The sequence below is a fragment of the Pseudophryne corroboree genome, unplaced genomic scaffold (assembly GCF_028390025.1).
Source record: "Pseudophryne corroboree isolate aPseCor3 unplaced genomic scaffold, aPseCor3.hap2 scaffold_754, whole genome shotgun sequence".
In the NCBI taxonomy this organism is placed as follows: Eukaryota; Metazoa; Chordata; class Amphibia; order Anura; family Myobatrachidae; genus Pseudophryne; species Pseudophryne corroboree.
The window spans coordinates 8,297-131,065 of record NW_026970334.1 but is presented as its reverse complement, the minus strand read 5'-3'; the positions used below and the strand labels follow the sequence as shown (position 1 = coordinate 131,065).

The 122,769-nt window shown below is 49.7% G+C and overlaps 1 long non-coding RNA gene across 1 annotated transcript; it reads right to left on the bottom strand.

The window, feature by feature from the left end:
• Positions 1–1,285: 1,285 nt before the first annotated feature.
• LOC135040604 (uncharacterized) lies at positions 1,286–113,691 on the bottom strand. The gene is made up of 3 exons (XR_010234463.1): positions 113,467–113,691; positions 55,500–55,631; positions 1,286–1,520 (listed from the first exon to the last, which is right to left on the bottom strand). It is a non-coding gene; the product is annotated as an uncharacterized LOC135040604 (long non-coding RNA).
• Positions 113,692–122,769: the final 9,078 nt, after the last annotated feature.

Below are 122,769 nucleotides of genomic sequence, written 5' to 3'. Positions count from 1 at the left end.
AGGCCACGCCCCATTTCCTGCCCGGGGCGCAGAGCGCCCTTGAACCGGCCGTGTGTAATGTATATAGAGTAGAAATGACATGCCAGATCCAGAATCTGTGCAAGTGACATACCATGGGAGCAGTGTCTCACAACAGGTCAAATAAATGTTTTAAACAGTTCTGTGCAGTCCTGCCTGGCTTCTGCAGGAAGAAAACGGTTCCTCTGTGGCGATACATATGACCTGTGCGCTCTGCAACCAAACATTTTCCTACCTCTGCCTTAGACAGAAGTGGGTCACAATGAGGACCTCTGGGTGAGAAGTTGTTTCATTCTCTGGTCCCAGTGACGGAGCTGGGACAGTGGATTCCTACCATCAGGTTAGTCTGTGGATAGTGATGTCACACGCTTACATTGTCTCACCAGCTTGATCAGGAAAACATGATGGTTTGTTCATTGCACACAGCCCATTAGGGACATGTATTGCTTCTCCAGCAATATCCAACTGAACTACCTTTTCATGGCTTGCTGGGTAATATACTGGAGATTTTGAATACTCGTATACATATGTGTGGAAAACATGACCTGTTGGGGGTAGCTATGTATTGGAGCAGACACCCCCTGTACTAGGCATTGAGGGGCACGGGTAGATATATGCTACACACCCTAAATTGTAACACATATCATGAATAGAGAAACCCTTTATTGCTTCACATGTCTTCTGTTTATTATTATATCCGCTTTGTAATAAGAATAGCAAGCAACTGTAATTGGGCTGAACATAACATGATCCAAGTGGTGTAGTATGCTTCGCTGGTGCTTGGGATCCTGACGGCCAGCATACCGGCGCGGGATCCCGGAATGCTGGGAGCGGGGCGAGTGCAAAAGAGCCCCTTGCTGGCATAGTGGAGCGCTATGCACGCCACGCTATTTATTTTCCCTCCAGGGGGGTCGTGGACACCCCAAGAGGGAGAATAGTTGTCGGTATCCTGCTGGTCGGAATTCCGGCGCCAGTATGGTGCGCGCCGTGATCCCGACAGCCGGTATATCCAGTGCCACCCGAGCCGAGTGTACAGTGTTGTAATATAAGGAATTGCTGTATACCTTCGGAACCAGAAGGTGGCGCTACTACAACAGATTGTATAGATGCAGGATATTTGTGTCCGTTCTTTCTGTGCGGCACAATTTAAGTAATAGCTGTGTTTATTAATGCCAGCCCGTCTCACTAGGATAGTGTACCCATCTCTGCAGATAGGACAGAAAAGCTATTGTATATTTACATAAATTGGAAAAAAAAGTGTGAAGACTTTTTTATTTAAAGTATATTTTATTCAATGTATTCTGTACAACCACATGTGCCGATTGGTTTCTTCAGATGAGCACCTCCTCCATCATATGAGGAAGGTCACCCCCATGTCTATATATATATAAACTGGAAAAGGATAAGACTCCGATGACCAGACTAATGTGCACAAGGGAGCACGCTTTTCGGGAAAACTCCTGTGCCTGCAGCACGTCGCCCCTCCTCAGAGCGGTCCGGGTCTGTAGGAGACAGAGGTGCATTTGTGGTTACTCCTAGTGTTCTGCTATCACTGCTGGGGTTTCCGATAAAGCTCATGAATAAATGTAATCTCATCTATTTAATGCACAGTCTACTTCTAAAGACATGCTCATTTCCTTCTGTCTTGTGATCTCTATAAAATGTAATTGTGTAAATTCTCCAATAACCTGCAAATGTCACCTACCACTGATCTAAGTAAGTAGTTTACATTTTAAATGAAGGTAGTAAAGCCCAACGAGTGAGAATAAAAGGAAACCGGTGGAAGTGTTCACACTGGAGGTGAGCTGGGTGGCACCCGGGAAAACCACTGGTTGTGGACCTGGGACTTCGACGTGGGTCATTTCTGTTCACACGCAGCAAAAACACAGGTTTCTCTAACGTCCTAGAGGATGCTGGGACTCCGTAAGGACCATGGGGAATAGACGGGCTCCGCAGGAGACATGGGCACCCCAAGAAAGAACTGAACTCTGGGTGTGCAGTGGCTCCTCCCTCTATGCCCCTCCCCCAGACCTCAGTTTTAGACTGTGCCCAGAGGAAGATGGGTGCACTGCAGGGAGCTCTCCTGAGTTTCCTGCTAAGAAAGCATTTTGTTAGGTTTTTTTCTTATTTTCAGGGAGCTCTGCTGGCAACAGACTCCCTGCATCAAGGGACTGAGGAGAGAGGAGCAGACCTACTTAAATGATAGGCTCTGCTTCTCGGCTACTGGACACCATTAGCTCCAGAGGGAGTGGAACACAGGTTCGTCCTGGGCGTTCATCCCAGAGCCGCGCCGCCGTTCTCCTCACAGAGCCGGAAGAAACGAAGAAAGAAGGCTACTGAGGCAGCAGAAGCCTTCGGGTGCTTCACTGAGGTAACGCACAGCACTGCAGCTGTGCGTCATTGCTCCCATACACCTCACACACTCCAGTCACTGTAAGGGTGCAGGGCGCAGGGGGGGGGGGGGGCGCCCTGGGCAGCAATAGAATCTCTCTCCTATGGCAAATAACTATATACATGTACAGGTGGGCACTGTACATGTATATAAAAGAGCCCCCACAATATTTTATTAAGTTTGAGCGGGACAGAAGCCTGCTGCCGAGGGGGCGGGGCTTCTCCCTCAGCACTCATCAGCGCCATTTTCTCTACACAGCACCGCTGAGAGGAAGCTCCCCGGACTCTCCCCTGCTTGACACACGGTGAAAGAGGGTTTTAAAGTAGAGGGAGGGCACATATTTGGCGATTATACATTACAGCAGCGCTACTGGGTAAACATACTGTGTTTTTTCCTGGGTCATATAGCGCTGGGGTGTGTGCTGGCATACTCTCTCTCTGTCTCTCCAAAGGGCCTAGGGGGGAACCTGTCTTCAGATAAGAGATTATGTGTGTGGAGTGTGTCAGTACGCGTGTGTCGACATGTTTGACGATGAAGGCTCACCTAAGGAGGAGGGGGAGTGCATGATTGTCAGGTCGCCGTCGGCAATGCCGACACCGGACTGGGTGGATATGTGGAATGTCTTGAATGCAAATGTAAATTTATTGCATAAGAGGTTGGACAAGGCTGAGGCTAGGGAGCAGTCAGGTAGTCAGACCATGCATGCCCCAGTGGCATCGGGACCTTCTGGGTCTCAAAAATCTCCCAGATTACTGACACAGATACCGACACGGATTCAGATTCTAGTGTCGACTATGAGGATGCAAAATTACAGACAAAGGTGGCAAAAGGTATTCGTTACATGATTATTGCCATTAAAGAGGTTTTGCATATCACTGAAGAACCCCCTGTCCCTGACACGAGGGTACACATGTATAAAGGGAAAAAGCCTGAGGTCGCTTTTCCGTCCTCATTTGAGCTAAGCGAATTATGCGAAAAGGCTTGGGAATCTCCAGATAGGAGACTACAAGTTCCCAAAAGGATTCTTATGGCGTATCCCTTTCCACAAAAGGACAGGATACGATGGGAATCTTCGCCTAAAGTAGACAAGGCGCTGACACGCTTATCCAAGAAGGTGGCACTGCCTTCCCAGGATACAGCTACCCTCAAGGATCCTGCTGATAGTAAGCAGGAGGTTACCATGAAGTGCATTTACACACATTCCGGTACTATTGTTAGACCGGCTATGGCATCGACCTGGGTGTGTAGTGCTGTCGCAGCATGGACAGATTCCTTATCTACGGAGATTGACACCCTAGATAAGGATACCATTCTAATGACCCTAGAGCATATCAAAGATGCTGCTTTATATATGCGGGATGCTCAAAGAGACATTTGTTTACTAAGCTCCAGAATAAATGCTATGTCTATTTCTGCTAGGCGACTCTTGTGGACCCGACAGTGGACGGGGGATGCCGACTCAAAGCGGCATATGGAGTCGTTGCCTTACAAGGAGGAGGAGTTGTTTGGAGTAGTCCTCTCGGAGGTCTCTACTGCTACGGCCGGTAAATCGAATTTCTTACCTTATGTTCCCCCGCAGCATACTAAGAAGGCACCTCATTATCAAATGCAGTCCTTTCGTTCAAATAAAAGCAAGAAGGTACGGGGATCGTCATTTCTTGCCAGAGGTAGAGGCAAGGGAAAAAAGCTGCACACAGCTAGTTCCCAGGAGCAGAAGTCCTCCCCTACGTCTGCGAAATCCACAGCATGACGCTGGGGCTTCCCTGGGGGAGTCAACTCAAGTGGGGGCACGTATTCGACTTTTCAGCCAAGTCTGGGTTCACTCACAAGTGGATCCCTGGGCAATAGAGATTGTTTCTCAGGGATACAGGGTGGAATTCGAAGAGGTGCCTCCTCGCCGGTTTTTCAAATCGGCTCTGCCAACTTCTCCGTCAGAGAGGGAGTTAATGTTGACTGCAGTTCAAAAATTGTATCTTCAACAGGTGACAGTCAAAGTTCCTCTTCTCCAGCAAGGGAAGGGGTATTACTCAACCCTGTTTGTGGTCCAGAAACCGGACGGTTCGGTCAGACCCATTTTGAATCTAAAATCCCTAAACCTGTACTTGAAGAAGTTCAAGTTCAAAATGGAATCGCTCAGAGCGGTCATCGCCAGCCTGGAGGGGGGGGGATTGGATGGTGTCCCTAGACATAAAGGATGCATACCTTCATGTTCCGATTTTCCCTCCTCACCAGGCGTTCCTGAGATTCAGTACAGAACTGTCATTACCAATTTCAGACGTTGCCGTTTGGGCTTTCCACGGCCCCGAGAATTTTTACCAAGGTAATTGCGGAAATGATGGTGCTCCTGCGCAAGCAGGGTGTCACAATTATCCCATACTTGGACGATCTCCTCATAAAGGCGAGATCTCGGGAGAAGTTACTGGACAGCATGTCACTGTCTGTGAAGGCGTTACAGCAGCACGGTTGGATTCTCAATCTTCCGAAATCCCAACTGGTTCCTACAACGCGTCTGACCTTTTTGGGCCTGATTCTGGAGACAGACCAGAAAAAGGGTTTTCTTCCGATGGAAAAGACTCAGGAGCTCATGGCTCTGGTCAGGAACCTATTAAAGCCAAAAAAGGTTTTGGTGCATCACTGCACACGTGTCCTGGGTGGTGGCGTCTTACGAGGCCATCCCCTTCGGCAGGTTCCATGCGAGGACTTTTCAATGGGACCTACTGGACAAATGGTCCGGGTCTCATCTACACATGCATCAAAGGATCACCCTGTCTCCCAGAGCCAGGGTATCTCTCCTGTGGTGGCTGCACAGTGCTCACCTCCTAGAGGGCCGCAGGTTCGGCATTCAGGACTGGATCCTGGTAACCACGGACGCAAGCCTCCGAGGTTGGGGAGCAGTCACACTGGGAAGAAGTTTCCAAGGTCTCTGGTCAAGTCTAGAGACTTGTCTCCACATCAGCGTCCTGGAGTTGAGGGCCATATACAACGCCCTGCGTCAAGCGGAAGAATTACTTCGCAACAAGACAGTTCTGATTCAGTCAGACAATGTCACAGCAGTGGCTCATGTAAACCGCCAAGGCGGCACAAGGAGCAGAGTGGCAATGGCAGAAGCCACCAGGATTCTTCGCTGGGCTGAAGGTCATGTAAGTGCACTGTCAGCAGTGTTCATTCCGGGAGTGGACAACTGGGAAGCGGACTTCCTAAGCAGACACAACCTGCATCCGGGAGAGTGGGGACTTCATCAGGAAGTCTTCGCACAGATCGTGGGTCAGTGGGGACTGCCCCAAATAGACATGATGGCGTCCCGTCTCAACAAAAAGTCAAAGCATTATTGCGCCAGATCAAGAGACCCTCAGGCGGTAGCAGTGGACACCCTGGTGACACCTTGGGTGTTCAGGTTGGTTTATGCGTTTCCTCCTCTTCCTCTCATACCCAAGGTGTTGAGAATAATAAGACAAAGAGGAGTGAAAGCAATCCTCGTGGCTCCGGATTGGCCACGAAGGACTTGGTATCCAGATCTGCAGGAGTTGCTCACAGAAGATCCGTGGCCTCTTCCTCTACGGCAGTACCTGCTGCAACAGGGGCTCTGTCTGTTCCAAGACTTACCGCGGCTGCATTTGACGGCATGGCGGTTGAACGCCGGATCCTAGCAGAAAAAGGTATTCCAGATGAGGTCATTCCTACCCTGATCAAAGGTAGGAAGGAAGTGACATCGAAGCATTATCACCGCATATGGAGAAAATGTTTCTTCGTGTCTACTTCACTTCCTTCAGACTGGAGTGAATTTGGGCCTAAAATTGGGGTCCATAATGGTTCAAATTTCGGCCTTATCCATTTTCTTTCAAAAAGAATTGGCTTCTCTTCCTGAAGTACAGACGTTTGTGAAGGGAGTACTGCATATTCAGCCTCCTTTTGTACCTCCGGTGCCACCTTGGGACCTTAACGTGGTGTTACGGTTCCTTAAGTCACCTTGGTTTGAACGACTCAAAACGGTGGAATTGAAGTACCTCACTTGGAAAGTGGTCATGTTGTTAGCCTTAGCTTCTGCTAGGCGAGTTTCGGAATTAGCAGCTTTGTCACATAAAAGCCCCTATCTGGTTTTTCATGTGGATAGGGCGGAGTTGAGAACTCGTCCTCAATTCCTTCCTAAGGTGGTTTCTTCTTTTCATATGAACCAACCTATTGTCGTGCCTGTGGCTACATGTGACTTGGAGGATTCTGAGTCCCTTGATGTGGTCAGGGCTTTGAAGATTTATGTGGCAAGAACAGAAAGGGTCAGGAAGACAGAAGCATTGTTTGTTCTATATGCTGCCAACAAGGTTGGCGCTCCTGCTTCAAAGCAGACTATTGCTCGCTAGATCTGTAATACAATTCAGCAGGCGCATTCTTCGGCAGGATTGCCATTGCCAAAATCGGTTAGGGCCCATTCCACTAGGAAAGTGGGCTCTCCTTGGGCGGCTGCCCGAGGGGTCTCTGCATTACAGTTGTGCCGAGCAGCTACTTGGTCGGGATCAAACACCTTTGCAAAGTTACCTTTGCAAAGTTCTATAAGTTTGATACTCTGGCTGAGGAGGACCTCCTCTTTGCTCAATCGGTGCTGCAGAGTCACCTGCACTCTCCCGCCCGTTTGGGAGCTTTGGTATAATCCCCATGGTCCTTACGGAGTCCCAGTATCCTCTAGGACGTTAGCAAAAATAAGATTTTACACCTACCGGTAAATCTATTTCTCGTAGTCCATAGAGGATGCTGGGCACCCGTCCCAAGTGCGGACTTCTTCTGCAAGACTTGTATATAGTTATTGCTTACATAAGGGTTATTTTGTAGTTTCATCGGTTTGGACCGAGACTATATTGTTTGTTCATACTGTTAACTGGGTAGTTTATCACAAGTTATATGGTGTGATTGGTGTGGCTGGTATGAATCTTGCCCTTGTATTATCAAAATCCTTTCCTTGTAGTGTCCATCTCCTCTGGCCACAGTTTCTCTGAGGTCTGGGGGAGGGGAATAGAGGGAGGAGCCAGTGCACAACCAGAGTTCAGTTCTTTCTTGGGGTGCCCATGTCTCCTGCGGAGCCCGTCTATTCCCCATGGTCCTTACGGAGTCCCAGCATCCTCTCCGGACTATGAGAAATAGATTTACCTGTAGGTGTAAATCTTATTTTTTACTGTATGCATAAATACAATATTCACATTTTATTTGTAGGTGTAAAAGTTTCCACACCATTTATTGGAATGAGTTATTTAAAAGTTCTATCAACTGTGGGTGTGGTATGCAAGGTTGACGGTAACTAGGTCGACATGAGTTTTTTTGGTGTCGTTTTTTCTGTACATTAACCAGGAACCCCAATTGGTGAACCATGTTCGCTTGCCATGCTCGACACAGGTTACTATTCCCAATCGTAGTCTGCGTGGTTCGTTAAGTATGAAAAAGGTCAAAAAAATTTTTTTTTAAAACTCATGTCAACCTAGAGACCGCATCCCATTAACTGTTAGTTGCCATTCTTATTGGGTAACTACAGGAGTGCCAACAGGCAGTCCACTGTGCTAGGAACAACTTATTAATGATCAGCCAGGACGTTCTATATTTATAGGCTGTATTATGGCTGTAACTGTTATTCTTGCTCCTCTTTTAAACAATCATTAAGGGACCATTAGATAAAATCATAATTAAGATATGAGCGCACAAGAAAGAAGTATAAAGGTTAATAGTACACCTTTCACACCGCACAAATAACCCGGTATTGACACGGGTCTGTGTGGCGTGAAAGCGTCAAGTCCGAATTCCCCGGTCGCCTGACCCAGTAATTCAACTCGGGTTGTAAGAAGTGTTATTCCCGGGTTGAATACCAGGTCAGTGGCTGCATAAACGGATTACTAGATAGGGAGAGGCAGCACGGAGATGAGCTCATCTCCCAGCACCGCCTCCACCTCCCCCGCTATGGCAACCGACCCGGCATATGGACAGGTCTGGAATCCAGTGAAAGGGGTAGGAGAGTCTCCAAGGCCGGATCCCACCCGGGAAGGACCCGTTTCCAATTCCCAAGTGGGATCCGGCATTGGAGATGTGAAAGGGGTGTGCCCTATCTTGATGATAACTTTACCTCTTGGCCCCTTAACCACTTAACTGACGATTTTCCCCCCCCAAAAACTGCTCCGAAATTGTCAGTTTTTTTTAAAGAGTGAATTCAGTTAAGAACATGAATTTAATCCTATTCAAAATGATTTGTTAAAATAAAAATATATATCGAACGGGACAGCCTCCAGGTACACAGGGGGTGGCTTGGGAGGGTTACATTTCACTCCCCAGCAGCTGCTGGAGGGGGTGGTCCTGCCATGTTGACCAATCAGCAGTGATCAGCAGCACAGCAATCAGGGGGTGAGAGTGCGGGGGAGGCAGAGTGACCTTCCGGTCCCTCTGACAGCAGCAGCGGAGGGAAGTCTCTCTTCCCTGTAGCTGCTAACACACTCTATCTGACTGGTCGCATCCTGTGCGACCAGGTCAGATAAAGCACTTGCTGGTGGGTTGCATCTGATGCGACCATGCCAGGCAATGGTTAAGATTTGTGTTACTATTGCAGAATATGAGTAGCACCCTCATTCAGAGCTTGCAAATACAATTTTATACTGTATTAAATCTTTATAGTACATTAGCCATGCCTGACTAAGGAGTTTATTTATGAAGCACTTCTGCTCATGTTCATGGCCAAAATGTAAAAAAGGCAATGATTTTACTAGCAAATCCCTACTACTAAAATGATTACCCTTTTAAATTTTGGCCATAAGCACTATCAGAAGTGCCGAGTTATACAACCGGACACTTTGCACCAGTCTAAGATGTAACTGTTTCTATTTACAGATAGTCTCAACCTTTGATTAAATAGCTCTCCTAAACAGGTAAACTTTTGTATTTTAGACAGAGTACTCTCTTTGGAATACATATGTTTGATCAGCGGATGGGGAGTTCGGTCACCGCAGGTTATATTCCCGCTCGGTTGGTGGCGTGGACCCACCAACCAAGTGAAAATAACTTGTGTTGGTCGATATTACATCCATTGGCATTTCACCGGCTGTCAGGATTCCTGCGTCAGTCTCCTGATCACCCAGATCCAGACAGCCAGTATATTAACTGAATCCTATCTATTTAAAAGTCTTCTAGCCTTATGGACGATAAACAATAAAGCAATTTAAAGCCTTAAGGCCCATACACACTGGGTGATTTTGAGCTGAAAGCAGGTCACTTTTGGTGTGTTGAGCTGATTTAGCTCAAATGCGGCCAGTGTGTATGGCCCAGCGATGAGTGCTGATGCGCGCTCTCGCTTCATCACCGGCGGCTGCCGTTCATCTTCTAGTATTACCAGTAGATGAACGGCGGGGTGAGCAGCTTTCCATAGCGTCTTGCTGTGGAAAGTCACTCACCCCTGCTGACATTGCTGGACAAGGGGGCACTAAGCGCTTTTCAGCCCAGCGATGTCAGCCATCGGCGCTATGCATACACGCTGGGCAAAAACCACCCAGTGTATATGCACCTTTAGGTAGCAACCAGCCAGTTATCGGCCTAGACTACTGTAGGGCTGTAATGGGCCACATAAGCTCATCTGGAGCCCCTGCTCATTCCTACTTTACAGCCAGAGTTCTCCTTTTGTGTAGAATGCCTGCTGCTGTTATTCCAGAAATGGTCTCTTCCTTTGATTAAATGTAAACTGCAGACTATGGGTAATGTGCGGCACGTTTGAAGGGTACAGGGCTAACACATGCGCCCCTGCAGGGCATCGCTGGTATAGGAGGAGTTAGGCTAAACCAGATACTGTAAAGCATTTGAATGCTTAAAATATTTCTCTGACGTCCTAAGTGGATGCTGGGACTCCGTAAGGACCATGGGGAATAGCGGCTCCGCAGGAGACTAAAGAAAGCTTTAGGACTACCTGGTGTGCACTGGCTCCTCCCACTATGACCCTCCTCCAGACCTCCGTTAGTTAGATTTTTGTGCCCGGCTGAGCTGGATGCACACTAGGGGCTCTCCTGAGCTCCTAGAAAAGAAAATAAGATTTTACTCACCGGTAAATCTATTTCTCGTAGTCCGTAAAGGATGCTGGGACTCCGTAAGGACCATGGAGAATAGCGGCTCCGCAGGAGACTGGGCACAACTAAAGAAAGCTTTAGGACTACCTGGTGTGCACTGGCTCCTCCCCCCATGACCCTCCTCCAGACTTCAGTTAGGATACTGTGCCCGGAAGAGCTAACACAATAAGGAAGGATTTTGAATCCCGGGTAAGACTCATACCAGCCACACCAATCACACTGTACAACTCGTGATATTATACCCAGTTAACAGTATGACAACAACGGAGCCTCTGCACAGATGGCTCTCAACAATAACCCTTTTGTTAACAATAACTATGTACAAGTATTGCAGACAATCTGCACTTGGGATGGGCGCCCAGCATCCACTACGGACTACGAGAAATAGATTTACCAGTGAGTAAAATCTTATTTTCTCTGACGTCCTAAGTGGACTGGGACTCCGTAAGGACCATGGGGATTATACCAAAGCTCCCAAACGGGCGGGAGAGTGCGGATGACTCTGCAGCACCGAATGAGCGAACTCCAGGTCCTCCTCAGCCAGGGTGTCAAACTTGTAAAATCTTGCAAATGTGTTTGACCCCGACCAAGTAGCAGCTCGGCAAAGTTGTAAAGCCGAGACCCCTCGGGCAGCCGCCCAAGAAGAGCCCACCTTCCTCGTGGAATGGGCTTTTACTGATCTAGGATGCGGCAGTCCCGCCGCAGAATGTGCAAGTTGAATTGTGCTACATATCCAGCGAGCAATAGTCTGCTTTGAAGCAGGAGCACCCATCTTGTTTGGTGCGTAGAGGATAAACAGCGAGTCAGTTTTCCTGACTCCAGCCGTTCTGGATACATAAATTTTCAGGGCCCTGACTACATCCAGCAACTTGGAATCCTCCAAGTCCCGAGTAGCCGCAGGCACCACAATAGGTTGGTTCAAATGAAACGCTGAAACCACCTTAGGCAGAAATTGGGGACGAGTCCTCAATTCCGCCCTATCCATATGGAAAATCAGATAAGGGCTTTTACATGACAAAGCCGCCAACTCTGACACACGCCTGGCCGAAGCCAGGGCCACTAGCATGACCACTTTCCACGTGAGATATTTTAACTCCACGGTTTTAAGTGGCTCAAACCAATGTGATTTAAGGAAATCCAACACCACATTGAGATCCCAAGGTGCCACTGGAGGCACAAAAGGAGGCTGAATATGCAGCACTCCTTTAACAAAAGCCTGAACTTCCGGCAGGGAAACCAGTTCTTTTTGGAAGAAAATCGACAGAGCCGAAATCTGGACCTTAATGGACCCCAATTTGAGGCCCATAGTCACCCCTGACTGTAGGACGTGCAGGAATCGACCCAGTTGAAATTCCTCCGTTGGGGCCTTCCTGGCCTCACACCAAGCAACATATTTTCACCATATGCGGTGATGTTTTGCGGTCACGTCCTTCCTGGCTTTGATCAGCGTAGGAATGACTTCCTCCGGAATGCCCTTTTCCTTCAGGATCCGGTTTTCAACCGCCATGCCATCAAACGCAGCCGCGGTAAGTCTTGGAACAGACAAGGCCCCTGCTGCAGCAGGTCTTGTCTGAGCGGTAGAGGCCATGGGTCCTCTGAGATCATTTCTTGAAGTTCTGGGTACCAAGCTCTTCTTGGCCAATCCGGAACAAAGCCCACGCTTCTTCACACACTTCATTTAATTCATCAGATGGGGAAAAAACCACTGGTAGTTTTTTCTCCCCAAACATTATACCCTTTTTGTGGTACCTGGGGTAACATCAGAAATGTGCAAGACATTTTTCATTGCCGCAATCATATAACGGGTGGCTCTATTGGAATGTACAGTAGTCTCCTCGTCGTCGACACTGGAGTCGGTATACGTGTCGACGTCTGTGTCTGCCATCTGAGGTAGCGGGCGATTTAGAGCCCCTGATGGCTTTTGAGACGCATGGGCAGGCACGTGCTGAGAAGCCGGCTGTCCCACATCTGTTATGACGCCTGTGGAGCCCCAGCGTCATGCGGTGGACTTAGCGGAAGCGGGGGAGGACTTCTGCTCCTGGGAACTGGCTGTATGCTGCAGCTTTTCCCCTCTACCTCTGCCTCTCGGCAGAAAGGATGCGCCTCTAGCCCTCTTGTTTTTATGGGGCCGAAAGGACTGTACTTGATAATACGGTGCTTTCTTTTGCTGTGGGGCAGCCTGTGGCAAAAATTTTGATTTCCCAGCCGTTGCCGTGGAAACAAGGTCAGAAAGACCATCCCCAAACAGCTCCACCCCTTTATAAGGCAAAACTTCCATGTGCCTTTTGAATCGGCATCGCCTGACCACTGCCGAGTCCATAACCCTCTCCTGGCGGCAATGGACATTGCGCTTATTTTTGATGCCAGCCGGCAAATATCCCTCTGTGCATCACGCATGTATAAGACAGCGTCTTTTATATGTTCTATTGTCAGCAAAATATTGTCCCTATCCAGGGTATCAATATTATCAGACAGGGAATCTGACCACGCAGCTGCAGCACTGCACATCCATGCTGATGCAATAGCTGGTCGCAGTATAATGCCCGTGTGTGTATATATAGCCTTCAGGGTAGCCTCCTGCTTTCTATCAGCAGGTTCCTTTAGGGCGGCCGTATCCGGAGACGGTAGTGCCACCTTCTTTGATAAACGTGTAAGCGCTTTATCTACCCTAGGGGGTGTTTCCCAACGTGACCTATCCTCTGGCGGGAAAGGGTACGTTGCTAATAATCGCTTAGAAATTACTAATTTCTTTTCTGGGGAAGCCCACGCTTCTTCACACACCTCATTTAATTCCTCAGATGCAGGAAAAACTACTGGTAGTTTTTTCTCACCAAACATAATACCCTTTTTTGTGGTACCTGGGGTAATATCAGAAATGTGTAATACATTTTTCATTGCCTCAATCATGTAACGTGTGGCCCTATTGGAAGTTACATTGGTCTCCTCGTCGTCGACACTGGAGTCGGTATCCGTGTCGACGTCTGTGTCTGCCATCTGAGGTAGCGGGCGTTTCAATGCCCCTGATGGCTTTTGAGACGCCTGGACAGGCACAAGCCGAGTAGCCGGCTGTCCCATGTCGTCAAACCTTTTATGTAAGGAGCTGACACTGTCACGTAATTCCTTCCATAAGTCCATCCACTCAGGTGTCGACCCCGCAGGGGGTGACATCACATTTACCGGCATTTGCTCCGCTTCCACATCATTTTCCTCATCATACATGTCGACACAGCAGTACCGACACACCGCACACACACACACAGGGAATGCTCTGATAGAGGACAGGACCCCACAAAGCCCTTTGGGGAGACAGAGGGAGAGTATGCCTGTACACACCAGAGCACTATATAACACTGGGATATCACTATACAGAGTGTTTTCCACTATAGCTGCTTGTATTACATATACTGCGCCTAAATTTAGTGCCCCCCCCTCTCTTTTTTACCCTTCTGTAGTGCAGGACTGCAGGCGAGAGCCAGGGAGCGATCCTTCCAGCGGAGCTGTGAGGGAAAATGGCGCCAGTGTGCTGAGGGAGATGGCTCCGCCCCTTTTTCGGCTGCCTTTCTCCCGCTTTTTCTGTAATTCTGACAGGGGTTAATTTACACCTATATAGCCTCTGGGACTATATATGGTGTATTTTTTGCCAGCCAAGGTGTTATTATTGCTGCTCAGGGCACCCCCCCCCCCAGCGTCCGGCACCTATCAGTGACCGGAGTGTGAGGTGTGCATGAGGAGCAATGGCGCACAGCTGCAGTGCTGTGCGCTACCTTGTTGAAGACCGAAGTCTTCTGCCACCGATTTCCTGGACCACCTTCTTGCTTCTGGCTCTGTAAGGGGGACGGCGGCGCGGCTCCGGGACCGGACGATCGAGGTCGGGCCCTGTGTTTGATCCCTCTGGCGCTAATGGTGTCCAGTAGCCTAAGAAGCCCAAGCTAGCTGCAAGCAGGTAGGTTCGCTTCTTCTCCCCTTAGTCCCATGTTGCAGTGAGTCTGTTGCCAGCAGATCTCACTGAAAATAAAAAACCTAAACTATACTTTCTTCTAGGAGCTCAGAAGAGCCCCTAGTGTGCATCCAGCTCAGCCGGGCACAAACATCTAACTGAGGTCTGGAGGAGGGTCATAGGGGGAGGAGCCAGTGCACACCAGATAGACCTAAAGATTTCTTTAGTTGTGCCCAGTCTTCTGCGAAGCCGTCTATTCCCCATGGTCCTTACGGAGTTCCCAGCATCCACTAGGACGTCAGAGAAAAGGGTATTCCGGAGGAAGTCATTCCTACACCGATTAAAGCTAGGAAGGATGTGACAGCAAAAAATAATAAGAATTTACTCACCGGTAATTCTATTTCTCGTAGTCCGTAGTGGATGCTGGGGACTCCGTAAGGACCATGGGGAATAGCGGCTCCGCAGGAGACTGGGCACAAATAGAAAGCTTTAGGACTACCTGGTGTGCACTGGCTCCTCCCCCTATGACCCTCCTCCAAGCCTCAGTTAGGATACTGTGCCCGGAAGAGCTGACACAATAAGGAAGGATTTTAAATTCCGGGTAAGACTCATACAGTATGATAACAAAAGGAGCCTCTGAACAGATGGCTCGCAATAACAACCCGATTTGTGTAACAATAACTATTTACAAGTATTGCAGACAATCCGCACTTGGGATGGGCGCCCAGCATCCACTACGGACTACGAGAAATAGAATTACCGGTGAGTAAATTCTTATTTTCTGTAACGCCCTAGTGGATGCTGGGGACCCCGTAAGGACCATGGGGATTATACCAAAGCTCCCAAACAGGCGGGAGAGTGCGGATGACTCTGCAGCACCGAATGAGAGAACTCCAGGTCCTCCTCAGCCAGGGTATCAAATTTATAGAATTTTGCAAACGTATTTGCCCCTGACCAAGTAGCAGCTCGGCAAAGTTGTAAAGCCGAGACCCCTCGGGCAGCCGCCCAAGATGAGCCCACCTTCCTCGTGGAATGGGCTTTGACTGATTTAGGCTGCGGTAATCCTACCGCAGAATGCGCCAGCTGAATAGTGCTACAAATCCAGCGCGCGATAGTCTGCTTAGAAGCAGGAGCACCCAGCTTGTTGGGTGCATAAAGGATAAACAGCGAGTCAGTCTTCCTGACTCCAGCCGTCCTGGAAACATATATTTTCAGGGCCCTGACTACGTCCAGAAACTTGGAATCCTCCAAGTCCCTAGTAGCCGCAGGCACCACAATAGGTTGGTTCAAGTGAAAAGCTGATACCACCTTCGGGAGAAACTGAGGACGAGTCCTCAATTCTGCCCTATCCATATGGAAAAACAGATAGGGGCTTTTACATGACAAAGCCGCCAATTCTGACACCCGTCTGGCCGAAGCCAGAGCCAACAACATCACCACTTTCCACGTGAGATATTTTAAATCCACAGTCTTAAGTGGCTCAAACCAATGTGATTTTAGAAACTCCAAGACCACATTGAGATCCCAAGGAGCCACTGGGGGCACAAAAGGAGGCTGAATATGCATAACTCCCTTGACAAAAGTCTGAACTTCAGGCAGTGAAGCCAGTTCTTTCTGGAAGAAAATCGACAGGGCCGAGATCTGAACTTTAATGGACCCCAATTTGAGGCCCAAAGTCACACCTGCTTGCAGGAAATGTAGGAATCGACCCAGTTGAAATTCCTCCGTTGGGGCCTTCTTGGTCTCACACCAAGCAACATACTTCCGCCAAATGCGGTGATAATGCTTTGCGGTGACATCCTTCCTGGCCTTGATCAGGGTAGGGATGACTTCCCTCCGGAATGCCTTTTTCCTTTAGGATCCGGCGTTCAACCGCCATGCCGTCAAACGCAGCCGCGGTATGTCTTGGAACAGACAGGGTCCCTGCTGCAGCAGGTCTTGTCTGAGCGGCAGAGGCCAAGGGTCCTCTGCAAGCATCTCTTGAAGTTCCGGGTACCAAGCTCTTCTTGGCCAATCCGGAGCCACGAGAATAGTTCTCACTCCTCGCCTTCTTATTATTCTCAGTACCTTGGGTATAAGAGGCAGAGGAGGAAAAACATAAACCGACTGGTACACCCACGGTGTCACTAGAGCGTCCACAGCGATCGCCTGAGGGTCCCTTGACCTGGCGCAATACCTTTTTAGCTTTTTGTTGAGGCGGGACGCCATCATGTCCACCTGTGGTCTTTCCCAACGGTTTACCAGCATCTGGAAGACTTCTGGATGAAGTCCCCATTCTCCCGGGTGGAGGTCGTGCCTGCTGAGGAAGTCTGCTTCCCAGTTGTCCACTCCCGGAATGAATACTGCTGTCAGTGCTAGCACATGATTCTCTGCCCATCGGAGAATTCTTGTGGCTTCTGCCATTGCCCTCCTGCTTCTTGTGCCGCCCTGTCTGTTTACATGGGCGACCGCCGTGATGTTGTCTGACTGGATCAGCACCGGCCGGTTCTGAAGCAGGGGTCTTGCTTGACTTAGGGTATTGTAAATGGCCCTTAGCTCCAGAATATTTATGTGCAGCGAAATCTCCTGAGCTGACCACAGTCCTTGAAAATTTCTTCCCTGTGTGACTGCCCCCCAGCCCCGAAGGCTGGCATCCGTGGTCACCAGGACCCAGTCCTGTATTCCGAATCTGCGGCCCTCTAGTAGATGAGCCCTCTGCAGCCACCATAGCAGTGACACCCTGGTCCTTGCCGACAGGGTTATCCGCTGTTGCATCTGGAGATGGGACCCGGACCATTTGTCCAACAGGTCCCACTGGAAAGTCCTTGCGTGGAACCTTCCGAATGGAATTGCCTCGTACGAGGCTACCATTTTTCCTAGGACTCGTGTGCATTGATGTACTGACATCTGTCCCGGTTTTAGGATGTCTCTGACTAGAGTTGACAACTCCTCTGCTTTTTCCACTGGAAGAAACACTCTTTTCTGGTTTGTGTCCAGAATCATTCCCAGGAACAGAAGACGTGTCGTCGGGACCAGCTGTGACTTTGGAATATTGAGAATCCAGCCGTGCTGTTGTAGCACTTCCTAAGAAAGTGCTACCCCCACTACCAACTGTTCCTTGGACCTCGCCTTTATCAGGAGATCGTCCAAGTACGGGATAATTGAAACACCTTTCTTGCGAAGGAGTATCATCATTTCGGCCATTAACTTGGTAAAGACCCTCGGCGCCGTGGATAACCCAAACGGCAGCGTCTGGAACTGATAGTGACAGTCCTGTACCACAAATCTGAGGTACTCCTGGTGAGGAGGATAAATGGGGACATGAAGATACGCATCCTTGATGTCCAGGGAGACCATGTAGTCCCCCTCCTCCAGGCTCGCAATAACCGCCCTGAGCGATTCCATCTTGAACTTGAACCTTTTGATATAAGTGTTCAAGGATTTTAAATTTAAGATGGGTCTCACCGAACCGTCCGGTTTCGGTACCACAAACAGTGTGGAATAGTAACCCTTTCCTTGCTGAAGGAGGGGTACCGTGACAATCACTTGCTGTGAATACAGTTTTTGAATAGCCACCAACACTGCCTCCCTGGCAGAGGGAGTTGCCGGTAAGGCAGATTTTAGGAAACGGCGGGGGGAAGGGGGACGTCTCGAATTCCAGCCTGTACCCCTGAAGTACTACTTGAAGGACCCAGGGATCCACCTGTGAGAGAGCCCACTGTGCGCTGAAATTTTTGAGACGGGCCCCCACCGTACCCGGGTCCGCCTGAGCATCCCCAGCGTCATGCTGTGGACTTACCGGACGCAGGGGAGGACTTCTGCTCCTGGGAACTAGCTGTGTGTTGCAGCTTTTTTCCTCTACCTCTGCCACTCGGCAGAAAGGAGGAGCCTCTAGCCCTCTTGCTTTTCTGGGGCTGAAAGGACTGTACCTGATAATACGGTGCTTTCTTTTGCTGTGGGGCAGCCTGTGGCAAAAAGGTCGATTTCCCAGCAGTAGCTGTGGACACGAGGTCCGAAAGACCATCCCCAAACAGTTCCACCCCCTTATAGGGCAAAACCTCCATGTGCCGCATTGAGTCGGCATCACCTGACCATTGCCTAGTCCATAACCCCCGTCTGGCGGCAATGGACATAGCGCTTACTCTTGATGCCAGCCGGCAAATATCCCTCTGTGCATCACGCATGTATAAGACTTTTATATGCTCAAGCGTCAGCAAAATATTGTCCCTATCCATGGTATCAATATTATCCAAAAGGGAATCTGACCACGCAGCAGCAGCACTGCACATCCAAGCAGATGCAATCGCTGGTCGCAATATAATGCCTGAGTGTGTGTAAATAGCTTTTAGGGTATTTTCCTGCTTCCTATCAGCAGGTTCCTTCAGGGTGGCCGTATCCGGAGACGGTAGTGCCACCTTCTTTGACAAGCGTGTCAGCGCCTTGTCTACCCTAGGGGGTGTTTCCCAACGTGCCCTATCCTCTAGCGGGAAAGGGTACGCTGCCAATAATCGTTTTGAAATAATACATTTCTTATCGGGGGAAGTCCACGCTTCCTCACACACCTCATTTAATTCTTCAGATGCAGGAAAAACTACAGGTAGTTTTTTCTCACCAAACATAATACCCTTTTTTGTGGTACGTGGGGTATTATCAGAAATGTGTAAAACATTTTTCATTGCCTCAATCATGTAACGGGTGGACCTATTGGAGGGTACACTAGTCTCATCCCCGTCGACACTGGAGTCGGTATCCGTGTCGACGTCTGTATCTGTCACCTGAGGTAGCGGGCGTTTTAAAGCCCCTGATGACATTTGAGACGCTGGAACAGGCACAAGCTGTGTAGCCGGCTGTCCTATGTCGTCAAACCTTTTGTGTAAGGAGTTGACACTTTCACGCAATTCCTTCCATAAGTCCAGCCACACCGGTGTCGACCCCTCAGGGGGTGACATCACATTCACAGGCATTTGCTCCGCCTCCACATCATTTTCCTCCTCATACATGTCGACACAGCAGTACCGACACACAGCAGACACACAGGGAATGCTCTCACAGAGGACAGGACCCCACAAAGCCCTTTGGGGAGACAGAGGGAGAGTATGCCAGCACACACCAGAGCGCTATATATCACAGGGATATCACCTATAAAATAAGAATTTACTCACCGGTAATTCTATTTCTCGTAGTCCGTAGTGGATGCTGGGAACTCCGTAAGGACCATGGGGAATAGCGGGCTCCGAAGGAGGCTGGGCACTCTAGAAAGATTTATGACTACCTGGTGTGCACTGGCTCCTCCCACTATGACCCTCCTCCAAGCCTCAGTTAGGACACTGTGCCCGGACGAGCTGACATAATAAGGAAGGATTTAGAATCCCGGGTAAGACTCTTACCAGCCACACCAATCACACCGTACAACTCGTGATACTATATCCAGTTTGACAGTATGAAAACAACTGAGCCTCTCAACAGATGGCTCAACAATAACCCTTTAGTTAACAATAACTATTTACAAGTATTGCAGACAATCCGCACTTGGGATGGGCGCCCAGCATCCACTACGGACTACGAGAAATAGAATTACCGGTGAGTAAATTCTTATTTTCTCTGACGTCCTAGTGGATGCTGGGAACTCCGTAAGGACCATGGGGATTATACCAAAGCTCCCAAACGGGCGGGAGAGTGCGGATGACTCTGCAGCACTGAATGAGAGAACTCCAGGTCCTCCTCAGCCAGGGTATCAAATTTGTAGAATTTTGCAAACGTGTTTGCCCCTGACCAAGTAGCTGCTCGGCAAAGTTGTAAAGCCGAGACCCCTCGGGCAGCCGCCCAAGATGAGCCCCCTTCCTTGTGGAATGGGCATTTACAGATTTTGGCTGTGGCAGGCCTGCCACAGAATGTGCAAGCTGAATTGTACTACAAATCCAGCGAGCAATGGTCTGCTTAGAAGCAGGAGCACCCAGCTTGTTGGGTGCATACAGGATAAACAGCGAGTCAGATTTTCTGACTCCAGCCGTCCTGGAAACATATTTTCAGGGCCCTGACAACGTCTAGCAACTTGGAGTCCTCCAAATCCCTAGTAGCCGCAGGCACCACAATAGGCTGGTTCAGGTGAAACGCTGACACCACCTTAGGGAGAAATTGGGGACGAGTCCTCAATTCTGCCCTATCCATATGGAAAATCAGATAAGGGCTTTTACATGATAAAGCCGCCAATTCTGACACTCGCCTGGCTGAAGCCAAGGCCAATAACATGACCACTTTCCACGTGAGATATTTCAGATCCACGGTTTTTAGTGGCTCAAACCAATGTGATTTTAAGAAACTCAACACCACGTTGAGATCCCAAGGTGCCACAGGAGGCACAAACGGGGGCTGAATATGCAGCACTCCTTTCACAAATGTCTGAACTTCAGGTACTGAAGCTAGTTCTTTTTGAAAGAAAATCGACAGAGCCGAGATCTGTACTTTAATGGAGCCTAGTTTTAGGCCCATATTCACTCCTGCTTGCAGGAAATGCAGAAATCGACCTAGTTGAAATTCCTCTGTTGGGGCCTTTTTGGCCTCGCACTATGCAACATATTTCCGCCATATGCGGTGATAATGCTTTGCCGTAACATCTTTCCTGGCCTTAATAAGCGTAGGAATGACTTCTTCCGGAATACCCTTTTCCTTTAGGATCCGGTGTTCAACCGCCATGCCGTCAAACGCAGCCGCGGTAAGTCTTGGAACAGACAGGGCCCCTGCTGTAGCAGGTCCTGTCTGAGCGGTAGAGGCCACGGGTCCTCTGAGAGCATCTCTTGAAGTTCCGGGTACCACGCTCGTCTTGGCCAATCCAGAACCACGAGAATTGTGTTTATTCCTCGCTTTCTTATTATTCTCAATACCTTTGGTATGAGAGGCAGAGGAGGGAACACATAAACCGACTGGTACACCCACGGTGTCACTAGAGCGTCCACAGCTATCGCCTGAGGGTCCCTTGACCTGGCGCAATATCTTTTTAACTTTTTGTTGAGGCGGGACGCCATCATGTCCACCTGTGGTTTTTCCCAACGGTTTACCAGCATCTGGAAGACTTCTGGATGAAGTCCCCACTCTCCCGGGTGGAGGTCGTGTCTGCTGAGGAAGTCTGCTTCCCAGTTGTCCACTCCCAGAATGAACACTGCTGACAGTGCTAGTACATGATTCTCCGCCCATCGGAGAATTCTTGTGGCTTCTGCCATCGCCATCCTGCTTCTTGTGCCGCCCTGTCGATTTACATGGGCGACTGCCGTGATGTTGTCTGACTGGATCAGCACCGGCTGGTGTAGGAGCAGGGATTTTGCTTGACTTAGGGCATTGTAGATGGCCCTTAGTTCCAGAATATTTATGTGAAGGGAAGTCTCCTGACTCGACCATAGTCCTTGGAAGTTTCTTCCCTGTGTGACTGCCCCCCAGCCTCGAAGGCTGGCATCCGTGGTCACCAGGACCCAGTCCTGTATGCCGAACCTGCGGCCCTCTAGAAGATGGGCACTCTGCAGCCACCACAGTAGAGACACCCTGGTTCTTGGAGACAGGGTTATTAAGCGATGCATCTGAAGATGCGATCCGGACCACTGGTCCAACAGGTCCCACTGAAAGATTCTGGCATGGAACCTGCCGAAGGGAATTGTTTCGTAAGAAGCCACCATCTTTCCCAGGACCCGCGTGCAGCGATGCACTGATACCTGTTTTGGTTTCAGGAGGTCTCTGACTAGAGATGACATCTCCCTGGCTTTCTCCTCCGGGAGAAACACTTTTTTCTGGAATGTATCCAGAATCATACCCAGGAACAGTAGCCGTGTCGTCGGAACCAGCTGTGACTTCGGGATATTCAGAATCCAGCCGTGCTGGTGCAGCACCTCCTGAGATAGTGCTACTCCCACTAACAACTGTTCCTTGGACCTCGCTTTTATTAGGAGATCGTCCAAGTACGGGATAATTAAAACTCCCTTTTTTCGAAGGAGTATCATCATTTCCGCCATAACCTTGGTAAATACCCTCGGTGCCGTGGACAGTCCAAACGGCAGCGTCTGGAATTGGTAATGGCAATCCTGTACCACAAATCTGAGGTACTCCTGGTGAGGATGGTAAATGGGGACATGCAAGTAAGCATCCTTGATGTCCAGGGATACCATGTAATCCCCCTCGTCCAGGCTCGCAATAACCGCCCTGAGCGATTCCATCTTGAACTTGAATTTTTTTATGTATGTGTTCAAGGATTTCAAATTTAAAATGGGTCTCACCGAACCGTCCGGTTTCGGTACCACAAATAGTGTGGAATAGTAACCCCGGCCTTGTTGAAGTAGGGGTACCTTGATTATCACCTGCTGGGAATACAGCTTGTGAATTGCCGCTAGCACCGCCTCCCTGTCTGAGGGAGCAATCGGCAAGGCAGATTTTAGGAACCGGTGGGGTGGAGACGCCTCGAATTCCAGTTTGTACCCCTGAGATACTATTTGAAGGATCCAGGGATCCACCTGTGAGCGAGCCCACTGATCGCTGAAATTCTTGAGGCGGCCCCCCACCGTACCTGGCTCCGCCTGTGGAGCCCCACCGTCATGCGGCGGACTTGGCAGAAGAAGCGGGGGAGGACTTTTGCTCCTGGGAACCTGCTGTTTGTTGCAGCCTTTTTCCCCTACCTCTGCCTCTGGATAGAAAAGACCCGCCTTTTCCACGCCTGTTTTTCTGGGTCCGAAAGGACTGAACCTGATAAAACGGCGCCTTCTTAGGCTGTGAGGGGACATGGGGTAAAAATGCTGACTTCCCAGACGTTGCTGTGGAAACTAGGTCCGAGAGACCATCCCCAAATAATTCCTCACCCTTATATGGCAACACTTCCATGTGCCTTTTAGAATCTGCATCTCCTGTCCACTGGCGAGTCCATAAGCCTCTCCTAGCAGAAAATAAGATTTTACTTACCGATAAATCTATTTCTCGGAGTCCGTAGTGGATGCTGGGGTTCCTGAAAGGACCATGGGGAATAGCGGCTCCGCAGGAGACAGGGCACAAAAAGTAAAGCTTTTTCCGATCAGGTGGTGTGCACTGGCTCCTCCCCCTATGACCCTCCTCCAGACTCCAGTTAGGTACTGTGCCCGGACGAGCGTACACAATAAGGGAGGATTTTGAATCCCGGGTAAGACTCATACCAGCCACACCAATCACACCGTACAACTTGTGATCTAAACCCAGTTAACAGTATGATAACAGCGGAGCCTCTGAAAGATGGCTTCCTTCAACAATAACCCGAATTAGTTAACAATAACTATGTACAATTTATGCAGATAATCCGCACTTGGGATGGGCGCCCAGCATCCACTACGGACTCCGAGAAATAGATTTATCGGTAAGTAAAATCTTATTTTCTCTATCGTCCTAGTGGATGCTGGGGTTCCTGAAAGGACCATGGGGATTATACCAAAGCTCCCAAACGGGCGGGAGAGTGCGGATGACTCTGCAGCACCGAATGAGAGAACTCCAGGTCCTCCTTAGCCAGAGTATCAAATTTGTAAAATTTTACAAACGTGTTCTCCCCTGACCACGTAGCTGCTCGGCAAAGTTGTAATGCCGAGACCCCTCGGGCAGCCGCCCAAGATGAGCCCACCTTCCTTGTGGAGTGGGCCTTTACAGATTTAGGCTGTGGCAGGCCTGCCACAGAATGTGCAAGTTGGATTGTGCTACAGATCCAACGAGCAATCGTCTGCTTAGACGCAGGAGCACCCATCTTGTTGGGTGCATACAATATAAACAACGAGTCAGATTTTCTGACTCCAGCTGTCCTTGCAATATATATTTTTAATGCTCTGACAACGTCCAGTAACTTGGAGTCCTCCAAGTCACTTGTAGCCGCAGGCACTACAATAGGCTGGTTCAGATGAAATGCTGACACCACCTTAGGGAGAAAATGCGGACGAGTCCGCAGTTCTGCCCTGTCCGAATGGAAAATCAGATATGGGCTTTTGTAAGATAAAGCTGCCAATTCTGACACTCTCCTGGCAGAAGCCAGGGCTAGAAGCATGGTCACTTTCCATGTGAGATATTTCAAATCCACCTTTTTTAGTGGTTCAAACCAATGAGATTTTAGGAAGTCCAAAACCACATTGAGATCCCACGGTGCCACTGGAGGCACCACAGGAGGCTGTATATGCAGCACTCCCTTAACAAAGGTCTGGACTTCAGGGACTGAAGCCAATTCTTTTTGAAAGAAAATCGACAGGGCCGAAATTTGAACCTTAATAGATCCCAATTTGAGACCCATTGACAATCCTGATTGCAGGAAATGTAGGAATCGACCCAGTTGAAATTCCTCCGTCGGAGCACTCCGATCTTCGCACCACGCAACATATTTTCACCAAATTCGGTGATAATGTTGCACGGTTACTTCCTTCCTTGCTTTAATCAAAGTAGGAATGACTTCTTCCGGCATGCCTTTTTCCTTTAGGATCCGGCGTTCAACCGCCATGCCGTCAAACGCAGCCGCGGTAAGTCTTGAAACAGACAGGGACCCTGCTGAAGCAAGTCCCTCCTTAGAGGTAGAGGCCACGGATCTTCCGTGATCATCTCTTGAAGTTCCGGGTACCAAGTCCTTCTTGGCCAATCCGGAACCACTAGTATCGTTCTTACGCCTCTTTGCCGTATAATTCTCAATACTTTTGGTATGAGAGGCAGAGGAGGAAACACATACACCGACTGGTACACCCAAGGCGTTACCAGCGCGTCCACAGCTATTGCCTGCGGATCTCTTGACCTGCCGCAATACCTGTCCAGTTTTTTGTTGAGGCGAGACGCCATCATGTCCACCATTGGTCTTTCCCAACGGGTTACCAGCATGTGGAAGACTTCTGGATGAAGTCCCCACTCTCCCGGGTGAAGATCGTGTCTGCTGAGGAAGTCTGCTTCCCAGTTGTCCACTCCCGGGATGAACACTGCTGACAGTGCTATCACATGATTCTCTGCCCAGCGAAGAATCCTTGCAGCTTCTGCCATTGCACTCCTGCTTCTTGTGCCGCCCTGTCTGTTCACATGGGCGACTGCCGTGATGTTGTCCGACTGGATCAACACCGGTTTTCCCTGAAGCAGAGGTTCTGCCTGGCTTAGAGCATTGTATATTGCTCTTAGTTCCAGAATGTTTATGTGAAGAGACGTTTCCAGGCTCGTCCATACTCCCTGGAAGTTTCTTCCTTGTGTGACTGCTCCCCAGCCTCTCAGGCTGGCGTCCGTGGTCACCAGGATCCAATCCTGTAAGCCGAATCTGCGGCCCTCCAATAGATGAGCACTCTGCAACCACCACAGAAGAGACACCCTTGTCCTTGGAGACAGGGTTATCCGCAGGTGCATCTGAAGATGCGACCCTGACCATTTGTTCAACAGATCCCTTTGGAAAATTCTTGCGTGGAATCTGCCGAATGGAATTGCTTCGTAAGAAGCCACCATTTTTCCCAGGACTCTTGTGCATTGATGTACAGACACCTTTCCTGGTTTTAGGAGGTTCCTGACAAGCTCGGATAACTCCTTGGCTTTTTCCTCCGGGAGAAAAACCTTTTTCTGAACCGTGTCCAGAATCATCCCTAGAAACAGCAGACGAGTTGTCGGCATTAACTGGGATTTTGGAATATTCAGAATCCACCCGTGCTGTTTTAGCACTTCTTGAGACAGTGCTAATCCCATCTCTAGCTGTTCTCTGGACCTCGCCCTTATTAGGAGATCGTCCAAGTATGGGATAATTAATACGCCTTTTCTTCGAAGAAGAATCATCATCTCGGCCATTACCTTTGTAAAGATCCGAGGTGCCGTGGACAATCCGAACGGCAGCGTCTGAAACTGATAGTGACAGTTTTGTACAACGAACCTGAGGTACCCCTGGTGTGAGGGGTAAATTGGAACGTGGAGATACGCATCCTTGATGTCCAAGGATACCATAAAGTCCCCCTCTTCCAGGTTCGCTATCACTGCTCTGAGTGACTCCATTTTGAACTTGAACTTCTTTATGTACAGGTTCAAGGACTTCAGATTTAGAATAGGCCTTACCGAGCCATCCGGCTTCGGTACCACAAAAAGAGTGGAATAATACCCCTTCCCTTGTTGCAGAAGAGGTACCTTGACTATCACCTGCTGAGAGTACAGCTTGTGAATGGCTTCCAAAACCGTCTCCCTTTCGGAGGGGGACGTTGGTAAAGCAGACTTCAGGAAACGGCGAGGTGGATCTGTCTCTAATTCCAACCTGTATCCCTGAGATATTATCTGCAGGATCCAGGGGTCTACTTGCGAGTGAGCCCACTGCGCGCTGTAATTTTTGAGACGACCCCCCACCGTCCCCGAGTCCGCTTGAGAAGCCCCAGCGTCATGCTGAGGCTTTTGTAGAAGCCGGGGAGGGCTTCTGATCCTGAGAAGGAGCTGCGTGTTGCTGTCTCTTCCCTCGACCTTTGCCTCGTGGCAGATATGAATAGCCCTTTGCTCTCTTATTTTTAAAGGAACGAAAGGGCTGCGGTTGAAAAGTCGGTGCCTTTTTCTGTTGGGGAGTGACTTGAGGTAGAAAGGTGGATTTCCCGGCTGTAGCCGTGGTCACCAAATCTGATAGACCGACTCCAAATAACTCCTCCCCTTTATACGGCAAAACTTCCATATGCCGTTTTGAATCCGCATCGCCTGTCCACTGTCGCGTCCATAAAGCTCTTCTGGCCGAAATGGACATAGCACTTACCCGTGATGCCAGTGTGCATATATCCCTCTGTGCATCACGCATATAAAGAAATGCATCCTTTATTTGTTCTAACGACAGTAAAATATTGTCCCTGTCCAGGGTATCAATATTTTCAATCAGGGATTCTGACCAAACTACCCCCGCACTGCCCATCCAGGCAGTCGCTACAGCTGGTCGTAGTATAACACCTGCATGTGTGTATATACTTTTTTGGATATTTTCCATCCTCCTATCTTATGGATCTTTAAGTGCGGCCGTCTCAGGAGAGGGTAACGCCACTTGTTTAGATAAGCGTGTTAGCGCCTTGTCCACCCTAGGAGGTGTTTCCCAGCGCTCCCTAACCTCTGGCGGGAAAGGGTATAATGCCAATAATTTCTTTGAAATTATCAGCTTTTTATCAGGGGCAACCCACGCTTCATTACACACGTCATTTAGTTCTTCTGATTCAGGAAAAACTATAGGTAGTTTTTTCATACCCCACATAATACCCTGTTTAGTGGTACCTGTAGTATCAGCTAAATGTAACGCCTCCTTCATTGCCAAAATCATATAACGTGTGGCCCTATTGGAAAATACGGTTGATTCGTCACCGTCACCACTGGAGTCATCGCCTGTGTCTGGGTCTGTGTCGACCGACTGAGGCAAAGGGCGTTTCACAGCCCCTGACGGTGTTTGAGTCGCCTGGACAGGCACTAATTGATTGTCCGGCCGTCTCATGTCGTCAAACGACTGCTTTAGCGTGTTGACACTATCCCGTAGTTCCATAAATAAAGGCATCCATTCTGGTGTCGACTCCCTAGGGGGTGACATCCTCATATTTGGCAATTGCTCCGCCTCCACACCAATATCGTCCTCATACATGTCGACACACACGTACCGACACACAGCAGACACACAGGGAATGCTCCTAACGAAGACAGGACCCACTAGCCCTTTGGGGAGACAGAGGGAGAGTTTGCCAGCACACACCAAAAGCGCTATATATATATCAGGGATAGCCTTATAATAAGTGCTCCCTTATAGCTGCTTTGTTATATCAAAATATCGCCATAAATGTGCCCCCCCCTCTCTGTTTTACCCTGTTTCTGTAGTGCAGTGCAGGGGAGAGACTTGGGAGCCGTCCTGACCAGCGGAGCTGTGAGAGGAAATGGCGCCGTGTGCTGAGGAGATAGGCCCCGCCCCTTTTCCGGCGGGCTCGTCTCCCGCTATTTAGAAAAATTAGGCAGGGGTTAAATATCTCCATATAGCCTCTAGGGCTATATGTGAGGTATTTTTAGCCTTTATAGGTACTCATTTGCCTCCCAGGGCGCCCCCCTCCCAGCGCCCTGCACCCTCAGTGACTGCCGTGTGAAGTGTGCTGAGAGGAAAATGGCGCACAGCTGCAGTGCTGTGCGCTACCTTTAGAAGACTGCAGGAGTCTTCAGCCGCCGATTCTGGACCTCTTCTGATTTCAGCATCTGCAAGGGGGCCGGCGGCGTGGCTCCGGTGACCATCCAGGCTGTACCTGTGATCGTCCCTCTGGAGCTTGATGTCCAGTAGCCAAGAAACCAATCCATCCTGCACGCAGGTGAGTTGACTCCTTCTCCCCTCAGTCCCTCGCTGCAGTGATCCTGTTGCCAGCAGGAATCACTGTAAAATAAAAAACCTAGCTAAACTTTCTCTAAGCAGCTCTTTAGGAGAGCCACCTAGATTGCACCCTTCTCGGCCGGGCACAAAAATCTAACTGGAGTCTGGAGGAGGGTCATAGGGGGAGGAGCCAGTGCACACCACCTGATCGGAAAAAGCTTTACTTTTTGTGCCCTGTCTCCTGCGGAGCCGCTATTCCCCATGGTCCTTTCAGGAACCCCAGCATCCACTAGGACGATAGAGAAATGGACAATGCACTTACTTTAGATGCCAGTCGGCAGATTTCCCTCTGTGCATCTCTCATATATAAGACTGAGTCTTTGATATGGTCTATGGTTAACAGGATCGTGTCTCTGTCTAATGTGTCAATATTTTCTGACAGTTTATCTGACCACGCAGCGGCAGCACTGCACATCCAAGCTGACGCAATAGCTGGCCTAAGTATAATGCCCGAGTGTGTATATACAGACTTCAGGATCGCCTCCTGCTTTCTATCAGCAGGTTCCTTGAGGGCGGCCGTATCCGGAGACGGTAGTGCCACCTTTTTAGACAAACGTGTGAGCGCTTTATCCACCCTAGGAGGTGTTTCCCAACGTGACCTATCCTCTGGCGGGAAAGGGAACGCCATTAGTACCTTTTTAGGAATTACCAATTTTTTATCAGGGAAAGCCCACGTTTCTTCACACACTTCATTTAATTCATCTGATGGGGGAAAAACTACGGGTAGTTTTTTCTCCCCAAACATAATACCCTTTTTTAGTGGTACCTGTATTTATATCAGAAATGTGTAACACCTCTTTCATTGCCTCAATCATGCAGTGAATGGCCTTAGTGGGCATCAGGTTAGACTCATCGTCGTCGACACTGGTGTCAGTATCAGTGTCGACATCTGGGTCTGCGGTCTGAGGTAGCGGGCGTTTTAGAGCCCCTGATGACCTGTGCGACGCCTGGACAGGCACGAGCTGAGAAGTCGGCTGTCCCACATTTGGCATGTCGTCAAATTTCTTATGTAAGGAGTCTATACGTGCACTCATTTCTTTCCATAAGCTCAACCACTCAGGTGTCTGCCCCGCAGGGGGTGACATCCCTTCTAAAGGCATCTGCTCCGTCTCCACATCATTATCCTCATCAAACATGTCGACACAGCCGTACCGACACACCGCACACACACAAGGAATGCTCCAACAGAGGACAGGACCCACAAAAGCCCTTTGGGGGGACAGAGTGAGAGTATGCCAGCACACACCAGAGCGCTATATAATGCAGGGACTAACCGAGTTATGTCCCCTATAGCTGCTTTTTCTATATAATTTATACTGCGCCTAAATTTAGTGCCCCCCCTCTCTTTTTTTACCCTTTTCTGTAGTGTAGACTGCAGGGGAGAGCCAGGGAGCTTCCTTCCAGCGGATCTGTGAAGGAGAAAATAGGATTTTGGTACTTACCAGGTAAATCCTTTTCTTTGAATCCATAGGGGGCACTGGAGTACTCTTGGGATATGGACGGCTTCCACAGGAAGTAGGCACTGAATAAATTAATTTTGAAACTACACCTCCCCTCCATATTCCTGAGTACCTCAGTGTTTTTTACTGAGCCGAACAGGAGCGATAGAGAGGTTGACAATGTAGAATTACATATAACATAACGGACAACAATAAAGTTGACACAACATTACTGACAACTAAACAGTTGACACCATAACTTGTTAATCTAAACCAGTCGGTGAAAATGTGTTACCATAAGATCTACTGAACCTACCCCAAACCAGGTAAACTGCTCTGGGTGGGCGTCCAGTGCCCCCTATGGATTCAAAGAAAAGGATTTACCTGGTAAGTACCAAAATCCTATTTTCTTTTTCATCCACTAGGGGTCACTGGAGTACTCTTGGGACGTACCAAAGTTTCCCCCGTGGGCGGGAGAGCTGTTTGGCACCTGTAACACTAGGCGGCCAAAGCTAGATGCTGATGCCGCCAACGTATCAAACTTGTAGAGGCGCACAAACGTGTGCACCGAAGACCATGTAGCCGCCCGGCGAAGCTGTGTCGTAGAAGCTCCACGACTCGCTGCCCATGATGTTCCCACAGCCCGTGTGGAATGAGCTGTTACTGATGTAGGCGGCTGTAACCTAGCATGAAGGTAAGCCTGACGTATGGTCAGTTTAATCCAACTGGATAAGGTCTGCCTAGAAGCTGGCCAACTCATCTTGGCAGCATCATAGAGAGCAAACAACGTATCCGTCTTACGAACGGTCGACGTTCGGGATACATAAATGCGTAACGCGCGTACCACATCCAACCTACCAGAGTCTCCTGTAACACAGGAACTACTATTGGTTGATTGATGTGAAAAGATGACACTACCTTTGGTAGAAAAGCGGAATTCGTCCGGAGTTCCGCTCTGTCATCATGAAACACTAAATACGGTGGCTTGCACGACAAAGCACCCAAATCTGAAACACGCCTTGCTGACGCTAAGGCTAAAAGAAAAATTGTTTTCCCAATTGAGAAATGTAATATCCACTTGTTGTAAGGGTTCATAATAAAAAGACTGTAAGAAATCTAAAAACCAGATTCAAGTCTTATGGCGCAGTAGGTGGAGTGAATGGAGGCTGAACTCTGAGGACACCCTGCATAAAAGGTGTGAACCGATGGCAATAGGGCCAATCTACTATGAAAATAAATGGACAACGCCGATATCTGCACTTTAAGTGTGGATAAACTCAGACCTCTATCTAACCCCATCTGTAGAAATAACAAAAGACGGGATAACTTAAAATAAGAATTTACTTACCGATAATTCTATTTCTCGGAGTCCGTAGTGGATGCTGGGGTTCCTGAAAGGACCATGGGGAATAGCGGCTCCGCAGGAGACAGGGCACAAAAGTAAAGCTTTTACAGGTCAGGTGGTGTGTACTGGCTCCTCCCCCTATGACCCTCCTCCAGACTCCAGTTAGGTACTGTGCCCGGACGAGCGTACACAATAAGGGAGGATTTTGAATCCCGGGTAAGACTCATACCAGCCACACCAATCACACCGTACAACTTGTGATCTAAACCCAGTTAACAGTATGATAACAGAGGAGCCTCTGAAAGATGGCTTCCTAAACAATAACCCGAATTAGTTAACAATAACTATGTACAAGTATTGCAGATAATCCGCACTTGGGATGGGCGCCCAGCATCCACTACGGACTCCGAGAAATAGAATTATCGGTAAGTAAATTCTTATTTTCTCTATCGTCCTAAGTGGATGCTGGGGTTCCTGAAAGGACCATGGGGATTATACCAAAGCTCCCAAACGGGCGGGAGAGTGCGGATGACTCTGCAGCACCGAATGAGAGAACTCCAGGTCCTCCTATGCCAGGGTATCAAATTTGTAAAAATTTACAAACGTGTTCTCCCCTGACCACGTAGCTGCTCGGCAGAGTTGTAATGCCGAGACCCCTCGGGCAGCCGCCCAAGATGAGCCCACCTTCCTTGCGGAATGGGCCTTAACAGATTTAGGCTGTGGCAGGCCTGCCACAGAATGTACAAGTTGAATTTTGTTACAAATCCAACGAGCAATCGACTGCTTAGAAGCAGGTGCACCCAACTTGTTGGGTGCATACAGTATAAACAGCGAGTCAGATTTTCTGACTCCAGCCGTCCTTTAAATGTATATTTTTAAGGCTCTGACAACGTCCAACAACTTGGAGTCCTTCAAGTCGTCTGTAGCCGCAGGCACTACAATAGGCTGGTTCAGGTGAAACGCTGATACCACCTTAGGGAGAAAATGCGGACGCGTCCGCAGCTCTGCCCTATGTCGAATGGAAAATTAAATAAGGGCTTTTATAAAACAAAGCCGCCAGTTCAGATACTCTCCCGGCCGAAGCCAGGGCCAGTAACATAGTCACTTTCCATGTGATATATTTCAAATCCACATTCTTTAGTGGTTCAAACCAATTGGATTTGAGGAAATCTAAAACTACATTTAGATCCCACGGTGCCACCTTAGGCACCACAGGAGGCTGTATATGCAGTACTCCTTTGATAAAAATCTGGACCTCAGGGACTGAGGCCAATTCTTTTTGGAAGAATATCGATAGGGCCGAAATTTGAACCTTAATAGATCCCAATTTGAGACCCATAGACAATCCTGATTGCAGGAAATGTAGGAAAACGACCCAGTTGAAATTCCTCCATCAGAGCACTCCGCTGCTCGCACCACGCAACATATTTTCGCCAAATACGGCGATAATGCTTCGCGGTGACTTCCTTCCTTGCCTTTATCAAGGTAGGAATGACTTCTTCTGGAATGCCTTTTCCTTTTAGGATCTGGCATTCAAACGCCATGCCGTCAAACGCAGCCGCGGTAAGTCTTGAAAAAGACAAGGACCCTGCTGAAGCAGGTCCCTTCTCAGAAGTAGAGGCCACGGATCGTCCGTGACCATCTCTTGAAGTTCCGGGTACCAAGTCCTTCTTGGCCAATCCGGAGCCACTAGTCTTACTCCTCTTTGCCGTATAATCCTCAATACCTTTGGTATGAGAGGCAGAGGAGGAAACACATATACCGACTGGTACACCCAAGGTGTTACCAGCGCGTCCACAGCTATTGCCTGCGGATCTCTTGACCTGGCGCAATACCTGTCCAGTGTTTTGTTGAGGCGAGACGCCATCATGTCCACCATTGGTTTTACCCAACGGTTTAATAGCATGTGGAAAACTTCTGGATGAAGTACCCACTCTCCCGGGTGAAGGTCGTGTCTGCTGAGGAAGTCTGCTTCCCAGTTGTCCACGCCCGGGATGAATACTGCTGACAGTGCTATCACGTGATTCTCCGCCCAGCGAAGGATCCTGGCAGCTTCTGCCATTGCCCTCCTGCTTCTTGTGCCGCCCTGTCTGTTTACATGGGCGACTGCCGTGATGTTGTCCGACTGGATCAACACCGGTCTTCCTTGAAGCAGAGGTTCCGCCTGGCTTAGAGCATTGTAGATTGCTCTTAGTTCCAGAATGCTTATGTGAAGAGACTTTTTCAGGCTCGACCACACTCCCTGGAAATTTCTTCCCTGTGTGACTGCTCCCCAGCCTCTCAGGCTGGCATCCGTGGTCACCAGGATCCAATCCTGCATGCCGAATCTGCGGCCCTCCAATAGATGAGCCTCCTGCAACCACCACAGAAGGGATACCCTTGTCCTCGGCGACAGGGTTATCCGCAGGTGCATCTGAAGATGCGACCCTGACCATTTGTCCAACAGATCCCTTTGCATGGAATCTGCCGAAAGGGATTGCTTCGTAAGAAGCTACCATTTTTTCCCAGGACTCTTGTGCATTGATGTACAGACACCTTTCCTGGTTTTAGGAGGTTCCTGACCAGGTCAGATAACTCCTTGGCTTTTTCTTCGGGAAGAAAAACCTTTTTCTGAACTGTGTCCAGAATCATCCCCAGGAACAGCAGACGAGTTGTCGGCATTAATTGGGATTTTGGAATATTCAGAATCCATCCGTGCTGCTTTAGCACCTCTTGAGATAGTGCTAAACCCATCTCTAGCTGTTCTCTGGACCTTGCCCTTATTAGGAGATCGTCCAAGTATGGGATAATTAATACGCCTTTTCTTCGAAGAAGAAATATTATCTCGGCCATTACCTTTGTAAAGACCCGAGGTGCCGTGGACAAACCAAACGGCAGCGTCTGAAACTGATAGTGACAGTTTTGTACAACGAACCTGAGGTACCCCTGGTGTGAGGGGTAATTTGAACGTGGAGATACGCATCCTTGATGTCCAAGGATACCATAAAGTCCCCTTCTTCCAGGTTCGCTATCACTGCTCTGAGTGACTCCATCTTGAACTTGAACTTCTTTATGTACAGGTTCAAGGACTTCAGATTTAGAATAGGCCTTACCGAGCCATCCGGCTTCGGTACCACAAAAAGAGTGGAATAATACCCCTTCCCTTGTTGTAGAAGAGGTACCTTGACTATCACCTGCTGAGAATACAGCTTGTGAATGGCTTCCAAAACCATCTCCCTTTCTGAGGGGGACGTTGGTAAAGCAGACTTCAGGAAACGGCGAGGTGGCTCTGTCTCTAATTTCAACCTGTACCCCTGAGATATTATCTGCAGGATCCAGGGATTTACCTGCGAGTGAGCCCACTGCGCGCTGTAATTCTTGAGACGACCGCCTACCGCCCCCGAGTCCGCTTGCGAAGCCCCAGCGTCATGCTGAGGCTTTTGTAGAAGCCGGGGAGGGCTTCTGTTCCTGGGAAGGAGCTGCCTGTTGCTGTCTCTTCCCTCGTCCTCTGCCTCGTGGCAGATATGAATAGCCCTTTGCTCTCTTATTTTTAAAGGAACGAAAGGGCTGCGGTTGAAAGGTCGGTGCCTTTTTCTGTTGGGGAGTGACTTGAGGTAGAAAGGTGGATTTCCCGGCCGTAGCCGTGGCCACCAAATCCGATAGACCGACCCCAAATAACTCCTCTACGCATCGCCTGTCCACTGTCGTGTCCATAAAGCTCTTCTAGCCGAAATGGACATAGCACTTACCCGTGATGCCAGTGTGCAGATATCTCTCTGTGCATCACGCATATAAAGAAATGCATCCTTTATTTGTTCTAACGACAGTAAAATATTGTCCCTGTCCAGGGTATCAATATTTTCGATCAGGGACTCTGACCAAACTACCCCAGCACTGCACATCCAGGCAGTCGCAATAGCTGGTCGTAGTATAACACCTGCATGTGTGTATATACCTTTTTGGATATTTTCCATCCTCCTATCTGATGGATCTTTAAGTGCGGCCGTCTCAGGAGAGGGTAACGCCACTTGTTTTGATAAGCGTGTTAGCGCTTTGTCCACCCTAGGAGGTGTTTCCCAGCGCTCCCTAACCTCTGGCGGGAAAGGGTATAAAGCCAATAACTTCTTTGAAATTAGCAGTTTTTTATCGGGGCACCCCACGCTTCATCACACACGTCATTTAATTCTTCTGATTCGGTAAAAACTACTGGTAGTTTTTTCACACCCCACATAATACCCTGTTTAGTGGTACCTGTAGTATCAGCTAAATGTAACATCTCCTTTATTGCCAAAATCATATAACGTGTGGCCCTACTGGAAAATACGGTTGATTCGTCACCTTCACCACCGGAATCAGTGCCTGTGTCTGGGTCTGTGTCGACCGACTGAGGCAAGGGGCGTTTTACAGCCCCTGACGGTGTTTGAGGCGCCTGGACAGGCACTAATTGAGTGTCCGGCCGCCTCATGTCGGCAAACGACTGCTTAAGCGAGTTGACGCTATCCCGTAATTCCACAAATAAAGGCATCCATTCTGGTGTCGACCCCCTAGGAGGTGACATCCTCATATTTGGCAATTGCTCCGCCTCCACACCAATAACGTCCTCATACATGTCGACACACACGTACCGACACACAGCAGACACACAGGGAATGCTCCTAACGAAGACAGGACCCACTAGCCCTTTGGGGAGACAGAGGGAGAGTCTGCCAGCACACACCAAAAAGCGCTATATATGACAGGGATAGCCTTATGATTAAGTGCTCCCTTATAGCTGCTTTTATATTAATATATTGCCATTTATTTTGCCCCCCCTCTCTGTTATACCCTGTTTCTGTAGTGCAGTGCAGGGGAGAGACCTGGGAGCCTTCCTGACCAGCGGAGCTGTGACAGAAAATGGCGCCGTGTGCTGAGGAGATAGGCCCCGCCCCTTTTTCGGCGGGCTCGTCTCCCGCTATTTAGTACATTTAGGCAGGGGTAAATATCTCCATATAGCCTCTGGGGCTATATGTGAGGTATTTTTAGCCTTTTTAAAGGTTTTCATTTGCCTCCCAGGGCGCCCCCCTCCCAGCGCCCTGCACCCTCAGTGACTGCCGTGTGAAGTGTGCTGAGAGGAAAATGGCGCACAGCTGCAGTGCTGTGCGCTACCTTAAGAAGACTGCAGGAGTCTTCAGCCGCCGATTCTGGACCTCTTCTTGCTTCAGCATCTGTGAGGGGGCCGGCGGCGTGGCTCCGGTGACCATCCAGGCTGTACCTGTGATCGTCCCTCTGGAGCTTCATGTCCAGTAGCCAAGAAGCCAATCCATCCTGCACGCAGGTGAGTTCACTTCTTCTCCCCTCTGTCCCTCGTTGCAGTGATCCTGTTGCCAGCAGGAATCACTGTAAAATAAAAAACCTAAGCTAAACTCTCTAAGCAGCTCTTTATGAGAGCCACCTAGAATTGCACCCTTCTCGGCCGGGCACAAAAATCTAACTGGAGTCTGGAGGAGGGTCATAGGGGGAGGAGCCAGTACACACCACCTGACCTGTAAAAGCTTTACTTTTGTGCCCTGTCTCCTGCGGAGCCGCTATTCCCCATGGTCCTTTCAGGAACCCCAGCATCCACTTAGGACGATAGAGAAAAGATGATGTCGGAAACTTCCGAGCTTCACACCAACCTACATAGGCACGCCAAATTCTGTAATAATGAGCTGCCGTAACCGGCTTCCTAGCTCGTAACATGGTTGGTATAACCGATTCTGGAATGCCTTCTCTTCTTAAGAGGGCTGTCTCAACAGCCACCCCGTCAAACGCGGCCGCGCTAAATCGGGGTAAAGGAACGGACCCTGCTGTTACAGGTCAGAACGTAGTGGGAGCGGCCAAAGACCGACTGCGAGTAAACCGCGGAGATCCGAGAACCAAGCTCTCCGAGGCCAAAGAAGCGCCACTAGTATAACTGTGACGGACTCTCCTTTGATCCGTTTTAGCCACAGAGGGAGCAGTGGAAACGGTGGAAACAGATACACGAGACTGTATGGCCACGTGATTGTGAGAGCATCCACCGCCACTGCCTTTGGATCTCTCGTTCTGGACACAACCTGGGGCGTTTGATGATTGTGGCGAAATGCCATCAGGTCCACCTGCGGGTAACTCCATTTCTGGACCAGCATGTGAAATACTTCTGGATTTAATGCCCATTCTCGTGGATGAAAATTCAGACGGCTGAGATAATCCGCCTCCCAGTTGTCCACTCCCGGAATGACTACTGCCGACAATATCATTTGGTGATACTCGGCCCAATAGAGGATTCAAGCTACTTCCCGCATTGCCATACGGCTTTTCGTTCCTTCTTGTTTGTTGATGTATGCGACCGCCGTCGCATTGTCTGACTGCACCTGAACAGCCTGAGCCTGCAGCCTGTGCACTGCTTGTCGTAGCGCACTGTAAATTGCCCGGAGTTCCAGGACATTTATAGACAGCAATCTTTCGTGAACCGCCCAGAGACCCTGGAGCTGATAATTTTGAACTACAGCTCCCCAACCTCTGAGACTCGCGTCTGCCGTGAGAATTATCCAATTCCAGGCACCGAACAGTTTCCCTGCGGTTAGATTCTGTACTTTGAGCCACCAGAGTAGAGACACTCTGGCCCTTGGAGACAACCTCACCCTGCGGTAAATCTGCAGATGCGAGCCCGACCACTGTGCGAGCACATCCAATTGAAAAGGACGTGAGTGAAGTCCTCCGAACTGAAGCGCTTCGAAAGCCGCCACTATTGTGTCTAATAGGCGAATGCACAAATGAACCGAGACTGTGCGTGGCTTGAGCACTAATTGTACCAGATGACGAATGACCTGTACTTTCTGTTCGGGTAGGTAAATTCTTTGATTTACCGTATCGAGAATCATGCCTAGGAATTTAAGTCGTTGAGACGGAATCATTCAGGAATTCGCGTAGACAATGGTAGGAAATCAGATTCCCCCCCCCACTTGGTCTGCAATCTATCTCGTTTGGAATCCGACTCCGCCTGTTAGGAACGTAGCCAAAGTGGACGTTATGCGCCACTAGCGAAGCTGAAAACGCAAAAACCAACTGCCAACGTCCAAAGAAGCTGTAGGTAGCAAGAAGTGTAAGGTGGTCTTTATTTAGGGCAAACCTGAACTGGAGTGCCCTGCCCCTACAGCCTTGTTACATCAAAACCCTTACCAAAGCAGGGCGAAGCAACAGCCCTACTGCTGTGTACGGTACACTCCGATAGGTAGTAAAACACCCAATAATTGTAATTGTCTCTCATTGGAAATCGTTCAGCCTTCGCTGAGAACCTGACGTACTGGCCTGGTGCTATGAGGGCTGGCGGTAAATCAACCGCAACAATCTAACTGAAACAGTAAAAAAAAATTTTTATTTCCCCCCCTCAGGCAGTACATGCCCTTGCATTCCCCCAAAAGAGGACCGGTAAGGGTCTGTCTGTGCAGTTTTTACGCAGAGTACTAACCACTATACGATCACGACAACTTAAACGAGCCAGGTAGGAGACGAACCTACAATCTTGTTATCTGTAGTCAGATGCGTTATACATTGCGCCACTGGCCCAGATTCGTATTTGTCCGACACACTGTGTGACCGACTTTGCAGCTAAGCTGCTTGTTTGACTATGCATTAGACTTAGTGATCATGAACTCCAACCAGTAAGTACACCACGGAAGTAACGTGTGTATTAACCTGCATTACCGTGCATGTGGTTACCAGCAATAGTGAATCTTCCTGTAGAGTCATGCTGTACAAAAACAATTAATAAATTAAACTCCTAACAACACCCCGCTCCTCCAGATGCTAAGTGTTGTAGAGCAGCAACCTCCGGGAAAGAACCAGGAAGTAACGTTAAAAGAAAATGGTGTCCTACCATGTTTTTTTTTTTTTTTTGTTAAACCAGGATCTGAACCAGTGTCCATGCAATCACAATGTTCACTGTGGCCGGAAAGCCTAACCACTTAGCTACAGAGCCACCTGTAAAAACAATAAGCAAAGCTGCTGCAGATGAGGCCTGAACTCACCATGTTTGCCGTGCTCAACAGATACTGTTTAATAAGCACTGTGTGCTGACCAATTAGTCTTGCTTACTGCAAAACAGATTTTTAATGTCAGCATATTATATATATATATATATATATATCTACACATACATACAACAATGTATATTCACACATACTCAGACCTTAATAAATATATATATATTCCATATATGCATACATACACATATATACATATATATTATATACCCATACACAAATATCCAGATATATCCTGATACAGAGGTATAATACATTTTTTAGAAGTCTGAAACTAAATGTGACCTCACACAGGCTTAAAACCTGAGATGACTGCTGCTTAACCACAGCTTAGTTAATGGGCCCTATCTAGTGGCCGGCGCCGGGAGCGCGCTCTTGGGAGCAGCCTCTGGAGAGCTATCCTGACTGTTAAACCTATGGTAGGTTTATATTGATAGTGTAAGCCCCAACTGAGCTATTTTTAACAGTTTGAACTAGCATGTATTAGTATGCAATCTAGTTGGATCACCAGTTTCCCCCAGATGGCAAAACACTATGCAACATTGCTTAGCTTCCAAGCTCAGATGAGTTTGGGCGTATCCAGAGTGGTGTGGCTGTAGATTAAAAATACCTACAGCACCTTGTACTCCCAGGTGGCTAATCAGGCCCAACACTGCTTAGCTTCCAAAATCAGATGAGATTGGGCGTATCCAGTGTGGTGTGGCCACGTGAATTAAGCCAAAGCTGCTGCAGGTGAGACCTGAACTCATAATGCTTTGCAGTGCTCCACAGATACTGTTTTATAATCACCATGTGCTGACCAATTGATATAACATATCTTACTTTACAACAGTGAACAAAGCCAGTATTTGGCTGCCACAGCCATGACTCAGATTTGCAGTCTTTAGGATCATTATAAACAGTTTATGAAATAAATAATTAGTAAGTGTATACCCATGTTTTAGACATGGCAGGGAAACTGCTTATTAGTAATTGCTGGTGTCTTACTAATGCAGACAGACAATACAAAAAACAAAGACAGACAACTTGCACGACTCAGTAAATAGCACTAAGGTGTCTCTAAAAATATATATCTGGCCAAGTGCAGTGCACGCCAGCAATATGCCTGATCCCAAATTCCCCTTAACACCCCTGCGCCTTCAATGGAGGAGAGATGTAACACAGGAAATTCTGGAAATACAACAGGAAAACAACAGGAAGCATGGTTATTATGTCCCCATGCTCACAGTATAACACAAAGTGCCGACTTATAATTATGTAGGCAGATTTAATAAACATCTTATGTTGCACTCAAACTTGCACATGTAACTCCTGTTTTAACAAAGACTTCATAGCCTATTGTAATACATATGCAGCGCTGCTGTATTCCCTTTATCAATAAGAGTTGAATCATGATCTTTTATCCAGTGACCCTGACATTTCTGTGTGCAGGGAACATCACTGTGGCAGCAAAGTTACTCATGGAGCGGCCTATGCATAAAACCATGTGGCAGACGCAGCTCAGAGCGGCGGGGGACCACACACACACACACACACACAGTATTCCACACAGTGGGGCGGCAGCGTGAGCTGACCGCCCCGTTCAACATACCTGGACCCTGTGGTGAGGGCTATGACGGGGCTTCTCTGTAAGTTCCGTCCAGCCTTTACTGCAGGTTTTAGTCCTGCACGTGGTAGTGAGGGAGCTCTTTTTAGAGAGGTCCGACACCCACAGCTGCTAAAGCAGCCTTCACTATCCCGGACCCACGCCTATTGGAAGGGGGGAAGGGATGTGGTAAATCGTTGAAAAAAGAAAAAACTTAGAAAAAATTCCAATGAAATGTGGACCTCTGTGGCAGCAAAGCCACAAGCCTACTAACTGTGTCGAGCACAGAAAAAACACTGAGGTACTCAGGAATATGGAGGGGAGGTGTAGTTTCAAAATTAATTTATTCAGTGCCTACTTCCTGTGGAAGCCGTCCATATCCCAAGAGTACTCCAGTGACCCCTAGTGGATGAAAAAGAAATGGCGCCAGTGTGCTCAGGGAGATAGCTCCGCCCCTTTTCCGCGGACTATTCTCCCGCTTTTTCCTATATTCTGGCAGGGGTATTTTCCACATATATAGCCTCTGGGGCTATATATTGTGGTATTTTTGCCAGCCAAGGTGTTATTATTGCTTCTCAGGGCGCCCCCCCCCCAGCGCCCTGCACCCTCAGTGACCGGAGTGTGAAGTGTGTGTGAGGAGCAATGGCGCACAGCTGCAGTGCTGTGCGCTACCTTGGTGAAGACTGATGTCTTCTGCCGCCGATTTTCCGGACCTCTTCTTGCTTCTGGTTCTGTAAGGGGGACGGCGGCGCGGCTCCGGGACCGAACACCAAGGACTGGGCCTGCGGTCGATCCCTCTCTAGCTAATGGTGTCCAGTAGCCTAAGAAGCCCAAGCTGGCTGCAAGCAGGCAGGTTCGCTTCTTCTCCCCTTAGTCCCTCGCTGCAGTGAGCCTGTTGCCAGCAGGTCTCACTGAAAATAAAAAACCTAATATCTATCTTTCTTTCTAAAGGCTCAGGAGAGCCCCTAGTGTGCATCCAACCTCGGCCGGGCACAAAATCTAACTGAGGCTTGGAGGAGGGTCATAGTGGGAGGAGCCAGTGCACACCAGGTAGTCATAAATCTTTCTAGAGTGCCCAGCCTTCTTCGGAGCCCGCTATTCCCCATGGTCCTTACGGAGTTCCCAGCATCCACTAGGACGTCAGAGAAAAGAGTGTTTTCCCCTTATAGCTGCATAAAAACGTTATACTGCGCCTAATTTGTGCCCCCCCTCTCTTTTTTACCCTTTTCTGTAGTGCAGGACTGCAGGGGAGAGCCAGGGAGCTTCCTTCCAGCGGAGCTGTGAGGGAAAAATGGCGCCAGTGTGCTGAGGGAGAAGGCCCCGCCCCTTTTTCGGCGGGCTTTCTCCCGCTATTTTAATGTATCTGGCAGGGGTTAATATACACCTATATAGCCCCTGGGGCTATATATGGTGTTAGTTTGCCAGCCAATGTGTAAATATTGCTGCTCAGGGCGCCCCTCCCCCCAGCGCCCTGCACCCATCAGTGACCGCAGTGTGTGGTGTGCATGAGGAGCAATGGCGCACAGCTGCAGTGCTGTGCGCTACCTTGGAGAAGACAGAAGTCTTCAGCCGCCGATTTTCTGGACCACCTTCTTGCTTCTGGCTCTGTAAGGGGGACGGCGGCGCGGCTCCGGGAACGGACGACGAGGTCGGGTCCTGTGTTCGATCCCTCTGGAGCTAATGGTGTCCAGTAGCCTAAGAAGCCCAAGCTACCACCACTTAGGTAGGTTCGCTTCTTCTCCCCTTAGTCCCTCGATGCAGTGAGCCTGTTGCCAGCAGGTCTCACTGAAAATAAAAAACCTAACAAACACTTTCTTTCTAGGAGCTCAGGAGAGCCCCTAATGTGCATCCAGCTCAGCCGGGCACAGAAATCTAACTGAGGCTTGGAGGAGGGTCATAGGGGGAGGAGCCAGTGCACACCAGGTAGTCCTAAATCTTTCTTAGAGTGCCCAGTCTCCTGCGGAGCCCGTCTATTCCCCATGGTCCTTACGGAGTCCCCAGCATCCACTAGGACGTTAGAGAAATAAGAATTTACTCACCGGTAATTCTATTTCTCGTAGTCCGTAGTGGATGCTGGGGACTCCGTAAGGACCATGGGGAATAGACGGCTCCGCAGGAGACTGGGCACATCTAAAGAAAGATTTAGGACTATCTGGTGTGCACTGGCTCCTCCCCCCTATGACCCTCCTCCAAGCCTCAGTTAGGACACTGTGCCCGGAAGAGCTGACACAATAAGGAAGGATTTTGAATCCCGGGTAAGACTCATACCAGCCACACCAATCACACCATATAACTCGTGATAGGAACCCCGGTTAACAGTATGATAACAATGGAGCCTCTGAACAGATGCCTCGCAATAACAACCCGATTTTGTAACAATAACTATGTACAAGTATTGCAGACAATCCGCACTTGGGATGGGCGCCCAGCATCCACTACGGACTACGAGAAATAGAATTACCGGTGAGTAAATTCTTATTTTCTCTAACGTCCTAGTGGATGCTGGGGACTCCGTAAGGACCATGGGGATTATACCAAAGCTCCCAAACAGGCGGGAGAGTGCAGATGACTCTGCAGCACCGAATGAGAGAACACCAGGTCCTCCTCAGCCAGGGTATCAAATTTATAGAATTTAGCAAACGTGTTTGCCCCTGACCAAGTAGCAGCTCGGCAAAGTTGTAAAGCCGAGACCCCTCGGGCAGCCGCCCGAAGATGAGCCCACCTTCCTTGTGGAATGGGCTTTTACAGATTTAGGCTGCGGTAATCCCACCGCAGAATGCGCCATCTGAATAGTGCTACAAATCCAGCGCGCAATAGTCTGCTTCGAAGCAGGAGCACCCAGCTTGTTGGGTGCATACAGGATAAACAGCAAATCAGTTTTCCCGACTCCAGCCGTCCTAGAAAAGTAAGTTTTTAGGGCCCTAACTACGTCCAGTAACTTGGAATCCTCCAAGTCCCTAGTAGCCGCAGGCACCACAATAGGTTGGTTCAGGTGAAACGCTGATACCACCTTCGGGAGAAACTGAGGACGAGTCCTCAACTCTGCCCTATCTGTATGGAAAATTAGGCAAGGGCTTTTACATGACAAAGCCGCCAATTCCGATACACGCCTTGCCGAAGCCAAGGCCAATAACATGACCACCTTCCACGTGAGATATTTCAAATCCACAGTCTTAAGTGGCTTAAACCAATGTGATTTCAGGAACTCCAAAACCACATTGAGATCCCAAGGTGCCACTGGCGGCACAAAAGGAGGCTGAATATGCAGAACTCCTTTGACAAAAGTTTGAACTTCAGGCAATGAAGCCAGTTCTTTTTGGAAGAAAATAGACAGGGCCGAAATCTGGACCTTAATGGACCCCAATTTGAGGCCCAACGTCACTCCTGCTTGTAGGAAATGCAGGAATCGACCCAGTTGAAATTCCTCCGTTGGGGCCTTCCTGGCCTCACACCAGACAACATATTTTCGCCAAATGCGGTGATAATGTTTTGCAGCGACATCCTTCCTGGCTTTGATCAGGGTAGGGATGACTTCCTCCGGAATGCCTTTCTCTTTCAGGATCCGGTGTTCAACCGCCATGCCGTCAAACGCAGCCGCGGTAAGTCTTGGAACAGGCAGAGTCCCTGCTGCAGCAGGTCCTGTCTGAGTGGCAGAGGCCAAGGGTCCTCTGACAGCATCTCTTGCAGTTCCGGGTACCAAGCTCTTCTTGGCCAATCCGGAACCACGAGGATAGTTCTTACTCCTCGCCTTCGTATTATTCTCAGTACCTTTGGTATGAGAGGTAGAGGAGGAAACACATAAACCGACTGGTACACCCACGGTGTTACTAGAGCGTCCACAGCGATCGCCTGAGGGTCCCTTGACCTGGCGCAATATCTTTTTAGCTTTTTGTTGAGGCGGGACGCCATCATGTCCACCTGTGGTTTTTCCCAACAGTTCACCAGCAGTTGGAAGACTTCTGGATGAAGTCCCCATTCTCCCGGGTGGAGGTCGTGCCTGCTGAGGAAGTATGCTTCCCAGTTGTCCACTCCCGGAATGAACACTGCCGTCAGTGCTAACACGTGATTCTCCGCCCATCGGAGAATCCGTGTGGCTTCCGCCATTGCTCTCCTGCTTCTTGTGCCGCCCTGTCTGTTTACATGGGCGACCGCCGTGATGTTGTCTGACTGGATCAGTACCGGCTGACTTTGAAGCAGGGGCCTTGCTTGGCTTAGGGTATTGTAAATGGCCCTTAGCTCCAGAATATTTATGTGAAGTAAACTCTCCTGAGTTGACCACAGTCCTTGGAAGTTTCTTCCCTGAGTGACTGCACCACAGCCCCGAAGGCTGGCGTCTGCGGTTACCAGGACCCAGTCCTGTATTCTGAATCTGCGGCCCTCTAGTAGATGAGGCCTCTGCAGCCACCACAGTAGCGACACCCTGGTCCTTGCCGACAGGGTTAACCGCTGCTGCATCTGGAGATGGGACCCCGACCATTTGTCCAACAGGTCCCACTGGAAGATCCTTGCATGGAATCTTCCGAATGGAATTGCTTCGTATGAAGCTACCATTTTTCCCAGGACTCGTGTGCATTGATGTACCGACACCTGTCCCGGTTTTAGGAGGTTTCTGACAACTCCTCGGCTTTTTCCACTGGAAGAAATATTTCTTCTGGTTTGTGTCCAGAATCATTCCCAGGAACAGAAGACGTATCGTCAGGACCAGCTGTGACTTTGGGATATTGAGAATCCAGCCGTGCTGTTGTAGCACTTCCCGAGAAAGTGCTACCCCCACTACCAACTGTTCTTTGGACCTCGCCTTTATCAGGAGATCGTCCAAGTATGGGATAATTGAAACTCCTTTCTTGCGAAGGAGTATCATCATCTCGGCCATTACCTTGGTAAAGACCCTTGGTGCCGTGGACAACCCAAACGGCAGCGTCTGGAACTGATAGTGACAGTCCTGTACCACGAATCTGAGGTACTCCTGGTGAGGATAAATGGGGACATGCAGGTATGCATCCTTGATGTCCAGAGATACCATGTAATCCCCTTCTTCCAGGCTCGCAATAACCGCCCTGAGCGATTCCATCTTGAACTTGAAACTTTTGATATGTGTTCAAGGATTTTAAATTTAAGATGGGTCTCACCGAACCGTCCGGTTTCGGTACCACAAACATTGTGGAATAGTAACCCTCTCCTTGCTGAAGGAGGGGTACCTTGACAATCACTTGTTGTGAATATAGTTTTCGAATAGCCACCAATACTGCCTCCCTGGCGGAGGGAGTTGCCGGTAAGGCAGATTTCAGGAAACGGCGGGGGGGAGACGTCTCAAATTCCAGCCTGTACCCCTGAGATACTACTTGAAGGACCCAGGGATCCACCTGTGAGAGCCCACTGTGCGCTGAAATTTCTGAGACGGGCCCCCACCGTACCCGGGTCCGCCTGAGCAGCCCCAGCGTCTTGCTGTGGACTTACCGGACGCAGGGGAGGACTTCTGCTCTTGGGAACTAGCAGTGTGTTGCAGCTTTTTTCCTCTACCTTTGCCTCTCGGCAGAAAGGATGAGCCTCTAGCCCTCATGCTTTTCTGGGGCCGAAAGGACTGTACCTGGTAATACGGTGCTTTCTTTTGTGGTGGGGCAGCCTGTGGCAAAAATGTCGATTTCCTAGCAGTAGCTGTGGAAACGAGGTCTGAAAGACCATCCCCAAACAGTTCCACCCCCTTATAGGGCAAAACTTTCATGTGCCGTTTCGAGTCGGCATCGCCTGACCATTGCCGAGTCCATAACCCTCGTCTGGCGGCAATGGACATAGCGCTTATTTTTGATGCCAGCCGGCAAATATCCCTCTGTGCATCACGCATGTATAAGACTGCGTCTTTTATATGCTCTATTGTCAGCAAAATATTGTCCCTATCCATGGTGTCAATATTATCCGATAGGGAATCTGACCACGCAGCGGCAGCACTGCACATCCATGCCGAAGCAATGGCTGGTCGCAATATAATGCCCGAGTGTGTGTATATAGCCTTTAGGGTAACCTCCTGCTTTCTATCAGCAGGTTCCTTCAGAGTGGCCGTATCCGGAGACGGTAGTGCCACCCTTTTTGATAAGCGTGTGAGCGCTTTATCTACCCTAGGGGGTATTTCCCAACGTGACCTATCCTCTGGCGGGAAAGGGTACGCTGCCAATAACCGTTTAGAAATAATCAATTTCTTATCGGGGGAAGTCCACGCTTCCTCACACACCTCATTTAATTCCTCAGATGCAGGAAAAAATAAGAATTTACTTACCGATAATTCTATTTCTCATAGTCCGTAGTGGATGCTGGGAACTCCGTAAGGACCATGGGGAATAGCGGCTCCGCAGGAGACTGGGCACAAAAGTAAAAGCTTTTAGGTCACTTGGTGTGCACTGGCTCCTCCCCCTATGACCCTCCTCCAAGCCTCAGTTAGGATACTGTGCCCGGACGAGCGTACATAATAAGGAAGGATCTTGAATCCCGGGTAAGACTCATACCAGCCACACCAATCACACCGTACAACTTGTGATCTGAACCCAGTTAACAGTATGATAAACGTAGGAGCCTCTGAAAAGATGGCTCACAACAAAAAACAACCCGATTTTTGTAACAATAACTATATACAAGTATTGCAGACAATCCGCACTTGGGATGGGCGCCCAGCATCCACTACGGACTATGAGAAATAGAATTATCGGTAAGTAAATTCTTATTTTCTCTGACGTCCTAGTGGATGCTGGGAACTCCGTAAGGACCATGGGGATTATACCAAAGCTCCCAAACGGGCGGGAGAGTGCGGATGACTCTGCAGCACCGAATGAGAGAACTCCAGGTCCTCCTCAGCCAGGGTATCGAATTTGTAAAATTTAGCAAACGTGTTTGCCCCTGACCAAGTAGCTGCTCGGCAAAGTTGTAAAGCCGAGACCCCTCGGGCAGCCGCCCAAGATGAGCCCACTTTCCTTGTGGAATGGGCTTTTACAGATTTTGGCTGTGGCAGGCCTGCCACAGAATGTGCAAGCCGAATTGTACTACAAATCCAACGAGCAATCGTCTGCTTAGAAGCAGGAGCACCCAGCTTGTTGGGTGCATACAGGATAAACAGCGAGTCAGATTTTCTGACTCCAGCCGTCCTGGAAACATATTTTCAGGGCCCTGACTACGTCCAGCAACTTGGAGTCCTCCAAGTCCCTAGTAGCCGCAGGTACCACAATAGGCTGGTTCATGTGAAACGCTGAAACCACCTTAGGGAGAAATTGAGGGCGAGTCCTCAGTTCTGCCCTGTCTGAATGAAAAATTAGGTAAGGGCTTTTATATGATAAAGCCGCCAATTCAGAGACACGCCTGGCTGAAGCCAGGGCTAACAGCATGACCACTTTCCATGTGAGATATTTCAATTCCACAGTGGTGAGTGGTTCAAACCAATGTGATTTTAGGAGACTCAACACTACATTGAGATCCCAAGGTGCCACTGGAGGCACAAAAGGAGGCTGTATATGCAGTACCCCTTTGACAAACGTCTGAACTTCAGGCACTGAAGCCAGTTCTTTTTGGAAGAAGATTGACAGGGCCGAAATTTGAACCTTAATGGACCCCAATTTTAGGCCCATAGATAGTCCTGTTTGCAGGAAATGCAGGAAACGACCCAGTTGAAATTCCTCTGTAGGGGCCTTCTTGGCCTCACACCACGCAACATATTTTCGCCAAATGCGGTGATAATGTTTTGCGGTTACATCCTTTCTGGCCTTGACCAGGGTAGGGATGACTTCATCTGGAATGCCTTTTTCCTTCAGGATCCGGCGTTCAACCTCCATGCCGTCAAACGCAGCCGCGGTAAGTCTTGGAACAGACAAGGTCCCTGCTGGAGCAGGTCCTTTCTGAGAGGTAGAGGCCACTGGTCCTCCGTGAGCATCTCTTGAAGTTCCGGGTACCAAGTCCTTCTTGGCCAATCCGGAGCCACGAGTATAGTTCTTACTCCTCTCCTTCTTATGATTCTCAGTACTTTGGGTATGAGAGGCAGAGGAGGGAACACATACACTGACTGGTACACCCACGGTGTTACCAGAGCGTCCACCGCTATTGCCTGAGGGTCCCTTGACCTGGCGCAATATCTGTCTAGTTTCTTGTTGAGACGAGACGCCATCATGTCCACCTTTGGTTTTTCCCAACGGTTTACAATCACGTGGAAGACTTCTGGGTGAAGTCCCCACTCCCCCGGGTGGAGGTCGTGTCTGCTGAGGAAGTCTGCTTCCCAGTTGTCCACTCCCGGAATGAACACCGCTGACAGTGCTGTCACATGATTTTCCGCCCAGCGAAGAATTCTTGCAGCTTCTGCCATTGCCCTCCTGCTTCTTGTGCCGCCCTGTCTGTTTACGTGGGCGACTGCCGTGATGTTGTCCGATTGGATCAAAACCGACTGACCCTGAAGCAGAGGCCTTGCTTGACTTAGGGCATTGTAAATTGCCCTTAGTTCCAGGATATTTATGTGAAGAGACGTTTCCATGCTTGACCACAAGCCCTGGAAGTTTCTTCCCTGTGTGCCTGCTCCCCAGCCTCTCAGGCTGGCATCCGTGGTCACCAGAATCCAGTCCTGAATGCCGAATCTGCGGCCCTCTAGAAGATGAGCACTCTGCAACCACCACAGGAGAGACACCCTTGTCCTTGGAGATAGGGTTATCCGCTGATGCATCTGAAGATGCGATCCGGACCATTTGTCCAGCAGATCCCACTGAAACGTTCTTGCATGGAATCTTCCGAATGGAATCGCTTCGTAAGAAGCCACCATCTTTCCCAGGACCCTTGTGCATTGATGCACTGACACTTGTCCTGGTTTCAGGAGGTTCCTGACTAGCTCGGATAACTCCCTGGCCTTCTCCTCCGGGAGAAACACCTTTTTCTGGACTGTGTCCAGAATCATCCCTAGGAACAGTAGACGTGTTGTTGGAATCAGCTGCGATTTTGGAATATTTAGAATCCACCCGTGCTGACGTAGCACCACCTGAGATAGTGCTACTCCGACCTCTAACTGTTCCCTGGACCTTGCCCTTATCAGGAGATCGTCCAAGTAAGGGATAATTAAGACGCCTTTTCTTCGAAGAAGAATCATCATTTCGGCCATTACCTTGGTAAAGACCCGTGGTGCCGTGGACAACCCAAACGGCAGCGTCTGAAACGGATAATGACAGTTCTGTACCACAAACCTGAGGTACCCTTGGTGAGAAGGGTAGATTGGGACATGGAGATAAGCATCTTTGATGTCCAGAGACACCATATAGTCCCCTTCTTCCAGGTTCGCTATCACTGCTCTGAGTGATTCCATCTTGAATTTGAACCTTTTTATGTAAGTGTTCAATGATTTCAGATTTAAAATCGGTCTCACCGAGCCGTCCGGCTTCGGTACCACAAACAGCGTGGAATAATACCCCTTTCCCTGTTGTAGGAGGGGTACCTTGATTATCACCTGCTGGGAATACAGCTTGTGAATAGCTTCCAATACTGCCTCCCTGTCGGAGGGAGACGTTGGTAGAGCAGACTTCAGGAACAGGCGAGGGGGAGACGTCTCGAATTCCAGTTTGTACCCCTGTGATACTACCTGCAGGATCCAGGGGTCCACTTGCGAGTGAGCCCACTGCGCGTTGAAATTTTTGAGACGGGCCCCCACCGTGCCTGAGTCCGCTTGTAAAGCCCCAGCGTCATGCTGAAGACTTGGCAGAAGCGGGGGAGGGCTTCTGATCCTGGGAAGAGGCTGCTTGCTGCAGTCTTTTTCCCCTTCCTCTGCCCCGGGGCAGAAATGAGTGGCCTTTTGCCCGCTTGCCCTTATGGGGACGAAAGGACTGAGTTTGAAAAGACGGTGTCTTTTTCTGCTGAGAGGTGACCTGGGGTAAAAAGGTGGATTTCCCAGCCGTCGCCGTGGCCACCAGGTCTGATAGACCGACCCCAAATAACTCCTCCCCTTTATACGGCAAAACTTCCATATGCCGTTTTGAATCCGCATCACCTGACCACTGTCGTGTCCATAAACTTCTTCTGGCAGAAATGGACAACGCACTTACTCTTGATGCCAGGGTGCAAATATCCCTCTGTGCATCTCGCATATATAGTAATGCATCCTTTAAATGCTCTATAGTCAATAATATACTGTCCCTATCCAGGGTATCAATATTTTCAGTCAGGGAATCCGACCAAGCCACTCCAGCACTGCACATCCAGGCTGAGGCGATTGCTGGTCGTAGTATAACACCAGTATGTGTGTATATACCTTTTAGGATATTTTCCAGCTTTCTATCAGCTGGTTCCTTGAGGGCGGCCGTATCAGGAGACGGTAACGCCACTTGTTTTGATAAGCGTGTGAGCGCCTTATCTACCCTAGGGGGTGTTTCCCAACGCGCCCTAACCTCTGGCGGGAAAGGGTATAATGCCAATAATTTATTAGAAATCAGCAGTTTTTTATCGGGGGAAACCCACGCTTTGTCACACACCTCATTTAATTCATCTGATTCAGGAAAAACTATGGGTAGTTTTTTCACACCCCACATAATACCCTTTTTTGTGGTACTTGTAGTATCAGAAATGTTCAAAGCCTCCTTCATTGCCGTGATCATAACGTGTGGCCCTACTGGACATTACGTTTGTCTCGTCACCGTCGACACTGGAGTCAGTATCCGTGTCTGGGTCTGTGTCGACCATCTGAGGTAACGGGCGCTTTAGAGCCCCTGACGGTGTTTGAGACGCCTGGACAGGCACTAACTGATTTGCCAGCTGTCTCATGTCGTCAACAGTTTTTTGCAAAGTGCTGACACTGTCACGTAATTCCTTCCATACGACCATCCAGTCAGGTGTCGACTCCCTAGGGGGTGACATCACTATTACAGGCAATTGCTCCGCCTCCACATCATTTTCCTCCTCATACATGTCGACACAATCGTACCGACACACAGCACACACACAGGGAATGCTCTGATAGAGGACAGGACCCCACGAGCCCTTTGGGGAGACAGAGGGAGAGTTTGCCAGCACACACCAGAGCGCTATATATATGCAGGGATAACCTTATATAAGTGTTTCTCCCTTCTATAGCTGCTGTATATGTATTTTCTGCCAATTAGTGCCCCCCCTCTCTTGTTTTACCCTGATTCTGTAGCAGGACTGCAGGGGAGAGTCAGGGAGCCTTCCTTCCAGCGGAACTGTGAGGGAAAATGGCGCTTGTGTGCTGAGGAGATAGGCTCCGCCCCCTTCACGGCGGCCTTTTCTCCCGCTTTTTTAGGAAAACTGGCAGGGGTGAAATGCATCCATATAGCTCAGGAGCTATATGTGATGTATTTCTTTAGCCATATAAGGTTTAAACATGTTTTATTGCGTCTCAGGGCGCTCCCCCCCAGCGCCCTGCACCCTCAGTGACCGGAGTGTGAAGTGTGCTGAGAGCAATGGCGCACAGCTGCAGTGCTGTGCGCTACCTTATTGAAGACAGGAACGTCTTCTGCCGCCGATTTTTCCGGACCTCTTCGCTCTTCTGGCTCTGTAAGGGGGCCGGCGGCGCGGCTCCGGGACCCATCCAGGCTGAACCTGTGATCGTCCCTCTGGAGCTAATGTCCAGTAGCCAAGAAGCCCAATCCACTCTGCAGTCAGGTGAGTTCGCTTCTTCTCCCTTTAGTCCCACGATGCAGTGAGCCTGTTGCCAGCAGGTCTCACTGAAAATAAAAAAACCTATTTAAAACTTTTACTCTAAGCAGCTCTGGAGAGCTACCTAGCATGCACCCTTCTCGGCCGGGCACAAAAATCTAACTGAGGCTTGGAGGAGGGTCATAGGGGGAGGAGCCAGTGCACACCAGGTGACCTAAAAGCTTTTACTTTTGTGCCCAGTCTCCTGCGGAGCCGCTATTCCCCATGGTCCTTACGGAGTTCCCAGCATCCACTAGGACGTCAGAGAAACTACTGGTAGTTCTCTCACCAAACATAGTACCCTTTTTTGTGGTACCTGGGGTATTATCAGAAATGTGTAATACATTTTTCATTGTCTCAATCATGTAACGGGTGGACCTATTGGAGGGTACACTAGTCTCATCGTCGTCGACACTGGAGTCGGTATCCGTGTCGACATCTGTGTCTGTCACCTGAGGTAGCGGGCGTTTTAAGGCCCCTGATGACAACTGAGACAGGCACAAGCTGAGTAGCCGGCTGTCCTATGTCGTCAAACCTTTTATGTAAGGAGTTGACACGGTCACGTAATTCCTTCCATAAGTCCATCCACACCGGTGTCGACCCCGCAGGGGATGACATCACATTCACAGGCATTTGCTCCGCCTCCACATCATTATCCTCCTCATACATGTCGACACAGCAGTACCGACACACAGCACACACACAGGGCATGCTCTGACAGAGGACAGGACCCCACAAAGCCCTTTGGGGAGACAGAGGGAGAGTATGCCAGCACACACCAGAGCGCTATATATCACAGGGATATCACCTATAGAGAGTGTTTTCCCTTACAGCTGCATTATTATAATATACTGCGCCTAATTTTTGTGCCCCCCCCCCCCCTCTTTTTAACCCTTTCTGTAGTGCAGGACTGCAGGGGAGAGCCAGGGAGCGATCCTTCCAGCGGAGCTGTGAGGGAAAATGGCGCCAGTGTGCTGAGGGAGATGGCTCCGCCCCTTTTTCGTCTGGCTTTCTCCCGCTGTTTTTGTAATTCTGGCAGGGGTATTTTTACACCTATATAGCCCCTGGGGTTATATATGGTGTTAGTTTTGCCAGCCAAGGTGTAAATATTGCTGCTCATGGCGCCCCCCCACAGCTCCCTGCACCCATCAGTGACCGCAGTGTGTGGTGTGCATGAGGAGCAATGGCGCACAGCTGCAGTGCCGTGCGCTACCTTGGAGAAGACAGAAGTCTTCAGCCGCCGATTTTCCGGACCTTCTTGCTTCTGGCTCTGTAAAGGGGACGGCGGTGCGACTCCGGACGACGAGGTTGGGTCCTGTGTGCGATCCCTCTGGAGCTAATGGTGTCCAGTAGCCTAAGAAGCCCAAGCTACCACCAGTTAGGTAGGTTCGCTTCTTCTCCTCTTAGTCCCTCGTTGCAGTGAGCCTGTTGCCAGCAAGTCTCACTGTAAAATAAAAAACCTAAACTATACTTTCTTTCTAGGAGCTCAGGAGAGCCCCTAGTGTGCATCCAGCTCGGACGGGCACAGAAATCTAACTGGGGCTTGGAGGAGGGTCATCGGGGGAGGAGCCAGTGCACACCAGATAGTCCTAAATCTTTCTTTAGATGTGCCCAGTCTCCTCCGGAGCCGTCTATTCCCCATGGTCCTTACGGAGTTCCCAGCATCCACTAGGATGTCAGAGAAATCTTACTTTATAGGTTTTATTTTTCACCTACTCCAGCAATTAGGCTCCTAGGCTTAAACCCCTCCCCCTCCCCTCACCACGGCCCCTGTGTAATAACATCTGTGCATTAGTCAGGTTTGTAGGCCTACGGTAGAACTGAAATCGCTTCTATTGGCAAATGGCACAGTTATTTACTGTACATTCACAGGCAGGGCATCTATCCTCGTGTCTCTCCATTCTGATAGTTATTTGGGTAAAAAGTAAATCTGAGGGATTGTGCAAACATAAGAGCGTCATAATTTATTCTAAGTGTTGATTTAAAAAAATAAGACTACTATATGTTAAATGTGTTACTTAAAAATGGCATTTCATTATGATAAATAACACAATGTAAGATATGGGAATCAAAAAGCCAATAGTCAAACTATAGAACAGGGTTTCCCAAATCCAGTCCTCACCCACCCCTAGCAATTTGTGTGTAATTCAATAAGGTTGGACTGGAATTTGGTATTTTCTGAATTATTTAAAACCTTTGCTTTATGTGAATTTATCTTTTAGAGGTTGGACTAATTGATCTAGTTGCATTAAGGGGGCAGATTCAAATAAGTGTGAGCAGCTTGTGTTGTAAATTCATCCTGCCATTACGGTAAGCTGATTCTGCGCAGCCTCCTGTGAGTTAGCGCACGGAGACGCCAAAACAGGTGCTGGAGACTCTACCACGCTTAGCTGATTCTGCACCAAAGTCTATAGGGAGAGGCTTGCTCCAGATAACAATGAGATGTGTTTCCTATCTTTCTGCCTTTTCATGGGTTTCTTGCTCCTCTTAAAAGTAGACTGCACCTATACTGTGGAGGCAGCCATTTTACCGGCCTACCCCTGTATTGAAAACTCAGTGCCTCAGCCTGCGAAATGCCTGCTGTATTTAGGTGACTGCTCTAATTTAAATGAGGACCCCAGTCTCACAAATCCTTTAATCTATCCATATATACTGTGCTAGGTAGAATTAAACACAGAAAAAGCTAGTCCGTTACAGTGCCTGCCGGTGACTTACCGCATAAGAATAAAGCACGGCTATGATTCCGGTGAAAAAGCAGCAGAAAAACGTGACCAGCACGGACGCCACCATGTGATCATTAATCCTCACTTTTGGCTGCACAGGCGACTTTCTCAGCGAGCCGTCATCCTGCAGGGAGGCAATGTCTCAGTCAGTGAGCACAAGCAGGTGGTGGTGAAAATAAAAGGGCTCTAATACATAGAAGCAAAGAATGTGATGGCAGGTAAGAACACCTGACCCATCTCGTCTGCCCTGAACACAGGTACGTGCAAACACTTAGGTTACATTTTTTGTGCGGGAGCCAGTTACCCTACCAGTATATTTTTGGACAGTGGGAGGAAACTCAATCAAGCACGGGGAAAATATACAAACTCCACACAGTATGGGCCGGCATCCGGACTCCAGGTCGACAACAAAAATGTCGACACACATTAGGTCGCCGCCAATTGGTCGACACACCTAAGGTCGAAATGGGCGAAAGCTCGACAGGAACAAGGTCATGAGTATTTTACGATTTTTTTCTTTTTTGGAACCTTTTCATACTTAACGATCCACGTGGACTACGATTGGAACGGTAATCTGTGCCGAGCAAAGCGGAAGCGGAGCGAAGGCACCATGCCCGAAGCATGGCGAGTGAAGGCGGTGCATTAATTGGGGTTCCCAGTCACTGTACGAAGAAAATGACAAAAAACAAAAAAACAAAACTCATGTCGACCTTTTCCCATGTCGACCTAAGGTGTGTCGACCAATTTGCGTCGACCTAAGGTGTGTCAACCTTTTTGTTGTCGACCTGGAGTCCCAGACCCATATGGGCCATGGTCAAAAGTCACAATCATTGCAATGCATTAATGCCTTACACCCCAGTATTCTCCCTAGCTCCTAGGTGAAGCTGTGATTGGCTGAATATTGGTTCAATTCACAAAAGAGTCTTCATTATACAATGTGTACAGCAAGTGTCAAGTAACATTCTGCATTCTCCCTGCGCACAATTTCCCCACAGCGGTGAATGGACCAATAAGAAAGGTTGTAGTAGGTATAATAAAATAAGAATTTACTCACCGGTAATTCTATTTCTCGTAGTCCGTAGTGGATGCTGGGAACTCCGTAAGGACCATGGGGAATAGCGGGCTCCGAAGGAGACTGGGCACATCTAAGAAAGAATTAGGACTACCTGGTGTGCACTGGCTCCTCCCTCTATGCCCCACCTCCAGACCTCAGTTAGGAAACTGTGCCCGGAAGAGCTGACACAATAAGGAAAGGATTTGGAATCCCGGGTAAGACTCATACCAGCCACACCAATCACACCGTACAACTCGTGATACTATACCCAGTTAACAGCATGAATAACAACTGAGCCTCTCAACAGATGGCTCCAAACAATAACCCTTTAGTTAAGCAATAACTATATACAAGTATTGCAGACAATCCACACTTGGGATGGGCGCCCAGCATCCACTACGGACTACGAGAAATAGAATTACCGGTGAGTAAATTCTTATTTTCTCCGACGTCCTGGTGGATGCTGGGAACTCCGTAAGGACCATGGGGATTATACCAAAGCTCCCAAACGGGCGGGAGAGTGCGGATGACTCTGCAGCACCGAATGAGCAAACTCAAGGTCCTCCTCAGCCAGGGTATCAAACTTGTAGAATTTTGCAAATGTGTTTGACCCCGACCAAGTAGCAGCTCGGCAAAGTTGTAAAGCAGAGACCCCTCAGGCAGCCGCCCATGAAGAGCCCACCTTCCTCGTGGAATGGGCTTTCACTGATTTAGGATGCGGCAGTCCGGCCGCAGAATGTGCAAGCTGAATCGTGCTACAGATCCAACGAGCAATAGTCTGCTTTGAAGCAGGAGCACCCAGCTTGTTGGGTGCATACAGGATAAACAGCGAGTCAGTTTTCCTGATTCTAGCCGTCCTGGAAACATACATTTTCAGGGCCCTGACTACATCCAGCAACTTGGAATCCTCCAAGTCCCGTGTAGCCGCAGGCACCACAATAGGTTGGTTCAAATGAAACGCTGAAACCACCTTAGGAAGAAATTGGGGACGAGTGCTCAATTCCGCCCTATCCATATGGAAAATGATATAAGGGCTTTTACATGACAAAGCCGCCAATTCTGACACCCGCCTGGCCGAAGCCAGGGCCAACAGCATGACCACTTTCCACGTGAGATTTTAGCTCCACGGTTTTAAGGGGCTCGCTCAAACCAATGCGACTTAAGGAAATTCAACACCACGTTGAGATCCCAAGGTGCCACTGGAGGCACAAAAGGGGGCTGAATATGCAGCACTCCTTTAACAAAAGTCTGAACTTCAGGCAGTGAAGCCAGTTCTTTTTGGAAGAAAATCGACAGAGCCGAAATCTTGACCTTAATGGAACCCAATTTTAGGCCCATAGTCACCCTTGACTGTAGGAAGTGCAGAAATCGACCCAGCTGAAATTCCTCCGTTGGGGCCTTCCTGGCCTCACACCAAGCAACATATTTCCGCCATATGCGGTGATAATGTTTTGCGGTCACATCCTTCCTAGCTTTAATCAGCGTAGGAATGACTTCCTCCGGAATGCCCTTTTCCTTTAAGATCCGGTGTTCAACCGCCATGCCGTCAAACGCAGCCGCGCTAAGTCTTGGAACAGACCAGGCCCCTGCTGCAGCAGGTCCTGTCTGAGCGGCAGAGGCCATGGGTTCTCTGAGATCATTTCTTGAAGTTCTGGGTACCAAGCTCTTCTTGGCCAATCCGGAACAATGAGTAAAGTTCTTACTCTTCTCCTTCTTATTATCCTCAGTACCTTGGGTATGAGAGGAAGAGGAGGGAACACATAAACCGACTGGTACACCCATGGTGTCACTAGAGCGTCGACAGCTATCGCCTGAGGGTCCCTTGACCTGGCGCAATATCTTTTCAGCTTTTTTTTCATGTCCACCTGTGGTCTTTCCCAACGGTTTACAATCATTTTGAAGACTTCTGGATGAAGTCCCCACTCTCCCGGGTGGAGGTTGTGTCTGCTGAGGAAGTCTGCTTCCCAGTTGTCCACTCCCGGAATGAACACTGCTGACAGTGCTAACACGTGATTTTCCGCCCATCGGAGAATCCTTGTGGCTTCTGCCATCGCCATCCTGCTTCTTGTGCCGCCCTGTCGGTTTACATGGGTGACCGCCGTGATGTTGTCTGACTGGATCAGCACCGGCTGGTTTTGAAGCAGGGGTCTTGCCTGACTTAGGGCATTGTAAATGGCCCTTAGTTCCAGAATATTTAGGTGAAGGTTAGTCTCCTGGCTTGACCATAGTCCTTGGAAGTTTCTCCCTGTGTGACTGCCCCGCAGCCTCGAAGGCTGGCATCCGTGGTCACCAGGACCCAGTCCTGTATGCCGAATCTGCGGCCCTCTAGAAGATGAGCCCTCTGCAGCCACCACAGCAGAGACACCCCAGTCCTTGGAGACAGGGTGATCAGCCGATCCATCTGAAGATGCGATCCGGACCACTTGTCCAACAGATCCCACTGAAAGATCCTGGCATGGAACCTGCCGAATGGAATTGCTTCGTAAGAAGCTACCATCTTTCCCAGGACTCGCGTGTAGTGATGCACCGACACCTGTTTCGGTTTTAGGAGGTCTCTGACTAGAGATGACAGCTCCTTGGCTTTCTCCTCCAGGAGAAACACTTTTTTCTGGTCTGTGTCCAGAACCATCCCCAGGAACAGTAGACGTGTCGTAGGAACCAGCTGCGACTTTGGAATATTCAGAATCCAGCCGTGCTGTTGTAGCACTTCCCGAGATAGTGCTACTCCGACCAACAACTGCTCCCTGGACCTCGCCTTTATAAGGAGATCGTCCAAGTACGGGATAATTAAAAATCCTTTTTCCGAAGGAGTATCATCATTTCGGCCATTACCTTGGTGAACACCCTCGGTGCTGTGGACAGACCAAACGGCAACGTCTAGAAATTGGTAATGACAGTCCTGTACCACAAATCTGAGGTACTCTTTGTGAGGAGGGTAAATGGGGACATGCAGGTAAGCATTCTTGATGTCCAGTGATACCATGTAATCCCCTTCGTCCAGGCTTGCAATAACCGCCCTGAGCGATTCCATCTTGAACTTGAACCTTCTTATATAAGTGTTCAAGGATTTCAAATTTAAAATGGGTCTCACCGAACCGTCCGGTTTCGGTACCACAAACATTGTGGAATAGTAACCCCGTCCTTGTTGAAGGAGGGGCACCTTGATTATCACCTGCTGAGAATACAGCTTGTGAATCGCCTCCAGCACTGCCTCCCTGTCTGGGGGAGTTGTTGGTAAGGCAGATTTGAAGAAACGGCGAGGGGGAGACGTCTCGAATTGCAGCTTGTAGCCCTGAGATACCACTTGTAGAATCCAGGGATCCACCCGTGAGCGAGCCCACTGGTCGCTGAAGTGTCTGAGACGGGTCCCCACCGCACCTGGCTCCGCCTGTGGAGCCCCAGCGTCATGCGGTGGACTTAGAGGAAGCGGGGGAGGACCTTTTTTCCTGGGAACTGGCTGTATGTTGCAGCTTTTTCCCTCTACCTCTGCCTCTGGGCAGAAAGGACGCGCCTCTAACCCGCTTGCCTTTCTGGGGCCGAAAGGACTGTACCTGATAATACGGTGCTTTCTTTGGCTGTGAGGGAACATGGGGTAAAAATGTCGACTTCCCAGCTGTTGCTGTGGAAACTAGGTCCGAGAGACCGTCCCCAAACAATTCCTCACCCTTGTAAGGCAAAACCTCCATGTGCCTTTTAGAATCTGCATCACCTGTCCACTGCCGAGTCCACAATACTCTCCTGGCAGAGATGGACATTGCATTAATTCTAGATGCCAGTCGGCAAATATCCCTCTGTGCATCTCTCATGTATAAGACTGCGTCTTTAATATGCTCTATGGTTAGCAATATAGTGTCCCTGTCTAGAGTATCAATATTTTCAGACAGGGAATCTGACCACGCAGCTGCAGCACTGCACATCCATGCTGAAGCAATAGCCGGTCTCAGTATAATACCTGAGTGTGTATACACAGACTTCAGGATAGCCTCCTGCTTTCTATCAGCAGGCTCCTTTAAGGCGGCCGTGTACGGAGACAGTAGTGCCACCTTCTTTGATAGACGTGTGAGCGCTTTATCCACCCTAGGGGATGTCTCCCAACGTATCCTGTCCTCTGGCGGGAAAGGGTACGCCATTAGTTACTTTTTAGAAACCACAAGTTTCTTATCGGGGGAAGCCCATGCTGCTTCACACACTTCATTTAACTCATCTGATGGGGGAAAAACCACTGGCAGCTTTTTCTCCCCAAACATAATACCCTTTTTTGTGGTACCTGGGGTAACGTCAGAAATGTGCAACACATTTTTCATTGTCGCAATCATGTAACGTGTGGCTCTATTGGAATGTACACTAATCTCATCGTCGTCGACACTGGAGTCAGTATCCGTGTCGACATCTGTGTCTGCCATCTGAGGTAGCGGGCGTTTTTCAGCCCCTGATGGCTTTTGAGACGCCTGGGCAGGCACGGGCTGAGAAGCCGGCTGTCCCACATCTGCTATGTCGTCAAACCTCTTATGTAAGGAGTTGACACTGTCGCGTGATTCCTTATACATATCCATCCACTCAGGTGGGTGTCGACCCCGCAGGGGGTGACATCACATTTATCGGCACCTGCTCCGCCTCCACATAAGCCTCCTCATCAAACATGTCGACACAGCCGTACCGACACACCGCACGCACACACAGGGAATACTCTGAGGACAGGACCCCACAAAGTCTTTTGGGGAGACAGAGATAGAGTATGCCAGCACACACCAGAGCGCTATGAAAATCAGGGAGTTACACTACACCAGTGATTTACCCTATAGCTGCTATATATATATATATATATATATATAGTGTATTTGCGCCTAAATTTAGTGCCCCCCCCCCCCTCTCTTTTTTACCGTAGAGTGCCTGGAACTGCAGGGGAGAGCCTGGGGAGCGATCCTTCCAGCGGAGCTGTGAGAGGAAATGGCGCCAGTGTGCTGAGGGAGATAGCCCCGCCCCTTTTCAGCGGACTTTTCCCGCATTTATAAAAATAATGTGGCAGGGGTATTTTTCACATATATAGCCTCCCATATATGACTATATTATGTGGTATTTGCCAGCAAGGTACTCTAATTTCAGCCCAGGGCGCCCCCCCCCAGCGCCCTGCACCCATCAGTGACCGGAGTATGTGGTGTGCACAGGGAGCAATGGCGAACAGCTGCAGTGCTGTGCGCTACCTTAATGAAGACCGGAGTCTTCAGCCGCCGATTTCCACGAAGATCTTCTTGCTTCTGGCTCTGCAAGGGGGACGGCGGCGCAGCTCCGGGACCGAACGACCGAGGCTGGGCCTGTGTTCGATCCCTCTGGAGCTAATGGTGTCCAGTAGCCTAGAAGCCCAAGCTAGCTGCAAGCAGGTAGGTTCGCTTCTCTCCCCTAAGTCCCTCGTAGCAGTGAGTCTGTTGCCAGCAGATCTCACTGAAAATAAAAAACCTAAAATATACTTTCTTTTCTAAGAGCTCAGGAGTGCCCCTAGTGTGCAACCAGCTCGGCCGGGAGGAGGGTCATAGAGGGAGGAGCCAGTGCACACCAGGTAGTCCTAATTCTTTCTTCGATGTGCCCAGTCTCCTTCGGAGCCCGCTATTCCCCATGGTCCTTACGAAGTTCCCAGCATCCACTAGGACGTCAGAGAAACACTATTGTCCTGATACAGAGGTAGGTGCTAATTGCGCCGATTGTTACATCTTTGTACGCAGCAATGTGACCAGATATGCAGATATGCAAGTGTCGCCGGCACAGACATTTGTACGGAGACACCCACCACCGGCTTCTCAGATCCGCCGCCTGCCTGTGTACAAAGGCACATCATCTGGCAATCCTATGGTTGTTCAGAATGCACAGCCCAAGTAAGACGCCAGGACCAGTATCACTGTGAAAGACTCAGTCGCCGACTGTGACACGCCCTGACATGCCTGCATTTCTCTCTTCACACCTCTGCTACCGGTCCTAACCCACACTAAAAGTACCATTGCGGCACATGCACACTAGCAAAAAATAAGAATTTACTCACCGGTAATTCTATTTCTCGTAGTCCGTAGTGGATGCTGGGGACTCCGTAAGGACCATGGGGAATAGACGGCTCCGCAGGAGACTGGGCACATCTAAAGAAAGATTTAGGACTATCTGGTGTGCACTGGCTCCTCCCCCTATGACCCTCCTCCAAGCCTCAGTTAGGACACTGTGCCCGGAAGAGCTGACACAATAAGGAAGGATTTTGAATCCCGGGTAAGACTCATACCAGCCACACCAATCACACCATATAACTCGTGATAGGAACCCCGGTTAACAGTATGATAACAATGGAGCCTCTGAATAGACGGCTCGCAATAACAACCCGATTTGTGTAACAATAACTATTTACAAGTATTGCAGACAATCCGCACTTGGGATGGGCGCCCAGCATCCACTACGGACTACGAGAAATAGAATTACCGGTGAGTAAATTCTTATTTTCTCTGACGTTCTAGTGGATGCTGGGGACTCCGAAAGGACCATGGGGATTATACCAAAGCTCCCAAACGGGCGGGAGAGTGCGGATGACTCTGCAGCACCGAATGAGAGAACTCCAGGTCCTCCTCAGCCAGGGTATCAAATTTATAAAATTTTGCAAACGTGTTTGCCCCTGACCAAGTAGCAGCTCGGCAAAGTTGTAAAGCCGAGACCCCTCGGGCAGCCGCCCAAGATGAGCCCACCTTCCTTGTGGAATGGGCTTTTACAGATTTAGACTGCGGTAGTCCCACCGCAGAATGCACCAGCTGAATAGTGCTACAAATCCAGCGCGCGATGGTTTGCTTAGAAGCAGGTGCACCCAGCTTGTTGGGTGCCTATAGAATAAACAGCGAGTCAGTTTTCCTGACTCCAGCCGTCCTGGAAATATAAATTTTCAGGGCCCCGACTACGTCCAGTAACTTGGAATCCTCCAAGTCCCTAGTAGCCGCAGGCACCACAATAGGTTGGTTCAAGTGAAAAGCTGATACCACCTTCGGGAGAAACTGAGGACGAGTCCTCAACTCTGCCCTATCCATATGGAAAATCAGATATGGGCTTTTACAGGACAAAGCCGCCAATTCTGACACACGCCTGGCCGAAGCCAGAGCCAACAGTATAACCACTTTCCACGGGAGATATTTCAAATCCACAGTCTTAAGTGGATCAAACCAATGTGATTTCAGGAACTCCAAAACCACATTGAGATCCCAAGGTGCCACTGGGGGCACAAAAGGAGGCTGAATATGCAGAACTCCTTTGACAAATGTCTGAACTTCAGGCAGTGAAGCCAGTTCTTTCTGGAAGAAAATCGACAGGGCCGAAATCTGGACCTTAATGGACCCCAATTTGAGGCCCAACGTCACTCCTGCTTGCATGAAATGCAGGAATCGACCCAGTTGAAATTCCTCCGTTGGGGCCTTCTTGGCCTCACACCAAGCAACATATTTCCGCCAAATGCGGTGATAATGTTTTGCGGTGACATCCTTCCTGGCTTTGATCAGGGTAGGGATGACTTCCTCCGGAATGCCCTTTTCCTTTAGGATCCGGTGTTCAACCGCCATGCCGTCAAACGTAGCCGCGGTAAGTCTTGGAACAGACAGGGTCCCTGCTGCAGCAGGTCTTGTCTGAGCGGCAGAGGCCAAGGGTCCTCTGCAAGCATCTCTTGAAGTTCCGGGTACCAAGCTCTTCTTGGCCAATCCGGAACCACGAGTATAGTTTTCACTCCTCGCCTTCTTATTATTCTCAGTACCTTGGGAATGAGAGGCACAGGAGGAAACACATAAACCGACTGGTACACCCATGGTGTTACTAGAGCGTCCACAGCGATCGCCTGAGGGTCCCTTGACCTGGCGCAATATCTTTTTAGCTTTTTGTTGAGGCGGGACGCCATCATGTCCACCTGTGGTCTTTCCCAACGGTTTACCAGCATTTGGAAGACTTCTGGATGAAGTCCCCATTCTCCCGGGTGGAGGTCGTGCCTGCTGAGGAAGTCTGCTTCCCAGTTGTCCACTCCCGGAATGAACACTGCTGTCAGTGCTAACACATGATTCTCTGCCCATCGGAGAATCCTTGTGGCTTCTGCCATTGCCCTCCTGCTTCTTGTGCCGCCCTGTCTGTTTACATGGGCGACCGCCGTGATGTTGTCTGTTTGGATCAGTACCGGCTGGTTCTGAAGCAGGGGCCTTGCTTGGCTTAGGGCATTGTAAATGGCCCTTAGCTCCAGAATATTTATGTGAAGTGAAATCTCCTGATTTGACCACAGTCCTTGGAAATTTCTTCCCTGTGTGACTGCACCCCAGCCCCGAAGGCTGGCATCCGTGGTCACCAGGATCCAGTCCTGTATTCCAAATCTGCGGCCCTCTAGTAGATGAGCCCTCTGCAGCCACCACAGCAGCGACACCTTGGTTCTTGCCGACAGGGTTATCCGCTGTTGCATCTGGAGATGGGACCCGGACCATTTGTCCAACAGGTCCCACTGGAAAGTCCTTGCGTGGAACCTTCCGAATGGAATTGCTTCGTTCGAAGCTACCATTTTTCCCAGGACTCGTGTGCATTGATGTACCGACACCTGTCCCGGTTTTAGGATGTCTCTGACTAGAGATGACAACTCCTCGGCTTTTTCCACTGGAAGAAACACTTTTTTCTGGTCTGTGTCCAGAATCATTCCCAGGAACAGAAGACGTGTCGTCGGGACCAGCTGTGACTTTGGAATATTGAGAATCCAGCCGTGCTGTTGCAGCACTTCCCGAGAAAGTTCTACCCCCACTACCAACTGTTCCTTGGACCTCGCCTTTATCAGGAGATCGTCCAAGTACGGGATAATTAAAACTCCTTTCTCTGACGTCCTAGTGGATGCTGGGGACTCCGTTAGGACCATGGGGAATAGCGGCTCCGCAGGAGACTGGGCACAAAAGTAAAGCTTTAGAACTACCTGGTGTGCACTGGCTCCTCCCCCTATGACCCTCCTCCAAGCCTCAGTTAGATTTTTGTGCCCGAACGAGAAGGGTGCACACTAGGTGGCTCTCCTGAGCTGCTTAGTGAAAAGTTTAGTTTTAGGTTTTTTATTTTCAGTGAGACCTGCTGGCAACAGGCTCACTGCATCGAGGGACTAAGGGGAGAAGAAGCGAACTCACCTGCGTGCAGAGTGGATTGGGCTTCTTAGGCTACTGGACATTAGCTCCAGAGGGACGATCACAGGCCCAGCCATGGATGGGTCCCAGAGCCGCGCCGCCGGCCCCCTTACAGAGCCAGAAGACAGAAGAGGTCCGGAAAATCGGCGGCAGAAGACGTCCTGTCTTCAACAAGGTAGCGCACAGCACTGCAGCTGTGCGCCATTGCTCTCAGCACACTTCACACTCCGGTCACTGAGGGTGCAGGGCGCTGGGAGGGGGGGCGCCCTGAGACGCAATAAAAACACCTTGGATGGCAAAAAAAAAAATGCATCACATATAGCTCCTGGGCTATATGGATGAATTTAACCCCTGCCAGAATACATAGAAAAACGGGAGATAAGGCCGCCGATAAGGGGGCGGAGCCTATCTCCTCAGCACACTGGCGCCATTTTCCCTCACAGCTCCGTTGGAGGGAAGCTCGCTGGCTCTCCCCTGCAGTCACTACACTACATAAAGGGTTAAAAAAGAGAGGGGGGCACTAATTACGCGCAGTATTAAAAGATACAGCAGCTATAAGGGGAAAAACACTTCTATAAGGTTATCCCTGTATATATATAGCGCTCTGGTGTGTGCTGGCAAACTCTCCCTCTGTCTCCCCAAAGGGCTAGTGGGGTCCTGTCCTCTATCAGAGCATTCCCTGTGTGTGTGCTGTATGTCGGTACGTTTTTGTCGACATGTATGAGGAGAAAAATGATGTGGAGACGGAGCAGATTGCCTGTAATAGTGATGTCACCCCCTAGGGGGTCGACACCTGAGTGGATGAACTGTTGGAAGGAGTGTCAGCTCTGTATAAAAGACAGTGGTTGAAATGAGACAGCCGGCTACTCAGCTTGTGCCTGTCCAGACGTCTCATAGGCCGTCAGGGGCTCTAAAGCGCCCGTTACCTCAGATGGCAGATATAGACGCCGACACGGATACTGACTCCAGTGTCGACGGTGAAGAGACAAATGTGACTTCCAGTAGGGCCACACGTTACATGATTGAGGCAATGAAAAATGTTTTACACATTTCTGATAATACGAGTACCACCAAAAAGGGGTATTATGTTCGGTGAGGAAAAACTACCTGTAGTTTTCCTGAATCTGAGAAATTAAATGAGGTGTGTGATGAAGCGTGGGTTTCCCCCGATAACAACTGATAATTTCTAAAATGTTATTGGCATTATATCCTTTCCCGCCAGAGGTTAGGGTGCGTTGGGAAACACCCCCTAGGGTGGATAAAGCGCTCACACGCTTGTAAGAACAAGGGCTCTACCCTCTCCTGAGATGGCCGCCCTTAAGGATCCTGCTGATAGAAAGCAGGAGGGTATCCTAAAATGTATTTACACACATACTGGTGTTATACTGCGACCAGCAATCGCCTCAGCCTGGATGTGCAGTGCTGGGTTGGCGTGGTCGGATTCCCTGACTGAAAATACTGATACCCTAGATAGGGACAGTATATTATTGCCTATAGAGCATTTAAAAGATGCATTTCTATATATGCGTGATGCACAGCGGAATATTTGCCGACTGGCATCAAGTCTAAGTGCGTTGTCCATTTCTACCAGTAGAGGGTTATGGACACGACAGTGGTCAGGTGATGCGGATTCCAAACGGCATTTGGAAGTATTGCCTTAAGGGGAGGAGTTATTTGGGGTCAGTCTTTCAGACCTGGTGGCCACGGCAACAGCTGGGAAATCCACGTTTGTACCCCAGGTCGCCTCTCAACATAAGAAGACGCCGTATTATCAGGCGCAGTCTTTTCGTGGGCAAGCGGGCAAAAGGTTCCTCATTTCTGCCCCTTGACAGAGGGAGAGGAAAAAAGGCTGCAGAAATCAGCCAGTTCCTGGAACAGAAGCCCTCTCCCGCCTCTGCCAAGCCCTCAGTATGACGCTGGGGCTTTACAAGCAGAATCAGGCACGGTGGGGGCCCGTCTCAATTAATTTCAGCGCGCAGTGGGCTCACTCGCAAGTAGACCCCTGGATCCTTCAGGTGATATCTCAGGGGTACAAATTGGAATTCGAGACGTCTCCCCCTCGCCGTTTCCTAAAGTCGGCTTTACCGATGTCTCCTTCTGACAGGGAGGCAGTTTTGGAAGCCATTCACAAGCTGTATTCCCAGCAGGTGATAATCAAGGTACCCCTCCTGCAACAGGGAACGGGGTATTATTCCACACTGTTGAGGTACCGAAGCCGGACGGCTCGGTGAGACCGATTCTAAATCTAAAATCTTGAACACTTACATACGGAGGTTCAAATTCAAGATTGAGTCACTCAGAGCAGTGATTGCGAACCTGGAAGAAGGGGACTACATGATGTCTCGGGACATCAAGGATGCTTACCTTCATGTCCCAATTTACCCTTCTCACCAAGTGTACCTCAGGTTTATGGTACAGAACTGTCACTATCAGTTTCAGACGCTGCCGTATGGATGGTCCACGGCACCCCGGGTCTTTACCAAGGTAATGGCCGAAATGATGATACTCCTTCGAAGGAAGGGAATTTTAGTTATCCCTTACTTGGACGATTCCCTGATAAGGGTAAGATCCAGGGAACAGTTGGAGGTCGGTGTAGCACTATCTCAGGTAGTGTTGCGGCTGCACGATTGGATTCTCAATATTCCAAAATCGCAGCTGATTCCGACGACTCGTCTTCTGTTCCTAGGGATGATCCTGGACACAGTCCAGAAAAAGGTGTTTCTCCCGGAGGAGAAAGTCAGGGAGTTATCCGAGCTAGTCGGGAACCTCCTATAACCGAGCCAAGTCTCAGTACATCAATAAAATGGTTCTGGGAAAAATGGTGGCTTCCTACGAAGCAATCCCATTCGGCAGATTCCACGCAAGAATTTTCCAGTGGGACCTGCTGGACAAATGGTCCGGGTCGCATCTTCAGATGCATCAGCGGATAACCCTGTCACCAAGCACAAGGGTGTCTCTCCTGTGGTGGTTGCAGAGTGCTCATCTTCTAGAGGGCCGCACATTCAGGACTGGGTCCTGGTGACCACGGAAGGAATTTCCAGAGCTTATGGTCAAGCCTGGAGACATCACTTCACATAAATATCCTGAAGCTAAGGGCCATTTACAATGCTCTAAGCTGAGCAAGACCTCTGCTTCAAGGTCACCCGGAGTTGATCCATTCGGACAACATCACGGCAGTCACCCACGTAAACAGACAGGGTGACACAAGAAGCAGGAGGGCAATGGCAGAAGCTGCAAGGATTCTTCGCTGGGCGGAAAATCATGTGATAGCACTGTCAGCAGTATTCATTCCGGGAGTGGACAACTGGGAAGCAGACTTCCTCAGCAGACACGACCTCCACCCGGGAGAGTGGGGACTTCACCCAGAAGTCTTCCACATGTTTATAAAACTCGACAAGTATTGCGCCAGGTCAAGGGACCCTCAGGCAATAGCTGTAGACGCTCTGGTAACACAGTGGGTGTACCAGTCAGTGTATGTGTTCCCTCCTCTGCCTCTCATACCAAGGTACTGAGAATTATAAGATGGAGAGGAGTAAGCACTATATTCGTGGCTCCGGATTGGCCAAGAAGGACTTGGTAACCGGAACTTCAAGAGATGCTCATGGAGGATCCGTGGCCTCTACCTCTAAGAAGGGACCTGCTCCAGCAAGGACCCTGTCTGTTCCAAGACTTACCGCGGCTGCGGTTGACGGCATGGCGGTTGAACGCCGGATCCTGAAGGAGAAAGGCATTCCGGATGAAGTCATTCCTATCCTGATCAAAGCCAGGAAAGATATAACCGCAAAACATTATCACCGCATTTGGCGAAAATATGTTGCGGGGTGCGAGGCCAGTAAGGCCCCGACGGAGGAATTTTCAGCTAGGTCGATTCCTACATTTCCTGCAAACAGGAGTGTCTATGGGCCTGAAATGGGGGTCCATTAAGGTTCAAATTTCGGCCCTGTCAATTTTCTTCCAAAAAGAACTAGCTTCAGTCCCTGAAGTTCAGACGTTTGTGAAAGGGGTACTGTATATACAGCCTCCTTTTGTGCCTCCAGTGGCACCTTGGGATCTAAATGTAGTTTTTGGGTTCCAAAAGTCACATTGGTTTGAACCACTTAAATATGTGGAGTTAAAATATCTCACATGGAAAGTGGTCATGCTGTTGGCCCTGGCCTGGGCCAGGTGCGTGTCAGAATTGGCGGCTTTATCCTGTAAAAGCCCTCATCTGATTTTCCATTCGGACAGGGCGGAATTGAGGACTTGTCCTCAGTTTCTCCCTAAGGTGGTTTTCAGCGTTTCACCTGAATCAACCTATTGTGGTGCCTGCGGCTACTAGGGACTTGGAGGACTCCAAGTTGCTAGACGTTGTCAGAGCCTTGGAAATATAGGTTTCCAAGACGGCTGGAGTCAGAAAATCTGACTCGTTGTTTATTCTGTATGCACCCAACAAGCTGGGTGCTCCTGCTTCTAAGCAGACTATTGCTCGTTGGATTTGTAGTACAATTCAGCTTGCACATTCTGTGGCGGGCCTGCCACAGCCAAAAATCTGTAAAAGCCCATTCCACAAGGAAGGTGGGCACATCTTGGGCCGCTGCCCGAGGGGTCTCGGCTTTACAACTTTGCCGAGCAGCTACTTGGTCAGGAGCAAATACGTTTGTAAAATTCTACAAAATTGATACCCTGGCTGAGGACGACCTGGAGTTCTCTCATTTGGTGCTGCAGAGTCATCCGCACTCTCCCGCCCGTTTGGGAGCTTTGGTATAATCCCCATGGTCCTTACGGAGTCCCCAGCATCCACTAGGACGTCAGAGAAAATAAGAATTTACTTACCGATAATTCTATTTCTCATAGTCCGTAGTGGATGCTGGGCGCCCATCCCAAGTGCGGATTGTCCGCAATACTGGTACATAGTTATTGTTACCAAAAAATCGGGTTATTGCTGTAGTGAGCCATCTTTTCTAGAGGCTCCTCTATTATCATGCTATTAACTGGGTTTAGATCACAAGTTATATGGTGTGATTGGTGTGGCTGGTATGAGTCTTACCCGGGATTCAAAATCCTTCCTTATTGTGTACGCTCGTCCGGGCACAGTATCCTAACTGAGGCTTGGAGGAGGGTCATAGGGGGAGGAGCCAGTGCACACCAGGTAGTTCTAAAGCTTTACTTGTGCCCAGTCTCCTGCGGAGCCGCTATTCCCCATGGTCCTTACGGAGTCCCCAGCATCCACTACGGACTATGAGAAATAGAATTATCGGTAAGTAAATTCTTATTTTCTTGCGAAGGAGTATCATCATTTCGGCCATTACCTTGGTAAAGACCCTCGGTGCCGTGGATAACCCAAACGGCAGCGTCTGGAACCGATAGTGACAGTACTGTACCACAAATCTGAGGTACTCCTGGTGAGGAGGGTAAATGGGGACATGCAGGTACGCATCCTTGATGTCCAGGGAGACCATGTAATCCCCCTCGTCCAGGCTCGCAATAACCGCCCTGAGCGATTCCATCTTGAACTTGAACCTTTTGATATAAGCGTTCAAGGATTTTAAATTTAAGATGGGTCTCACCGAACCGTCCGGTTTCGGTACCACAAACATTGGGGAATAGTAACCCTTTTCTTGCTGAAGGAGGGGTACCTTGACAATCACTTGCTGTGAATACAGTTTTTGAATAGCCACCAACACCGCCTCCCTGGCAGAGGGAGTTGCCGGTAAGGCAGATTTTTGGAAACGGCGCGGGGGAAGGGAGGGGAGACGTCTCAAATTCCAGCCTGTACCCCTGAGATACTACTTGAAGGACCCAGGGATCCACCTGTGAGAGAGCCCACTGAGCGCTGAAATTTCTGAGACGGGCCCCCACCGTACCCGGGTCCGCCTGAGCAGCCCCAGCGTCATGCTGTGGACTTACCGGACGCAGGGGAGGACTTCTGCTCTTGGGAACTAGCTGTGTGCTGCAGCTTTTTCCCTCTACCTCTCGGCAGAAAGGATGAGCCTCTAGCCCTCTTGCTTTTCTGGGGCCGAAAGGACTGTACCTGATAATACGGTGCTTTCTTTTGCTGTGGGGTAGCCTGTAGCAAAAAGGTCGATTTCCCAGCAGTAGCTGTGGACACGAAGTCCGAAAGACCCTCCCCAAACTGTTCCACCCCCTTATAGGGCAAAACTTCCATGTGCCGTTTCGAGTCTGCATCGCCAGACCATTGCCGAGTCCATAACCCCCGCCTGGCGGCAATGGACATAGCGCTTATTTTTGATGCCAGACGGCAAATATCCCTCTGTGCATCACGCATGTATAAGACGGCGTCTTTTATATGCTCTATCGTCAGCAAAATATTGTCCCAATCCATAGTATCAATATTATCCGACAGGGAATCTGCAATCGCTGGTCGCAATATAATGCCCGTGTGTGTGTATATAGCTTTAAGGGTAGTTTCCTGCTTTCTATCAGCAGGTTCCTTTAGGGCGGCCGTATCCGGAGACGGTAGTGCCACCTTTTTTGATAAGCGTGTCAGCACCTTATCTACCCTAGGGGGTGTTTCCCAACGTGACCTATCCTCTGGCGGGAAAGGGTACGCTGCCAATAACCGTTTAGAAATTATCAATTTCTTATTGGGGGGGGGAAGTCCACGCTTCCTCACACACCTCATTTAATTCCTCAGATGCAGGAAAAACTACAGGTAGCTTTTTCTCACCAAACATAATACCCTTTTTTGTGGTACCTGGGGTATTATCAGAAATGTGTAATACATTTTTCATTGCCTCAATCATGTAATGGGTGGACCTATTGGAGGGTACACTAGTCTCATCATCGTCGACACTGGAGTCGGTATCCGTGTCGACATCTGTGTCTGTCACCTGAGGTAGCGGGCGTTTTAAAGCCCCTGATGACATTTGAGACGCTGGAACAGGCACAAGCTGAGTAGCCGGCTGTCCTATGTCGTCAAACCTTTTATGTAAGGAGCTGACACTGTCACGTAATTCCTTCCATAAGTCCATCCACACAGGTGTCGACCCCGCAGGGGGTGACATCACATTCACAGGCATTTGCTCCGCCTCCACATCATTTTCCTCATCATAAATGTCGACACAGCCGTACCGACACACAGCAGACACACAGGGAATGCTCTGACAGAGGACAGGACCCCACAAAGCCCTTTGGGGAGACAGAGGGAGAGTATGCCAGCACACACCAGAGCGCTATATACCACAGGGATATCACCTATAAAGAGTTTTTTCCCCTTATAGCTGCATATATATATTATACTGCGCCTAAATTTGTGCCCCCCCTCTCTTTTTTACCCTTTCTGTAGTGCAGGACTGCAGGGGAGAGCCAGGGAGCGATCCTTCCAGCGGAGCTGTGAGGGAAAATGGCGCCAGTGTGCTGAGGGAGATGGCTCCGCCCCTTTTTCGGCGGGCTTTCTCCCGCTATTTTAATATTTCTGGTAGGGGTTAATATACACCTATATAGCCCCTGGGGCTATATATGGTGTCAGTTTGCTAGCCAAGGTGCTATTTATTGCTGCTCAGGGCGCCCCCCCCCCAGCGCCCTGCACCCATCAGTGACCGCAGTGTGTGGTGTGCATGAGGAGCAATGGCGCACAGCTGCAGTGCTGTGCGCTACCTTGGAGAAGACAGAAGTCTTCAGCCGCCGATTTTCCGGACCTTCTTGCTTCTGGCTCTGTAAGGGGGACGGCAGCGCGGCTCCGGGAACGGACGACGAGGTCGGGTCCTGTTTGCGATCCCTCTGAAGCTAATGGTGTCCAGTAGCCTAAGAAGCCCAAGCTACCACCACTTAGGTAGGTTCGCTTCTTCTCCCCTTAGTCCCTCGGTGCAGTGAGCCTGTTGCCAGCAGGTCTCACTGTAAAATAAAAAACCTAAACTATACTTTCTTTCTAGGAGCTCAGGAGAGCCCCTAGTGTGCATCCAGCTCAGCTGGGCACAGAAATCTAACTGAGGCTTGGAGGAGGGTCATAGCGGGAGGAGCCAGTGCACACCAGATAGTCCTAAATCTTTCTTTAGATGTGCCTAGTCTCCTGCGGAGCCGTCTATTCCCCATGGTCCTTACGGAGTCCCCAGCATCCACTAGGACGTCAGAGAAACATTCCAAGTTGATCGCAGCAGGAAATTTTTTAGCAGTTGGGCAAAACCATGTGCACTGCGGGGGGGACAGATATAACATGTGCAGAGAGAGTTAGATTTGGGTGCGGTGTTTTCAATCTGCACTCTAAGTTGCAGTGTAAAATTAAAGCAGCCAGTATTTACCCTGCACAGAAACAAAATAACCCACCCAAATCTAACGCTCTCTGCAAATGTTATATCTGCCCCCCCCCCCTGCAGTGCACATGGTTTTGCACAACTGCTAACAAAGTTCCTGCTGTGATCAACTCAGAATTACCCCCAGTGTTCCTTATCTCCACAGGGACACAGTTCACAGGCACCTGACTGGTTAGATAATTTTAAAAGCATGATTCAGAATGTAATTTCAGAATTAGCTGCAGCTAAAATAAGATTTTACTCACTGGTAAATCTATTTCTCGTAGTCTGTAGTGGATGCTGGGACTCCGTAAGGACCATGGGGGTTAGCGGCTCCGCAGGAGACTGGGCACAAACTAAAGAAAGCTTTAGGACTAACTGGTGTGCACTGGCTCCTCCCACTATGACCCTCCTCCAGACCTCAGTTAGGATACTGTGCCCGGAAGAGCTGACAATAAGGAAAGGATTTTGAATCCCGGGTAAGACTCATACCAGCCACACCAATCACACCGTACAACTCGTGATACTATACCCAGTTAACAGTATGAAAATAACAAAGCCTCTCAACAGATGGCTTCTCAACAATAACCCGTTAGTTTAACAATAACTATATACAAGTATTGCAGACAATCCGCACTTGGGATGGGCGCCCAGCATCCACTACGGACTACGAGAAATAGATTTACCAGTGAGTAAAATCTTATTTTCTCTGACGTCCTAAGTGGATGCTGGGACTCCGTAAGGACCATGGGGATTATACCAAATCTCCCAAACGGGCGGGAGAGTGCGGATGACTCTGCAGCACCGAATGAGCGAACTCTAGGTCCTCCTCAGCCAGGGTGTCAAACTTGTAGAATCTTGCAAACGTATTTGACCCCGACCAAGTAGCTGCTCGGCAAAGTTGCAACGCCGAGACCCCTCGGGCAGCCGCCCAAGAAGAGCCCACCCTCCTCGTGGAATGGGCTTTCACAGATTTAGGATGCGGCAGTCCAGCCGCAGAATGCGCCAGCTGAATTGTGTTACATATCCAGCGAGCAATAGTCTGCTTTGAAGCAGGAGCACCCATCTTTTTGGGTGCATACAGGATAAATAGCGAGTCAGTTTTTCTGACTCCAGCCGTCCTGGAAACATATTTTCAAGGCCCTGACTACATCCAGTAACTTGGAGTTCTCCAAGTCCCTAGTAGCCACAGGCACCACAATAGGTTGGTTTACGTGAAACGCAGATACCACCTTAGGGAGAAACTGGGGACGAGGCCTCAATTCTGCCCTATCCATATGGAAAATCAGATCAGGGCTTTTACATGACAAAGCCGCCAATTCTGACACACGCCTGGCCGAAGCCAAGGCCAACAACATGACCACCTTCCACGTGAGATATTTAAAATCCATGGTCATAAGTGGCTCGAACCATTGTGATTTTAGGAAACTCAACACCACGTTGAGATCCCAAGGTGCCACTGGGGGCACAAAAGGGGTCTGAATATGCAGCACTCCTTTAACAAAAGTCTGAACTTCAGGCAGTGAAGCCAGTTCTTTCTGGAAGAAAATCGACAGAGCCGAAATCTGGACTTTAATGAAACCCAATTTTAGGCCCATAGTCACCCCTGACTGTAGGAAGTGCAGGAATCGACCCAGCTGAAATTCCTCCGTTGGGGCCTTCCTGGCCTCACACAAGGCAACATATTTACGCCATATGCGGTGATCATGTTTTACTGTAACATCTTTCCTAGCTTTAATCAGCGTAGGAATGACTTCCTCCGGAATGCCCTTTTCCTTTAGGATCCGGTGTTCAACCGCCATGCCGTCAAACGCAGCCGCGGTAAGTCTTGGAACAGACAGGGCCCCTGCTGCAGCAGGTCCTGTCTGAGCGGCAGAGGCCATGGGTCCTCTGATACCATCTCTTGAAGTTCTGGGTACCAAGCCCTTCTTGGCCAATCCGGAACCACGAGAATAGTTCTTACTCCTCTCCTTCGTATTATTCTCAGCACCTTGGGTATGAGAGGCAGAGGAGGGAACACATAAACCGACTGGTACACCCACGGTGTCACTAGAGCGTACACAGCCATCGCCTGAGGGTCTCTTGACCTGGCGCAATATCTTTTTTTTACAATCATTTGGAAGACTTCTGGATGAAGTCCCCACTCTCCCGGGTAGAGGTCGTGCCTGCTGAGGAAGTCTGCTTCCCAGTTGTCCACTCCCGGAATGAACACTGCTGACAGTGCTAACACGTGATTTTCCGCCCAACGGAGAATCCTTGTGGCTTCTGCCATCACCATCCTGCTTCTCGTGCCGCCCTGTCGGTTTACATGGGCGACCGCCGTGATGTTGTCTGACTGAATCAGTACCGGCTGGCCCTGAAGCAGGGGTCTTGCTTGACTTAAGGCATTGTAAATGGCCCTTAGTTCCAGAATATTTATGTATAGGGAAGTCTCCAGACCTGACCACAGCCCTTGGAAGTTTCTTCCCTGTGTGACTGCCCCCCAGCCTCGAAGGCTGGCATCCGTGGTCACCAGGATCAAATCCTGTATGCCGAATCTGCGGCCCTCTAGAAGATGAGCACTCTGCAGCCACCAAAGCAGAGACACCCCGGTCCTTGGAGACAAGGGTTATTAACCGATGCATCTGAAGATGCGATCCGGACCACTTGTCCAACAGGTCCCACTGAAAAGTTCTTGCATGGGGACCTGCCGAATGGAATTGCTTCGTAGGAAGCTACCATCTTTCCCAGGACTCGCGTGCAGTGATGCACCGACACCTGTTTTGGTTTCAGGAGGCCTCTGACTAGAGATGACAGCTCCTTGGCTTTCTCCTCCGGGAGAAACACTTTATTCTGGCCTGTGTCCAGAACCATCCCCAGGAACAGTAGACGAGTCGTAGGAATCAGCTGTGACTTTGGAATATTTAGAATCCAACCGTGCTGTTGTAGCACCTCCTGAGATAGTGCTACCCCGACCAACAACTGCTCCCTGGACCTCGCCCTTATCAGGAGATCGTCCAAGTACGGGATAATTAAAACTCCCTTCCTCCGAAGGAGTATCATCATTTCGGCCATTACCTTGGTAAATATCCTTGGTGCCGTGGACAGACCGAACGGCAACGTCTGGAATTGGTAATGTGAATCCTGTACCTCAAACCTGAGGTACTCCTGGTGAGGATGGTAAATGGGGACATGCAGGTAAGCATCCTTGATGTCCAGTGATACCATGTAATCCCCCTCTTTCAGGCTTGCAATAACCGCCCTGAGCGATTCCATCTTGAACTTGAATCTTTTTATATATGTGTTCAAGGATTTCAAATTTAAAATGGGTCTTACCGAACCGTCCGGTTTCGGTACCACAAACATTGTGGAATAGTAACCCCGTCCTTGTTGAAGGAGGGGCACCTTGACTATCACCTGCTGGGAATACAGCTTGTGTATTGCCTGTAACACTGCCTCCCTGCCGGAAGGAGTTGTTGGCAAGGCAGATTTGAAGAAACGGCAGGGGGGGGGGGGGGGGGGGGGACGTCTCGAATTCCAGCTTGTACCCCTGAGATACTACCTGAAGGATCCAGGGGTCCACCTGTGAGCGAGCCCACTGATAGCTGAAGTTTTTGAGACGGGCCCCCACCGTACCCGACTCCGCCTGTGGAGCCCCAGCGTCATGCGGTGGACTTGGCGGAAGCGGGTGAGGACTTTTGCTCTTGGGAACTGGCTGTATGTTGCAGCTTTTTCCCCCTATCTCTGCCTTTGGGCAGAAAGGACGCGCCTCTAACCCGCTTGCCCTTATGGGGCCGAAAGGACTGTACCTGATAATACGGTGCTTTCTTTGGTTGTGAGGGAACCTGGGGTAAAAATGCTGACTTCCCAGCTGTTGCTGTGGAAACGAGGTCCGAAAGACCATCCCCGAATAACTCCTCACCCTTATAAGGCAGAACTTCCATGTGCCTTTTAGAATCTGCATCCCCTGTCCACTGCCGTGTCCATAAACTCCTCCTGGCAGAAATGGACAGTGCACTAATTTTTGATGCCAGCCGGCAAATATCCCTCTGTGCATCTCTCATGTACAAGACGGCGTCTTTTATATGCTCTATGGTTAGCAAAATAGTGTCCCTGTCTAGGGTATCAATATTTTCCGATAGGGAATCTGACCATGCAGCAGCAGCACTGTACATCCATGCTGAAGCAATAGCTGGTCTCAGTATTATACCAGTATGTGTATATACAGATTTCAGTATCGCCTCCTGCTTCCTATCAGTAGGCTCCTTTAGGGCGGCCGTATCCGGAGATGGTAGTGCCACCTTCTTTAACAAGCGTGTGAGCGCTTTATCTACCCTAGGGGTTTTTTCCCAACGTGACCTATCCTCTGGCGGGAAAGGGTACGTCATCAGTAACCTTTTAGAAATCACCAATTTCTTATCGGGTGAAGCCCACGCTTCCTCTCACACTTCGTTTAATTCCTCAGATGAGGGAAAAACTACTGGTAGTTTTTTCTCCCCAAACATCATACCCTTTTTTGTGGTACCTGGGATAGTATCAGTAATGTGCAACACATTTTTCATTGCCTCAATCATGTAACGTGTGGCCCTATTGGAAGTTACATTAGTCTCATCATCGTCGACACTGGAGTCAGTATCCGTGTCGACATCTGTGTCTGCCATCTGAGGTAGCGGGCGTTTTAGAGCCCCTGATGGCTTTTGAGACACCTGGGCAGGCACAGGCTGAGAAGCCGGCTGTCCCATATTTGGCATGTCGTCAAACCTTTTATGTAGGGAGTCGACACTATCACGTAATTCCTTCCTTAAGTCCATCCACTCAGGTGTCGGCCCCGCAGGGGGTGACATCAGTGTTACCGGCACTTGCTCCGCCTCCACATAATTTTCCTCATCATACATGTCGACACAGCCGTACCGACACAGGGAATGCTCTGATAGAGGATAGGACCCCACAAATCCCTTTGGGAAGACAGAGAGAGAGTATGCCAGCACACACCAGAGCGCTATATACACTGGGATATCACTATAACAGAGTGTTTTCCCCTATAGCTGCTTATTATATTTATATTGCGCCTAAATTTAGTGCCCCCCTCTCTTTTTTACCCTATTGTATGCAGGACTGTAGGGGAGAGCCAGGGAGCGATCCTTCCAGCGGAGCTGTGAGGGAAAAATGGCGCCAGTGTGCTGAGGGAGAAGCCCCGCCCCCTTTTCGGCAGACTTTCTCCCGCTTTTTCTGGAAATCTGGCAGGGGTTAATTTACACCTATATAGCCTTTTGGACTATATATGGTGTATATTTGCCAGCCAAGGTGTCTTATTGCTGTTCAGGGCGCCCCCCCCCCTCCAGCGCCCTGCACCCATCAGTGACCGGAGTGCGAGGTGTGCATGAGGAGCAATGGCGCACAGCTGCAGTGCTGTGCGCTACCTTGTTGAAGACAAAGTCTTCTGCCGCCGATTTTCTGGACCACTTCTTGCTTCTGGCTCTGTAAGGGGGACGGGGACGCGGCTGCGGGACCGGACGATCGAGGTCGAGCCCTGTGTTCGGTCCCTCTGGAGCTAATGGTGTCCAGTAGCCTAAGAAGACCAAGCAAGCTGCAAGCAGGTAGGTTCGCTTCTTCTCCCCTTAGTCCCTAGTAGCATTGAGTCTGTTGCCAGCAGATCTCACTGAAAATAAAAAACCTAATTCTAACTTTCTTTCTAGCAGGCTCAGGAGAGCCTCCTAGTGTGCATCCAGCTCGGCCGGGCACAAAAATCTAACTGAGGTCTGGAGGAGGGTCATAGCGGGAGGAGCCAGTGCACACCAGTTAGTCCTAAAGCTTTCTTTAGTTTGTGCCCAGTCTCCTGCGGAGCCGCTATCCCCCATGGTCCTTACGGAGTCCCAGCATCCACTTAGGACGTCAGAGAAAAAAAAAATAAGAATTTACTTACCGATAATTCTATTTCTCATAGTCCGTAGTGGATGCTGGGGACTCCGAAAGGACCATGGGGAATAGCGGCTCCGCAGGAGACTGGGCACAAAAGTAAAAGCTTTAGGACTACCTGGTGTGCACTGGCTCCTCCCCCTATGACCCTCCTCCAAGCCTCAGTTAGGATACTGTGCCCGGACGAGCGTACACAATAAGGAAGGATTTTGAATCCCGGGTAAGACTCATACCAGCCACACCAATCACACCGTACAACTTGTGATTTGAACCCAGTTAACAGCATGATAACAGAGGAGCCTCTGAAAAGATGGCTCACAGCAATAATAACCCGATTTTTGTAACAATAACTATGTACAAGTATTGCAGACAATCCGCACTTGGGATGGGCGCCCAGCATCCACTACGGACTATGAGAAATAGAATTATCGGTAAGTAAATTCTTATTCTCTCTAACGTCCTAGTGGATGCTGGGGACTCCGAAAGGACCATGGGGATTATACCAAAGCTCCCAAACGGGCGGGAGAGTGCGGATGACTCTGCAGCACCGAATGAGAGAACTCCAGGTCCTCCTCAGCCAGGGTATCAAATTTGTAGAATTTTGCAAACGTATTTGCCCCTGACCAAGTAGCTGCTCGGCAAAGTTGTAAAGCCGAGACCCCTCGGGCAGCCGCCCAAGATGAGCCCACTTTCCGCGTGGAATGGGCTTTTACAGATTTTGGCTGTGGCAGGCCTGCCACAGAATGTGCAAGCTGAATTGTACTACAAATCCAACGAGCAATCGTCTGCTTAGAAGCAGGGGCACCCAGCTTGTTGGGTGCATACAGGATAAACAGCGAGTCAGATTTTCTGACTCCAGCCGTCCTGGAAACATATATTTTCAGGGCCCTGACTACGTCCAGCAACTTGGAATCCTCCAAGTCCCTAGTAGCCGCAGGCACCACAATAGGCTGGTTTAAGTGAAATGCTGAAACCACCTTAGGGAGAAATTGAGGACGAGTCCTCAATTCTGCCCTGTCCGTATGAAAAATTAGGTAAGGGCTTTTATAGGATAAAGCCGCCAATTCTGATACACGCCTGGCTGAAGCCAGGGCTAACAGCATTACCACTTTGCATGTGAGATATTTTAAGTCCACAGTGGTGAGTGGTTCAAACCAATGTGATTTTAGGAATCCCAAAACTACATTGAGATCCCAAGGTGCCACTGGAGGCACAAAAGGAGGCTGTATATGCAGTACCCCCTTGACAAACGTCTGAACTTCAGGAACTGAAGCTAGTTCTTTTTGGAAGAATATTGACAGGACCGAAATTTGAACCTTAATGGACCCTAATTTGAGGCCCATAGACAGTCCTGTTTGCAGGAAATGCAGGAATCGACCCAGTTGAAATTCCTCTGTAGGGGCCTTCCTGGCCTCACACCACGCAACATATTTACGCCAAATACGGTGATAATGTTGCACAGTTACATCCTTCCTGGCTTTGATCAGGGTAGGGATAACTTCATCCGGAATGCCTTTTTCCTTCAGGATCCGGCGTTCAACCGCCATGCCGTCAAACGCAGCCGCGGTAAGTCTTGGAACAGACATGGTCCCTGCTGGAGCAGGTCCTTTCTTAGAGGTAGAGGCCACGGGTCTTCCGTGAGCATCTCTTGAATTTCCGGGTACCAAGTCCTTCTTGGCCAATCCGGAGCCACGAGTATAGTCTTTACACCTCTCCTTCTTATGATTCTCAGTACCTTGGGTATGAGAGGCAGAGGAGGGAACACATATACTGACTGGTACACCCACGGTGTTACCAGAGCGTCCACAGCTATTGCCTGAGGGTCCCTTGACCTGGTGCAATATCTGTCCAGTTTTTTGTTGAGGCGGGACGCCATCATGTCCACCTTTGGTTTTTCCCAACGGTTCACAATCATGTGGAAGACTTCTGGGTGAAGTCCCCACTCCCCCGGGTGAAGATCGTGTCTGCTGAGGAAGTCTGCTTCCCAGTTGTCCACTCCCGGAATGAACACTGCTGACAGTGCTATCACATGATTTTCCGCCCAGCGAAGAATCCTTGCAACTTCCGTCATTGCCCTCCTGCTTCTTGTGCCGCCCTGTCTGTTTACGTGGGCGACTGCCGTGATGTTGTCCGACTGGATCAACACCGGCTGACCCTGAAGCAGAGGCCTTGCCTGACTTAGGGCATTGTAAATGGCCCTTAGTTCCAGGATATTTATGTGAAGTGACGTTTCCATGCTTGACCACAAGCCCTGGAAATTTTTTCCCTGTGTGACTGCTCCCCAGCCTCTCAGGCTGGCATCCGTGGTCACCAGGACCCAATCCTGAATGCCGAATCTGCGGCCCTCTAGGGAGATGAGCACTCTGTAACCACCACAGGAGAGACGCCCTTGTCCTTGGAGACAGGGTTATCCGCTGATGCATTTGAAGATGCGATCCGGACCATTTGTCCAGTAGATCCCACTGAAAAGTTCTTGCGTGGAATCTGCCGAATGGAATCGCTTCGTAAGAAGCCACCATCTTTCCCAGGACCCTTGTGCATTGATGCACTGACACTTGGCCTGGTCTTAGGAGGTTCCTGACTAGGTCGGATAACTCCCTGGCTTTCTCCTCCGGGAGAAACACCTTTTTCTGTACTGTGTCCAGAATCATCCCTAGGAACAGCAGACGTGTCGTCGGAATCAGCTGCGATTTTGGAATATTTAGAATCCATCCGTGCTGTCGTAGTACTACTTGAGATAGTGCTACTCCGACCTCTAACTGTTCTCTGGACCTTGCCCTTATCAGGAGATCGTCCAAGTAAGGGATAATTAAGACGCCTTTTCTTCGAAGAAGAATCATCATTTCGGCCATTACCTTGGTAAAGACCCGGGGTGCCGTGGACAATCCAAACGGCAGCGTCTGAAACTGATAGTGACAGTTCTGTACCACAAACCTGAGGTACCCTTGGTGAGAAGGGCAAATTGGGACATGGAGGTAAGCACCCTTGATGTCCAGAGACACCATATAGTCCCCTTCTTCCAGGTTCGCTATCACTGCTCTGAGTGACTCCATCTTGAACTTGAACCTTTTTATGTAAGTGTTCAAGGATTTCAGATTTAAAATGGGTCTCACCGAGCCGTCCGGCTTCGGTACCACAAACAGCGTGGAATAATACCCCTTTCCCTGTTGTAGGAGGGGTACCTTGATTATCACCTGCTGGGAATACAGCTTGTGAATGGCTTCCAATACCGCCTCCCTGTCGGGGGGAGACGTTGGTAAAGCAGACTTCAGGAACCGGCGAGGGGGAGACGTCTCGAATTCCAATTTGCACCCCTGAGATACTACCTGCAGGATCCAGAGGTCCACTTGCGAGTGAGCCCACTGCGCGCTGAAATTCTTGAGACGGGCCCCCACCGTGCCTGAGTCCGCTTGTAAGGCCCCAGCGTCATGCTGAGGACTTGGCAGAAGCGGGGGAGGGCTTCTGTTCGTGGGAAGAGGCTGTCTGCTGCAGTCTTTTTCCCCTTCCTCTGCCCCGGGGCAGATATGAGGGACCTTTTGCCCGCTTGCCCTTATGGGGACGAAAGGACTGAGCCTGAAAAGACGGTATCTTTTTCTGCTGAGAGGTGACCTGGGGTAAAAAGGTGGATTTCCCAGCCGTTGCCGTGGCCACCAGGTCCGATAGACCGACCCCAAATAACTCCTCCCCTTTATACGGCAATACTTCCATATGCCGTTTGGAATCCACATCACCTGACCACTGTCGCGTCCATAACCCTCTTCTGGCAGAAATGGACATCGCACTTACTCTTGATGCCAGAGTGCAAATATCCCTCTGTGCATCTCGCATATATAGAAATGCATCCTTTAAATGCTCTATAGTCAATAATATATTGTCCCTGTCCAGGGTATCAATATTTTCAGTCAGGGAATCCGACCAAGCCACCCCAGCACTGCACATCCAGGCTGAGGCGATTGCTGGTCGCAGTATAATACCAGTATGTGTGTATATACTTTTTAGGATATTTTCCAGCTTCCTATCAGCTGGTTCCTTGAGGGCGGCCGTATCAGGAGACGGTAACGCCACTTGTTTTGATAAGCGTGTGAGCGCCTTATCTACCCTAGGGGGTGTTTCCCAACGGCACGTTCTGGCGGGAAAGGGTATTAATGCCAATAATTTTTTGGAAATTAGCAGTTTTTTATCGGGGGAAACCCACGCTTCATCACACACCTCATTTAATTCATCTGATTCAGGAAAAACTACGGGTAGTTTTTTCACACCCCACATAATACCCTTTTTTGTGGTACTTGTAGTATCAGAAATGTTCAAAACCTCCTTCATTGCCGTGATCATGTAACGTGTGGCCCTACTGGAAATTACGTTTGTTTCCTCACCGTCGACACTGGAGTCAGTGTCCGTGTCAGTGTCTGTATCGACCTGAGGTAACGGGCGTTTTAGAGCCCCTGACGGTGTTTGAGACGCCTGTACAGGTATTAACTGATTTGCCGGCTGTCTCATGTCGTCAACAGTCTTTTGTAAAGTGCTGACACTATCACGTAATTCTTTCCATAAGACTATCCAGTCAGGTGTCGACTCCCTAGGGGGTGACATCACTAACACAGGCAATTGCTCCGCCTCCACACCATTTTCCTCCTCATACATGTCGACACAACGTACCGACACACAGCACACACACAGGGAATGCTCTGACAGAGGACAGGACCCCACTAGCCCTTTGGGGAGACAGAGGGAGAGTTTGCCAGCACACACCAGAGCGCTATATATATATATATAGGGATAACCTTATATAAGTGTTTTTCCCTGATATAGCTGCTGTATATATTTATCTGCCAAATTAGTGCCCCCCCTCTCTTGTTTTACCCTGTTTCTGTAGTTCAGGACTGCAGGGGAGAGTCAGGGAGCCTTCCTCCAACGGAGCTGTGAGGAAAAAATGGCGCCAGTGTGCTGAGGAGATAGGCTCCGCCCCCTTCTCGGCGGCCTTTCTCCCGCTTTTTTATGGAAAAATTGGCAGGGGTTAAATGCATCCATATAGCCCAGGAGCTATATGTGATGTATTTTTTTCAAAAAAAGGTGTTTTTATTGCGTCTCAGGGCGCCCCCCCCCAGCGCCTTGCACCCTCAGTGACCGGAGTGTGAAGTGTGCTGAGAGCAATGGCGCACAGCTGCGGTGCTGTGCGCTACCTTATTGAAGACAGGACGTCTTCTGCCGCCGATTTTCCGGACCTCTTCAGTCTTCTGGCTCTGTAAGGGGGCCGGCGGCGCGGCTCTGGGACCCATCCATGGCTGGGCCTGTGATCGTCCCTCTGGAGCTAATGTCCAGTAGCCTAAGAAGCCCATTCCACTCTGCACGCAGGTGAGTTCGCTTCTTCTCCCCTTAGTCCCTCGGTGCAGTGAGCCTGTTGCCAGCAGGTCTCACTGAAAATAAAAAACCTACTTTAAACTTTTACTCTAAGCAGCTCAGGAGAGCCCCTTAGTATGCACCCTTCTCGTTCGGGCACAAAAATCTAACTGAGGCTTGGAGGAGGGTCATAGGGGGAGGAGCCAGTGCACACCAGGTAGTCCTAAAGCTTTTACTTTTGTGCCCAGTCTCCTGCGGAGCCGCTATTCCCCATGGTCCTTTCGGAGTCCCCAGCATCCACTAGGACGTTAGAGAAAAGGAAAGACAGGTGTTGAAACAGTCTATTGATTGTATGGTTAAAGCAGCAGATACCAGAAAGGCTTCTCAGCCCCCTCTGTTGGTTTTGCATAAATTCTCACTGCCACAGACGCTCCAGTCTGATTCTGATCAGCCTGTGGATGATGATGATATGGTGGATGAGGACAGCTCTGTGTCCTGGGGTGTAGGCCCTCATTTATGCTGTAAGAGGTTATTCACATACCGAATCAGGGCGCAGAACCAGATGAGGAGTTATACTTTAATGTTAGACCAAAGACTTCAGTCACCTTAAACCCTGATAAGAAATTAAAAATTCCTCAGAGGTTTTTAGCCACATTTCCCCTCCCAGCAGATGACAGGTAGGTATCGGAAAACCCCCATCAGTCAATCCGTCTGTATCCAGACTAAGAAATTGGTACTGCCGGTGCCAGGGGCTATATCCCTAAAAGATCTGGCTGACCGTAAAATTTATACCACTCTCAAGACAATATATACGGCAGCAGGCGTAGCACAGCACCCCACAATTGTTTGTGGGTGGAGTTCCAGGGCGGTAGTCAAGTGGTCTGATTCTGTTATTGATGGTTTAGACCAGGGATGGGGAACCTTCGGTCCTCCAGCTGTTGAACTACAGATCCCATCATGCCCTGCAACAGTTTTAGCATGGCCAAATAGCAAAACTGTAGCAAGGCAAGCTGGTTTGTGTAGTACAACAGCTGGAGGTCCAAAGGTTCCCCACCCCTGGTTTAGACTCTCTGCTCCGGGATGAGGTTATTACTCTGCTCCAACATATACAGGATGCTGCAAACTTTATGAGCGAGGCTATAAAGGAATTGTGCAAGATAAATGGCCACACTGCTGCTATGGCTGTTTCGGCACGCAGAGCTCCGTGGTTGCGTCAGTGGTCTGCGGACCCGGATTCAAAAAAGGATGTAGAAAATCTTCCCTCAACAGGTGATGCCTTGTTTGGGGACGAATTAAATAAATGGATCTCCCAAGCAACAGCGGGTAAGTCTACGTATCTGCCATCGGCTGCGCCACTTACTAGACATTCTTACACAGGACCCTTCCTTAAAGTCCTTTTTATGTGGCAAGGGGCAGGGGCCAAGGGGTCTCCACTACTCCCAGAGGATATAGTGGCAAGTTCCGTAAACCTGCAGCTGCTTCCTCCCTGGGCCAGACCACCGGATCCCCTGCCACTGAGCCTTCCGTGTGACGGTTGGCCGCAGCAGCAGGTGGGTGCTTGCATTCAACACTTCGCCCTTTGGTGATGGAACTTTTGCAGACAGGGGTGGTCATTCCAGTACCTCCTCCGATACGCAACAGGGGTTTTTACTCCAGTCTTTTTGTCATTCCAAAACCAGACGGTTCGGTGCGACCCATCTTAAACCTGAAGTCCCTAAAACCGTATCTGCAGGTGTTCAAATTCATGATGGTATCCCCACAGGCACTGGTGTCTGGTCTGGAAGAGGGGGAATTCCTGGTATCCCTAGATGTCGAGGATGCTTACCTACACATTCCCATGTGGCCCCCTCATCCGGCTAACCTCAGGTTCGCGATCTTGGACGACCATTTACAGTTTCAAGCTTTGCCCTTTGGCCTGGCCACAGCTCCGAGGGTCTTCACCAAGGTCATGGCGGAGATGATGCTGCACTATGCATGATTGGAGTTAACATAGTCCCCTACTTGGACGATCTCCTGATAAAGGCTATAGGGGACATTCCGAGTTGATCGCTCGCTAGCAACTTTTTCTGCGATCAGGTTAAATCTTGTTAAAACTGCACATGCGTATACAATGCACAGGCACGTCGTACGGGTATAAAGAGGATCGGTGCTGGGCCATGACTTTAACAAAGAATCCATTTGCACAGCCGATCGCAAGGTGATTGACAGAAAGAGGGTGTTTGTTGTTGTCAACTGACCATTTTCTGGGAGTGTTTGGAAAAACGCAGGCGTGTCCAAACATATGCAGGGCGGGTGTCTGACGTCAATTCCGGGACCAAAAAGACTGAAGTAATCGCAGTGGCTAAATCCAGAGCTACTCAGAAACTGCAAAAAACTTGTGTGTGCCATCGGCTGCAAAAGCGTTTGCACACTTGCAAAGCGAAAATACACTCCCCCATAGGTGGGGACTATCTGATCCCCTATGTCCAGGGAGTGTCTGTTGCACAACATCGAATCTGATGACTCGCCTGCTTACGGATCATGGGTGGATCCTAAATTTCCAGAAATCTCACCTGGAACCGACACAACGTCTTCAGTTCCTGCGAATGTTGCTGGATACGGTATCTCAGAAGGTGTTTCTTTCGATGGACAAGTCCCTGTCTATCCAGGCTATGGTTCGCTCTGGCAATATGGCAGATTTCATGCCTGGCCATTTCAGCTGGACAAATGGTTGGAGTCTCACCTTCACATGCATCAGGCAGTGACCTTATCTCCATAAGCCCGGATTTCTCTATTATGGTGGCGACAAGTTCCTCACCTGGTAGAAGGCAGGAATTTCAATATCCACTCGTGGAGTCTACTCACAACGGATGCCAGCCTCCAGGGTTGGGGAGCTGTGACCCAAGGGGCCCAGTTCCAGGGGATATGGTCAGCTCAGCAATCTGCTCTGCCAATAAACATCCTGGAACTCAGGGCAATTTACAATGCTCTTCTGCAATCTTCCCATCTCCTGAAGGATCAGGCGATCCAGGTCCAATCGGACAACGCCACAGCGGTGGCATACATAAACAGACAAGGGGGGACAAAAAGCAGAGCGGCGATGCGAGAAGTGTCAAGAATACTCATCTGGGCGGTGGCCAACGCAAGGGCCATATCAGCCATATTCATTCCAGGAGTGGACAACTGGAAAGCAGACTTCCTCAGCAGACACGACCTCCATTCGGGGGAATGGGGCCTACATCCCCAGGTGTTTCAACAGTTAATTCAGTGGTGGGGCTGTCCGCAGATAGATCGGATGGCTTCTCGTCTGAACAAGAAGCTATGCCGTTACTGTTCCAGAACGAGAGATCCACAGGCTGTAGCGGTGGACGCAATGACGACACCATGGACGCACCCGTTTGTGTACCTGTTCCCTCCTATACCATTAATCCCAAGGGTTCTAAAAAGACTAAGAAGGGAAAGCGTTCAAGCAATTCTAATTGCCCCGGATTGGCCTCGACGGGCATGGTACTCGGACCTCCTATCCATAGCTCTAGAGGATCCCTGGCCTCTGCCGATTCGAAAGTATCTTCTTCAGCAAGGGCCGTTCGTCTATCCAGACTTACCGCAGCTACGTTTGACGGCTTGGAAGTGGAGAGGGAGAATCTAGCTAGAAAAGGTCTTCCCTCCTAGGTTATTTCCACCATGGTCCAGGCCAGGAAGATTGTTATGTCTAAACATTATCATCGTATCTGGAAAAATAAGATTTCACTCACCGGTAAATCTATTTCTCGTAGTCCATAGTGGATGCTGGGGACTCCGTAAGGACCATGGGGAATAGACGGGCTCCGCAGGAGATAGGGCACTCTAGAAAAGAATTAGGTCTACTGGTGTGCACTGGATCCTCCCTCTATGCCCCTCCTCCAGACCTCAGTTAAGGAAACTGTGCCCGGACGAGCTAACATTACAAGGAAAGGATTTTGGAATCCAGGTTAAGACTCCTACCAGCCACACCAATCACACCGTATAACTTGTGATAACCAAACCCAGTTAACAGTATGAACAATATAAAACATCAGACAACCTGATGTAACATAACATAACCCTTTGTTAAGCAATAACTATATACAGTATTGCAGAAGAAGTCCGCACTTGGGACGGGCGCCCAGCATCCACTACGGACTACGAGAAAATAAGAATTTACTCACCGGTAATTCTATTTCTCGTAGTCTGTAGTGGATGCTGGGGACTCCGTAAGGACCATGGGGAATAGACGGGCTCCGCAGGAGACTGGGCACTCTTTAAGAAAGATTAGGTACTATATCTGGTGTGCACTGGCTCCTCCCTCTATGCCCCTCCTCCAGACCTCAGTTAAGGAAACTGTGCCCGGAAGAGCTGACATTACAAGGAAAGGATTTGAACCCCAGGGTAAGACTCATACCAGCCACACCAATCACACCGTACAACTTGTGATAAACATACCCAGTTAACAGTATGAACATACGAGCCTCGCACAATGGATGGCTCATAACAAGAAACCCTGTATTAAGCAATAACTATATACAAGCATTGCAGAAACAGTCCGCACTTGGGACGGGCGCCCAGCATCCACTACGGACTACGAGAAGTAGAATTACCGGTGAGTAAATTCTTATTTTCTCTGACGTTCTAGTGGATGCTGGGGACTCCGTAAGGACCATGGGGATTATACCAAAGCTCCCAAACGGGCGGGAGAGTGCGGATGACTCTGCAGCACCGAATGAGCAAACTCAAGGTCCTCCTCAGCCAGGGTATCAAACCTATAGAACTTTGCAAAAGTGTTTGACCCTGACCAAGTCGCTGCTCGGCAAAGCTGTAATGCCGAGACCCCTCGGGCAGCCGCCCAAGACGAGCCCACTTTCCTTGTGGAATGGGCCTTTACCGTTTTTAGCTGCGGCAATCCTGCCGCAGAATGGGCCTGCTGAATTGTGTTACAAATCCAGCGAGCAAGTTTGTTTTGAAGCCGGAGCACCCATCTTGTTGGGTGCATACAGTATAAACAGCGAGTCAGTTTTCCTGACTCCAGCCGTACTATTCACATAGATCTTCAAAACCCTGACTACATCCAGCAACTTGGAGTCCTCCAAGTCCTGAGTAGCCACAGGCACCACAATAGGTTGGTTTAAGTGGAAAGATGACACCACCTTAGGTAGAAATTGAGGACGAGTCCTCAATTCTGCCCTGTCCATATGGAAAATCAGATAGGGGCTTTTACATGACAAAGCCGCTAATTCTGAGACACGCCTAGCTGAGGCTAAAGCCAATAGCATGACCACTTTCCAAGTGAGATATTTCAGTTACACTGTCTTAAGTGGTTCGAACCAGTGAGATTTCAGGAAATTCAACACCACATTGAGATCCCAAGGTGCCACTGGTGGCACAAAAGGGGGCTAAATATGCAGCACTCCCTTGACAAACGTCTGAACCTCTGGTAAAGACGCCAGTTCTTTTTTAAAGAAAATGGATAGGGCCGAAATTTGGACTTTTATGGACCCCGATTTTAGGCCCATAGTCACACCTGACTGTAAAAAGTGTAGGAATCTTCCCAATTGGAATTCCTCTGTAGGGGCCTTTCTGGCCTCACACCAGGCCACATATTTTCGCCATATCCGGTGATAATGTTTTGCCGTCACATCCTTCCTAGCCTTTATCAGCGTAGGAATGACATCATCCTAAATGCCTTTTTCCGCTAGGATCCGGCGTTCAACCGCCATGCCGTCAAACGCAGCCGCGGTAAGTCTTGGAACAGACAAGGCCCCTGCTGCAGCAGGTCTTGTCTTAGAGGCAGAGGCCAAGGGTCCTCTGTTAGCATTTCTTGCAGTTCCAGGTACCAAGACCTTCTTGGCCAATCCGGAGCTATGAATATTGTTCTCACTCCTTTTCTTCTTACAATTCTCAATACCTTTGGTATGAGAGGAAGAGGTGGAAACACGTAGACTGACTGGAACACCCATGGTGTTACTAGTGCGTCCACAGCTATCGCCTGAGGGTCCCTTGATCTGGCGCAATATCTTCTCAACTTTTTGTTGAGTCGGGACGCCATCATGTCCACCTGTGGCAGTTCCCAATGCTCTGCAATCTGTGAGAAGACTTCTTGATGAAGTCCCCACTCTCCCGGGTGTAAGTCGTGTCTGCTGAGGAAGTCTGCTTCCCAGTTGTCTACCCCCGGAATGAATACTGCAGCTAGTGCTTGTACGTGATTCTCCGCCCACCGAAAAATCCTGGCGGCCTCCGCCATTGCTACCGTGCTTCTTGTGCCGCCCTGACAGTTCACATGGGCGACTGCCGTGATGTCTGATTGGATCAGTACCGGCCTGTCTTGAAGCAGAGGTCTTGCTTGACTCAGGGCATTGTATATGGCCCTTAGCTCCAGGATATTTATGTGTAGACAAGCCTCCTGACTTGACCACAGTCCCTGAAAGTTTTTTCCTTGCGTGACTGCCCCCCATCCTCTGAGGCTTGCATCCGTGGTCACCAGGACCCAGTCCTGTATGCCGAATCGCCGGCCCTCGAGGAGGTGAGCACTTTGCAGCCACCACAGAACAAACACCCTGGTCCTGGGGGACAGGGTGATCATCTGATGCATCAGAAGATGCGATCCGGACCACTTGTCCAGTAGATACCATTGAAAGATCCTCGCATGGAACCTTCCAAATGGTATGGCTTCGTATGATGCCACCATCTTTCCTAGGACTCTGGTGCAATGATGCACTGAGACCTGTGTTGGTCTTAGGAGTCCCTTGACCAGGGTCATGATCTCCTGCACCTTCTCCTCCGGGAGAAACATTCTTTTCTGGGCTGTGTCTAGAATCATGCCCAGGAAGGGCAGACGTGTCATAGGATTCAGCTGTGACTTTGGGATATTCAGAATCCAGCCATGCTGACGCAACACTTCCTGAGAGTGTGCCACATTGATCAACAACTGTTCCTTGGATCTCGCCTTTATCAGGAGATCGTCCAAGTACGGGATAACTGTAACTCCCTTCTGCCGCAGGAGCACCATCATTTCTGCCATCACCTTGGTAAATACTCTCGGAGCCGTGGATAGACCAAACGGCAACGTCTGGAACTGATAATGACAGTCCTGTACCACAAACCTGAGGTACTCTTGAGGAGGCGGGTAAATGGGGACATGCAAGTACGCATCCTTGATGTCCAGAGACACCATAAAGTCCCCCTCTTCCAGGCTTGCAATGACGCTCTGAGCAATTCCATTTTGAATTTGAGTTCTCTCAGGTAAATGTTCAGAGACTTCAAATTCAGAATGGGCTTGACCGAACCGTCCGGTTTCGGAACCACAAACATCGTGGAATAGTAACCCTGGCCTTGTTGAAGGCTGGGAACCTTTATAATCACCTGCTGGAGGTATAGCTTGTGAATTACTGCCAGCACTACCCCCCTTTCCGTGGGGGAAGCTGGCAAGGCTGATTTTAGGAAACAGTGAGGGGGCATCCTCTCGAATTCCAGCTTGTATGGCCCACGGATTTACCTGCGAGCGAACCCACTTAGTGGCTGAAAAGCCTGAGACGCGCCCCCACCACTCCCGGCTCCGCCTGTGGAGACCCAGCGTCATGCGGTGGATTTAGTGGAAGCAGGGGAGGACTTTTGTTCCTGGGAACTGGCTGCGTGGTGCAGCTTCTTTCCTCTACCCCTGCCTCTGGCAAGAAAGGAAGCACCTCTGACCCTATTGCCTTTTGGTGGACGAAAGGACTGCATTTGATAATACGGTGCTTTCTTAGGCTGTGAGGAAACAAATGGCAAAAACTTTGACTTCCCATCAGTTGCCGTGGCGACCAGGTCCGAGAGACCGTCCCCAAATAATTCCTCACCCTTATATGGCAAAACTTCCATATGTCTTTTAGAATCAGCATCCCCTGTCCATTGGCGAGTCCATAAGACTCTCCTAGCTGCAATGGACAATGCGCTTACTCTAGAGCTCAGTAGGCAAATATCCCTCTGAGCGTCCCGCATATATAGGACAGTGTCCTTAATATGTCCCAGGGTTAATAACACCGATTCCCTATCGAGGGTATCTAATTCCTCAGACAGTGTATCTGTCCATGCTGCCACTGCGCTACACATCCACGCTGATGCAATAGCCGGCCTTAGGAGGGTACCCGAATGGGAATAGACAGATTTTAAAATACCTTCCTGCTTTCTATCCGCAGGATCTTTAAGAGCAGCCGTCTCCTCAGAAGGGAGGGCCACCTTTTTTGATAAGCGCGTCAACGCCTTGTCTACCCTGGGATGACTCCCAGCGCAACCTGTCTTTTGGCGGGAAAGGATATGCCATCAGCAATCTCTTGGGAATGACTACTATCCTTTCAGGGGATTCCCAGGCTTTCACACAATTCATTCAATTCATGAGAAGGGGGAAAAGTCACCTCTTGCTTTTTCTCCCCGTACATATGAACCCTCTTGTCAGGGACAGGGGTTTCCTCAGAAATGTGCAAGGCATCCTTCATTGCTATAATCATAACGGATGGCTTTTGTCATTTTAGGCTGTAATTTTGCCTCATCCTCGTCGACACTGGAGTCAGACTCCGTGTCGACATCTGTGCCAACTAACTGGGATAGTAGACGCTTGACGGACCCCGACGGTCCCTGAGCCGTGGGATCAGACACCGGTTGAGACCCTGACTGTCCCAAGGCTTCAGAGAAATGGATTTACCGGTGAGTAAATTCTTATTTTCTCTAACGTCCTAAGTGGATGCTGGGGACTCCGTAAGGACCATGGGGATTATACCAAAGCACCCAAACGGGCGGGAGAGTGCAGATGACTCTGCAGCACCGAATGAGCAAACTCAAGGTCCTCCTCAGCTAGGGTATCAAACCTGTAGAACTTTGCAAATGTGTTTGATCCCGACCAAGTAGCTGCTCGGCAAAGTTGCAATGCCGAGACCCCTCGGGCAGCCGCCCAAGAAGAGCCCACCTTCCTTGTGGAATGGGCCTTTACTGATTTTGGAAGCGGCAATCCAGCCGCAGAATGAGCCTGCTGAATCGTGTTACAGATCCAGTAGGGCAATAGTCTGCTTTGAAGCAGGAGCACCCAACTTGTTGGATGCATACAGGATAAACAGCGACTCAGTTTTCCTGACCTTAACCGTTCTGGCCACGTAAATCTTCAAAGCCCGCACCACATCTAGTAACTCTGAATCCTCCAAGTCTCTTGTAGCCACAGGCACCACAATAGGTTGGTTCATATGAAAAGAGGACACCACCGTGGGCAGAAATTGTGGACGAGTCCGCAATTTTGCCCTGTCCATATGAAAAACCAGATAGGGGCTTTTATGTGACAAAGCCGCCAATTCCGACACACGCCTGGCTGAAGCCAGAGCTAGCAGCATAAACACCTTCCACGTGAGATATTTTAACTCTGTTTTTAGTGGTTCAAACCAGTGTGATTTCAGGAAACTCAACACCACGTTAAGATCCCAAGGTTCCACTGGAGGCACAAACGGGGGCTGTATATGCAGTACTCCCTTCACAAAAGGTCTGAACTTCAGGAAGAGCTGCCAGTTCTTTTTGAAAGAAAATGGATAGGGCTGAAATCTAGACCTTAATGGATCCCAATTTTAGGCCCAAAGACACTCCCGATTGTAGGAAGTGAAGGAATCGGCCCAGCTGGAATTCCTCTCTAGGAGCCTTCCGGGCTTCACACCAAGCAACATATTTTTGCCATATACGGTGATAATGCTTAGATGTTACATCCTTCCGAGCCTTTATAAGCGTAGGAATAACCTCATCCGGAATCCCCTTTTCTGCTAGGATCCGGCGTCAAACCGCCATGCCGTCAAACGCAGCCGCGGTAAGTCTTGGAACAGACAGAGCCCCTGTTGTAACAGATCCTGTCTTAAGGGCAGAGGCCATGGGTCCTCTGTGAGCATTTCTTGCAGATCCGGATACCAAACCCTTCTTGGCCAATCCGGAACAATGAGAATTGTTCTCACTCCTCTTCTTCTTATGATTCTCAGTACCTTGGGTATGAGAGGAAGAGGGGGAAACGCATAAACCGACTGGAACACCCACGGTGTTACTAGTGCGTCCACAGCTATCGCCTGAGGGTCTCTTGACCTGGCGCAATACCGCTGTAACTTTTTGTTTAAACGGGACGCCATCATGTCCACTTGTGGCAGTTCCCAACGGTCCGTGACCTGTGTGAAGACTTCTGGATGAAGTCCCCATTCTCCCGGGTGGAGGTTGTGCCTGCTGAGGAAGTCTGCTTCCCAGTTGTCCACTCCCGGAATAAACACTGCTGACAGTGCTCTTACATGAATCTCCGCCCAACGAAGAATCCTGGTGGCTTCTGTCATCGCCACCCTGCTCCTTGTGCCGCCTTGACGGTTTACATGAGCCACTGCGGTGATGTTGTCTGATTGAATCAGCACCGATTTGTCTTGAAGCAGAGTCACTGCCTGACTTAGGGCGTTGTATATGGCCCTTATTTACAGAATGTTTAAGTGCAGACAAGTCTCCTGACTTGACCACAGGCCTTGGAAATTTCTTCCCTGCGTGACTGCTCCCCACCCTCAGAGGCTCGCATCCGTGGTCACCAGGACCCAGTCCTGAATGCCGAATCTTCGGCCCTCGAGAAGGTGAGCACTCTGCAGCCACCACAGCAGAGACACCCTTGCCCTGGGGGATAGGGTGATCATCCGATGCATCTGTAGATGTGATCCGGACCACTTGTCCAACAGATCCCATTGAAAGGTCCTCGCATGGAACCTTCTGAAGGGAATGGCCTCGTATGATGCCACCATCTTTCCTAGGACTCGCGTGCACTGATGCACCGACACCTGCCTTGGCTTCAATAAGTCTCTGACTAAGGTCATGAGCTCCTGTGCCTTCTCCGTCGGGAGATACACCCTCTTCTGGTCTGTGTCCAGAATCATGCCCAGAAAGGGCAGACGAGTCGTAGGGATCAACTGCGACTTTGGGATATTCAGAACCCAGCCGTGTTGCTGCAACACCTCCTGAGAGCGTGCTACACTGATCAGCAACTGTTCCCTGGACCTTGCCTTTATAAGGAGATCATCCAAGTACGGGATAATTGTGATTCCCTGCTTTCGCAGGATCACCATAATTTCTGCCATTACCTTGGTAAATATCCTCGGTGCCGTGGAGAGACCAAACGGCAACGTCTGGAATTGGTAGTGACAATCCTGTACCAAAACCTGAGGTACTCTTGATGAGGTGGATAAATCGGGACATGCAGGTAAGCATCCTTTATGTCCAGCGACACCATAAAATCCCCTTCTTCCAGGCTCGCAATGACCTTTTCAGGTAAAAGTTCAGGGATTTTAAGTTCAAAATGGGCCTGACCGAACCATCCGGTTTCGGTACCACAAACATTGTGGAATAATACCCTCTTCCCCGTTGCAGGGGGGGGACCTCCATCACCACCTGCAGGATATACAATTTTTGAATCGCCGCTACCACCAACTCCCTTTCTTTGGGGGATGTCGGCAGAGCCGATTTGAGGAAGCGGCGAGGGGGCATCTCTTCGAATTCCATCCTGTACCCCCTGGGATACTATCTGTATAACCCAGAGATCCGCCTGTGAGCGAACCCACTGGTGGCTGAAATATCGGAGACGTGCCCCCACCGAACCTGGCTCCACCTGTGGAGCCCCAGCGTCATGCGGAGGACTTAGTTGAAGCCGGGGAGGACTTCTGTTCCTGTGAACTAGCTGTGTTATGCAGCTTCCTTCCTCTACCCTTGCCTCTGGCAAGAAAGGACGCACCTCGGACTTTTACCCTTTTGTGAACGAAAGGACTGCATTTGATAATACGGTGCTTTCTTAGGTTGTGATGGAATAAATGGTAGAAAATTCGACTTCCCAGCCGTAGCTGTGGCCACTAGGTCCGACAGACTTTCCCCAAATAATTCCACACCCTTGTAGGGCAAAACCTCCATGTGCCGCTTAGAGTGGCATCACCTGTCCACTGTCGAGTCCATAGGCCCCTTCTGGCTGAAATCGACATAGCATTTATTCTAGAGCTCAGCATGGCAATGTCCCTCTGAGCATCTCTCATATACAGGACAGTGTCTTTTATATGCCCCAATGTCAGTACTATAGTATCCTTGTCCAGTGTATCCATATCTTCAGATAACATATCAGCCCACGCTGCTACTGCACATCCATGCCGACGCAATGGCCGGTCTAAGCACGGTACCAGAATGTGTGTATATGGACCTAAGGATAGCTTCCTGCTTTCTATCTGCAGGATCTTTTAAGGCTGCCGTATCCTGTGACGGTAGGGCCACCTTTTTAGACAAGCGTTTCAACGCTTTGTCTAATCTCGGGGCGGATTCCCAGCGTAACCTGTCCGTTGGCGGGAAGGGGTACGCCCTTCGCATCCTTTTGGGGATCAGCAGTTTCTTATCTGGCGATTCCCAGGCTTTGTCACATAACTAATTTAATTCATGAGACGGGGGAAAGGTCACCACTTGTCTCTTTTCCCCAAACATATTAACCCTCGTCAGGGACAGGGCTTTCCTCAGAGATGTGTAACACCTCCTTCATAGCTATAATCATATACCGTATAGCTTTGGCCATTTTAGGTTGTAACCTGGCCTCCTCATCATCGACGCTAGAGTCAGTCTCCGTGTCGATATCTGTGTCAACAACCTGGGATAGTGGACGCTTTTGAGACCCTGACAGCCCCTGCGTAGCAAGATTAGGCATAGGCTGAGACCCAGACTGTCCCAAGGTTTCTGCTTTATCCAGCCTTTTATGTAAGGAATTAACATTCTCATTTAAAACCTTCTACATATCCATCCAATCCGGTGTCGGTGACACCTCACTTATTTCCTCTCGCTCCCCTCCACATAGCCTTCCTCGTCAAACATGTCGACACACGCGTACCGACACACCAAACACACAGGGAAAGCTCTTTTGAAGACAATTCCCCCACCAGGCCCTTTGGAGAAACAGAGAGAGTTTGCCAGCACACACCCCAGCGCTATATAACCCAGGAAAAAACACAGTACCTCAGTGTTTACCCAGTAGCTGCTGTAATATCTGTTTTGCGCCTAAATTTATGTGCCCCCCCTTTCACCCCTCTACCGTGATTCTGCAGGGGAGAGTCTGGGGAGCTTCCTTCCAGCGGAGCTGTGAAGAGAAAATGGCGCTGGTGAGTGCTGAGGAAGAAGCCCCGCCCCCTTTTCGGCGGCTTTCTGTCCCGCGATTTTGTGTGTAAAAAATGGCGGGGGCTCATGCACACCAGTAGACCCAATTCTTTTCTAGAGTGCCCTATCTCCTGCGGAGCCAGTCTATTCCCCATGGTCCTTACGGAGTCCCCAGCATCCACTTAGGACGTTAGAGAAAAGTATGTTTCCTGGTGTGAAAGTAGAAATCTGACTCGATGTTTGTCCTTTATGATGCCACCAAGATCGGTCGTCCGGCTTCTAAGCAATCAATTGGCTCAGGTTGACCATTCAACAAGCTTATACTTCGGCGACTCTGCCTTTGCCTATGTCTATTCAGGCCAACTCAACGAGATCTGTGGGCTCTTCCTGGGCGGCTGCCTCGGCCTTACAGTTGTGCCAAGCTACTACTTGGTCTGGTTCGAACACTTTTGTTAAGTTCCATCAGTTCGACACTTTGGCCAATGATGACCTTCAGTTTGGTCAGGTGGTGTAACAGGGGTCTCAGCACCCTCCCACCCGTTTAGGAGCTTTGGGACTTCCCCATGGTACTAAAGTATCCACTAGGACGTAAGAATTAAAAAATAAGAATTTACTTACCGATAATTCTATTTCTCATAGTCCGTAGTGGATGCTGGGGACTCCGTAAGGACCATGGGGAATAGCGGCTCCGCAGGAGACAGGGCACATCTAAAGAAAGCTTTAGGACTAACTGGTGTGCACTGGCTCCTCCCCCTATGACCCTCCTCCAAGCCTCAGTTAGGATACTGTGCCCGGACGAGCGTACACAATAAGGAAGGATTTTGAATCCCGGGTAAGACTCATACCAGCCACACCAATCACACCGTATAACCTGTGATCTGAACCCAGTTAACAGCATGATAACAGAGGAGCCTCTGAAAAGATGGCTCACAACAATAATAACCCGATTTTTGTAACAATAACTATGTACAAGTATTGCAGACAATCCGCACTTGGGATGGGCGCCCAGCATCCACTACGGACTACGAGAAATAGATTTATCGGTAAGTAAAATCTTATTTTCTCTGACGTCCTAGTGGATGCTGGGGACTCCGTCAGGACCATGGGGATTATACCAAAGCTCCCAAACGGGCGGGAGAGTGCGGATGACTCTGCAGCACCGAATGAGAGAACTCCAGGTCCTCTTTAGCCAGGGTATCAAATTTGTAGAATTTTACAAACGTGTTCTCCCCCGACCACGTAGCTGCTCGGCAGAGTTGTAATGCCGAGACCCCTCGGGCAGCCGCCCAGGATGAGCCCACCTTCCTTGTGGAATGGGCCTTGACAGATTTAGGCTGTGGCAGGCCAGCCACAGAATGTGCAAGTTGAAATGTGCTACAAATCCAACGAGCAATCGTCTGCTTAGAAGCAAGAGCACCCAGTTTGTTGGGTGCATACAGGATAACAGCGAGTCAGTTTTCCTGACTCCAGCCGTCCTGAAAACCTATATTTTCAGGGCCCTGACAACATCTAGCAACTTGGAGTCCTCCAAGTCCCTAGTAGCCGCAGGTACCACAATAAGCTGGTTCAGGTGAAACGCTGACACCACCTTAGGAAGAAACTGGGGACGAGTCCGCAGCTCTGCCCTGTCCGAATGGACAATCAGATATGGCTTTTGTGAGACAAAGCCGCCAATTCTGACACTCGCCTGGCCGAGGCCAGGGCCAACAGCATGGTCACTTTTCATGTGAGATATTTCAAATCCACAGATTTGAGCGATTTAAAATGTGATTTGAGGAATCCCAGAACTACGTTGAGATCCCACAGTGCCACTGGAGGCACAAAAAGGGGGTTGTATATGCAATACTCCCTTGACAAACTTCTGGACTTCAGGAACTGAAGCCAATTCTTTCTGGAAGAAAATTGACAGGGCCGAAATTTGAACCTTAATGGACCCCAATTTGAGGCCCATAGACACTCCTGTTTGCAGGAAATGCAGGAATCGACCGAGTTGAAATTTCTTCGTGGGGCCTTCCTGGCCCCATATTTTCGCCACATGTGGTGATAATGTTTTGCGGTCACCTCCTTCCTGGCTTTGACCAGGGTAGGAATGACCTCTTCCGGAATGCCTTTTTCCCTTAGGATCTGGCGTTCCACCGCCATGCCGTCAAACGCAGCCGCGGTAAGTCTTGGAACAGACCTGGTACTTGCTGAAGCAAGTCCCTTCTTAGCGGCAGAGGCCATGAGTCCTCTGTGAGCATTTCTTGAAGTTCCGGGTGCCACGTCCTTCTTGGCCAATCCGGAGCCACGAGTATAGTTCTTACTCCTCTACGTCTTATAATTCTCAGTACCTTGGTTAAGAGAAGCAGAAGAGGGAACACATACACCGACTGGTACACCCACGGTGTTACCAGAACGTCCACAGATATTGCTTGAGGGTCTCTTGACCTGGCGCAATACCTGTCCAGTTTTTTGTTCAGGCGGGACGCCATCATGTCCACCTTTGGTCTTTCCCAACGGTTCACAATCATGTGGAATACTTCCCGATGAAGTCCCCACTCTCCCGGGTGGAGGTCGTGCCTGCTGAGGAAGTCTGCTTCCCAGTTGTCCACTCCCGGAATGAACACTGCTGACAGTGCTATCACATGATTTTTCGCCCAGCGAAGAATCCTTGCAGTTTCTGCCATTGCCCTCCTGCTTCTTGTGCCGCCCTGTCTGTTTACGTGGGCGACTGCCGTGATGTTGTCCCACTGGATCAATACCGGCTGACCTTGAAGCAGAGGTCTTGCTAAGCTTAGAACATTGTAAATTGCCCTTAGCTCCAGTATATTTATGTGGAGAGAAGTCTCCAGACTTGATCACACTCCCTGGAAATTTTTTCCCTGTGTGACTGCTCCCCAGCCTCTCAGGCTGGCATCCGTGGTCACCAGGACCCAGTCCTGAATGCCGAATCTGCGGCCCTTTAGTAGATGAGCACTCTGCAGCCACCGCAGAAGAAACACCCTTGTCCTTGGAGACAGGGTTATCCGCTGATGCATCTGAAGATGCGATCCGGACCATTTTTCCAGCAGATCCCACTGAAAAGTTCTTGCGTGAAATCTACCGAATGGAATCGCTTCGTAAGAAGCCACCATTTTTCCCAGGACCCTTGTGCAATGATGCACTGACACTTTTCCTGGTTTTAGGAGGTTCCTGACTAGCTCGGATAACTCCCTGGCTTTCTTCTCCGGGAGAAACACCTTTTTCTGGACTGTGTCCAGAATCATCCCTAGGAACAGCAGACGTGTCGTCGGAAACAGCTGCGGTTTTGGAATATTTAGAATCCACCCGTGCTGTCGTAGAACTACTTGAGATAGTGCTACTCCGACCTCCAACTGTTCTCTGGACCTTGCCCCTATCAGGAGATCGTCCATTTTCTTTGAAGAAGAATCATCATTTCGGCCATTACCTTGGTAAGGACCCGGGATGCCGTGGACAATCCAACCGGCAGCGTCTGAAACTGATAGTGACAGTTCTGTACCACGAACCTGAGGTACCCTTGGTGAGAAGGGCAAATTGGGACATGGAGGTAAGCATTCCTGATGTCCCGGGACACCATATAGTCCCCTTCTTCCTGGTTCGCTATCACTGCTCTGAGTGACTCCATCTTGATTTGAACCTTTGTATGTAAGAGTTCAACTATTTCAGATTTAGAAATAGGTCTCACCGAGCCGTCTGGCTTCAGTACCACAATATAGTGTGGAATAATACCCCTTTCCTTGTTGTAGGAGGGGTACTTTGATTATCACCTGCTGGGAATACAGCTTGTGAATTGTTTCCACTACTGCCTCCCTGTCGGAGGGAGACGTTGGTAAAGCAGACTTCAGGAACCTGCGAGGGGGAGACGTCTCGAATTTCCAATCTGTACCCCTGGGATACTACTTGTAGGATCCAGGGGTCCACTTGCGAGTGAGCCCACTGCGTGCTGAAACTCTTGAGACGACCCCCCCCCACGGCACCTGAGTCCGCTTGTACGGCCCCAGCGTCATGCTGAGGACTTGGCAGAAGCGGTGGAGGGCTTCTGTTTCTGGGAATGGGCTGCCTGCTGCAGTCTTCTTCCCTTTCCTCTATCCCATGGCAGATATGACTGGCCTTTTGCCCGCTTGCCCTTATGGGGACGAAAGGACTGAGGCTGAAAAGACGTTGTATTTTTCTCCTTTATACGGCAATACTTCCATGTGCCGTTTGGGATCTGCATCACCTGACCACTGTCGTGTCCATAAACAACTTCTGGCAGATATGGACATCGCACTTACTCTTGATGCCAGAGTGCAAATATCCCTCTGTGCATCTCGCATATATAGAAATGCATCCTTTAAATGCTCTATAGTCAATAAAATACTGTCCCTGTCAAGGGTATCAATATTTTCAGTCAGGGAATCCGACCAAGCCACCCCAGCGCTGCACATCCAGGCTGAGGCGATCGCTGGTCGCAGTATAACACCAGTATGTGTGTATATACTTTTTAGGATATTTTCCAGCCTCCTATCAGCTGGCTCCTTGAGGGCGGCCCTATCTGGAGACGGTACCGCCACTTGTTTTGATAAGCGTGTGAGCGCCTTATCCACCCTAAGGGGTGTTTCCCAACGCGCCCTAACTTCTGGCGGGAAAGGGTATACCGCCAATAATTTTCTATCGGGGGAAACCCACGCATCATCACACACTTCATTTAATTTATCTGATTCAGGAAAAACTACAGGTAGTTTTTTCACACTCCACATAATACCCTTTTTTGTGGTACTTGTAGTATCAGAAATATGTAACACCTCCTTCATTGCCCTTAACAAGTAACGTGTGGCCCTAAAGGAAAATACGTTTGTTTCTTCACCGTCGACACTGGAGTCAGTGTCCGTGTCTGTGTCGACCGACTGAGGTAAAAGGACGTTTTAACGCCCCTGACGGTGTTTGAGACGCCTGGACAGGTACTAATTGGTTTGCCGGCCGTCTCATGTCGTCAACCGACCTTGCAGCGTGTTGACATTATCACGTAATTCCTTAAATAAGCCATCCATTCCGGTGTCGACTCCCTAGAGAGTGACATCACCATTACAGGCAATTGCTCCGCCTCCTCACCAACATCGTCCTCATACATGTCGACACACACGTACCGACACACAGCACACACACAGGGAATGCTCTGATAGAGGACAGGACCCCACTAGCCCTTTGGGGAGACAGAGGGAGAGTATGCCAGCACACACCAGAGCGCTATAATTATACAGGGACAACCTTTATATAAGTGTTTTTCCCTTATAGCATTTTAATATATATAGTCATATCGCCAAATAAGTGCCCCCCCTCTCTGTTTTAACCCTGTTTCTGTAGTGCAGTGCAGGGGAGAGCCTGGGAGCCTTCCCACCAGCATTTCTGTGAGGGAAAATGGCGCTGTGTGCTGAGGAGAATAGGCCCCGCCCCCTTTTCGGCGGGCTTCTTCTCCCGTTTTTCTGAGACCTGGCAGGGGTTAAATACATCCATATAGCCCCCAGGGGCTATATGTGATGTATTTTTAGCCAGAATAAGGTACTATCATTGCTGCCCAGGGCGTTCCCCCCAGCGCCCTGCACCCTCAGTGACCTGACAACAATGGCGCACAGCTGCAGTACTGTGCGCTACCTTATGAAGACTGAAAAGTCTTCTGCCGCCGGTTTCTGGACCTCTTCACTTTTCGGCATCTGCAAGGGGGTTGGCGGCGCGGCTCCGGGACGAACCCCAGGGTGAGACCTGTGTTCCGACTCCCTCTGGAGCTAATGGTGTCCAGTAGCCTAAGAAGCCAATCCATCCTGCACGCAGGTGAGTTCACTTCTCTCCCCTAAGTCCCTCGATGCAGTGAGCCTGTTGCCAGCAGGACTCACTGAAAATAAAAAAACCTAACAAAACTTTTACTCTAAGCAGCTCTTTAGGAGAGCCACCTAGATTGCACCCTTCTCGGCCGGGCACAAAAATCTAACTGAGGCTTGGAGGAGGGTCATAGGGGGAGGAGCCAGTGCACACCACCTGATCCTAAAGCTTTTACTTTTGTGCCCTGTCTCCTGCGGAGCCGCTATTCCCCCATGGTCCTGACGGAGTCCCCAGCATCCACTAGGACGTCAGAGAAATACAATTTGTGATATGCAGTTCACACTGTTTTCATCTCGTGAGGGAAAACAGTCAGGGCCGTCGGTGAGGGGGCATTTTTTCTTAAAGTCCAGCTTGTATCCCTGAGACACAATATCTATAGCCCAAGGATCTAACAGGGAGCGAACCCACTTGTGGCTGAACTCCCGAAGGCGTACCCCCACCGGGCCTAGCTCCACCTGTGGAGCCCCAGTGACATGTGGTGGATTTTTGTAGAGGCCGGGGAGGACTTCTGTTTTCTCTGCCCCCGCCTCTGGCAAGAAAGGACCTATTTCGGACTTTCTTGTTTCTTTATTCGAAAAGCTGCATTTAATAATGACGTGCTTTCCTAGGCTGTGCAGGGATAGAAGGCAAAATATCAGAATTACCAGATATAGCCGTGGAGACCAAACCCTTTTCCACACAATCCTCAGCCTTCCATATGCCTCTTAAGTCGGCATCATCTGTCCATTGCATATTGTACAGGACACGTCAAGCAGAGATCGACATAGCTTTGACACTAGGACCCAGTATACTCATGTCTCTATGGCGCATATATATTATATACATACATATATATATATATATATATATATATATATACACACACACACATACATACTAGGGTCTCTATCTCTGCTGATAAGGTACCTGTCCCCACTGACACAGCGCTATAAACCCATGCCGACCCCATCGCCGGTCTGAGTAGTGTACCAGAATGTGCACGCTATCTGCAGGATCACTGAGAATAGCTGTAACATCAGGGCTGCCCTTTGTGACACCCTAGGGGAAGATTCTCATCTTATCCTGGCCCTAGTGGGGAAAGGATACTGCCTGAGAAATCTTTGTGGGAAACTGCAGTCTCTTGTCTGGAGATTCCCGCTATTTTTCCTCATGAGAGGAGGGAAAATTACCTCAGCTTTCTTCCCCTTACACCTGTGTACACTTGTGTCAGGGACAGATGAGTCATCAGTGACATGCAAATCATCTTATTACAATAAACACATATTGAATACTTTACCGCCAATCTGGCTGTAACTTTGCATTATCATAGTCGACACTGGAGGCAGACTCCATGTCGACATCTGTGTCAATTAACTGGGATAGTGGACGCTTATGAGACCCCTGTCCAACCTTTTATGCAAGTTTACATTTAACCTTCCACATATCCATCCAGTCAGGTGTCTGCACCGTCGGCGGGAACACCCCATCCATATGCCCTTGCTCCGCCTCCACGTACCCTTCCTCATCAAACATGTCGACACTGAGGTACCGACACACCGCACACACACAGGGAATGCTATGACTGAGGAGAGGACCCCACAAAGGCTTTTGGGGAGACAGAGAAGGAGTATGCCAGCACACACCACAGCGCTATTATAACCCAGGGATTACACTATAATTAGTGTCCACCCAGTAGCTGCTGATAATAACGTTTTTGCGCCTAAATATATGTGCCCCCCCACCTCCTCTTTTGCCCTTCTTGTATCTGGATACTGCAGGGGAGAGTCTGGGGAGCTGTGAAGAAAACAATGGCGCTGGTTAGTGCTGAGGAAGAAGCTCCGCCCTGTCAGCGGCAGCTTCTTATGTCCAGCTTCTTATGAGTAAAAATGGTGGGGGTTTTTACTAGAGATGAGCGGGTTCGGTTTCTCTGAATCCGAACCCACACGAACTTCATGTTTTTTTTCACGGGTCCGAGCGACTCGGATCTTCCCGCCTTGCTCGGTTAACCCGAGCGCGCCCGAACGTCATCATGACGCTGTCGGATTCTCGCGAGACTCGGATTCTATATAAGGAGCCGCGCGTCGCCGCCATTTTCACTCGTGCATTGAGATTGATAGGGAGAGGACGTGTCTGGCGTCCTCTCCATTAGAATAGAGATAGATAGATTAGATAGAGAGAGATTGTGCAGAGTCGCAGACAGAGTTAGTTTACCACAGTCAGTGACCAGTGCAGTTGCTAGTTAACTTTTATTTAATATAATATATCCGTTCACTTCTCTCTGCTATATCCGTTCTCTGCCTGAAAAAAAAAACGATACACAGCACAGTCAGTCACACAGTGTGACTCAGTCTGTGTGCACTCAGCTCAGCCCAGTGTGCTGCACAGTCATCAATGTATAAATTAAAAGCTTATAATTAATTGTGGGGGAGACTGGGGAGCACTGCAGGTTGTTAGCAGGAGCCAGGAGTACAATTATATTAATTAACAGTGCACACTTTTGCTGCAGGAGTGGTGACCAGTGCCTGACCACCAGTATAGTATTGTTGTATACTACTAATATCTCTTTAAATATCAACCAGTCTATATTAGCAGCAGACACAGTACAGTGCGGTAGTTCACGGCTGTGGCTACCTCTGTGTCGGCACACGGCAGGCAGTCCGTCCGACCAGAATTGTATTATTTATTATTATATACCTACCACCTAACCGTGGTTTTTTTTTCATTCTTTATACCGTCATAGTGTCATCCTAATTGTTACGAGTATACTACTATCTCTTTATCAACCAGTGTACAGTGCGGTAGTTCACGGCTGTGGCTACCTCTGTGTCGGCACACGGCAGGCAGTCCGTCCGACCAGAATTGTATTATTTATTATTATATACCTACCACCTAACCGTGGTTTTTTTTTCATTCTTTATACCGTCATAGTGTCATCCTAATTGTTACGAGTATACTACTATCTCTTTATCAACCAGTGTACAGTGCGGTAGTTCACGGCTGTGGCTACCTCTGTGTCGGCACACGGCAGGCAGTCCGTCCGACCAGAATTGTATTATTTATTATTATATACCTACCACCTAACCGTGGTTTTTTTTTCATTCTTTATACCGTCATAGTGTCATCCTAATTGTTACGAGTATACTACTATCTCTTTATCAACCAGTGTACAGTGCGGTAGTTCACGGCTGTGGCTACCTCTGTGTCGGCACACGGCAGGCAGTCCGTCCGACCAGAATTGTATTATTTATTATTATATACCTACCACCTAACCGTGGTTTTTTTTTCATTCTTTATACCGTCATAGTGTCATCCTAATTGTTACGAGTATACTACTATCTCTTTATCAACCAGTGTACAGTGCGGTAGTTCACGGCTGTGGCTACCTCTGTGTCGGCAGTCGGCAGGCAGTCCGTCCATCCATAATTGTATTATTATTATAATATATACCACCTAACCGTGGTTTTTTTTTCATTCTTTATACCGTCATAGTGTCATACTAGTTGTTACGAGTATACTACTATCTCTTTATCAACCAGTGTACAGTGCGGTAGTTCACGGCTGTGGCTACCTCTGTGTCGGCAGTCGGCAGGCAGTCCGTCCATCCATAATTGTATTATTATTATAATATATACCACCTAACTGTGGTTTTTTTTGCATTCTTTATACCGTCGTCATAGTGTCATACTAGTTGTTACGAGTATACTACTATCTCTTTATCAACCAGTGTACAGTGCGGTAGTTCACGGCTGTGGCTACCTCTGTGTCGGCAGTCGGCAGGCAGTCCGTCCATCCATAATTGTATTATTATTATAATATATACCACCTAACCGTGGTTTTTTTTTCATTCTTTATACCGTCGTCATAGTGTCATACTAGTTGTTACGAGTATACTACTATCTCTTTATCAACCAGTGTACAGTGCGGTAGTTCACGGCTGTGGCTACCTCTGTGTCGGCACTCGGCAGGCAGTCCGTCCATCCATAATTGTATTATTATTATAATATATACCACCTAACCGTGGTTTTTTTATACCACCTAACCGTGGCAGTCCGTCCATAATTGTATACTAGTATCCAATCCATCCATCTCCATTGTTTACCTGAGGTGCCTTTTAGTTCTGCCTATAAAATATGGAGAACAAAAAAGTTGAGGTTCCAAAATTAGGGAAAGATCAAGATCCACTTCCACCTCGTGCTGAAGCTGCTGCCACTAGTCATGGCCGAGACGATGAAATGCCAGCAACGTCGTCTGCCAAGGCCGATGCCCAATGTCATAGTACAGAGCATGTCAAATCCAAAACACCAAATATCAGAAAAAAAAGGACTCCAAAACCTAAAATAAAATTGTCGGAGGAGAAGCGTAAACTTGCCAATATGCCATTTACCACACGGAGTGGCAAGGAACGGCTGAGGCCCTGGCCTATGTTCATGGCTAGTGGTTCAGCTTCACATGAGGATGGAAGCACTCAGCCTCTCGCTAGAAAACTGAAAAGACTCAAGCTGGCAAAAGCACCGCAAAGAACTGTGCGTTCTTTGAAATCCCAAATCCACAAGGAGAGTCCAATTGTGTCGTTTGCGATGCCTGACCTTCCCAACACTGGACGTGAAGAGCATGCGCCTTCCACTATTTGCATGCCCCCTGCAAGTGCTGGAAGGAGCACCCGCAGTCCAGTTCCTGATAGTCAGATTGAAGATGTCAGTGTTGAAGTACACCAGGATGAGGAGGATATGGGTGTTGCTGGCGCTGGGGAGGAAATTGACCAGGAGGATTCTGATGGTGAGGTGGTTTGTTTAAGTCAGGCACCCGGGGAGACACCTGTTGTCCGTGGGAGGAATTTGGCCGTTGACATGCCAGGTGAAAATACCAAAAAAATCAGCTCTTCGGTGTGGAGGTATTTCACCAGAAATGCGGACAACAGGTGTCAAGCCGTGTGTTCCCTTTGTCAAGCTGTAATAAGTAGGGGTAAGGACGTTAACCACCTCGGAACATCCTCCCTTATACGTCACCTGCAGCGCATTCATAATAAGTCAGTGACAAGTTCAAAAACTTTGGGTGACAGCGGAAGCAGTCCACTGACCAGTAAATCCCTTCCTCTTGTAACCAAGCTCACGCAAACCACCCCACCAACTCCCTCAGTGTCAATTTCCTCCTTCCCCAGGAATGCCAATAGTCCTGCAGGCCATGTCACTGGCAAGTCTGACGAGTCCTCTCCTGCCTGGGATTCCTCCGATGCATCCTTGCGTGTAACGCCTACTGCTGCTGGCGCTGCTGTTGTTGCCGCTGGGAGTCGATGGTCATCCCAGAGGGGAAGTCGTAAGCCCACTTGTACTACTTCCAGTAAGCAATTGACTGTTCAACAGTCCTTTGCGAGGAAGATGAAATATCACAGCAGTCATCCTACTGCAAAGCGGATAACTGAGTCCTTGACAACTATGTTGGTGTTAGACGTGCGTCCGGTATCCGCCGTTAGTTCACAGGGAACTAGACAATTTATTGAGGCAGTGTGCCCCCGTTACCAAATACCATCTAGGTTCCACTTCTCTAGGCAGGCGATACCGAGAATGTACACGGACGTCAGAAAAAGACTCACCAGTGTCCTAAAAAATGCAGTTGTACCCAATGTCCACTTAACCACGGACATGTGGACAAGTGGAGCAGGGCAGGGTCAGGACTATATGACTGTGACAGCCCACTGGGTAGATGTATGGACTCCCGCCGCAAGAACAGCAGCGGCGGCACCAGTAGCAGCATCTCGCAAACGCCAACTCTTTCCTAGGCAGGCTACGCTTTGTATCACCGCTTTCCAGAATACGCACACAGCTGAAAACCTCTTACGGCAACTGAGGAAGATCATCGAATTGGACTCTCCTGTGGATTTGTGGCATCGGACAACGCCAGCAATATTGTGTGTGCATTAAATATGGGCAAATTCCAGCACGTCCCATGTTTTGCACATACCTTGAATTTGGTGGTGCAGAATTTTTTAAAAAACGACAGGGGCGTGCAAGAGATGCTGTCGGTGGCCAGAAAAATTGCGGGACACTTTCGGCGTACAGGCACCACGTACAGAAGACTGGAGCACCACCAAAAACTACTGAACCTGCCCTGCCATCATCTGAAGCAAGAAGTGGTAACGAGGTGGAATTCAACCCTCTATATGCTTCAGAGGTTGGAGGAGCAGCAAAAGGCCATTCAAGCCTATACAATTGAGCACGATATAGGAGATGGAATGCACCTGTCTCAAGTGCAGTGGAGAATGATTTCAACGTTGTGCAAGGTTCTGATGCCCTTTGAACTTGCCACACGTGAAGTCAGTTCAGACACTGCCAGCCTGAGTCAGGTCATTCCCCTCATCAGGCTTTTGCAGAAGAAGCTGGAGGCATTGAAGAAGGAGCTAACACGGAGCGATTCCGCTAGGCATGTGGGACTTGTGGATGCAGCCCTTAATTCGCTTAACAAGGATTCACGGGTGGTCAATCTGTTGAAATCAGAGCACTACATTTTGGCCACCGTGCTCGATCCTAGATTTAAAGCCTACCTTGGATCTCTCTTTCCGGCAGACACAGGTCTGCTGGGGTTGAAAGACCTGCTGGTGACAAAATTGTCAAGTCAAGCGGAACGCGACCTGTCAACATCTCCTCCTTCACATTCTCCCGCAACTGGGGGTGCGAGGAAAAGGCTCAGAATTCCGAGCCCACCCGCTGGCGGTGATGCAGGGCAGTCTGGAGCGACTGCTGATGCTGACATCTGGTCCGGACTGAAGGACCTGACAACGATTACGGACATGTCGTCTACTGTCACTGCATATGATTCTCTCAACATTGATAGAATGGTGGAGGATTATATGAGTGACCGCATCCAAGTAGGCACGTCACACAGTCCGTACTTATACTGGCAGGAAAAAGAGGCAATTTGGAGGCCCTTGCACAAACTGGCTTTATTCTACCTAAGTTGCCCTCCCACAAGTGTGTACTCCGAAAGAGTGTTTAGTGCCGCCGCTCACCTTGTCAGCAATCGGCGTACGAGGTTACATCCAGAAAATGTGGAGAAGATGATGTTCATTAAAATGAATTATAATCAATTCCTCCGCGGAGACATTGACCAGCAGCAATTGCCTCCACAAAGTACACAGGGAGCTGAGATGGTGGATTCCAGTGGGGACGAATTGATAATCTGTGAGGAGGGGGATGTACACGGTGATATATCGGAGGGTGAAGATGAGGTGGACATCTTGCCTCTGTAGAGCCAGTTTGTGCAAGGAGAGATTAATTGCTTCTTTTTTGGGGGGGGTCCAAACCAACCCGTCATATCAGTCACAGTCGTGTGGCAGACCCTGTCACTGAAATGATGGGTTGGTTAAAGTGTGCATGTCCTGTTTTGTTTATACAACATAAGGGTGGGTGGGAGGGCCCAAGGATAATTCCATCTTGCACCTCTTTTTTCTTTTCTTTTTCTTTGCATCATGTGCTGATTGGGGAGGGTTTTTTGGAAGGGACATCCTGCGTGACACTGCAGTGCCACTCCTAGATGGGCCCGGTGTTTGTGTCGGCCACTAGGGTCGCTAATCTTACTCACACAGCTACCTCATTGCGCCTCTTTTTTTCTTTGCGTCATGTGCTGTTTGGGGAGGGTTTTTTGGAAGGGACATCCTGCGTGACACTGCAGTGCCACTCCTAGATGTGCCCGGTGTTTGTGTCGGCCACTAGGGTCGCTAATCTTACTCACACAGTCAGCTACCTCATTGCGCCTCTTTTTTTCTTTGCGTCATGTGCTGTTTGGGGAGGGTTTTTTGGAAGGGCCATCCTGCGTGACACTGCAGTGCCACTCCTAGATGGGCCCGGTGTTTGTGTCGGCCACTAGGGTCGCTTATCTTACTCACACAGCGACCTCGGTGCAAATTTTAGGACTAAAAATAATATTGTGAGGTGTGATGTGTTCAGAATAGGCTGAAAATGAGTGTAAATTATGTTTTTTGAGGTTAATAATACTTTGGGATCAAAATTACCCCCAAATTCTATGATTTAAGCTGTTTTTTAGGGTTTTTAAAAAAAAACACCCGAATCCAAAACACACCCGAATCCGACAAAAAAAATTCGGTGAGGTTTTGCCAAAACGCGGTCGAACCCAAAACACGGCCGCGGAACCGAACCCAAAACCAAAACACAAAACCCGAAAAATTTCCGGCGCTCATCTCTAGTTTTTACATATATACAGTCTGGGACTGTATATATGTTCATACTTGCCAAAGGTACGCAAATTGCTGCACAGGGCGCCCCCCACCCCCAGCGCCCTGCACCCTACAGTGACCGGAGTGTGTGGTGTGCAGTGGGAGCAATGGCGCACAGCTGCAGTGCTGTGCGCTACCTAAAAGTGAAGACAGAGTCTTCATGTCGCCGATTTCGATGTCTTCTTGCTTCTGCCTGGTCTTCTGTACTTCTGGCTCTGCAAGGGGGATGGCGGCGCGGCTCCGGGAACGGACGATCGAGGTATGGTAAGTGTGTTCGATCCCTCTGGAGCTAATGGTGTCCAGTAGCCTAAGAAGCGCAACCTAGCTGCAGTTAGGTAGGTTCGCTTCTCTCCCCTCAGTCCCACGTAGCAGTTAGTCTGTTGCCAGCAGAAGCTCACTGAAAATAAAAAACCTAATACTTTATTTTTTTAGCAGGCTCAGGAGAGCCTCCTAGGAGCACCCAGCTCTGGCCGGGCACAGATTCTAACTGAGGTCTGGAGGAGGGGCATAGAGGGAGGAGCCAGTGCACACCAGATAGTACCTAATCTTTCTTTAGAGTACTCAGTCTCCTGCGGAGCCCGTCTATTCCCCATGGTCCTTACGGAGTACCCAGCATCCACTAGGACGTCAGAGAAAAAAAAAAATATATATATATATTATATAAACAGACTTCTATATTTATTACAGAGGGAGCAGAGCACTGCAGTCTTCTGCACATGTGTGCTGTTGCCTGTTGCAATTTTTTTCAGTGGGCAGGGGGCTCAAAACTTGCAGATGGCCCACTCATTAATTATAATTCTACTGTGGCATTATAATGCCAGTGGCATTATAATAATGAGGGGGCCATCTGCAAGTTTTGAGCCCCCTGCCCACTGAAAAAATTGCAACAGGCAACAGCACACGTGTGCAGAAGACTGCAGTGCTCTGCCCTCTCTGTAATAAATATAGACTAGTCTGTCTATATATAAATAACATATTATATAAATATGCCACTGAATATATTTTATATATTTATATTTAATAGGGCCGGCCCTGCACTGAGCCTGTCAGCCCAGGAATCAGCCAGGAATGGATAACAGGTCTCTGCACTGCACGAGACTAACTTCAGTCTCTACCTTCTCAGTCAGCCGGGCAGCCAGCAGTGCGGCCTGTGCGCGGGAAGAACCCGCTGAAGATGTCTCCGGCGGCGGACGCGGTCAGTCAACTGTGGCCGTGGGAAGCAGGCAGTAGTAGGCGCGGGCTGGCAGCTGGCGGCGGCGGGCTTCCTGCCCAAGCGCACGGTGACATGTTGCGCATGTTGTAATGTTCGGCGTGACGTCATGACGTCCTGCCGCTCATTACAGAAATGCACAGAGGGAGGAGGAGGAGCCGCGTTCGCCGAGGAGGCAGCCGCAGCAGCACAGACACAGTGAGTAATACTGTGCGTGCTGTGCTGAGCGCTGCTAGCACTGCAGATTGAGTGAGCGCCCTCTATGTGCGGCGCCTTACTCGTCTGCGTAATTAGCGTAATTATAGGACCGGCCCTGGAGACAAGAGGAACACAGGGAATAACTGGGGATGACAAGAGGAACACGGGGAATAACTGGTGATGACAAGAGGAACACAGGGGAAATAATGGGGGGTAGACAAGAGGAACACAGGGGAAATAATGGGGGGAGACGAGAGGAACACTGGGGTAATAATGGGGGGAGACAAGAGGAACACTGGGGGAATAACGGGGGAGACAAGAGGAACACGGGGAATAACGGGGGGAGACAAGAGGAACACGGGGAATAACTGGGGATGACAAGAGGAACACAGAGGGAATAACAAGAGGAACACTGGGGGAATAACTGGGGATGACAAGAGGAACACAGAGGGAATAACAGAAAGAACAAAGGGGGAATAATGGGGGGAGACAAGAGGAACACGGGGAATAACAAGGAACAAAGGGGAAATAATGGGGGGGACAAGAGGAACATTGGGGGAATAACGGGGGGAGACAAGAGGAACACTGGGAATAACGGGGGGAGACAAGAGGAACACTGGGGTAATAACGGGGGAGACAAGAGGAACACAGGGAATAACAGAAGGAACAAAGGGGAAATAATGGGGGGGACAAGAGGAACACTGGGGGAATAACTGGGGATGACAAGAGGAACACAGAGGGAATAACAGAAGGAATAATGGAGGGAGACAAGAGGAACACTGTGGGAATAATGGGGGGAGACAAGAGGAACACTGTGGGAATAATGGGGGGAGACAAGAGGAACACTGGGAATAATGGGGGGAGACAAGAGGAACACGGGGAATAACGGGGGGAGACAAGAGGAACATGGGGAATAACGGGGGGAGACAAGAGGAACACTGGAATAACGGGGTGACAAGAGGAACACTGGGGGAATAACGGGGGGTGACAAGAGGAACACAGGGGGAATAACGGGGTGACAAGAGGAACACTGGGGGAATAACGGGGGGTGACAAGAGGAACACTGGGGGAATAACGGAGGGTGACAAGAGGAACACTGGGGGAATAATGGGGAGTGACAAGAGGAACACAGGGGAAATAATGGGGGGAAGACAAGAGGAAAACGGGGAATAACGGGGGGAGACAAGAGGAACACGGGGAATAACTGGGGATGATAAGGGGAACACAAGGGAATAACTGGGGATGACAAGAGGAACACACAGGGAATAACTGGGGATGACAAGAGGAACACTTGGGGAATAACTGGGGATGACAAGAGGAACACAGAGGGAATAACAGAAGGAACAAAGGGGGAATAATGGGGGGAGACAAGAGGAACACTTGGGGAATAATGGGGGGAGACAAGAGGAACACTGGGGGAATAACGGGGGAGACAAGAGGAACACGGGGAATAACAGAAGGAACAAAGGGGAAACAATGGGGGGGACAAGAGGAACACTGGGGGAATAACGGGGGGGAGACAAGAGAAACTGGGGGAATAACAGGGGGTGACAAGAGAAACACTGGGGGAATAACGGGGAGTGACAAGAGAAACACTGGGGGTATAACGGGGGTGACAAGAGGAACACAGGGAATAACGGGGGGAGACAAGAGGAACACTGGGGGAATAACGGGGGTGACAAGAGAAACACTGGTGGAATAACGGGGGGTGACAAGAGAAACACTGGGGGAATAACTGGGGATGACAAGAGGAACACTGGGGGAATAACGGGGGTGACAAGAGAAACACTGGGGTAATAACGGGGGGTGACAAGAGAAACACGGGGAATAACGGGGGGTGACGAGAAACACTGGGGGAATAACGGGGGGTGACGAGAAACACTGGGGGAATAACGGGGGGTGACAAGAGAAACACTGGGGGAATAACGGGGGGAGACAAGAGGAACACGGAGAATAACGGGATGACAAGAGGAACACAGGGGAAATAATGGGGGAGACAAGAGGAACACGGGAAATAATGGGGGGGAGACAAGAGGAACACGGGGAATAACAGAAGGAACAAAGAGGAAATAATGGGGGGGACAAGAGGAACACTGGGGGAATAATGGGGGGAGACAAGAGGACACACGGGGAATAACGGGGGGAGACAAGAGGAACATGGGGAATAACAGAAGGAACAAAGAGGAAATAATGGGGGGGACAAGAGGAACACTGGGGGAATAACGGGGGGAGACAAGAGGAACACGGGGAATAACTGGGGATGACAAGAGGAACACAGAGGGAATAACGGGGGGTGACAAGAGGAACACTGGGGGAATAACGGGGGTGACAAGAGGAACACTGGGGGAATAACGGGGGGTGACAAGAGAAACACGGGGAATAACGGGGGGTGACAAGAGAAACACTGGGGGAATAACGGGGTGTGACAAGAGAAACACTGGGGGAATAACGGGGGGTGACAAGAAAAACACTGGGGGAATAACGGGGGGTGACAAGAGAAACACTGGGTGAATAACGGGGGGTGACGAGGAACACAGAGGGAATAACTGGGGATGACAAGAGGAACACTGGGGGAATAACGGGGGGAGACAAGAGGAACACAGGGGGAATAACAGAAGGAACAAAGGGGAAATAATGGGGGGGGACAAGAGGAACACTGGGGGAATAACGGGAGGTGACAAGAGGAACACAGGGGGAGTAACAGAAGGAACAAATGGGAAATAATGGGGGGGAGACAAGAGGAACACTGGGGGAATAACGGGGGGGTGACAAGAGAAACACTGGGGGAATAACGGGGGGGTGACAAGAGAAACACTGGGGGAATAACGGGGGGTGACGAGAAACACTGGGGGAATAACGGGGGGTGACAAGAGGAACACGGGGAATAACGGGGGGAGACAAGAGGAACACAGGGAATAACGGGGGGAGACAAGAGGAACACAGAGGGAATAACTTGGGATGATAAGAGGAACACTGGGGAAATAATGGGGGGGAGACAAGAGGAACACAGGGTAAATAATGGGGGGGAGACAAGAGGAACACTGGGGGAATAATGGGGGGAGACAAGAGGAGCACTGGGGGAATAACGAGGGGAGACAAGAGGAACACGGGGAATAACAGAAGGAACAAAGAGGAAATAATGGGGGGGACAAGAGGAACACTGGGGGAATAATGGGGGGAGACAAGAGGAACACAGGGGGAATAACGGGGGGAGACAAGAGGAACACGGGGAATAACAGAAGGAACAAAGAGGAAATAATGGGGGGGACAAGAGGAACACTGGGGGAATAACGGGGGGAGACAAGAGGAACACGGGGAATAACTGGGGATGACAAGAGGAACACAGAGGGAATAACTGGGGATGACTAGAGGAACACTTGGGGAATAACTGGGGATGACAAGAGGAACACAGAGAGAATAACAGAAGGAACAAAGGGGGAATAATGGGGGGAGACAAGAGGAACACAGGGGGATTAATGGGGGGAGACAAGAGGAACACTGGGGGAATAACGGGGGTGACAAGAGAAACACTGGGGGAATAACGGTGAGTGACAAGAGAAACACAGGGAATAACGGGGGGAGACAAGAGGAACACTGGGGGAATAACTGGGGATGACAAGGGAAACACACAGGGAATATCTGGGGATGACAAGAGGAACACTGGGGGAATAACAAGAGGAACACAGAGGGAATAACAGAAGGAACAAAGGGAATAACTGGGGATGACAAGAGGAACACAGGGGAAATAATGGGGGGGTGACAAGAGGAACACTGGGGGAATAATGGGGGGGAGACAAGAGGAACACGGGGAATAACGGGGGGAGACAAGAGGAACACGGGGAATAACGGGGGGAGACAAGAGGAACACGGGGAATAACTGGGGATGACAAGAGAAACACTGGGGGAATAACGGGGAGTGACGAGGAACACTGGGGGAATAACGGGGGGGTGACAAGAGGAACACTGGGGGAATAACGGGGGGTGACAAGAGAATTACTGGGGGAATAACGGGGGGTGACAAGAGAATTACTGGGGGAATAACGGGGGGAGACAAGAGGAACACGGGGAATAACTGGGGATGACAAGAGGAACACAGAGGGAATAACTGGGGATGACAAGAGGAACACAGGGGAAATAATGGGGGGGAGACAAGAGGAACACAGGGGAAATAATGGGGGGAGACAAGAGGAACACGGGGAATAACTGGGGATGACAAGAGGAACACAGAGGGAATTACTGGGGATGACAAGAGGAACAGGGGGAATAACAGAAGGAACAAAGGGGAAATAATGGGGGGGACAAGAGGAACACTGGGGTAATAACGGGGGGAGGCAAGCGAAACACTAAGGGAATAACGGGGGTGACAAGAGGAACACGGGGAATAACGGAGGGAGACAAGAGGAACACTGGGGGAATAACGGCGGGTGACAAGAGAAACACTGGGTGAATAACGGGGGGTGACAAGAGGAACACTGGGGGAATAACGGGGGGTGACAAGAGGAACACTGGGGCAATTACGGGGGCTGACAAGAGGAACACAGGGAATAACGGGGGGAGACAAGAGGAACACGGAGAATAACTGGGGATGACGAAGAACACAGAGGGAATTACTGGGGATGACAAGAGGAACACAGAGGGAATAGCAGAAGGAACAAAGGGGGAGTAATGGGGGGAGACAAGAGGAACACTGGGGGAATAACTGGGGATGACAAGAGGAACACAGAGGGAATAACAGAAAGAACAAAGGGGGAATAATGGGGGGAGACAAGAGGAACACTGGGGTAATAACGGGGGAGACAAAAGGAACACGGGGAATAACAGAAGGAACAAAGGGGAAATAATGGGGGGGACAAGAGGAACACTGGGGGAATAACTGGGGATGACAAGAGGAACACAGAGGGAATAACAAGGAACAAAGGGGGAATAATGGGGGGAGACAAGAGGAACACTGGGGGAATAACTGGGGATGACAAGAGGAACACAGAGGGAATAACAGAAGGAATAATGGGGGGAGACAAGAGGAACACTGTGGGAATAATGGGGGGAGACAAGAGGAACACTGGGAATAATGGGGGGAGACAAGAGGAACACGGGGAATAACGGGGGGGAGACAAGAGGAACACGGGGAATAACGGGGGGAGACAAGAGGAACACTGGAATAACGGGGTGACAAGAGGAACACTGGGGGAATAACGGGGGGTGACAAGAGGAACACAGGGGGAATAACGGGGGGTGACAAGAGGAACACTGGGGGAATAATGGGGAGTGACAAGAGGAACACAGGGGAAATAATGGGGGGAAGACAAGAGGAAAACGGGGAATAACGGGGGGAGACAAGAGGAACACGGGGAATAACTGGGGATGACAAGGGGATCACAAGGGAATAACTGGGGATGACAAGAGGAACACACAGGGAATAACTGGGGATGACAAGAGGAACACTTGGGGAATAACTGGGGATGACAAGAGGAACACAGAGGGAATAACAGAAGGAACAAAGGGGGAATAATGGGGGGAGACAAGAGGAACACTTGGGGAATAATGGGGGGAGACAAGAGGAACACTGGGGGAATAACGGGGGGAGACAAGAGGAACACGGGGAATAACAGAAGGAACAAAGGGGAAACAATGGGGGGGACAAGAGGAACACCGGGGGAATAACGGGGGGGAGACAAGAGAAACTGGGGGAATAACGGGGGGTGACAAGAGAAACACTGGGGGAATAACGGGGAGTGACAAGAGAAACACTGGGGGTATAACGGGGGTGACAAGAGGAACACAGGGAATAACGGGGGGAGACAAGAGGAACACTGGGGGAATAACGGGGGTGACAAGAGAAACACTGGTGGAATAACGGGGGGTGACAAGAGGAACACTGGGGGAATAACGGGGGTGACAAGAGAAACACTGGGGTAATAACGGGGGGTGACAAGAGAAACACTGGGGGAATAACGGGGGGTGACAAGAGAAACACTGGGGGAATAACGGGGGGTGACGAGAAACACTGGGGGAATAACGGGGGGTGACAAGAGAAACACTGGGGGAATAACGGGGGGAGACAAGAGGAACACGGGGAATAACTGGGGATGACAAGAGGAACACAGAGGGAATAACTGGGGATGACAAGAGGAACACAGGGGAAATAATGGGGGAGACAAGAGGAACACGGGAAATAATGGGGGGGAGACAAGAGGAACACGGGGAATAACAGAAGGAACAAAGAGGAAATAATGGGGGGGGGACAAGAGGAACACTGGGGGAATAATGGGGGGAGACAAGAGGAACACACGGGGAATAACGGGGGGAGACAAGAGGAACATGGGGAATAACAGAAGGAACAAAGAGGAAAAAATGGGGGGGACAAGAGGAACACTGGGGGAATAACGGGGGGAGACAAGAGGAACACGGGGAATAACTGGGGATGACAAGAGGAACACAGAGGGAATAACGGGGGGTAAAAAGAGGAACACTGGGGGAATAACGGGGGTGACAAGAGGAACACTGGGGGAATAACGGGGGGTGACAAGAGAAACACTGGGGGAATAACGGGGGGTGACAAGAGAAACACTGGGGGAATAACGGGGTGTGACAAGAGAAACACTGGGGGAATAACGGGGGGTGACAAGAGAAACACTGGGGGAATAACGGGGGGTGACAAGAGAAACACTGGGTGAATAACGGGGGGTGACGAGGAACACAGAGGGAATAACTGGGGATGACAAGTGGAACACTGGGGGAATAACGGGGGGAGACAAGAGGAACACAGGGGGAATAACAGAAGGAACAAAGGGGAAATAATGGGGGGGGACAAGAGGAACACTAAGGGAATAACGGGAGGTGACAAGAGGAACACAGGGGGAGTAACAGAAGGAACAAATGGGAAATAATGGGGGGGAGACAAGAGGAACACTGGGGGAATAACGGGGGGGTGACAAGAGAAACACTGGGGGAATAACGCGGGGGTGACAAGAGAAACACTGGGGGAATAACGGGGGGTGACGAGAAACACTGGGGGAATAACGGGGGGTGACAAGAGGAACACGGGGAATAACGGGGGGAGACAAGAGGAACACAGGGAATAACGGGGGGAGACAAGAGGAACACAGAGGGAATAACTTGGGATGATAAGAGGAACACTGGGGAAATAATGGGGGGGAGACAAGAGGAACACAGGGTAAATAATGGGGGGGAGACAAGAGGAACACTGGGGGAATAATGGGGGGAGACAAGAGGAGCACTGGGGGAATAACGAGGGGAGACAAGAGGAACACGGGGAATAACAGAAGGAACAAAGAGGAAATAATGGGGGGGACAAGAGGAACACTGGGGGAATAATGGGGGGAGACAAGAGGAACACAGGGGGAATAACGGGGGGAGACAAGAGGAACACTGGGAATAACAGAAGGAACAAAGAGGAAATAATGGGGGGGACAAGAGGAACACTGGGGGAATAACGGGGGGAGACAAGAGGAACACGGGGAATAACTGGGGATGACAAGAGGAACACAGAGGGAATAACTGGGGATGACTAGAGGAACACTTGGGGAATAACTAGGGATGACAAGAGGAACACAGAGGGAATAACAGAAGGAACAAAGGGGGAATAATGGGGGGAGACAAGAGGAACACAAGGGGAATAATGGGGGGAGACAATAGGAACACTGGGGGAATAACGGGGGTGACAAGAGAAACACTGGGGGAATAACGGTGAGTGACAAGAGAAACACAGGGAATAACGGGGGGAGACAAGAGGAACACTGGGGGAATAACTGGGGATGACAAGGGGAACACACAGGGAATATCTGGGGATGACAAGAGGAACACTGGGGGAATAACAAGAGGAACACAGAGGGAATAACAGAAGGAACAAAGGGGGAATAACTGGGGATGACAAGAGGAACACAGGGGAAATAATGGGGGGGGTGACAAGAGGAACACTGGGGGAATAATGGGGGGGAGACAAGAGGAACACGGGGAATAACGGGGGGAGACAAGAGGAACACGGGGAATAACGGGGGGAGACAAGAGGAACACGGGGAATAACTGGGGATGACAAGAGAAACACTGGGGGAATAACGGGGAGTGACGAGGAACACTGGGGGAATAACGGGGGGGTGACAAGAGGAACACTGGGGGAATAACGGGGGGTGACAAGAGAATTACTGGGGGAATAACGGGGGGTGACAAGTGAATTACTGGGGGAATAACGGGGGGAGACAAGAGGAACACGGGGAATAACTGGGGATGACAAGAGGAACACAGAGGGAATAACTGGGGATGACAAGAGGAACACAGGGGAAATAATGGGGGGGAGACAAGAGGAACACAGGGGAAATAATGGGGGGAGACAAGAGGAACACGGGGAATAACTGGGGATGACAAGAGGAACACAGAGGGAATTACTGGGGATGACAAGAGGAACACGGGGAATAACAGAAGGAACAAAGGGGAAATAATGGGGGGGACAAGAGGAACACTGGGGGAATAACGGGGGGAGGCAAGCGAAACACTAAGGGAATAACGGGGGTGACAAGAGGAACACGGGGAATAACGGGGGGAGACAAGAGGAACACTGGGGGAATAACGGCGGGTGACAAGAGAAACACTGGGTGAATAACGGGGGGTGACAAGAGGAACACTGGGGGAATAACGGGGGGTGACAAGAGGAACACTGGGGCAATTACGGGGGCTGACAAGAGGAACACAGGGAATAACGGGGGGAGACAAGAGGAACACGGAGAATAACTGGGGATGACGAAGAACACAGAGGGAATTACTGGGGATGACAAGAGGAACACAGAGGGAATAGCAGAAGGAACAAAGGGGGAGTAATGGGGGGAGACAAGAGGAACACTGGGGGAATAATGGGGGGTGACAAGAGGAACACAGGGGGAATAACAGAAGGGACAAAGGGGAAATAATGGGGTGGTGACAAGAGGAACACTGGGGGAATAACGGGGGGAGACAATAGGAACACGGGGAATAACAGAAGGAACAAAGGGGAAATAAT